This window comes from Schistocerca gregaria, chromosome 7 (genome assembly GCF_023897955.1).
Source record: "Schistocerca gregaria isolate iqSchGreg1 chromosome 7, iqSchGreg1.2, whole genome shotgun sequence".
In the NCBI taxonomy this organism is placed as follows: Eukaryota; Metazoa; Arthropoda; class Insecta; order Orthoptera; family Acrididae; genus Schistocerca; species Schistocerca gregaria.
The window spans coordinates 276,197,650-276,341,828 of record NC_064926.1 but is presented as its reverse complement, the minus strand read 5'-3'; the positions used below and the strand labels follow the sequence as shown (position 1 = coordinate 276,341,828).

At 42.9% G+C, this 144,179-nt stretch overlaps 1 protein-coding gene across 1 annotated transcript; it reads right to left on the bottom strand.

Moving 5' to 3' along the window:
* Positions 1-25,638: 25,638 nt before the first annotated feature.
* On the bottom strand, positions 25,639-137,808 carry LOC126281565 (malate synthase-like). Its single transcript, XM_049980638.1, has 10 exons — positions 137,725-137,808; positions 113,730-113,876; positions 101,788-102,003; positions 97,475-97,642; positions 78,456-78,642; positions 78,219-78,359; positions 77,962-78,121; positions 67,281-67,392; positions 43,413-43,670; positions 25,639-26,826 (listed from the first exon to the last, which is right to left on the bottom strand). The coding sequence occupies exons 1-10, from the start codon at positions 137,791-137,793 to the stop codon at positions 26,608-26,610; spliced, it is 1,677 nt and encodes a 558-aa protein (XP_049836595.1). The 5' UTR covers positions 137,794-137,808; the 3' UTR covers positions 25,639-26,607.
* Between the last annotated feature and the right edge of the window lie 6,371 nt (positions 137,809-144,179).

Sequence of the window (144,179 nt, the reverse complement as noted above, 5' to 3'; positions counted from 1 at the left end):
GGGAACTAATTCCACGTACTACAGGCGATCGTCCTTGTAAAGTCAGAGTGTACGACACTACATATAAACATCAACTGGTGAATGAATGCTTAATGCCTGTCCTTATAAATCATTCCTAAACGTCAGGAGGCACATGATGAATAGATGACCTCACAGGACTGTGTTAAAGTCTTGGTGGCATCGAAAATCATAGAACACACGTCTTCTGCCTGTGAAGTATCGTAATTTTTCTGGAGGTTGGAGGTTGCAGGTCGCCGAATTAATCGAAATATTAGATGTCATTTGTATTTTTTTAAACATATGCTACCCAGTGAGTTCCAGGTCCTCTTGCTACATCTAGACTCACAATTTCGCTTTCTCCTGATTTCCACATAGTTGTCGGTAACGTATTTGACATAAGTAAGCCTCGGAATTTCTAAATGTTTAATTTCTTCTTAAAAAACTTAAGCAAATCTGTATTTGTAAGCGCCCTGTCTAGTAGGACTGTTAGGGGGCTTTGTTTTCGTTTATGAAGAGACCTTGTCATTTCTTGTATGGCTTCAAGTACAGTCAATTACCGATGGTTGCTGCCTCCATAAAGCGGTTATGTCTTCGATCCTCCTGCAGTTGGTCCTGAGAGTTTTGTACATTCTTGACTGTTCTGACAATAGTCCCAGCCAGTGAATTCACCGCCGAGAGGCCGTCTGAGATGGGAGTGAGGAAGGGAATAATTTCACCCGTATTGGTAGGATCCTGGGTTGTTGGTTGTTTTCTTTTTCCTTAGCGTCCGACGTGCAGGGCTCATAACTTAGCTTAACTTCTTCCCACCCAAGCCCAACTTAACTTTACCGCACATGGTATTTTCAACTGAAAATGCTGTAATGCGTTGATCTTCTCACCCTTATTGCCTCAGCTTTATCAGATAAAACAAATCGGCGGTATGACGATCTTTATTGCTGCGTATACGATATCGCGTTCTATACATTTTTTCGTCGAGCATCTCCTATCGCACATGTTATGCTACGGAGGTGTTTGTGGCCTGAGAATCCTGTTATATAGCAAGTCGCCAGCACCGATCTAACTGTTTTGTGATGCAGGAAAACTAAACCATTTAAGTAACTCTCTATTTCCTCGACGCCATACGATCCTCTCTCGAGATACGCACCTGGTTCTGAGCTTTTCTGTAACTCTTCTGTGTTAAAGAATCCTGCAATTTCAATACCACTGCTGTCCTTTAAGAGGTAGGTTCTAGAATTCATTCTCTGAATTTTGGAAACAGTGAATATGCCAGTTGAAAACGCTGTCTTGTGTTTTAAAATATGTACCAAGTCACCAACATTAAACTGCTGTTTGCATGATTCTAGCATTTTAATACGAGTGTATCCTGTATCTAGAAGTCTCTCATCACGAACATCGATTGGTCTCATTTTTATTGTGTGATGTTTGGTTCGATTATAGTATGCTTTCACTGTTCTGTTCTGACGTTCCACGATACTCGCCTTCATCTGGGTGAATGTCGAGTCGTGATGTATTCCATACCGCTCCATCGCAGACTTGAAATATCTATTGTAAAACTCGCCGCTGTGATCTATTTGAAGGAGTCTGGGCTTTCATTTGTCCCCGTCTGCAGAAATCGCTCAAACACACGCGCGACCTTCTTCCCCGTTTTCGCTCTTACGGGTAATACACAGGCAAGGTTAGAATAAATATCAATGATCATTAAAATATCTTTGAAGCTGTCATTCACACGTGAATTTTTCCTCATGTCGACAAGATTCACCTCCCACAGGTCGTCCAAACACTTAATCATTACATATCTGTGCAGATATGTTTTGCGTGCTATCCTGTGCAGTTGTCGAACTACAGTCTACAAATTTATTTGATAATACCTCTCTCTCTCTCTATGCTCAGAAATGATTGAAACAACTTCATTCGAATGAAGAGTATTACCAGCGGTGGTTGATGCCATGAGCAGTCGTAGCCGATCTATTAGCTCATTGGGGGTGTCGATTGCTCACTCTTTTATGCTGAATTTCAATACCACCATCGCTGCTTCAAACGCCCTAACCCCAGCAGCAGTAATTTTCCTTGCATAACCTTCCTTGTCTCGATGACTTTATGCTTAGGCGACATCTCGTTGTATACTAATCGGACTTCTGTGCAGCTGCTATTCCATAGCATTCAATTGTTTAGAGAAATAGGCCATTTCCTTTAAAAAATATTAAGTATTTGATTGGATGACTCTACCTGAAGCCCCAGATTGGGTATTGATTGGAAACATCATTATATATCTGACTAAAAATGGAGTGAAGATTTCAGGCAACAATTGTTTTCAGGAATATATGTATCTCAATAGCTTTTTAGAAACTGAGCGGACTGGGGAGAATGGAAGTCTAAACATTGTGCAGAAGAAAGGCGGATTTACTTTCTTAAGGAAACCATGAGTTTCTTTAGTGTCTTTACAGTTTTCGCTGTCATGAATACGGAAATTTGAGTTAGTTGTAAGTAGATTGTATCTGAAATGATTAACTTGTAACTGGCTTTTGGTAAGTCTTCTGCTTAATTTCATTTCACTTTCGTATAAGTAGTGTGTAGCAGAGTACTAATGTAGCAGATATACTATTAAAAACGGTACTGGCAAGATTTTCTCGGTATTAACTCATTTAAATACAGTTGCATGTTTGTGTCTAGGTACATGACATCGTTGTACCTTGGAACATGTTTCCAATTTTGGAAAATCTTCAATTATCTGTAGCAGAAAAAAAGAGTGTAGCACCTAAATAGTGACTCATTTGAAAATAGAATAAGAAAACATACTAAACTTCTATTACAGGGCTGGCTAGAGGTGAAAGTCTGAAAAATGTGCTGGAGTACAACATTCTCCCGTACTACAAGTTCCCTAGGGGGGGAGGGGGGGGGGGGAGGGGGGGGGGGGGAGCGCCTAGGAACTCCTCTGGCCCATCCGTTGCGGAGGCTTGTAGTGTGTTCGAGAAAATGTTTTGGTCTCACAGTGTAACACCTACAGCACAAATTAAAACACTTACCAAACATACGATTTTTCTGCTTTGTTGGGAGAAAGTTCTGTGTTACAATCAACATATAAATAAACTTTATTCTCCGACTTTCTTGTTACCTGACCAGCCCGACTCAACTTTCTCTGCTTTACCAATTTGACGATCTCACTGTGTTTGCACAATTCCCATAGTTCTTCCTTTTTCTTATCCTTCATTTAATGTTATCTTCATCGATCCGATAACTTGTCTTAATATTTTACTTTCGAATATTAATAGTATTTCTTCATTTTTCTTTCATTACATTAAAGCTTCATTTTCGTATCATATTATAGGAAAGTTAGTTGACTAACATACTTCAGGTCAGGTTTGAAGGTAACGCTAAATGATCTTACCTATAATATACTGATATGTCTGTGTTCTCTTAGTCGCAGCTAGACGAGCATTTGTTACCATGTCTGCTCTATTGTTTTTTTCCTAAAAAGACTCCTTAAGTACTTGCAGCGGTTAACTGTCTTGAAACTGTGAAGACTACCTATAAAGCATTTTGTAGAACAATATTTAAAACGAGACGAAAAGAAAAAAAAGACGCACAATTTGTCGGCGACATTAAACACGATATGAATCTGCTAGGATGATCAACTCCGAATTGTCAACCAACGCCCTCTGTAGAAATAAATGGAAAAGCTTCGTATAGTAGGCGGACGATACATAAGATTATTCTCACGTGCACACTAAAATAAAAAGTTTGTTTGTAGTTATAAAGGCGATTTATAGAGTTTTGCAATGATTGTTATTCCAAGACAGATATGCAAGGTGAATCGTCTAAAACTAGCCCAGCAATTATTTCTGATATGGAAGGCGCCATTGATATGCGGATTTGATACATTGGAATGGAAGTCAGTGCCCCACCGCCTTGCAGGCCATACATAGAGTGTTATCAGTTTCGAATCAGTATTTATTTACAAAATGCACAAATATTTCAATCAGACACTGCCTCTTGACCGTATTACAATCAAGATGGAGTTCATTAAAATGTTGATTGTGTTTATTGTATGAGTCTAGTGCAAGCAGTTTACGAGATATTGTAGTTTGAACACTGAACACCGACAGTTGCTTGTTCCATGTGGTAGCACAAACGAATGTGAATTAGACTTGAGTGCGTATGTACATCCCTACACGGATGTTAATACGTCTCCACAGGTGTCGTGTTGTTAAACGAGACACCGCATGAGGAAAGGTGAGTACAGTACCCCTGTCGGCTCTGACAAGTAAAGAACCAATGCACCTTCAAAGCTTGCACTCAAAATTTTCACGAGCAGCGTCACTACAAGCTTCCAGTCTACCATGCAACTATCGCCGCACATGTTCTACCATTTCAACGGAAAGTGCACGTCAGGCAGCAGTAATACGCCGTTTAGTATTATCTGGAGTCGATGATGCGTCTTTGCAAACGAAGCTTTTAGACTCCCCCACAGACAAAAATTCGTTTGAGTCAGATCTGGGAACAGGCCGGCCAAGGTACAGGTCTCCTTCGTCCAGTTCATCAATTTGAAAACAGTCCCTGAAGGTGCGCAGTCGTAATTCTTGCACTGTGGGGGCGAACAGTATCATGATGATATCACAGGTTCCTCCTAGTCTGAAGGGGAACGTCTTCTAACATCTGTGGAAGATGGTCCGCTAGGATGTTGAGATACTTGTGCGAATTCAGAGTTGCCTCTAGGAACAACGGTTCTGTGAGACGATGGTGCACTATTTCACACCCCACGTTTAAACTACAGCCACGTCGACGTTACACTTGGCGAAGTCAACGGGGATTGTGCACGTTACTGAGATTTACTTGTCAATGCTGCTGCAGCCACAAACATGTCTTAATGCTTTTGTATAGAAGTTTCCACTACACCTAAAATCAATTCCATGCAGCGTTTGCTGGAGAGAGATGCGATAGTGATGGAAGTTATGACGATGGATAACGCGTAGTGCACCTGGCTGACCCATGACGCTTCCTCGCGCGATTGCAACTGAACTACTTTGGCTACTGCTACAGTAGCCACAATATTAATTTCACCATACTCTTCCGTTCTGTTGCGTATTTTAGGCATTACACTACGTCTTGCACGTAACTGTCTGAATACGTTCGCAATTAACTGGTGCGGTGATTGACGTCTATTGGGAGATCTTTCGGCGTACACAGTATACGAAGAACGGCATTCTTCCTATATTCAACGCGAACCACGAACATATCCGCTTTTTCTGCACTGGGACATACCATCTTCTAAGCGCACCCTACTGCGTCCGAAATTACATAATAAGTGACAGGACCGTTGCAATGCAGTCGCAGTGTATACACAGCACAGTCTAAACAAACATGACGTCGTCGGCTAGCATCTAAGCAATTGGATGAAACAAACAGCTATCGTTGTTTATAATGTTCACAATATCATAACTCGTAAACAGACACCACTGACATCCTCATTTAAACTACTTTTGGGATTTTACTGACAATAGGCATGGTCATATTTAAAAATTTGTAACACCTGTAAATACATGCACTTTTGTAAACGTCCCAAATTCTGTGAAAACCGCACGTCGATAGCGCCTTCCATTTCCAAAATATTTGCAGTGCATGTATTAGGTGGTTCGCATTGCATGAATCTATCCTCGCTGGTTACCGATCGGGTCTATAAGTTAGATAACTGTATTTTCATTATTGCATTGAGTAATTATCAACAGTCTCAGGTTAAATAATAATTAGGGGAAGCACCTTGATTAGATTAGATGGCAGAGCGAGGCGAGTGAGAAAAAGAGTGTGAACATAGCAAGAGTAGGTTAGGAACAATTATACAGGCGAGACCAAAAGGGAGAGGCGACAAATGTCGCCTATACGCATCTGATTAAAAGTATCCGGGCACTTTTAGTGGACATTAATATGGGGTGCGTCCGTCCTTTGCCTTTCCGACGGTTTGAACTCTGTCGGTAACACTTTCACTGGGGTATCTAAATGTCTGTGGAGAAATGTCAGTTTTTATTTTTATTTTGTATTTACACCTTACGTTCCGTAGGACCAAATTGAGGAGCAAATCTCCAAGGTCATGGAACGCGTCAGTACATGAAATTACGACATAAAATTAATAACAGATAAAAATAAAATGTTTATGAACCCGAAGAAAGTCAAGCCATAAGTTTAAGTAAACGCAAACAACAACACAACAAGAATCAGATTAAAATTTTAAAGGAACTCCTCCACAGGAAACTCTTCACTTTCGATTTGAAAGCGCGTGGACTACTGTTAAGATTTTTGGATTCTAGTGGTAGTTTATGGAAAATGGATGCAGCAGTATACTGCACGTCTTTCTGCACAAGACTTAAGGAAGTCCGATCCAAATGCTGGTTTGATTTCTGCCGAGTATTAACTGAGAGAAAGCTGCTTATTCTTGGGAATAAGCTAATATTGTTAACAAGAAATGACAGTAAGGAATATATATATTGAGAGGCCAATGTCAAAATTCCCAGACTCGTCAACAGGGGCTGATAAGAGATTTGTAAACTTAAACCACTTATTGCCTGAACCGCCCGTTTCTGAAACAAAATATCCTTTTAGAATGGGAAGAGTTACTCCAAAAGATAATACCATACGACATAAGTGAATGAAAATAAGCGAAGTAGACTAATTTTAGTGTCGTACGATCACTCACTTCAGATACCGTTCGTATAGTAAAAATAGCAGCGTTAAGTCTATGAACAAGATCCTTTCCAAGACAGTGTACTATCTACCTGAACTACTAGAAATTTGAACTGCTCAGTTTTAGTAATCATATGCCCATTCTGTGAAATTAAAACGTCACGTTTTGTTGAATTGTGTGTAAGAAACTGTAAAAACTGAGTCTTACTGTGATTTAGTGTTAGTTTATTTTCTACAAGCCATGAACTTATTAGATTAGTACTTGTTCCATAGATCATGAAAACGACACTTCTTAATTATGTGGAACGTGTCAGGTTAATAAAAGGTATCTATACAAGATATTACATTACACAAAATATTACATGACAATATTTTTAATTTTTTAATGTTTTGTTTCATGAACTGCACTATTTGAAACCTAGCCAATGTTGCACACAACATCCTTTACTACCAAGCTAGTGTCTCCAGCAAACAGAAATATTTTAGAGATACCTGTAACACCAGAGGGCATATCCAAATTAAACTAACTTACGCTAAGAACAACATACACACCCATGCCCGAGGGAGGTTTCGAACGAACCTTCATCGGGGGGGGGGGGGGGGGGGGGGGGGCGGTAGCCCCCTAGACCGCGCGGCTACCACGCGCGGCAGTGATCGTGACAGCCATAGAAGAGTGTTGGGAAGAAAGATAAAGAAGACGAAAGCTGCAAAGCCACTGCAGAAATGAATGTCGCTCTCGTGAATTCTGTCAGCGCCAAAGGGGGCTCCAGAGGCAGGAAATTGCAGGGCGAACTGTGATTCCAAACACATGGTGATGCTGCGCTCTAAGAAGGCGGTGCCCCTGTTCACAAAGCTCGTGGTCGTCCAGGAGTGTGAGCACGAGGATGAATTGTCACTTTTGTCCTGGCCACCACAGTCAATAGATCGGAATATTATTTAGCGTTGCTCTACTTTCGAGAGAAGGGTGCGTGATCGATATTTTGAACTTGACGCTATTTTGCAAACCATTCGGTGCCTATGTTTAACTATTATGAGACGAGTGGAAGATGTTTTGAATGCCAATGGTTTTTCCTACGTCGTATTAGGGCTGGTAATATGTCATCTTCTGTAATTAACTGTGTCGGTACGTTGCTGAACTTTAAAGGTGTTGTAACCTTTATTCACTCTGAAATAACGAATATTTTGGCATCTCGTAACTACTCTATAAGTGAACCTTTTTCACGTTAAAGGTAGTTAAATTACAAACATATGGTTTCAAGCATTGTCGCATTATTGCAGTATGAAAACTGCATCTAAATACTCTGCCTTGCTAAAAATTTTTCAATTGCAATATGCAAACTTCAGGTACCTATTCTGAAGTTTCTGCACAAGTGCTTGGATGAATACAGCTGAATCATTTTGAACCTGTGTATTGTAGTTGCGTTGTTTTGATTATTCATCGGCAGTATAGTTGGTATTGATATAGTGGTATGTTTCATTGTGCGTAGTCGACAATAAGGCGTACATTCAAAAATACGCGAAGGACCATTGTTCAAGCCGCACTATTGAAATTTCAATATCGTCATCATTAGTCGGTTGACACATTGGTGAATACCTCGACGTCATTACTTCCTTACTTTCTTAAACAACTGATTTTTTTTTTGACTAGACATCTTTATTCACAGCTGTCTTCGGCTTTTCTTAGTGTAACGTGAAGAGTTGTATTATCACGAAATAAGGGAGAGAGTGTCACAGAAATGATACAGGGTTTGGGATGGACATCATTAAGAGAAAGGAGTTTTTCGTTCCGACGGAATCTTCTCACGAAATTCTAATCACCAACTTTCTCCTCCGAATGCGAAAATAATTTGTTGACACCGACTTACATGGGGAGGAACGATCACCAAGATAAAATAAGGGAAATCAAAGCTCGTACGGGAAGATACAGGTGTTCATTCTTTCCGCGCGCTATACGAGATTGGAGTAATAGAGAATTGTGAAGGTGGTTCGATGAAACCTCTGCCAGGCACTTAAATGTGATTTGCAGAGTATCCATGTAGATATAGATGTAGTAGGCTTGTAACGTTGTTCGTATTGCTACTCATCCCCTCGGTCTTCTGCTTTCGATTTTGCCTTGTAAAATTGTCGTTTCTAAATTATCCTCTTCTCTTCTCAAAATGTTCCCAACGAACTGGCAATATCTTTGGCTGCCAGGAGAAGATAAACTTCTCGCGATGGTAAGTTATTCTATGATGGAAGCATTAGTTCTTATTTCAGTGCATGGTAGACGTAACATCATCTGCCAGCATCTCGAAGGCTTCAATTCGGATCTTGTCATTAGCTTTCACTGTCAAGCTCTTGCAGCCGTATAAGACAAAAGAAAACAAATGATTCCACCAAGCACCTCTTCGTTGTCTTATGTATCGACTGGTTCTTACCGATCTTAGTGAATTTGACTATTCCCTCTCGGTCAAGGATGGTTATTCGTTTTAGTTCTTTATCACTCTTCCTGTCTAACTGTAAACAGTCACTCAATACCTCCAGATTCTTCAAGTATCCTGTAAGTTGTTTTTATCTAAAGCTTGGCGATTAAAAGCGATTAGTTTCTTATATTTATCTCTAGACTGAAACGCAAAGTAATAATTTCCTTTCTGGGGCCAGATCATTTCCTACAATGAGGGCAGTATTTTCATAAGGCGTAAATTGTGATTTTTCCTCTCAATAATTTCCTGAAATTCCGCTATCCCAGTAATCCAGTGTGTCCCTCATGATGTACCGGAATAGATGTTATGGAGCTGAGGTGACAGTATACAACCTTGCCCGACTCCATTTGTTACATCGAGAAACTCCGAATATTGACAATCCACCTTTTATGGTTGCAGGATGAATGTTATGAAGACCTTTTAATAATGCTACTACGTGTTTTGTAACCCCAAAATCATTGAGCACGTGCTACAGCTTGTCCCACATGACAATGAAAGGCTTTTTTTTTGTAACCGAGGAAACAAATGAAGGCAGGAACACTGAACTCTTGACATTTTTTCAGTTATTTGTCTCAAACACAAAATTGCCTCTGGAGTACCTTTACCTGCCACAAAACCTGCTTGTTCTGAAGAAATCTGGGGTTCTAGCAATTTTTTTAGGCGTTGATTTACTATGTGCGGGAGGACTTTACTACTATGCGATATTAATGCTGTAGTTCTATAACTGGAACAGTCCCTAATGGATTCTTCTTTTGTGAAGAGGAATTAGAGCAGATGAAATTCAGTGTTAAGATCATCAACAAGCTTACATGTTATATATAAAGTATTTATGCCTTCCTCTCTAATCACATTCAACATTTGTATGGAAATACCGTTTATAACTGGGGATTTGTTATTTTTCAAATGGTTTATGGCATTTTCGATTTCACTGAATAGAAAATCAGGTTCCGTGTGTCTGATTCCATAAAAATGCTCTCTTCCTCGATGTTATTTCCTCTGTAGTACAGTGTTCCGCAATATTGTTTCCACCGAACTATTCTAATTTCTTGTCAATGATATTGCCACTTACATCTTCTTGAAGTAGTCATGCGTCTCATTTAGGTTTGATGCTTGTCTGTTTCATCAAACATAAAAATGAGAAATTAAAGCAGTTGCATATAGCAGATGGTATTTTTGATCATAATCCTTTCGCCAGAGAGGAATAAGTTTTACGCCTATGACAAATTCATCTGCTACAGAGTATGTCGTCTAAGACTGGTGACCATTTGTAAGCTTACCGGACAACATACAGGATGTTCGGAAAATCCCGTTACAAATTTCTACGACTTTTAGAGGTGAGTGAGTACATAATATTTTGAATGGGAACCAATGTCCGGAAACGTACCGTTTCCGTTCTACGACGTTTTCAATTCAGATGTGTAACGCGTCCATCTTCAAGGAACTTAATTTCCGGGTGAAAAAGCGCTCCGAACATGGCTTGACGAGCTTTTGGCCTCAAAATCACATTATTTCTACAGTCGAAGAATCGAAAAGTAATCCCAGCGCCGGCAGACTGTTGTAAATAGTGAAGGCGAATATATTACTAATGACTGAAGTCTATATTATGTGTATGTGTTAACTTACGGAAGAACGACACGACTTTATATACCAACACTGTATTATTGACGTAAGGAGGATTACCCATGAAATAATGATATAACGTATACCTTCAAGATTCGGCCCATTCAGTTTCTTCAGCATCTCTTTGACACTCATATGACCAGGTCACAGTTTTCCAGTCTAGGGTTCAACCGATATGGTGACGAGCCCAGGAATCTGCTGCCATAGTCCACTGCCTCCAGATTTCGCCAAATTGTCCCAACAGATACGTTCTTCGTATGTCCCAGATTGATTTCTGCTGCTATTTCACGCAGTGTTGCTTGTCTGTCAGCACTGACAACTCTACGCAAACGCCGCTGTTCTCGGTCGTTAAGCAAAGGCCGTCGGCCACTGTAATGTCCCTTGTAAGAGATATTGCCTGGAATTGGTATTCTCGGCACACTCTTTGAATATTGACTACCCTAACGATTTCTAAAATGGAATGCCCCATGTGTCTAACTCCAACTACCATTCCGCGTTCAAAGTCTTAATTCCCGTCGTGCGGCCATAATATCGTCGGAAACCTTTGAAAATTATGGCTCCACCAATGCACTTCCCTTTTATAGCTAGTATTCGCGATATGACAGCCATCTGCATTGTACATATTGCTATCCCACGATTTTCGTCTCATCAGTGCAATTATTAGTGAGTTGCGTCAGCCGGGCATGGCTGAAGAAACTTGCGGACTTTCCTTCACTTCGAACTAAGGCCGTTATCAAGGCTGTTAGCGAGGTACACGGTACCAGCGTGATCGCTCATAGCAGTGACTAATTTATTTTCCGATGTGCTTATTATGGTAACATTTTTTTCTACTCAATATTTCTTTCACATATTGAGTATGTGTCAGTAATTCTTACAGATGATCCCATTTTTGATTGTTACGCCTTAAGACAAAATAATGCTAATCACAGACAATTACTTTTTTATGCAATGTGTTTGCACTCACCTGACTCTTAATGCACCTGATGAGAAAAAATACGTGTGGTCTCGCCCCACACCAGAAGGTGCAATGCGGTACTTGGACATGGAAGGTGACCCCCAGCTTGTTATTGATCAGTCACAAAGAAATTTATCGCCGAAATGTCTGTTGAAAAATGTATGGACACAAGTTCACGCACACCGTTACTTTCTTATTTTCTTTCCGTTGATAGAGTGTTACGTCTTTCTTTATCCTTGCGGTTATCTTGACACGGATGAAAAATTGTGGTCACGGGTAGTAGGAAATTGTGGACGCCTTATGCGACCCGGTAACCATATTTCCAAAGGAAGTTAATTTAGCGGATTACAGTTAACTGGTTCAGACTAAACGTTTTGTTTCGATCCGTAACTAGATATATCGTGTTGATCTCGCTAACAACTTATTAGTGTGATACCAATGAGTAATTAGCCGAGGGCTTTGTCAGCCAGAAGTGAAAAGCGAGCTACGCTTAGTGAACATGGATCCTCTAATAAAAAGCGGCACTAAAAGGAATTGCTCTTTCATTTATCTTCATGTTTTCTACTTTCTTTTAAGGAGTATTCGGGCTGGGTGACGTAGTACGTTTTCTAAACTAAAGATACCACTTTGATCATTCTCAGTGAGTTGCTTTAGCTATATGGAATGTCAAGCAGGGGCGAATGTAGCTATTTGCGGTCCCTAGACAGTCAAAATACTTCCGTCTCTCAGTTCGACGTAAATGTACCACGAAGTAACTTACATCTGTACTTACCTGAATAGTACGACTGCTGTTACTAACAAATAATATTATTATTAATAGTAAATACATACATACATACATACATACATACATACATACATACATACATATTGAATTCACCACCCTCAAGTCGGGGAAAGCTGGCCTACGGCGTGCTTTCTCTGTAGTAAATTCGTCGATCACATCTTCATAATCTAGTTGCTGTGTTACGTCAGAATTCACGCAGAGGACTGAAATACAGTTACATGGATGACCACAAATAGTTCTTGAGTCTTGAGAAGCGACAAGGGGCGCTAGGCCTAACAGTTGGTTGCAGCAGCTGACAAAGATATTAGTAGGAAACTGCTCTTGAATGTTCAAAAATGGCTGAGCACTATGGGACTCAATTGCTGTGGTCACTAGTCCCCTAGAACTAAGAACTACTTAAACCTAACTAACCTAAGGACATCACACACATCCATGCCCGAGGCAGGATTCGAACCTGCGACCGTAGCAGTCGCACGGTTCCGGACTGCGCGCCTAGAACCGCGAGACCACCGCGGCCGGCTCTTTTGAATGTTCTACATCTACATGTTTACTCTGCAATTCAAACGTAAGTGTATGGCAGAGGGTTCATCGAACAATTTTCATAGTACTTCTCTACCATTTCACTCTCGAATGGCGCGTGGGGGAAAAGGAACACCTAAATCTTTCCGTTCGAGCTCTGATTTCTCTTATGATTATTTCTCCGTACGTAGGTGGGTGGGTGTCAAAGTATTTTCGCATTCGGGAAAGAAAGTTGATGACAGATTTCGTAAATAGACATCGCCGCAAAGAAAACTGCCTTTGTTTCAGTGACTGCCACCCCCAAGTCGCGTATAATATCAGTGACACACTCACCCTATTGCTCGATAACACGAAACGGGCTGCCCTTCTTTGCACTTTTTCGATGTCCTCTGTCAATCCTACCTGGTGAGGATTCCAAACGCGCAGCAATATTCCAGCAGAGGACGAACAAGTGTTATGCAGGCTGTCTCTTTAGTGGGTTTATCGCATCTTTTAAGTGTTCTGCCAACATAGCGTAGCCTTTGTTACGCCTTCCCCACAATATTATCCATGTAGTCTTTCCAATTCAAGTTCCTCGTAATTGTAATTCCTAGGTATTTAGCCGAATTGACAGCCCTTAGATTTATCGTATACCAAAAATTTATCTGATTTCTTTTAGTACCCAAGCGGATGACCTTTCACTTTTCTTTGTTTAATATCAATTGCCACTTTTCGCACCATACAGAAATTCTCTCTAGATCATTTTGTAATTGTTTTCATGCAAAACACTACACAAAGTACTTAGGACGTATGTTTTTAATTCGTTGCTCTTCACGCATGATTTAAAATTAATAACGTGGTCATCCGAAAATTCTTCCATCTCGCGTTGTAACACTGTTGTGGTTTTCCAGCGCTATTCAATAGCTAGTAGTTGTATCGTCCACTAAAACCGCTTAGGGACTGAAAACGTCCATAAAAATCTTCCAACGACTTATCACTAGTTCACATATCAATTTGTCTATGATAAGCAGAAATGTATTCTCGCTGAAAGCTTCCTTTCCTTCAAAAGTAGTATCAGGTTTGACTTTTTCCTTCTTGTGGCTGTTTCGTACATATTTATCTTACTCTTTTGAATGCCAGCGTTTTTATATGTGCCTTTCATAGAACGATTCTCTCGAACGTATTCAAGTATGGAACCGCACATCTTCATTACAGCCTCTGTATCGGTGTCAAAGCATTGCAGCAGTCTATTTGTAGCATGTAGTTGACCAAAAAGTTGTCATTACTGCAGTTTCCAGATTCTAAAAACTGCCCAGCATTCCAGTCGCCTCGCATCTTACAAGGAACCTCTCGAGCGCGAGATCGCAAAAGGCCAGTGGTGTTTACGGCATTGGAAGTCCAACGTATTGTCCACCACGCAACCACAAAACTGACTGCTAACGACAACAGAGGGCGGGACTGGAGGTATCCAGTGGCGAGTACGGCGCAGTTGAATCGCTTAGTCGACGAGCAACTCACAACAGAGCAACAGTGATACAAAGCAGACAATGCAAACTTACTACAAACAAAGTAACCATTGCATTATATCTACAACAGTTGCCAGAGTTGACATTTAGTCAGAAAGAGTACAAAGAATTTCACAGAGTGGGAAAGAAGTGACTTATGAAATACTAGCATTTCTGCAAGACAAGTCAGTGAAGTGTGTGGTGTCGTATACGCTCGACTGTGTTCATGAGGAGTTCAATGACGACGACACGTGCTTAACAGGTGAAAGTGATATTTAATCAGATGTCGAGTACTGTAGTTCAGCATCACTGTCGGACAGGAGCCACTAACTCCGTCCCTAGTTAACATAGGGAAGGACAATCTTTGTCCAAGGAAAGCATACAAAATATAATTACGTACATGGGAGATCGTACGCAGCATAGTAAAAGAAAAACAATTAAGAACATATTTCGAATGAGTCAGCAGCATTATTACCGTGTAGTGCATCTAAAAACTACTGATATTCAAAGTAGCATAAGACATTTGCTACAAAAACTGGGGTTTGCGCGTTTCAAGCATATTCGATACAGTTTACAGAATGTGCCTGACAGTGACCTGCTACGTTATACACACCAAATTGAGCGTGACAGACTACAGAGATTTCAAGAAAAGCAGCAGACAGTTGAAAAACTATTAGTCCTGCAGGACTGGAAAACGTAAGATAAAATTTCGAACAAAGCGTCAACTTGATAATGCACAGCAAACTGTGGTATCGGACCAAAAATTTATAGATGAGATAGCAACCGTATCCCATCGTTCAGTAAAGAATTCGTTTCCAACTCCGACCAGTCAGCATTTGAAGAGAAAATGCGTTACAAGTTGACTGGAAAGTTATTTATTTTGCTGTGAGAAGCTGAAATTGCTCTTCTCCCTACAATTCCTTCTAATGTGCGTAATATTGTAAGGTCAAACAAGAGTGGAAAAATGGTCGTAAGAAAAGTTGGTTGGTTGGTTGGTTGGTTTGGGGAAGGAGACCAGACAGCGAGGTCATCGGTCTCATCGGATTAGGGAAGGACGGGGAAGGAAGTCGGCCGTGCCCTATTGAAAGGAACCATCCCAGCATTTGCCTGGAACGATTTAGGGAAATCACTGAAAACCTAAATCAGGATGGCCGGACGCGGGATTGAATCGTCGTCCTCCCGAATGCGAGTCCAGTGTCTAACCACTGCGCCACCGTAAGAGAAGTACAGTAATGTTATGAGCACTGCTTTTGGTCGACAGATGCTCAAAATAATGCGTTTTGATTCATTCCTGGTGTGCGTATAAAAATCGTGCTCCTTTAGAGTAAACTATCCCCCTCTGAAAAGCGTGTGACATTGCACTTCATACCACCTGGAACAACCGGACAAACTCGACCTCTGGATTTTTTTCCCTGCTCATAAGAAATACCATCGCACTATCTGCAGCTACGCCTTAGAGAACAGCCAGTTTCACGATAAGCTCTGCGACAGACTGTTTCGCATTGGGTTGCACGCCTTCGAATTCCATCAGTTCCCATTACTTCATTACACCAGTATGATTCTATATGGATCATTTAAGGGTGAATACCTAGCAAAACGTCCTGCACGTTTGCAATTCCAAAGGAGTTCGCCTTCTATCTTTAAGATACAAACCTTTTGATTATTGTGGCACGCCATTTTTCATTCGGTGTCCACGGTGCAAGTTAATGGTTCGTTCCGAACATTTCATAATGTTGATGCCCATTTCGTGAAGCGTAATATATACATCGCATAGAAGGTTTATCTCTGGAACTCCCTTGACACTTATTTCCTGTACCCTCTCGATGCACGTGATGAATTGTTAGCAGCTAATATTTTTCTTCTCATAACTGTTAACACAGAACTTTTAAATGAGCCTTAGTAAAGACTGAACTTGCAACCTCACACTCAAGGGACTCCTTGTTAGTGAAGCCTTTTGAATTTCATCATCCTGAATACCTTCCAAAGCTGATTTCTTAACTAATCAATTAAATAATCAATTAAATAATCAATTAATTAATCAATTAATTAATCAATTAATTAATCAATTAATTAATCAATTAATTAATCAATTAATTAATCAATTAATTAATCAATCAATTAATCAATCAATTAATTAATCAATTAATCAATTAATTAATCAATTAATTAATCAATTAATTAATCAATTAAATAATCAATCAAATAATCAATTAAATAATCAAATAATCAATTAAATAATCAAATAATCAATTAAATAATCAAATAATCAATTAAATAATCAAATAATCAATTAAATAATCAAATAATCAATTAAATAATCAAATAATCAATCAAATAATCAAATAATCAAATAATCAAATAATCAATCAAATAATCAATTAAATAATCAATTAAATAATCAATTAAATAATCAATTAACACTATGACAGACATCGTGACGCCCTGACCAGCCTGTTTCTGGAAATCATTTTATGGAGACTGAATTGCTTAATTTCCACTGCAAAATATTTCCCATGCCCGTCGAAGCACAGAAGAATTTGTGCAACAGACGGAAAATGAAGTCGCTTGAGAACAACACTTTGCTGCACACGTTCTCCATCTATATCTAAATCATACTCCGCAAGCCAAATAATGGTGTGTGGTGGAGGGTACTTTTGGCCCCTCCAACCTTGTTCTACTCGCGAATAATGCGTGGGAAGAATGATTGTCGGTAAGCTTCTGAACTGGCTCTAATTTCTCGAATTTTCTCCTTGTGGTCAATAAGCGAGGTGTGTGTGTGTGTGTGTGTGTGTGTGTGTGTGTGTGTGTGTGGTGGGGGAGGGGTCCGACTCCGGAAAAGTGCTGTCCCGAAATTTCAGTAGTAAATCGCTCCGTGATGCACAACGCCTCTCTTAACGTCTGACAGTGGAGTTTGTTTAGCATCTCCGTAACGCTCTAGCGCCAGCTAAATGATCCCGCGATGAAACGCTCTTCGTCAGATGATCTCTATCTGCCGTACCAGTCCTACCTCATAGGGATCCCACATAGATGAACAATACTCAAGAATCCGGGAATAAGCGTCTTATAAGCCACTTCTTTCGTGGTTGAGCTACATTTCCTCAGGTTTCTTCCGATGAATCTGAGTCTTGTGTCTGTTTTTCCCACTACCTGTTTTATATGGTCATTCCACTTAAGGTCGCTCTGGGTAGCTACGCCTAGATATTTTACGAACGATGCTGTCTCCAGCAGTTTGTCATCAATAGTGTAACTGTACAGCAGTGAATTTCTCTTCCTATGTATGCGCCATATGTTACATTTATTTACGTTCGGGGTCAACTGCCAGAGTCTGCACCATTCATCAATTCTCTGCAGGTCGTTCTGCAAATTCTTACTATCTGCTGGCGTTGCTACTTTGGTATAAACAATTGCATCATCTGCGAATAGCCTTAAAGAGCATCCGACAGTTTCTACTAGATCGTTTACATAAATTGTGAACAGCAACGGTCCTATCACACTTCCGTGTGGTACTCCGGATATTACCTTTACATCTGTCGATTTAGTTCCGTTAAGAGCGACTTGTTGAGTTCTATCTGCAAGAAAGTCTTGAATCCAATCGCATATCTGCTCCTATACTCCGTAAGCTCGTATTTTCTTCATTAAACGGCAATGCGGTACATTGTCAAATGCCTTACAGAAATCTAGGAACACTGCACCAACCTAAGCGCTGTTGTCCACTGCGCTGTGGATATCATGGAGGAACAGAGCGAGATGAGTTTCGCGGGACCTCTGTTTGCGGAATCCATATTGATTTTTATAGATGAGATGTTCTTTTTACAAAAACGTCATAATTCTTAAGCGTAAAACATGTTCCATAATTCTACAACAGATTGACGTCAACGATATAGGTCTTGTGTGGATCTGTCTTACGGGCTTTCGTAACAACGGGAATGACCTGTGCTATTGCCAGTCGTTAGGTACCTTTCATAGCTGAAGCGATCTACGCTAAATTAGTGCTAGAAGGGGAGCAAGTTCTTCCCGATAATCTTTATAGAATTTTATACGCATCTCATCTGGTCCTGAAGCCTTTGCACTAAGCGATTGTAGCTGCTTTTCAATTCCACGATCGGTTATCTGACTATCTGCCACTTCGATGTTCCTATGACGATTGAAAGAGGGAACAGTTACGATCTTCCGCGGTGAAACAGTTTCGGAAGACCGAATTCAGTATTTCGGCCTTCTCTCTGTAATCCTCAGTTTCGGTGCCGGTCTGATAGCAAAGAGAGTAAATAGATGATTTTCATCCACTTACTGATTTTACATACGACCAAAATCTCTGGGTTTTTACTCGGGTCGTTTGACGTCTTATTTTCAAAATCATTGCACGCTTCTCTCATTGCTCTACTTACGCTCATTTTCGCTTCGTTCAGCTTTCATTTGTCAGCTAGGTTTTTACTTGTCTTGAATCTGAGATGAAGTGCCCTTTGTTGACATAGTGCTTTTCTAACACTGGTATTAAACCATGGTGGATCTTTCCCATCCCTTAAAACCTTACTCGGAACATACTTGACTAGAGCGTATTGAACGATGCCTTTGAATTGTTTCCATTTGTTCTCCACATCTTCGTTCTCATCACCGAATATTTGATGCTGACTGCTGAGATATTCTGAAATTTGTATTCTGTCTCACTTTCTGAGCAAATATATCTTTCTACCTCTCTTAACGTTCCTTGTAGGACCCGTCGTCATAGATGCTGTCACAGCTTTATGATCACTGATACCTTATTCTACGTTAACTGATTCGGTAAGTTCACGTCTGTTTGCTGCCAGGAGGCCTAAGACGTTACACTCTCGAGTTGGTTCTCTAACTGCTCAAGGTAATCTTCGGACAAGACATCCAGAAGAATGCCACACTATTCCCTGACTATGCCGTCAGTTTTGACGGCATAACACTCCGAATCTATACCTGGCGAGTTGAAGTCACCCCCTATTACAACGGCATGATCAGTAAAATTACTAATTATATTCTGCAAGTTCTGTCTGAAGCGCTCTACAACTACAGATGCTGACCCAGGTGGTATATAAAAGCATCCGATCACCATTTTTAACCGTTCTTTGATACTCAATTTCACCCAGATTAACTCACATTCGGAATCCGTGATAACCGCGCTAGATTTTATCGAGTTTACTGCAATAAACACGTCTCCACCTTTGGCGACTAACCTATCCTTACGATAAACACTCCATTCTGAACTTAGGATTCAGTTGTCACTGACGTCTGGTTTCTGTTCCCAATAGTATCTGTGCATTATAACCTTCAGTAAGAGGCATTAACACTGGAACCTTTCCTTGGATGCTCCTGCAGTTTACTAAAATCGTATTAATCTTTTCTATCTCTGATATGCGAAGATCAAGATTCTTTGACGTCGCTGTGGCTGATTCAACAGGCAAATCAGCTTTGCTCCCAAGTGAGGAGTTCTCTAACTTAAAAGAGCCCCATGTGCACGCCACACGTACTGCGCTTCCCTAGTAGCCGCTTCCTGCGTGTAGTGCACGCCTGACTTATTAAGGGGAACACTAAAATTCCGCACCAGATAGAGGTCGAGAAATTCGCACCCGATGCTGTCGCAGAGTCGTCTGAGCCTCTTGTTTTGATCTTCCACTATGCTCCAAACCAGAGGACCGCGATGAATCTTGGGTACGATGCCACAAATAGACGGCTTAGCCTGCATCCCGCTTGCGTTGCTAGTTGCCTTCACGAAATCGGCCAGCGCCGAAAGGAGCCGAGGAAGACCTCAGAATCCAAGCTGCAGGCGACATTCGTGCCGACATGTGCCACTACATGCAGCCGGTTGCACGCAGAGCGCTCGATAGCCGCCGACAGGGCCGCCTCCACATCACGGATGAGACCTCCCGGCAAACATACGGAATGCACACTGGAATTCTTTTCCGCCTTGCCTGCTACCTCCCAGAGGGGCTCCATCACAATGACTAGCATACCCACTCTCTGTACTTGTCCGGACTGGGCAGGAAAATCTACCACTGGCCCAACAGGAGAGGCATCCCGTGCTGTAATATTTTTCAGGAGTATTTGGCCACAGAGTAAATAGGAACTGTATCAATTAAGAAAGCATTATTGTTTCTAGTTCACTATTCCGAGAAGTAGCTCTTAATACAAAGGTTGCCGAACTAAGTTTCATAAGTAGCCGATCAGTATGACTAGTCTATATTAACTAATTACATCTCTCAGATACATACAAATTTTGGACCAGATGTTTATTTTTTCTGTCCTTCAGTGTCTGTTTGCTGTGAACCATTTGTACACTTTGAACGTTATTGGTTTGGTTGTAACATTTTTGGTGGAGTTTGTCTCTCCGATTATGATACTTTCATCATTTAGATCTGTTTCGTTTTGTGTAAGTAAGAGTCTAATCATACAACTAATTTACCTTTGATGCCATAATGCAGAAATTTTTCGCCTTATTTAGTACAGTTTACAGAGTCAAAGACCTAAGCAAAGTCACAGGAAGTCATTACAGAGTACCACGTATGAAATATCTTTCACTATAGAGGTATATTACAACTGAATGACATGCCTCTGAAAATCTCTTCAGACTTGATTTTTCCATATTAGTTTTCCACATCCCAGCATCTGAAAAACTAGGAATCATCTATCCATCGAAAAGGCCGCGTCCATATTTTGATGACTACATTTTGCTCTTCTTGACTATGTAGGAAGGTGCAGTGATTTGTGTTTACCAATCATGTCATCCACATACACTCCTGGAAATGGAAAAAAGAACACATTGACACTGGTGTGTCACATCCACCATACTTGCTCCGGACACTGCGAGAGGGCTGTACAAGCAATGATCACACGCACGGCACAGCGGACACACCAGGAACCGCGGTGTTGGCCGTCGAATGGCGCTAGCTGCGCAGCATTTGTGCACCGCCGCCGTCAGTGTCAGCCAGTTTGCCGTGGCATGCGGAGCTCCATAGCAGTCTTTAATACTGGTAGCATGCCGCGACAGCGTGGACGTGAACCGTATGTGCAGTTGACGGACTTTGAGCGAGGGCGTATAGTGGGCATGCGGGAGGCCGGGTGGACGTACCGCCGAATTGCTCAACACGTGGGGCGTGAGGTCTCCACAGTACATCGATGTTGTCGCCAGTGGTCGGCGGAAGGTGCACGTGCCCGTCGACCTGGGACCGGACCGCAGCGACGCACGGATGCACGCCAAGACCGTAGGATCCTACGCAGTGCCGTAGGGGACCGCACCGCCACTTCCCAGCAAATTAGGGACACTGTTGCTCCTGGGGTATCGGCGAGGACCATTCGCAACCGTCTCCATGAAGCTGGGCTACGGTCCCGCACACCGTTAGGCCGTCTTCCGCTCACGCCTCAACATCGTGCAGCCCGCCTCCAGTGGTGTCGCGACAGACGTGAATGGAGGGACGAATGGAGACGTGTCGTCTTCAGCGATGAGAGTCGCTTCTGCCTTGGTGCCAATGATGGTCGTATGCGTGTTTGGCGCCGTGCAGGTGAGCGTTACAATCAGGACTGCATACGACCGAGGCACACAGGGCCAACAACCGGCATCATGGTGTGGGGAGCGATCTCCTACACTGGCCGTACACCTCTGGTGATCGTCGAGGGGACACTCAATAGTGCACGGTACATCCAAACCGTCATCGAACCCATCGTTCTACCATTCCTAGACCGGCAAGGGAACTTGCTGTTCCAACAGGACAATGCACGTCCTCATGTATCCCGTGCCACCCAACGTGCTCTAGAAGGTCTAAGTCAACTACCCTGGCCAGCAAGATCTCCGTATCTGTCCCCCATTGAGCATGTTTGGGACTGGGTGAAGCGTCGTCTCACGTGGTCTGCATGTCCAGCACGAACACTGGTCCAACTGAGGCGCCAGGTGGAAATGGCATGGCAAGCCGTTCCACAGGACTACATCCAGCATCTCTACGATCGTCACCATGGGAGAATAGCAGCCTGCATTGCTGCGAAAGGTGCATATACACTGTACTAGTGCCGACATTGTGCATGCTCTGTTGCCTGTGTCTATGTGCCTGTGGTTCTGTCAGTGTGATCATGTGATGTATCTGACCCCAGGAATGTGTCAATAAAGTTTCCCGTTCCTGGGACAATGAATTCACGGTGTTCTTATTTCAATTTCCAGGAGTGTATTTGATTCTGCTTAGATTGCTGGGTCTGTGGAAATTTTCTGGACTTGTGATTTATATGAAATGCCGTTGAAAGTAGTACTTGTTTTAAGAATTGGTGTTTTCCAAATTCTAGTGGAAAGATATCTTTAGCTGCACCAATAATTATTCTGAAGAATGTCCTGCACTTCTCTACATCAGCAGGTACACTTGATTGTGTAACTTGGAAAACAGACTACTAACACAGGACAGTGAAAGATCTACGCTTTGGTGACTTACCTTCGTTACAGACCTCTCCTGGTCACTGGAAGCGATAGCAAAAGCATATCCATGTTATTTGTGATCTTACAATTTTGGCCACAGACTACTTTTCCTGTCCGACTTACCATATGATCTATTACTGAAGTTGGTATTCTGGTCTTGGTACGTAACTGTTCCTAGAACTGAATCAGCTGCACTCTCAAAGATCTTCAGTCTGTATAGTGATAATACAATATATAAACTGTGTAAATGAAACTTAAAGATATCTAAAAGTAATCAAAGAAGCCTTATTTTATAGGAAATCTAGTAATAATTATAAACTTCATAGAAGTACCTTAGATTAAGCCCAATCAGTAGATGAAAATTAAATGCTATACTCACGATTTTTGTAAATGTCGAAAATCGAGTGTAAAAATATATATAAATTGAAACTATGTACAAACATCCTCTCATAAGCCAACCCCCTTCAAGCAGCCATACGAAGTGTCTAAGGGTATAACAACTGTAACCAAGTATTATTTAAATTTGAGAATTCTACTTTATAGTTGTCATATGAAGGTTATACAGCTTTTAATTATTAGACAATATTTACTAGTTTCTTGGTTTAAGTAACGCTGTAATTATGTTGCAACAAGGTATTTACATTAGTAAATTACAATTTAACTGACAAATATCAGTGCAAGGCTGTGCCTAACAAACTGCATCATGTAACTTCACATTGTTTCTAATAAGCTAATGTTACGTCTTCGAGTTTGAAATGAGATTTTACTGTGCTGAAAGATTATCTTTTGTAATTAGTATCTGTATATTCAAGTAAAAATATACCCCTTTTTATTTTCCTTAGTGTGTTTCGTCAGACTGCTAATGAACATGTACAGAATTTTTTCTTTAAAATTTACATTTATGTAAAATATTTCAGTTACGTTTATCGCCATCAGGAAGCAACCTGAGGCTGTTGTCTTAATCAGATGTTTGACATGTTCACGGTGTAGATATTTGCATAGCTTATTTATATTTTGATAGCTATTCTGAGAGCTTTGTGTTTCTTCAATGGTGTACATATCCACTAGTCATTGGCCTTGCAATTTTCTATCTTTATCTTTTCTGTTTACTGTTTATTTCTTTATCAGGTTTACTGTGACATGCTTTCTCATAACATAGATGCACCATGAGTCACATTGTTTATCTGTGTAGGATTGCCGTTTTGTAGCTTTTAGTTTGAGTTACGATATGCCAAATATTTAAAACAAGTTATATTTTTATTATTTTCTTTAACACTTTATTCATATTTTATTGTTTTATTTGTTTACAGAAAAAGTGGTTTTCGTTCTGGCGAACCTACATTAAACAAACACTATTCTTCCCACTATGATAGAGCAATTGTCACTAATGGCTCCTTAGTATCAAATAGTTTTAATGCCTTGCAATTTCCAATGGTTAAATACTTAATGCTTTTATGAAGATATCTTTGTTATAAATGAAGGGAAAGACAAAATTTCGTTCTTTGCTTTTGCATCCTAGATATCTACAAGCAGCACCAGAAATTATTGTAAAAAAATCTATTTAGAAGTGTTATTTCCTAGGTTCAAATGTTTGATAGTCAAGATAGTAAACACTATTTTCTGATTGGTTTTGTATAGCCTGTTTCCATTTCTTAGCTAAATAAATTCTTAATTCTAACTCTCTACTGATTAGTCAACGATCATTGGCAAAAGCACATTGTAACATAAGTGCCTAGCCTCTACGATAGTCTGAGAAGTTTATTCTTCATTTAGCCAACTTAAATATGCAGTAATATTACAGTATGCCATCTAGTAAACAATGAGCCTATGAGAGCTGGCAGCTGGAGTCTATGAATTTGGCGGTTCTAGTTCCTTCCCAGTTTTGTCTCCCGTTTTATTGTGTAGTTCAGCTGTAAAGGGGTGCCTGACATTTCAGATGTCACTTTACAATGTATGGCAAGCAAATTATAGGTATTACAGTGCGACCAAGCGTGTTCAGAGTGAGGAGCACCCTGTGGGGGAACAGTATATGAAGAAATGGACGCTGTGTATCGTGTCTGTATGTGGTAAGTGCTGCAAAAGGGATCGCCATATCCCAATGCCAAGGAGCGTAATCATTAGGCCAATTTAAAATGTTCGAATGGTGTGAACGGTCAGGTTACGTGAATGCGGTTCGTCAAAACGAAATTTCACTACTACAATGTTGCGTATCTGGAAAAATGTAAACCTAAGGGAACAGGAAGAGTTGCAGGCATGGAAGTGGATCAGATAATGTGACAACAGCTTTTTTAGTTCTGCCAGATGAGTAGGACATAGTAATAAAATAAGTAAAGCCATCATCACCCAGAAGTTTGAACACTACACTGATTCAGTAGGCATTGCATTGTCCTATTAGAGGCAGTACGCCATTACCTTCCTCCGATCATCGAACTGACTCATCCAGCTGTTTCTAAGGGGAAGCCGAACTACAATGCATCTCGCTATCTTTCGCATCAACAAACGTTGCCAGAGGTGAAAGAACTGAATACGACAGATTAAAATTTTGGGACGGACCAGGGATCGAATGCTTGACCTTTGTATTTGCAGGCTGGCACTGCAGCACTGTGCTTCCAAGTACTTCTGCTATAATATAATCGTTCCTGTTTGTTCTCTATCAGTGTTACAACCATCATCGTGAGCCGTTGAGAAAGAAGGGATGTTCTAGATGGTTCTCACTATGCAAAAAAAAAAAAAAAAAAAAAAAAAAAAAAAAAAAATAGCGCAGCCGTCGAAGGAAGGGGAGTGCCTGATCCGTAAGCGATGCTCGCGTGAACCAGTAGATTGCAAGGATATTGTACATGTTTGACATGTAACTGATATGGACATTTGATTTGCTACAGAAGTTCAATAGCCAGCTGCTATGGTACCCATCACGATACAGTTCCCCACCAAGTATAAGATTCCTTTCAGGAATTCCTTGCAGCCACTATCCTTTACATCCTTTTCTCAAGAGGTGCAGTACCTATAGCTACCTGGAAGAGCCTCCATGGACGTTGCTAAGTAATGGAAGACCTCATCTTTGAATCTGTTAGTCAGGCGCATTCTAATAGTTCAACTGAAGTTCCAGAGCCTAGAAAACTTTGACATCTGGATTGGAGATCACTTCCTTCGAAAATTTCTGAAAATGATTGTAATGAAGGAAAGCGACTAGTTCGTCAGATACAGAGCATAATCTTGGGTTGGGTATGAACCGAAAAGGAAATTTGCCGCGTTTCAAAGAAAACACATAGGCTTCCGCATTAACCGGTTTGTAGGTGTTCTGGAAAAACGAGTTATGGTCGGGCAGGAATCTGTATCTCGTTCCTCTCGATTGTAAGTTCAATATATTAAATTCCCAATCGTCTCACTCTAATCTGTTCTACAGTGTTACTATGATCCACATCTGCATAGCACGCGTTAGACGTGAAAAATTCCGACCCCAGAATGTTAGCAGTCATTTACCGAAGCCTTCGAGAATATTATCAGCTTGTTGATCGCCAGTAATTCCTAAATGACAAGAGACGACAGCAGGTTTACCCTGTGGCTTTTCCCTAGCCTCGCTGGGGCTTAATGACGTTCTAAAATGCTCTCTACAGAATGAGAATAATTAAGAATGCAACGTTTCTGCTCCTTTTTGTCTCAACTGCCAATTGTGAAGCGTATTGCCAGAAGATTCACACTCTCTGAAAGTGCCAGAAAAGAGGACACTGGTTCAGGTAAGTAGTAATGAAATCCGGGAACTCTCGTCTGGTTACGATGTCCATAAAGACTTCCGCAGCAGCTCGCATCTTTGCGACATCCGCCTTGCAGAGCTGGTGCTGCTGTACGAAGTCCGTTGTCAGCTGCTTCACTAGATGCTTAGTCACCATTATGTTCGTCTTCTCCATGCAGACCTGAAACAAGGTAGTTACAGTAAAGCATCGGTTATTCAGAACTGGGGATGAGGGTTGTTCGGATAACATGTTTAGGACATTCTAACGTTTACAAAAACACTATCAACGTTCACGTGGATACGAAACAAAAATGTTGAGAAACAGAACCATCTACACAACCTCGTTTGAATAGTTCAAACTGACCATTAAATTGTCCTACATTTCAGGAAAAAAACCCGAAAATTTTGTTTTTGCTGAAGAATTTAGACTTTTCTTTTACAGATAAATCTCGCGAACATTTTGAGGACAATTGGAGAGCAACACATTATTCTAGCCACTTCCTGCATTTATCAAGTTAGTTAAAAGTTTCTTCTCTGCTTGGTCGTTTTTCTGAAAAGTCATTTTCGCCCGGCTCTTCCTCGTTCTCGCAAGAGTCGAAATTGACAGACTGACTGACACAGGGAGAGAAAGCAGTGGTTTTAGCACACAGTTACCCACATCGAAACTGTCTCTCTGCCTGTCATTCTAATAAAGCCTCACAGGGTAAGGAGGAGAGCCTTTACTAGCTCTATTATACAATTTCTTCAAGAACTTACTGATTTCACTCCAAAGTTTCACATTGAGAGATAAAATTTGCGAGTTCATCCTCACCATATGGTCTACACTTAAGGGCTCCTTTCTCTATACCCATCGTGTGCAGATGTTTCCTGAAGTTCCTATGGCCAGTCGTTAGCCCCAAAATCAGTTTGTCTCCTGTTAAAGCTCTAGTCTACAAAGAAGCTTCTAAAACACGGTTTTAGCATCATTAGCTGGCCGTGTTTTTGTATATTCGTCCAGTATTCTGCGTTGTGCCTCCTAATCATTCCAAGAAGTTCTGATTTTTCCATCGCCTTAGTCATAGAAAGCACAGGTTCTGATCCAACAAATGGACTCTCTTCTCCTGTCCAGGGCAGCCCATTACTTCAATGCCACCTTATTGCTTCCCCCTAGCCTCACAAGGACTTCATGGCTTTCTTTTGTCTTGTTGATGAGGTGATAGAAATTTCAGAGCTGTTTGGCTGTGTGAGTGAACTTAGATGCAACGATTCTTGTGATCTAAACAGATTCTTCTCTGCATATACTTTGACAGCGAAAATCTCTTCCTGAAATATTGTAGCCAGCTCATCAAGAGAGAGCCTAGGCTGTATCTCCATATACCCACATAGATTAGACTGTTTTCGAACAGCAGTAAACAAGATTGTCTCCTGAACAGTATCGTGGTTCAGTCTTCCGCTGCTCTCTTCTTGCGGTTGTTACCCTCGAAAGTTAATTGAAGCAACTTAAAGTTATTGTATAGTCAGCGGGCATTTCCAAGCCCATTCCTATGTTTACCATACTCCTGATACTGGCATGGGTTTCTGGATATCCTAAAGGCAGTGTGTTCCTGATACTGTCTCCATTGTAATCCAGAGATGCAACAGGATTTGCCCAGCATGGCCTCCATCCCCAGTGGGTGTGCTACTAATTCCACCTGCCGTGGCTAGGCCCGCAAATCTCTGCACCATTCTAAGCACCTTAGCAGCCACATTCTGTTCTACTTTATTCCACCATGCTGTAACTCCATAAATCATACGTTTTATTACAGAGGTCGTCGACGACATTGGTGATTATTTCATTGTCCGTCAGTATCTGATAGCTAGGTTCAACAACATCACCTTCTAGCCAGTCCTCAATACATTCTTGATCGCGTTCTTCAAATATTGAAGATTAAATAATCACCCCTGTCAATTCGGATGCAAGTTGTCTGTTTCGTGGCTCTTCAAATACAGTGAGACTCGTGTCAAGCAAGTAGCTTATTGCAATCTTTCTATTGTAATGCCCTTGACTACGGATCAGGCCTCTTCGGCAATATACACAGCACCCTTCAACTTCTACAGCGCACACATGAAAACTTTGCCTTGCGGATTGGAAAGCTTTCGGTTAATTGGTATTTCGTTTCATTAGTTTTCGGATATTCGACGCTCTACAGTGGCTATATCCCTGCCGTGAACGAAAACTGTAAGCAATGGGGACAAATGATTTTGAGCTCTAAGAATTCACTACGTCAGTGAATTACGTTGCGAAGACCCCTACAAACCATCAAACTTTGTCAATTCATCTTTTCCCTATTCTCGAGTTTGCGAGGCAACTGAGCAGACGTACCAACAAAGTTTGTCAAATTGATCGGTATTTTAAAAGTGCGTACCGCATCGTGTTTTGACCCCAGTGGGAATGACTACTAATGCAGACAAAGCATTTCGTGTACAGACCTTAGCACTGTGTAGGAAGCAGGAAAGAAAACAAGACCTTGCTCCAGGGAATGGTTGAAAGACATGCATGAAAAACTGAAAGAAAATATTAGACTCCGATTCTAATTATTACGTGAACTTTTATTTATTTTTTATTGCGCTCCGCGCTTATTGATGTGGGTAGTGAATACTCGTGGGTAGTTGCCGTTACCAGAGGACTGGCTAAAATATCCAGTTTCCTTGTTATGATTCATGCATACAAATATGTAGATCGAATTTCAAAACATTTTGGGGTTTATTAGACTTCCTGCCTCAGATTTACATACTTTTAGTTGCCAGTGTTAAATCAGGAAAACTTAGAGGACACTTCAGTTTGACAGTAAACATCACAAAAAATTTAAAATGAATTCTTGTATTCAAATGTTTCAGCGAACACGTGATGCTTCTGTTTATATTTCTTGTAAAGTTACTTTATATCTAAAGGAACACACGAAATAGGATCAAAGCATATTGTTAAAAACCATTCAACAGCCAAGTTCCCATGAAACTCTCTTAATCTAAGGCTATCGGTTTCAACAGACTATGCTGTCTTCTTCGGGTCTAAAAATCTCTTAGTTGTAGAGAGTGTTCATTTTACGCTGACATTACACGCAAGATGGCCAGTGGATAAAATCAGCTCATTATAAAAAGTTTGACATTGCTAAAAAATTTAAAAATAAAGCACCTTGTGCCACAGGCTATGTCCATACGCGTTGTTCATAGTTGCTTGCAGCATCATACGAACACGGTACACTAAAACATATCTGTTTACATATTCTAGAGATCTATATATGTGATCTTGAATGTTAAATGGTTTTTAACAGTTAAAAAGATCGTCTTTCAGCTCTCTCAAAATGAGAAAATTCAAAGAAAATGTTGCATTCATAGTGAAGCATAGTGTGATGCAAATTTAAACAGACTAACATTACATCCCAGGATAGTTATTTCCCATTCATTTCATAATGTACCTGAAGGAGGAAACAATCTGTGAAAATATGATAATGTATGAAGCAACTCTTCTTCATAAAAGCTTAACATTACTACAATTTTCAGATGACGTGTAATCTGGATAGTCATCAATTTCTTCGTTTGCATCACTTGTGGACTCAAGGGATTTGCAAATCATTTTCTCCAAACGTTTCTTCTCTTCCCTGCAAATTTTAGAGATGAAATCAATATAAAAGGACGCAAAACGGACGAAACAGAACTAACGTCACTAATTCCTACGAAGCAATAGACAGTAACAAACGTTTCAAAAATTATGAATTGTTGAAATGATACCGCTACTGTGATCTATGAAACCAGCAGACATTTCAGAAGTCGTAAAAATACAGTTGACATCACTGAAAACCCTCTTAACTGGCGTGACGTAATGTTACAGCCACTGAACGCTGCCATTTGTGCAAGGACAGTAATGTTACGTCAGCCGCACGCTAAATGTTAATTTTGATCTTCGTGTGTTTATGCGCAATATCTGGCTGTGAAATACAACACATTTCCTATTTAGGTCATGTCGACTGCTCTTTTGCTTTTATGCATATAATTTTGATCACAGGTTCCACATTTGTGCAAAGCTCAAAATACAGTGAGATAAATTGTAAAAAATCTCTCTAAGCATGCACGGTGACCTAACGTCCGGCATCTTTTAAAATCGGCCGTCAATCAAAGAATCTTTCAAATACATCAAACGCTGTCTACATTTCACAAACACATCAAAAACAGCCTAGAACTGCAAATAATTTCACAAATTAGTGAAGTCTGACAGTTTGATCCGTTACAGGGACCTAAATGTATACATTCAGGCTATTGATAATCACTTCGAACATTTACTTTAAGCCTTAGTTTTCGTTATAATGCGAGTTATTTACAACAGAACACCTAAATACGGTGCCAACAGAGTTGAAGGATAACTCTTTCGAAATCCCGTAACTGTCTCCCAGTCAGACGTGCGAGTTTGAAATTTAGAGCTAAAGTGCTGACAACCTTCCTCTAATGGTGCAGAAGCATGGCGCCCTACGACGTCAACCTCGGGCTCGCCTACGCTTCAGACAGCAAGATGTCTATACATGTGGCAAAAAGAACCACAACTCAAGCGTTCATGTGAGCTTTAAGGATGCCATATTGGCATCACAACCGTGCTCAACACCACCGTGGACGGGCACACGTTGAGGTCGTCACACCCCCTGTTACATCTGACCCCTCTTTATGTCTGTGCGATGGAGGTCACAACCACGACACTCAGCGGTGAAATCTCGCTGTTTTCTTATGGACCGCCGAGGAAAATATTTAAGACACGCTGTCACTCAGAATAGACTCGAAAAGGCCTTTTTAGACCTCCGAGTTCGGCAACACCCTCGGTGGCACCTACACAACTTCGTTGAGCACGTTACAAACGTACCTTCAGAAACTGACACCTACTCAGCTTGGCGGCTGCTCTGGCGCCTGATTGCAAACCGCACCAAAGAGCTGCCGAAAGGTTTGCCTAACTTCAGGTGCTAGAGCAGGCAATAGGCTGATTTGTTGTCAATTTCTGGAGGTACATTTCGAACGTTCTCAACAAAGCTGTTTGTGTGGCTTCGAGGGTGGTGACTAATTGGGGAAGGGACCCATTGCTTTTTATTCGCGCACATTTTGATGCACTCCTGTGTGATCACGCCACAGAAGGATTCAGAAAGCATAAATGCCCTTTGATGCTTCAGATCACATCGAAGGATTTTGAACGGTACCTAGTGGTTCCAACCTGTACACGAGACCAAAACTTGCGGTCGTTCTACTCTCCAAAAGGGTGCCGCCACTTCAATGAAGATGCAAACCAACAATGTCCTTAGAGATGGTTGGTTGGTTGGTTGATTGATTGATTGATTGATTGATTGATTTAAGGGTTGGGGTGGGGGGAGGGAACAAATAGCGATGTCATCGGTGCCATGATCTAAGATAGTAGAAATTAAGGGCTTAGTTTTGTTTTAGGGCGCAAAAAACAGCTAGGGTCATACGCGCCCAAGTCAAAACTGTAGCACACGAACACAGAGGGGTTAAACGACTATATGTCAGTCCCAATTGACAGAATAGAAGCCAGTTAAAAACAGGAACGTGGAAAAAGGGCTAAAAAGGCACCATAAGGAAACAGAAGTCCAAAACTAAAAATTAAATGACCTTCGCCATATTGCTTTGGCGGATAAAAGGTAAGACACAGTCGACATCCCACACGTCATTTGCTAAAACGGCTGATAACTCTCACGGCAAATCCAACAAGAACCTAAAAGGTTAAAAAATGGAAATTCCACCAGGAAGTGGCGGACAGTTAGAACTTGAGTACAATGTGGACAAAGTGGTGGGGTAGCGCCACTTAGCAAATTATTATTCTTTCTTGGTTCTACAGCTCAAGATGAGCCTTGGCCTCTTCTACAATTTCCTTCCATTTCTCACGTTCCTTTGCCAGTACTCTACACTTTCTATAGCCCATCTTCTTAAGATCTTCGACACCACCTCCTGGCAGACGGCAATACAGCGATCATCGGAGGTAATATAGATACTCACGGGCTGAGGTAAGAGGACTGCAGCTTTCACAGCAGCGTCAGCAGCCTCGTTTCCTGGTAGACCGACATGACCAGGGACCCACAGAAAAATCACATTCGTTCCACCAAGAGTGAGCAAGTGACAGTTTTCCTGTACCCGCTGCACTAAGGGATGAGCAAGACTCCTCCATGAGATAGGATGCCGACCTCAGATGGTAGGTCAAAACGAATTGGTAATGTGGAAGCTCAAAGCGGCATTGAAGCTGCAACTTCGTTTCCTGAAGGAAAAGTACAAGGGGAAGCTGCGATGCGAGAAGCAGCTGCAAATCCTCTGTGGGACTAAATGCCTCTAATGTTCCATTGGAGTACAGTCATTAGGAGGAAGAGATGTAAGGGTGCCCACTCAGTGTCCGCTGAGGGACAGCTGGTACAGCGTCGCTACTACAGGGCACAGAAGCAGGAGGATCCCGCTCCATGGGGTCCACACAAGCATTGGCGTGTTTGTGCTGGCGGTCGGTGGTGTCCAACGCCGAAAAACGGTTGGTGGTGTGCGCACTGGCGAAACAGAGGCCGGCCAGGATAAGCGACCACGTGGCGACTCCGTCGAGCAGGATCTTCGAGTTGGTGCAGGGGAAGACCGTTTGTCTATAGCGGACTTCCTCGAGCCCTTCGGGGTAGAGGAAGACTTGGGTGGTGTTTTGCTGGAGGGGTGGAAGAAATCTTGTCGGGAGGAGTCCTGGCCTTTCCTGCCTGCCACTGTGGATCGCTCCACCCCTTTAGGCGAGAGTTTGACAGTTCGTTGCACAGCGAGACGAGGGGGATGGCGATGCTACCTTGACACTGGGTGACTTCACAACCTCAAAGCCAAATTTGAGGTCGCATGTCTGCAGCCATGTCCTTCATGGAGAGAGGGATAACAAGAACTGAACTATAAGTGCCGGACGGGAGAACACAGGGTTTACGGCTAGCCAGTAACTTATGAGCTCCTTGGTAAGGCACTCTTCAACAGCCCGCTCTTCTAGATCATGGGACAATCTCGGGAGGCGGCGGCGTGGCCACCACTGCAGTTGATACAGCAGGGAGGAGGAGGTGGACATTTGCTCTCGTGTGCATCCTTGCCACAGGTTACGCATTTGGCTGGGTGTCGACAAGACGTTCTACCGTGATTGAACCGATGACACTGGTAACAGCGCATCATATTCAGAACGTACGGATGAACTGTGATGATTTCGTAGCCTGCTTCAATCTTTGACTGCAGCACCATCCAATCAAAAGTGAGGAAAAGAGTGCAGGTGGGCACCAAGGAGAAATCGACGTTTTTAATTACACGATGAACGGCAATGATACCCTGGTCAGAGATGTACGATTGTATTCCGGTCTTGGTCAGACCGTCAAGCAGCCTGGCGTAAATTACACCACGGGAAGAATTCTAAGTTCTATGTACCTCGACACGAACAGGATAGCTTTGGAGAGGCGAGGCAGCAAGTAGTAGTTGTCCTTGAGCATCAGAAGCCATCTCCAAAAGCAAGTTGCCATTCCATAACCAAGAGCAGGATTTCACGGGGCCAGCAATTGCATCAACACCTTTCTGAATAATAAACGGATTGACCGTGGCGAAGGACTGACCATCTTCAGTGCGTGATACCACAAGGAACCGCGGTGCTGCAGGAAGAGTCTTCGAATCAGTAGCCTCACTATGTTTACGTTTTGTCGGTGTCGATGGAGAGGATGATTGACTCATTGTAAGGAAATCCCCAATGGCGTGCTCCTTCCAACTGGTGGCCCTCTACACAAGTGGGCGCGCCCACCTCAGATGTTTATTCGCACCTCAGGTCACATCTCGGTACCACCTGATGGAGGGACCAATGGGCAATCTAAGAAGGTTACAGCTCAGGCACTCATCCCTCCCTGGGCCTGGCCTGTACCAGAGGGTACGTGCAAACCCTACCTGTCGACTTGAGGCTGGGAATTACGCGTTACCCATTCACCTCTTAGGAGTCAGACGCGTGGGCCGGCATTCAGTAGTGCACAGGGAGGAAGAAGAACCACGAACGCTGAAATGGGGGAACGATAGGAGAAGGGAAACAAAGAAAAATGTAGCGAAAAACAAAGGTAAGACTGTTCTGACATCAGAGAGAGAATGCAGAACATCCTAAAAACATCCCAGACACGCTCCTTAAAGGACGGGAAAAATAATAGCAACAGGATAGACATGTAGCATGGAAGGGAAAAATGGTACGAAGGCTCGAATCCCGTGGTAGCCAAGCAAGAACCCACCAAAGAGTGGTGAGCTCCCTGGGGGGAGAAATGAAGGGAGGAACAACACAAATAGCACAGTCCATCAAGAGGAAGGGGTGACTCGCAAACAAAGAGGGAAAAGGGACGTCGAGACAGCAGGAAGAGTAAAGAACGGGAGTGGAATAGGAGGAAATGGGGAGAGCAGGAGCGCCCCAGAAACGCTACACGATGGGACACCAACACCGCCATCGAAGTGTTCCGACACGCACACGATACTAGTATCATGATACAAAGGGAACAACACCAGGGAAAGACAACAAAAGAAAAGGGGAAACAAAACTGCCCAAGAGACCAAACAGTGGAGAGAAAAAAGGCGAGGAGAATCTGATTGGTGTTGACTGTACGTCAAAGGCTTCATAACCAACTCCAATCCTGAAAGACTAAAGTCCAGAGGAGAATTCAAGGTCTTAAAACAGAGGACAAACATTTGTGTAGAAAACCAAGGACAGATGTAACCATGTGAGGGTCGTTCACTAACACCTGAGACAAGGAAGGTGGGATGACCTATTCAGTGTGAAGGGCCAAAAGGTAGGAGCAGTCTATCAAACTATGAATCACTTTAAGGGGAGCCTTGCAACTACAAAGGGGAGGAGGGTGGCACATTGTCGAGTAAAAACCCGTGGGTCAACCTTGTGTAGATTTCCACAGAGAGGCAGAGGGAAGAACGGCATATGGTGGGAGTCTCCTTGATGGCGCCAAGCGTATTAGACAGGGTAAGGGAGGTAACCTCCGAAGAGTCAGTACACAATTGAAACTGAGCAAAAATGGTTTTGATGTAAAGCCACAAAACGGACCGAGAGGGGTCACAGTGTATAGGGGATATAGGGTCACCCCCTCTTCCTCTCCCCCCCCCCCCCCGCACCCCTCTCTAGCGAGACCCCCCGCCCCCTCTCTAGCCAGATGACCAGGAACCCAAAGGAAATAGATTGAACAAGCAGCAAGATACACGAGAAGGTCGTGGGTGGCAGAGACCAAGGGATGGTGGAGAAACAAGTGATAGCCTGAATAACTGGGTCAATACATAAAAAACTCGAGGGCGGGAGGGGAGAGGGAAGGACTGTTTGATAAAACAGAGGGCCTGAAGTGAGAGATGGCCATCAATTCTACAGCAAACACTCCCCACATGGCTGGCAAGAGATGGTGTTTCATGCCAACAGAATGGCTGAAGGCCGAATCAAGAGGAGGGGAGTGGCTGGGGAAAAACGTGGGGACGAGGACAAGGAGGGGAGACTGACATGATGGAGAGAACAGAGATAGAGCCCAATTGTTAGATGCATTCAAGTGCATACAGCGGGGTGGTTTTGGCCTGAAGCTGCGAAAAGTATATAATAGGAGAGGTGAGTAGGGGAAGAGCGGATAGTGTGTGGACAAGTATCTGGGTCTGTGGAGTAGAAAGGGGAATGGTGACAACATCAACCAGAAGACTATTGACAGGGCTCGTGTGAAAGGTTCCACTGGATAAATGGATACCACGATGGTGAACCGGTTCAGGAGGAGCAGTATGGAAGCAACAGCTGGTTCATAAACTTGACAACCATAGTTCAGACGAGATGGAACTAATTCTCAGTGAAGGTGGAGAAGGGCCGAATGATCTATGCCTCATGAGGTGTTTACGAGGAAGCTAAGAACATTCAATTTACGAAAACGACCAACCTTCAGATGACTGATAAGGTGCAACCAAGGAAGCTTGTTAAAAATAAGACCCAAGAAACTGAACTGGGAGACCACAGTCAGGTGTTGGGCGTCGAGGTAGAGCTTCAGATCTGGAGCCGTAGCACAGCGGCAGAAATACAGCACCCTCGACTTAATGTGGATAACTGAAAACTGGGCAGGAGTGTCCATGTGGAAGAGGGCCAGATGCTGGAGCTATCGTTCTGCAGAGGCCACCGAGTGGGAGCTTGTCCAGATGCGGAAATCTTCCACATACAGAGCAGGTGTGACCAACAGACAGACAGAGCCGCAAGTCCATTAACAGTGATGAGAAAAAGAAGGGCACTTAAGATGAAACCTTGTTGAATGCCATTCTCTCGGGTCCATAGATAACTGAGAGGGACATCTCTCTACTTCTCAGATCGCCAGCAGTTTCTGTTTCATTTCTACAGTTCGTGGCCAGTATCAGTCATCGACCAGTTCCAATTGCCTCCGTTACAGCCAGCCGTTATAAACTAGTTATCGTCTAACAGTAACCACCGAGTATCGAAGTGTTGTACACATTTAAGCCTGAACTAAAGAACTCAAGCTGCAGCAGTTTAGACTACACTATACATTGCATCCAGGCGTAATGGCCTTTATTCACGGAGATGACAGGAACGATGTGTTTGAAGCAAATAGTCTGGTAAACATGGACTATAAAATGTTTAGCCTAAAAGCTACGAGCACTACATCTTCGCTGCAGTTAAACATCTCTTCTAGTGAATAAGTGCTCATAGCTCTTAAGATACGCACTTTAGAGCCCATAATTTTTTCCTTCGATCGATCGATCGTTCGTAACATATCCCTGAATAGTGACCATTCCTTCTGGAACATCCTCAGATTAGTTAGTTCTCTTTAACTGTGTTAGATCAGACTAGTGTGCAGAGGATTCCACAAGAGGAGGCAAGAGGGGCCAGTGACGCCCTTTGGAACGCGGGTACACACTTTTTATTATTTACAGAATACTCTCGAATTTTTTGCAATGATTGTCTGCAACGATACTGATCTATGCGACGGGAATATTGTTACTCCAGTAATGACTATTTTCTTGGTCTTGACGCCTTTAACGAGAAATTATGATTCCTTGGTGGGGTTGCACGTCTTTACAGAACAGTACTGGAACATTCTCCCTCAATCTTTCTGTCTCTTCCTCTTGCAGTTCTATCCGAGATGCAGGGAGGGACCGATGCAAAACCCTGACGTACGGATTTCCAGCACTATACAAACATGGATGCGGTATACACATCCCCTACTTCGTCAAGAACGCCCCGAGCTCTTGCTGCAGAACAGCATAGCAACAGTACGATGCTTCAGATTTTATGTGAAAACTACTTCAGCTTTTAAAACCAAACAAACGCTAATATTTTACAATTTTGTTCACGTCTACATAATTACTGTGTAACAGTGGCCCTGGCGATAAACATTTCTGCCAAAGAGATCAGTTTGTTGACATCATCAACGTATAATGTTGTAGGCGTTCTTTAAGCGTTGGAAGCAGAAAAAGATTGGACGGTAGCATGTCTGGACTCTGTGGAAGATGATTGTGACCGTTAACCCATGGTTTAGAATTGTTGCCAATGTCGCAGTGTGTTCTAGCATAGTCATTCTGACGGGAGGGTTACGTTACACATGGCCAAGTCACATGCTACAATTCGGAGTCCTCTAGCGGCAGAGCGCTGCAAATATGTATACATGAAGAACTGAAGATGTATAACGTTAATAATATTTGTTATATTTAAGAATCTTGAAGAGCTTTCACATGAAACATTTGGAGGCATTTTTCAGTACTCTCTCTTCGTTTGTAGTTTATTTATGGACTAAGAAGACCTGTGACGGCTTGTCAATTCTACTTTCAGTTTTAAACGGCAGAATTATTCCACTAGACTCGGAAGAACAACCGTTTGTAAATCGGCAGAATTATTGCACTAGACTCTGAAGAACAACCGTTTGTAAATCGGTTAGTTCAAGTGCTTCAGTCAAAACAGAGAATCACATTTTATGCGCTAGAAGGGAGGAAGAAAAAAGTGAAATTTCAACGTGGAAAAAATGTCGTCTCCAGGAACTGTAGCCTTTGCAACTTTGTGGTGTAATATAGCACCGAACACAGTCCTAGGGTCACGAAGTAAGCTGTCGATTTGGTATGGCTGCAGGATAACTTTAAACTGAAGAGACGAGGATTGATTTCATTCAGTCCAGGGCTATTAAATATCGGTTCTACTGTTAATATAAGGATCACTTTCATTTAGTCGTTTACAGGCCCTAGATTACATTATGTGGCAAAGCTAAAACAGTTTTAAAAATATACTTTGTTAAATTTTAGCTACACTAGTCATCGAAAAACAGGAAGTATGAAAGTGATGAAATAAATCCATTACCTAGAATCAAATGAGTTTCGCGAAAAAGAAGTAGTGTATCTGACACTAAATCTAATAAGCATTTTCTTCAAAGTGTAAAGCCTGTTCTTCCATTTCGAGGAATAATGATGCTGGTTAATTTTGTTGATATCCTGAATTTTTTCAATCTTTCTGACTGTTAGATTTTGAATTTTCAGTTTCATAGCACATTAACTTTTGTATAACTTTTCATCAATCATTGGCTATGCTGGATTTAACTGTATCAGGGTGAAATCTTAGATCACTAATCAAAAAGTGCCTTTGAAATTCATAATATGAAAAGATATACTTTACATAAGAAATTGAATTTTCTTACTATTTAGATAAACTAATGTACGTTAAACAATAAATGGATAAATACAAACACCTGAGGCACAATTTTTTGTAATTCTTGAGAAATTTAGTTAATGGACACTTTTGTAAACTCACCGATTCTGTTACATAGAAAATAGCAAAATTTCCCCCTCCCCTCTATTGGAAATATTTCTATGTACACCCGTACTGCTGTATATGACTTCAGCTACAGTGCTACACATCTTCCATCAGTCAGAGCTGAGAATATAAGTGCATACTATTTTAAGAAAGGCTTAGAAGTTGTTTCAGTTTGTTTTGCCCATATTACTCGTGTAACAGAGACACGCTCAGCGACCACATCAGTAACTAGCATGCAAACACCTTTCTACAGTAACTATTCTGTGTATGGGGTTCTTTCCTTCTACTGTACATGCTTGATGCACACTTTTTTTGTGAATACAAACTTAGAATCGTTGAGAAAGGCATATGGCAGAGTAGTAGTCTATCTACGTTATCCACTCTGTACAGAGAACAAGCAAAGTAAACTACGGAGGAATATGGAAGAGCGATTGAAGTTCAGGGAGATGAAATAAAAACTGTATGGTTTGCCTGACAATATAATTCTGACAGCAACTGGAAAGAGCTTGGAAAACCAGTTTAATAGAATGGGTAGTGAACTTCAAGTAAAACATGAATAATAGAATACAGTTCAATTACCTCTGGTTATGCTGAAAGTATTAGAGATCAAATATGAACCTGAATTGTTTTTGTAAATTTTACTGAATGAACCAAAACAAAAATATACTCACCTAATCTTTCTACATTCTCCTGATTTTGTTACCACTTTTTTTCCATCGAACAGGCAACCTTCTGAAAGGGGACGTGTGCACGACCACTTGCACGCGAACTCTTCTACCGCTGTATCGTCATCAAACGTGTCCTCCAAGCTCTGCTTTCAGCGCTCCAAACATGTAATACAGGGTGATCAATCTGGATTCTAGGGAGGATATTTTGGAGTTGCTCTGTGAATTTCCTCCAGTAGTTTCCTCGTTAAAGTAGCAGAGTGTGGCCATGCATCATCAGCCCTAAGGGCTCGGGTTCGATTCCCGGCTGGGTCGGAGATTTTCTCCGCTCAGGGACTGGGTGTTGTGTTGTCCTAATCATCATCATCCCCATCGACGCGCAAGTCGCCGAAGTGGCGTCAAATCGAAAGATTTGCACCAGGCGAGCGGTCTACCCGCCGGGAGGCCCTCGTCACACGCCATCATCATGTCCACCGTGTCGTCATCGTCGTCGTCGACGACGATGATGGTCTGAGCGCTGCCCTAACCTATTCTTACCGCAAAAGCAATTTCCGAAAGGTTTATGCGCTCATTTTCTCGTGGGATGCGTATCTGTGGTGGTCTTTTGGGGGACGTTTTCCACAGCTACCGGTCCTGCCACAAATGTTCCTACCATCCATACATTTGTGTCTTCGAAAAGGCTGTTCTCTACGCTATGCAAGAAACCACCTCAATTTCCGAGGATTTGGCTGTTCCTTCCGCCAGAAACTTCGCAACAGACTTGTTTACGTCTTATTGGCTCATGATGGCCTGACGCGAGCGTTGGCGTTCAACTAACTAACTGCAGCAGAACAGTGCTATCTCAGACATCCCCACTAACACCCTGTAGAGCTCACGCCAGTTGCAGTTCACTATCACAGCCGCCAAATTTAAATTCCAGTTCATATTAGATACATCCTCGTAGATTAATAAATGAAAAAGTAGTAGACGAGTTTTGTTAACAGGGCAACAAAACAGATGACTGCAGAAGTGAAAAAAAGGATATGAAAACTAAACGAAACTACGTGAGAAGACTTTCTGAAAGTAGAAATACCCTTCAGTCTTAAAAGTTTCGAGTCTGTATTAATAAAAAATGCGGAAAAGTTACGATGAGGGTTTTAATGATACAGGCGCTCTATCTTGTCTCCCTGCACTTGATTACAAGGCACATAACGTTCGTACGACCATGAAAAATGTGATGGTCTACACTGTTCAACTCGCGCGTAACATTGACCTGGATGTCCGTTAATTGTCAACCGGTCGACCCTTCAAGTGAATTTCTGCACTCTGTCGTTTTGTGGTAGGTTTTAATTGATAACACCAAGTCTCGACACTCTTGGCTTTTTTTGGAGAAGAATTGTCTAATTTTTCCATTTAAAACAAATACCAGCAGGTGGTTCCAAGGTGTGAGACACTTTGTACACGATTTACTATACATCAGATCATTCTGGTGAGCGTCTTTAATCGTTATTTGGAACTGTCGCTCCATTGGGATTTGTGACAATACTGACTACGTCGCACGTCCACTACTGTATTCACTATTGAACACTGCTTACTTTATTACATTTATACGCAAGCCACCCAACGGTGTGTGGTGGAGGGCACTTTACGTGCCACTGTCATTACCTCCCTTTCCTGTTCCAGTCGCTTATGGTTCGCGGGAAGAACGACTGCCGGAAAGCCTCTATGCGCGCTCGAATCTCTAATTTTACATTCGTGATCTCCTCGGGAGGTGCTAGTAGGGAGAAGCAATATATTAGATACCTCATCCAGAAACGCACCCTCTCGAAACCTGGACAGCAAGCTACACCGCGATGAAGAGCGCATCTCTTGTAGAGTCTGCCACTTGAGTTTGCTAAACATATCCGTAACGCTATCACGCCTTCCAAATAACCCTGTGACGAAACGCGCCGCTCTTCTTTGGATCTTCTCTATCTCCTCTGTCAACCCGACTTGGTATGGATCCCACACTGATGAGCAATACTCAAGTATAGGTTGAACGAGTGTTTTGTAAGCCACCTTTGTTTATGGACTACATTTTCTAAGGACTCTCCCAATGAATCTCAACCTGGCACCCGCCTTAGCAACAATTTTGTATGATCATTCCACTTCAAACCGTTCCGAGCGAGGTGGCGCAGTGGTAGCACACTGGACTCGCATTCGGGAGGACGACGGTTCAATCCCGCGTCCGGCCATCCTGATTTAGGTTTTCCGTGATTTCCCTAAATCGCTCCAGGCAAATGCTGGGATGGTTCCTTTGAAAGGGAACGGCTGACTTCCTTCCCCATCCTTTCCTAATCCGATGATACCGATGAGACCGATGACCTCGCTGTTTGGTCTCTTCCCCCAACCAACCAACCAACCAACCGTTCCGTACGCATACTCCCAGATATTTTACAGAAGTGTGTTCTGCTATCATATAATCATACAATAAAGGATCCTTCTTTCTATGTATTCGCAACACATTACATTTGTCTAAGTTAAGGGTCAAGTTGCCACTCCCTGCACCAAGTGCCTATCCGCTGCAGATCTTTCTGCATTTTGCTGCAGTTTTCTAATGAAGCCGCATGGAACTTCCGACACTATCTACTAATATATAGTGAAAATCAATAGTGCCATAACACTCCCCTGTGACGCGACAGAGGTTACTTGTTGAATGCACATCTGTTATTAGTACAAACTCCACCGTACTTATCCTGGTGACGTTGCTTGTACACTAGTAGTAAAATCAGCCTCTGAAATTTTTGGACGAGCGGGCTATGTTACTACTTGACTACTTGTTATTTGGTTGGATGTATTTTCTGAAACTATTTTTATTGACTTACATGACAGACTTACTTGAAAGTGAAGTATGAACACTAATTAACATAGACAAGATAGTAGATTTTTAAACGTGATTCAACAGAAGAGTACTGAACAGGAGATTGATGGGTCGCATAACTGATGGCGAGTTACTGAATGGACTTGAGAAAAATCTACGGTACAATTCTAATGAAAGTGGAAGTGGTTGGATAGGCAACATCCTGAGGCACCGAGAAATAATTTGGTGCTGTAGGGAAGTCACAACATTAGATGAAGATCAAGACTCTCACTCTGAGCTGGTTCAAGCAATTGTGTGTTACAGTAGTTACGCGGAGATAAAGATATTTGCACAAGACAGACAAGCAAGTCTGTGTCAAGTTTTCGAATTAAATACCACAACACCAACTACAGGTGAAACTTCTAACAAAGAAAATGTTAGAACAGTTTTTTGTTTCTACAGTAAAAAGGTACAGTGAGGAGACTTACCTGATGTCGTATCCACTGCCAGACTTGTGACCTAGAGATTTCTGCGGTGGCAGAGTCCTCGACGCAGCCCCTGTAGAAGAAGTGGCCTCGGCCTTTGAACCAGTGGAAGACGAAGAGCACGGCGACGGCGATGTTGTGGCGCAGGCCCTCCTCTGTCACCCCTCCGGCTGGCATCTGCAGCAGGTCCTCGCGAGACACCACCAGCACATGGTGGATCACCGACAATTGGTTGACGTCGGCAGCGGCGCGCTCCCACAGCTGCCAACATAATGCTAGACTGACAACGTCGCTACCACGATACTAATGTGACTTCAGATTCACATCTAGACTGCCATATTTGTCAAATGCTCTACAATCCGCTATGAATGTTTCCTGTAACATAAGTACGTCTAGTCATGGACCAGTTGGATAAAGTAAACCTCAATATTTCTTTCGAGCCTCTGTAGTACATCATGAAACAAGTTACAGATATTTCGTACGTAAGAGAAGATACACTGAGATGACAAAAGTTATCGGATAGTGGTAAGCACATATACAGATGGCGGTAATAACGCGTACACAAGGTCGAAAAGGGCAGTGCACTGGCGCTGCTGTCATTTGTACTCAGTTTATTTATCTCAAAAGTTTTTCAACATGATCGTGGCCGCATGAAGGGAATTAATATACTTTGAACGCGGAATGGTAGTTGGAGCTAGACGCATGTGACATTCCATTTGGGAAATCGTAAGGGAATGAAATGTCCCGAGATCCACAGTGTCAAGAGTGAGCCAGAAATACCAAATTTCAGGCATTGAATCTCACTACGGACAACTCAGTGGCCGACGGCCTTCACTTAACGACAGAGCAGCGGCCTTGCGTAGAGTTGTCATTGCTGGGAGAAACAACACTGGGTGAATTAACCGCAGAAGTCAATGTGGGATGTATGACGAACGTATCCGTTCGCACAGAGCTGCGAAAGTAGGAGTTAATGGGCTATGGAAGTAGACGACCAACGTAAATGCATTTGCTAAGAGGACGACATCGCCTACAGCGCCTCTCCTTGGCTTGTGACCATATCGGTTGGATCCTAGACGACTGGAAAACCGTGACTTGGTCAGATAAGCCCAGATTTCAGTTATAAGATCTGATGGTATGATTCCATTGTGGCGCAGACCTGATAAGCCATGGACCAAAGTTGTCAAAAAAGCACTGTAGAAGCCGGTGGCGAGTTTAATACTGTGGGCTGTGTTTACATTAAATGGACTGTGCCCTCTAGCCCAACTCAACCGATCACTGACTGGGAATTGTTATGTTGGGCTACACTGAGATCAGTGATCTCTATACAACCTGGATGTAGAAGTCTGGTCTGTGAGTGTAGAACTGCAGTGTGTCTGCAGATTCATGTGTTTTGAATGGTCCGCGATGTTTTAGTTTGGAAAAAGAATCTCCATTGATCTGTACACGGCAAAGGATAGCAGACTGGTTTCTTGTTCAGAGCTGTATGTCAACGTGCGATGTAATAGGCTAATTTGGGAGTGGGATCGAGAAGTATTTTCTTTTCGTATTCTAGTGACGTTTCTCAGCAGACATGTATAGTTTGGCAAGAAACGAAATATGAGCATCTATCGCTGGAACGATCAGATAGCTGAAGTTCAACATCCAATAGTGTAGAGAACATTTACTGAGACTATTAGCAACCATTAGTGGGCTTCAACTGGAAATTGTTATGTTGGGGTACACAGATCATTTTGAACCATTAGTGGGCTTCAACTTTCCAAAATGATGGAATTTTTATGGAGGACAACGCGCCATGTCGTCAGGCCTCAACAGTTGGCGACTGGTTTGAAGAACATTCTGGACAATTCGGACCAATGATTTGGCCCCTCAGATAGCCGACATGAAACCCATCTAACATTTGTGAGACAATCTGAAGTCAGTTTGTGCAAAACTTCCTGCACTGGCAACACTTTCACAATCAGGGACGGCCACAGACGCGACATAGCTCACTATTTCTACAGCGGACTTCCAGCTACTTTAGTCCACGCCACATCAAGTTGTTGCTCACCCCAGCAAAAGGCTCCCACACGATATTGGGAGTAATCCCACGACTTTTCACCTCAGTGTATAATCAGTGCAGCAGCAATCTTGTGCATTATCCGATCAGGGATTTACTGTTTTTCATTGTTCGATACCCGACGTGTTGTTCAAAATTGATGTGACAGTGACAATAAAACGCGTACTTCATACTGGTTGAGAAACTTACGTGTTTTCGGTTTTCTGAGTTTTATAAAATTAATGAAAAAGTCTAGATCGCAATGGTTATTTTATTTAGAATGACCGGTTTCGGTCTACTATTAGGCCATCTACAGAATAGCACAGTAAAGGGTAGAAATCGTGCTAGGTACATAAAGAAGTCAGTGACACGAAGTAATTTATGCTTACTAAAATCAGAGTCTGTACCTATGAGTTGAAGTTGACGTGCAGAAGAGTCAGCAGACCTCTTTCGCTGAAACTGCTGCTGTTGGCGGCTGAGGTCTGCTGACTCTTCTTCACATCAACTTCAACTCATAGGGACAGACTCCGAGTTTAATAAGCATAAATCACTACGTCACTGACTTCTTGATGTACCTATCACGATTTCTATCCTTTATAGTGCTATTATGTAGATGGCCTAAGAGTAGACCGAAACCGGTCTTTTTAAATAACCATTACGACCTAGACTATTTTTCACTTGCTTTATATAGCTTACAATATCGCTGTTCTCCCAAAATATTACCAAAAATTGAGTTTTATTTTAAGCATCCGTATATCTTTAATTGATTTTGGTAATTATTAGCGATCCATGATCAGTCTTGACAGAATCTATATTTGGAGACGAATTTTTATACTAACGTTCATAATTTCGAGTTGTCATTCAATTATGCAATACAGTATTCAGTATTCAAGTATACAACACAGTTCTGATTACCAATGAACGAAAGACTAATTATTAAACTCCCAGTTTACTTCAGTTACTGCAAACATATTATGGGTAATTATTTATTGGTTTATAGAAAAGGAATGATTACGATTGATTAAAAAATTTCACTGAGAAATGTTTGGTAGCTGTTAATAGGCAAATTAGACCGGCCACTTAATTGGACGACTGTTACGTAAATTACTTCAAATGGGGGTATACACCAGCTGTATAAGCAACCTTAATATCATCTGAGTGAAAGTGTAGGCTATGCTTCTCTTTCTAGAATTTTTGGATAAATGGTCTTTTGAGACTTTCCAAATCTGTAACATGGTTTATTGCGAAGGTCAGTCGTTCCAGCGAATTAATCCGGTATATGGAAACTGTAATAATGTGCAATATGGGGTGAACTCAACCGAGCAACAAACGTGTGTAACGACTGAAATATGTTTCTCGTTTCATACTAGCTGTATACAGCACGCCGTTTCCAAGACGCATTGCCCTTTATGGCCTCCGGTTGACTAGCATTCGAGAAGGCGGACTGACGGCCTGACACGAAGCTGTGACTAGAGTGATGATCGTGCATGAAGGCATACATAGTGCTAGGGCGTTTTGTAAATAGTACTGATTTTAATTATGCTTTACTTTAGTCTTGCGTGATTTCTGTTCGAAATGCTCGTGAATCAGTCTTACACATTTCGTAAAGAAAATTCTAGTGATAATGTCTTGGCATCCCTAAAATAATATTTTAATACTCACTGCTAACAGCCAACTATTAATTTAAGCGCTGTCAACGGACTTTCGACCGTGTGATATCTCCTGTGCAAGAGACAGGCATAGCAGACGCATAATGAAAAAAAAATTCGCAACGTGTGTGTCATGTGTACATGTACACCTGTAACATCCCAATTTAAAATTTCTGCCTTTTGCACACATCATTACACTACTAACAGTGTTGGAGATGTGTGTCTTACATTTCTAGGTAGGTAATGAGGGACTAACCTACCTTCGTAACTGGGACCTCAAGCACGTTGGTGCAGGTATAATTGACTTCAGTTTCAGCACAACTGCAATGATAAAAAGTATGCGAATAATCGTATGTAATGCGAAGTGACGACTAGGTATAACGAGGCGGTCCAACTAGTATAAAAGGAGACGGGGAATGTTGTCAGTAGAGAAGCAATAAAAGCAAAATAGGTGTGCCAGGATAGGTTAGTGACTTCAAATGCTGACTGGTCACTGGCTGTCACTTCAGTAACAAATTCATCAGGGACGCTTGAACCCTTCTAAAGCTGCCAAAGTCTACCATTTATAGTTTGTTAAGCGAAGGAGGAACCACAGGTAAACAAAGACCAGGCAGACCATGTACTGACAGAGGGGCTTCGAACATTGCCGCCGAGGGTAGCTGTGAAATATCGCATGAAATCAGCGGAAGGAACCACTCTCGAGTTCCAAAATGCTAACAGTAGTAGAGTTAGAACAATGACTGTGCTTATGGAGTTAAAAAGAATGGGATTTAATGGTCGAGCAACTCCTCGCAGACCAGAAATTTCTGTAGTCAGTGATAAGCCGCGCTTTAGGTGACCCCATCATTTCAGTTAGTGAAGCACTATGTTTTGATGAAGGATCAGCGATTCCTAATTCTAGTCCTTTGCATTTTAGAATGGACATTCATCAATGTTGGTTTTTATCAACTGAAGGCTAGAAACTATGTCTAGCCACACCAGCTGTTATGAACGTCTTAATTTGTAAGATCTTTACAGATAAACAGCAGAAGATGCAATTTGGAAGTTGCGAAACCGTTTGTGTGAATAATCAACTTAAATACAGCTGCAGCAGATTGCTGGTCTTTTCATTCAGTTTTTATACACTGTATGAACAGGTCAATCAACTATGTACAACAGAGCCGGTGTGGGACGGTCATGTGACGCTCCACCACTGGCTTAAGTCACGAAAATGACCTGGTGTGTACGTGTCAGGCGGCTGCATGGAAACATCGCAGTGAGCGGGATCACATGGAGACGTGACAATGACAGAAAGAAGCTATCGTGGCTGGACGTGCCCACGACCGAATCCTGAAGCAATTTAACCGATTTTTCGGTGTATTAACACGTGATGTCCAACGTCTCTACAGAGAATTGTGAATGACTCAATCGTGTAGCATTGCGTAAGAAAAGTGGTCAGATTCTAAATGGCAGGAACTGGTGACCAGCTTCGCGCCTCGTCAATGACTGCCGGTTTCAAACTCTACGGCAATTAGCTTGGAGATTAAGAAGCCGCTTCAGCTGTATTTAGTTGTTAACACGAGGGAGCGGTGTAAAAAAAAATAGGTCTGAAAAGTCCGCCCACAGAATTGCAGTATGGGTGGGAGGGGTCGTTGGCCTCCGATTCCTGTTTGAGCTAGGAACATAGGGAAAACGTTTTTGGTTTAGCACGGATCAGCGACCATTTTTATTACCTTTACAACTTCTGTCTTACTTTATGTTAAGTACGTCAAGCAAGGTTTCAACGAAAAGTCGGAGCCGGCGCCCAGGCAAATTTTGCGAGGGATCAGTTTCTTTTTTGTAAAAAGAACTTAATTGGACTTAATTTAATGCTCAATGTATGTCGTTTGGATTTTACGTCCAAAAATATGATAAAACACTTTTCTAGGGCATTTTCGAAGCGCGGCGTTTCCCAAATTTCTAAACTTGTACAAATTTTCATCAAGTTAAAACGATTTTATTTATCCATTAATCTTTATCCGTTGTCGAGATAAGATGGTTTAAAGTCGAGCTAAATGTGACAAAATTCGTTCTTAAGTGAATTGAGTAAGGGGAATCTGCTTACAGTGAATCAAAAAAAGCATTTTACGATGAAATTTTAAACTTTCAAAAATATAACTTCATTTGGATTTTACTCGCAAAAACTTTTCGTGTAGCTTTACGTACCACTTCTGTGTTTCAGACTTGGGCAAATTGAATCAAATTTGGAAGAAGGTAGACAAATACAAGTAACTAAAAGTCGTTCTGGTCTGTGAAAGCTTAATTCGTTGCCACCATATAAGAATATAGTCAGAAAGCCAAATCCTATACCGGATGAGTTGCCGCCCGAGTCAACAGATCTAAATCTGTTGCCAAGTTATGCCGATATGTCAAAATTATGGTAGAATAAAAGTTGAACCAGAATGAAAAATGCTATCGTAGCACAAAAAGGGCTAATGTGTCCTCGGCAGAATTATGGACGTAAAAGACGGGAATTAACTGACTTATCTGGCTGCCTCAAAGGCATTTAAATTTAAACATTTTGATATAGTCCATTTTTTTTTCTTTTTGCACCAATTCACCTTACTTTCGGAGCGCAGTGAAACTTCTTATACCCACTCCCACTCCCTGTCATTTGTAACGTGAGGGTTGAGAACAAATAGATACAAATTTATGTACTTTTAGAGTGGGGTGCATCTACTGAAGATTATCAAAGGGTGTACACGCACCAGAAACTGACACGTAGTGTCATAATGCACGCAAAACAAATGCCATGTGGCATGGTATGATTGCATATTTCATGTTTATACGTGACATGTATCATTTTACGTGAAGCGATGCATTGCAATGCATGACTTGGGTACTATTATAGGTAAAAAACGCGAATTAAATATTTTTGAAGGTTCTAGAAAAGCTAGTTCCCTTCTTTTACATCCCCAACTCACCTTTTTGTGCTACAACAGGAGCATTTTTGATTCTTTTTATCAGATCACAACCGGTTTCATGGCACTGAAAACCATTTGCTCAGGAGACATCTGCATAACAATGCGGCAAGAAAGAGCAACATATGTCATAAAATGCCCAGTAACATGAAAAAAATTTAGAGAACTTTTAAAAATATGTAAAACTAAGAAAATCGTACTTACGTAACTACATGATTAGAGCTAAGTAGCCCAGAACATGGAACACAGGAGTCGTTGTTATACCTTCATTTATAATAATAGTTTGGTCTATCACTGAATCAAAAATCAGCCAGACGTAGATATCAAAGTCCAAAATGGCTGCAGCCTGAACAGATTAAATCGCGGAAATCCACTGCTAACAGGAAGATACTTAAAAAACCGTATGAAGACCTGTTCAGTAGCTAGTTTAAAGAACAGGAAAGCTTCCAGAGAAATAACACAACCGGCCTAAAGCACTAGACAGTGTCCATCAAGAAAGTAGCTTTGTAGCAGAAAAAAAAGAGATATAAATAAAACAAACACATGCCTCAGCGCCAGTATATGTGAGTACACGGAATGCGACCATGTACTAGGAAATACTGACACCGCGAAAGTAAACAGCGAGCCAGTGGAGGGCTCACGCATGCGCTGGTGATGAGCAAGCACGAATGAAGAATCGGTGATCTCTTGGGGAACACATTAATAATCAAATATGAACCAGGAATGTTGAATGTCCGAATACAATATCTTAAAGTTGTATGGAGATGTAACAGAGACAGTTAATCCGTATTGCAGTGCTTCACTAGTAATACCCATTTGGTGGTGTTAGCCTAGGGGGCCCTACACACGCACCAACCAACCGACCGACAAATTGGGCGTCAGTAGGCGTTTGGAAGACCGACCGACGTACTTTTCTTGTCGGGATGTTGGGCGAGTATGACCACGCGACAGCCGATACTCCCCCACCCCCTTCACTGCCGTGTGTAGCAATGTCGTGTCAACCGCCCGACAAAAGTTCGTCTTCTGTCATTGCACGTGAGATTAAATGCTGTTCTAATATACATGGGAGGGTGCGAGCCGGACGAAACTTTAAGGACCGGTTTCGGGATAAATTTAAAGACTGCAGATGTTTGTGGGGCAAGTCGTGCGAGACATACAACAATACAGATGCGAGGAATGAATCATCTTTTCAAACAAAAAAAAAGGCCTAGACCCGCTCGACCACAGCGGCCGGCGAATCACAGTTTTCATTTTTTAACGAGTCCATAATGGTTTCGTGTGACACACAGAGAGAATAAAAGTCCGCCGACATCCTGTACACCCATTTTTGGGTTTTATTTCCGATGCTTACCGGAAAGTAGAGAAACAAACGAAATATTGACATTCAATGGGCGTTAATTAATAAAATATATATGCTTAATTATATGAGTGTTAAAAAAACCGTCCTATATCCAAAGTACCAGAGCTTCAAACGCTAATAGAAAACACTGGTGCCTTAATTTTTCCGAGGGACCTAACGGTGTTTAGAACGGATGAGCTACATACAGTTGGCGGTGGAATGTTTGTTGCTGTTAGAAGTACTTAATCTCATAGCGAAATTGAAATAGATAGTTCCTGTGAGTTAATAAGGGTAGAGGTTATCCTCGGCAATCAGAATAAAAAATAATTGGATTCTTTTACCCACCTCCCAAATCAGATACAATTGCTGAAATGTTCAAAGAGAACTTGAGTCTAATGTCAAACACGTAGCCGACTCATACAGTTTTAGTTGGCGGTGACTTCAAATATTCTCGACATGCTTGGCGAAAATTCATGAAGTCCGCATTCTCTGAAAATTATTTGGAGTAATTAATTCCTGAGCGCACTCGAATATTAAACGGTTGTGGAAACACACTTGACTACTTAGCTACAACTAATACTGAGTTAATAACGAGCACGAAACGGATAAAGGCATCACTGAACTCGAGGTTATCGTAACGAGACTGAAGGCCGTAACTCCCAAATCCACAAAAAATAAACGAAAATTATATCTGTTCGGAAACATATGAAAACTGGCTAGGCGGCTTCCTGAAAGACAATTTTCACTCCTTCCGAATTAACAATGTAAGTGTAAACCAGCTGTGGCTTGAATTCAAAGGAATAGCATCTACAGCAATTGAGAGATTTATACCAAATAAATTAACAAAAGACGGAGCTGATCCCCTTTGGTACGCAAAACAGGCCATAACACTGTTGCAGAAACAATGAAAAAAGCATGCCAAATTTAAATGAACACAAAATCCCCAAGGTGGTAATTTTTTTACAGAATACTAAAAATTAGAGACGGACTTCCACAACGAAACTTTGTCTCGAAACGTGGCAGAAAATCCCAAGAGATTCTGGTTGTATGTAAAGAATGCTAGCGGCAAGGCACTGGTCACTGCCCCCTCTGCGCGACAGCAATGGAAGTACTTATCGATGACAGTGCTGCAAAAGCAGAGGTACTGAAAACAGCCTTCCGAAAGTCCTTCACCGAAGACGACGAAGTGAACATTTCATTCGAGTCGAGAACAGCTGCCACTATGGGTAACCTAGAAGTAGATATCCGGTCCAGATTGTATACCAAATAGGTTCGTTTCAAAGTATGCTGATGCAATAGCTCCAAACTTAACAGTCACATTCAACCGCTAGCTCGACGAAAGATCCGCACTCAAAGACTGGAAAGGTGTACAGCTCACACCAGTATTCAAGGAAGATAATAAGAGTAATCCACTAAATTACCGGTCCATATCATTAAAGTGGATATCTAGTAGGAGTTTGAAAGATGTATTGTTTTCGTATATAATGAATTACCTCAAAGAGAACGATCTATTGAAAGATAGTCAAGACGTGTTTAGAAAACGTCGTCCTTGTTAAACACAACTAGCTCTTTACTCACACGAAGTGTCGTGTACTGTTTACAAGGGATTTCAAATTGATCCCGCATTTCTAGATATCCAGAAGGCTTTTGACAATGTACCTCTAAAGCGGCTTCTAACCAAATCATCGTCTGCGTTACGCGACAGAATTCGTCCTTTCCTGTCATAGAAGTAACAGTTCGTAGTAACTAACGGAAAGTCATCGAGTAAAACAGAAGTGACTTCCGACGTTACCCAAGATAGTGTTATAGGCCCTCTGCTGTTCCTTATCTATATAAACGATATAGGAGACAATCTGAGCAGCTGTCTCAAGTTGTTTGCAGATGATTCTGTCGTTTAGCGTCTAGCAAAGTCATCAGAAGGCAAAACCAATTGAAAAACGATTTAGAAGAGGTATATACACTGCTGGAAATTGAAATAAGAACACCGTGAATTCATTATCCCAGGAAGGGGAAACTTTGTTGACACATTCCTGGGGTCAGATACATCACATGAGCACATTGACAGAACCACAGGCACATAGACACAGGCAACAGAGCATGCACAATGTCGGCACTAGTACAGTGTATATCCACCTTTCGCAGCAATGCAGGCTGCTATTCTCCCATGGAGACGATCGTAGAGATGCTGGATGTAGTCCTGTGGAACGGCTTGCCATGCCATTTCCACCTGGCGCCTCAGTTGGACCAGCGTTCGTGCTGGACGTGCAGACCGCGTGAGACGACGCTTCATCCAGTCCCAAACATGCTCAATGGGGGACAGATCCGGAGATCTTTCTGGCCAGGGTAGTTGACTTACACCTTCTAGAGCACGTTGGGTGGCACGGGATACATGTGGACGTGAATTGTCCTGTTGGAACAGCAAGTTCCCTTGCCGGTCTAGGAATGGTAGAACGATGGGTTCGATGACGGTTTGGATGTACCGTGCACTATTCAGTGTCCCCTCGACGATCACCAGAGGTGTGCGGCCAGTGTAGGAGATCGCTCCCCACACCATGATGCCGGGTGTCGACCCTGTGTGCCTCGGTCGTATGCAGTCCTGATTGTGGCGCTCACCTGCACGGCGCCAAACACGCATACGACCATCATTGGCACCAAGGCAGAAGCGACTCTCATCGCTGAAGAAGACACGTCTCCATTCGTCCCTCCATTCACGCCTGTCGCGACACCACTGGAGGCAGGCTGCACGATGTTGGGGCGTGAGCTGAAGACGGCCTAACGGTGTGCGGGACCGTAGCCCAGCTTCATGGAGACGGTTGCGAATGGTCCTCGCCGATACCCCAGGAGCAACGGTGTCCCTAATTTGCTGGGAAGTGGCGGTGCGGTCCCCTACAGCTGTGCGTAGGATCCTACGGTCTTGGCGTGCATCCGTGCGTCGCTGCGGTCCGGTCCCAGGTCGACGGGCACGTGCACCTTCCGCCGACCACTGGCGACAACATCGATGTACTGTGGAGACCTCAAGCCCCACGTGTTGAGCAATTCGGCGGTACGTCCACCCGGCCTCCCGCATGCCCACTATACGCCCTCGCTCAAAGTCCGTCAACTGCACATACGGTTCACGTCCACGCTGGCGCGGCATGCTACCAGTGTTAAAGACTGCGATGGAGCTCCGTATGCCACGGCAAACTGGCTGACACTGACGGCGGCGGTGCACAAATGCTGTGCAGCTAGCGCCATTCGACGGCCAACACCGCGGTTCCTGGTGTGTCCGCTGTGCCGTGCGTGTGATCATTGCTTGTACAGTCCTCTCGCAGTGTGCAGAGCAAGTATGGTGGGTCTGACACACAGGTGTCAATGTGTTCTTTTTTCCATTTCCAGAAGTGTAGATGGTGGTAGTTCTCGGAGACTGATGGCCTCAGATGTTAAGTCCCATAGTGCTCAGAGCCATTTGCCAAAGGCGTCCTTCGATGCGGGAGAACCCTATCAAGAAGTTTCAGTCACCAATTTCCTCGCCGGTCGGGGTGGCCGAGCGGTTCTAGGCGCTACAGTCTGGAACTGCGCGACCGCCTCGGGCATGGGTGTGTGTGATGTCCTTAGGTTAGTTAGGTTTAAGTAGTTTTAAGTTCTAGGGGACTGATGACCTCAGTCCCGTAGTGCTCAGAGCCATTTTTGGACCAATTTCCTCCTCCGAATGCGAAAATATTTTTTTGACACCGACCTACATAGGGAGAAACGATCATCATAATAAGGGAAATGAGAGCTCACATGAAGGATGTAAGTATTCGTTTTATCCGAGTGCTGATCGATTGTGGAATGATAAAGAATCAGGTTCGATGAACCCTCTGCCAGGCACTTAAGTTTGGTTTGCAGAATACCCGTGTAGATGAAGGTGTAAATTTAGAAACCCTCTCTTATGAAGAGCGAAGTGTGAGATTTTTTTTTTTTTTTACAGTTCTAACACTCACTAAATGCTTCATTTCCTATATATCTGTTGTATTTATTAGATATGTGCGCCATCACCATGTGTAATCTTTTTTCTTCGAATCTGAGATGAGTTTCTTAAAATTACAGGTCATCGTTTGTGCTACATATATAAATAAATTAATAACGTTTCCATGAACGTTTTTTGTTTCTTTTATTTTGCTTTACCATGCTGTGTCAAAAGTGTGCCGAAGATATCAAATTTCAGGCATTACCTCTCACCGAGGGCAACGCAGTGGCCGACGGACTTGTCTTGACGACCGAGAGCAGCGGCGTTTGCGTAGAGTTGTCGATGCTAACAAACAAGACTGCATGAAATAACCTCAAAAATCAATATGGGATAAACGATGAATGTATCTGGTAGGACAGTGAGGCCCAAATGGTTCAAATGGCTCTGAGCACTGGCTCTGAGGTCATCAGTCCCCTAGAACTTAGAACTGCGTAAACCTAACTAACCTAAGGACATCACACACAACCATGCCCGAGGCAGGATTCGAACCTGCCACCGTAACAGTCGCGCGGTTCCAGACTGTAGCGCCTAGAACCGCTCGGCCACTCCGGCCGGCAGTGAGGAGAAATTTGACGTTATTGGGATATGGCAGCAGACGACCGACGGAATTCCTTTGCTAAGAGACGGCATCGCCTTCAGTGCCTCTCCTGGGCTCGTGACCATATCGTTTGATTCCCAGGCGTCTGGAAAACCGTGGCCTGGTTAGATGAGTCCCGACTTCAGTTGGTAGGAGCTGATGGTGGGGTTCAAGTGTGGCGCAGACCTGATGAAGCTATGGGTACAAGTTCTGAACAAGGTTTGAGCAAGCTGTTGGTGGTCCACACTGGTGTGAACTGTGTTTACATGGAATGGACTGAGTTGTGCACGTGACATATACACTGATTTGTGGCTGTATGTTTGAGCTTCAGTGCTTTTTATTTTGTTTTGCAGGAGTGCTTTAATGTACTGTGTGCTTTTTTTCTAGAAGAGATTTTTGCTATCGTTGCCAGACAAAATAAAAGTTCTTGAACAATGAGAAAAAGGTATGAGTGATAAGCTATTAGCCGAGATGTTCGCTTGGGAACATGAGATATTTCAAACATAAGAAAACAAGTCCTGAATTTTCAATTTTGTGTCTGTCTTTCAGAATGAAGTTGCGAGTTCGCCGAGAAAAGCAATGAAAACAGCAGAAAACAAAGAGCTTGAAGAGGCAGTATTCAAGTGATTTTTGCAGCAGCGAACATAGTGAAATCCTCTTTCAGGGGCGGTTAATTGCGAGGAAGCAAAATTTTTATTCAATAAAATCTTCAGTTTTTCTTCAGTTAAAGCGAGCAATGGCCTGTTATGGAATGTCGAGTTCAATTTAAGTGGCGAAAAACTACCAGTACACCCTGAAACAGTAGCATATTTCATTGAAAAATTCAAAATCGAAGCAGAATCTTATCACCTTGAATTTTTATAAAACGCAGAGCACACAGGCCTTCTTCGGAAAGCTTTACTTGAAACAGCTTTAGCTTGTAAAGGGGAAGCTACTGGCTATAAGGTTAGTGAAGACCTCGTTACTGTGCTGAAATGTGTTGGATCTACTGCAAAACACGAAATACCCTTCTGTTGATAGGAAAATCGAAAAATGTTGAAAACCTCCCGTCTTTTACAAGGATTAACCAAAGCCGTGAAGCGACATTACAGAAGACAACTATTCAAGAAAATTTTGATAGAAAATGGATATAAAAAAGGCATTGTGGCTGATTACCAAACACCGAATTTCAAAGACTACACTTACCTGGTGGCGGAAGCATTTGGTGAAGAAAACATTGAAAAGAGCTTGGTTTTGAAAGGTATTTCAATAAAACACGATGTACAGAAAGACGAAGATGAAAAGAATCATGAAAATGAAGAAAGATAAATGGCAGAAACTAAACATCACTTGAGGAAGTAGGAATCCTTTTGAAAATTCCTGGACGTTTCGATTGCAGTGAAAAAGATACAGGAGAGTAGCTTGCTTGTGATTCTATGGACCCTGAATTCCAAATTCTCAATGACGATGAAATCATTCAGAGAGAGAGAGATAGATAGAGAAGAAACTAATGGCCAGGAGGATGACATTATCACTGATCCAGATACGGGACTGTCAGCTGGTGAGACGTTTGCGTGCCTTCACACTGCGCCAGCATGGATGGAGCGGTGGCCTGTGACCTTATGCAGCTGGTCACCGTCAAGTGGAGACCTGGCTGCACGGAAAACCATTAAAGACAGCAAAACAACTGACTGTGACTGGTATGTTCAAGAAGTGACACTGTATGTAAGCATAGTACTGTACAAAATCTAAACAACATTGTTATGTAATTATAAAATTAATATTGCTGTAGTATGTATACAAAAATTTTGATTTATTTAAAGGAATGACCTGTTCTTATGACTTGTTCAATTATCCTGATATTTGGTTATTCCAAGGCATCCGGGTAATTAGAGTTCTACTGTGTAATGTTTTGGCTCATCAGTTTGTTTGTAGCAGGGGGTGAAACGCAGCAACCAACATCTACATAAATTGGTAGTTCTACCGCATATAATCGTCAATGACTGGTATCAGGTCGTTATGGAACACCTGAAGTTAGACTCTCTCTCCGAATGGAGGCTGTTATCACGGACATAGGTGGTTTCAGAGAGTATTAGCATCACGTCTACGCATTTTATCCTGATTAAGGACAAAAAGCGAACAGCGCGCGTGGCTGTAGAACAGGAAAAATGTGCGAGAGAGCGTAAGTGATACAAAAGCTTTGAATAAGAAGTTGGAATTTTGTAATTTCAATAGGTGACTCAACAATTCAATCCGTATAATTACTGCTACAAAAGTTATGGATCCCATTTTATTCTAGTGTGTACATAAATCTGAAGACCTGAACGTAAAGGCAGTTCAGATGTTTTGTACGCACCAGAACTTTGCCAAAAGGATTTCTGCTACAGCTTATACTCTCCAGATAAACAGCCCTAATTTAGCGGCCAGAATTCGGACGTCTGATGAAGAGCACGAACTAATGCGTACACAAAGTGTGTACGAAAAAAGCCATGAAATCTTCCATACACTATGTTTACGTGCCAGGTAACTGCAGAAGCCGAAAATCGAACTTCGGAATCCGATTTTCGTTTTCCTGTTCACAGATAAGGCCAGATCTAATTTTGTTAGCCGGATCGAATGTCAGTTTTACGAGCGTTGTTGGTTTACACGAATTGTGTTTGTTTATTAGCTATTCTGAGTACATCAGCACGATGAACTTTGCTGTGAAAACATCAGAAGGAGGAGAGAAAAAATTCCAGAAATGATGTATAAAATCTTATCCTCGACAGTTAACGAGTGAGCACCGGTTGTATTACATCCACGAAGATTATGCACATTCTGGAAAGAAGTGCGAAGAGGTAACTTTTCGAACATTATTATACTCCAACGTTTTGGAGACTTGGGACGTCTAGGCAACTTCTTAACGTGTAGAGGTTCAATCTTAAAGCTGTGTATAGAAATAGCGAATGTTTTGTCACAAGACAGAAAGTGTCTTTACCACTAAAAGCAAGAATGAATATGTTGTTGTTGTTGTTGTTGTTGTTGTCATCAGTCCAGAGACTGACTAGATGCACCTCTCCATGCCACTCTATCCTGTGCAAAACTCTTCATGTCCAAGTAACGACTGCAACCTACATCCTTCCAAATATGATTAGTGTATTCATCTCTTGGTCTCCCTCTACAATTTTTACGCTCCAGCCGCGCGGGATTAGCCGAGCTGTCTGAGGCGCTGCAGCCATGGACTGTGCAGCTGGTCCCGGCGGAGGTTCGAGTCCTCCCTCGGGCATGGGTGTGTGTGTTTGTTCTTAGGATAATTTAGGTTAAGTAGTGTGTAAGCTTAGGGACTTACGACCATAGCAGTTAAGTTCCATAAGATTTCACACATTTTACGTTCCATGCTGCCCTCCAAACTAAATTGATGCTCCCTTGATGCCTCAGAAAGTGTCCTACCGACCGATTCCTTCTTCTAGTCAAGTTGGGCCAGAAATCCCTCTTCTCCCCAATTCGATTCAGCACCTCCTCATTAGTTAGGTGATTTGCCCATCTAATCTTCATTATTCTTCTGTAGCACCACATTTCGAAGGCTTCTGTTCTCTTCTTGTGTAAGCTATTTATCTTCTATGTTTCACTTCCATACAAATACTTTCAGAAAAGACTTCCTGACAAATTATATTCGATGTCAGCAAATTTCTCTTCTTTAGAAAGTTTTCCTTGACATGGCCAGTCTACATTTTATATCCGCTTTACTTCGACCATCATCAGTTATTTTGCTCCCCAAATAGCAAAACTCATCTACTACTCTGAGTGTATCATTTCCTAAACCAATTCCCTCAGCATCACCTGATTTAGTTCGACTACATTCCATTATTCTCGTTTTTCTTTTGTTGATGTTCATCTTATATCCTCCTTTCAAGACACTGTCCAGTCTGTTCAACTACTCTTCCAGGTCCTTTGCTGTATCTGACAAAATTACAAAGTTATCAGAAACCTCGAAGTTTTTATTTCACGGTTGGTCTGGGCGGAGGTTCGAGTCCTCCCTCGGGTATGGGTGTGTGTGTTTGTCCTTAGGATAATTTAGGTTAAGCAGTGTGTAAGCTTAGGGACTGATGACCTTAGCAGTTAAGTTCCATAAAATTTCACACACATTTGTACATTTTTATTTCATCTTCATAGATTGTAATCCCTGTTCCCAATTTTTCTTTTGTTCCCTTTACTGCTTGGTATCTACAGATTGAATATAATCTGGGATAGGCTACAACCCTCATCTGTGACTAGGAGGGATGACAATCTCTAAATCGTAGTTGCCTGGTGAAGAAATACGTGATAAAACTGCTCTCGAAGTGGAAAGTCTGTCGCTATTAAGCCCTGCACACGCTGTACGTGATAAGGGTAGTAACAGTTACCATGGACAATATTCCACATGGTCGTCTGGCTTAGCCTGTACTGGCGGGCCAATTGCCTGGTACTGACATGGCGTTCGATTTCCAGTGTTAATCACATTTTCTTCCAAGTCTGGTATCCGAGGATTTCGGGTATGTCCTTCGTGATTTTCTGCTTCCTGAAACGGCCTTGTCTCAGACAAACGGCGAAACACTGTTGCAAACATTGAGTGCTGTGGTTGTTGTCGGCGGGGATAGGTCTCCTGATTGAGCCTTGCTGCCCCCCTCTCTGCCTTTCCGTAAGTAAACACCGTGTCGGCAAGCTCTCGATTCGAATGGTACAGCGCGTATTAGACAGCAGCCTCTGTAACAAAGTATGACTGAATAAAGGGTCTGTAGCGTGGAAACCATGCATTTCCGCACATAAGTTCATTAGACCTCTTTTGTTCCGTATCCTCTCTTCGATCAATCCCTACAGTTTGTAATCGGTGGAAAAAATCACCCTGTATGTTACCCAACTTTGGTACTATATCCCGGTTTAGCCTATCTGTTCAGCGTTGACTACAGGTCCATGAACAGAAACCAAATAATGTTCTGTGTACCAAAATCGGAAGAAAGCTAATGTTCTGCCTTGGTGTACTGTTCGAAGGACAGTTCCAAACCAACACTACTCAGTTAAATCTCTAGGCAGTGTGTCCACACACGATAATTCTATTCACTGTTCTGTTTCTACTGAAGACTAACCACTGCCTATCTATCGGCCACTGTCTCTATCTCACTCGATGACTTGAAGACACGACGAAAGTTCGGCAGGAACTGCCTAGTAATACTCGCGCTGACGTACCACTTGCAACTCTCAATTTCTGCTCGTGCGCGGTTACTTTGGAGCGCGTCCCTCTCCATGATGGCGCTGTCGCTCCAGGGGGCGTGATTTTCTCGGGCTACGTGATTGGTTCGCGCGCAGCAATGTTCCTCTTGCGGACGGACGGCTACGGTTCTTTTGTTACCAACTAACGCGAACTCTTCTTGTATGATATCTCAGTGCAACACGGGGGGAGGGTCCTGTCAGCGAGAAAAATATTTCGTAAAAGTGTGTGTAAAGTTTGCTCGAAGTATGAAAGTGCTCTCTTTCTCAAATAATGAATGTGTAAAGTGAGGTAATTTTCGCTCAGTAAGTTACGCTGCCTAACTACGAATACACAATTTCTTATTGTAAACTTGTCTTACTGTGTAAACCTTTAAGATAAAATTATACCTCTAAATAAGTAGATTAAAAAGGCATTCTATGTTTTTAAATTTTGGCAATAGGTATATGAAATAACGAAAACAATTTGTTTTGGCCTGCAAGCCATTAGATAAGAAACCAGCAACTGGGGTTATCCACGGTAAATCAAGAATCAGATTACTGTTGCCGGCCGGAGTGGCCGAGCGGTTCTAGGCGCTACAGTCTGGAACCGCGCGACCGCTACGGTTGCAGGTTCGAATCCTTCCTCGGGCATGGATGTGTGTGATGTCCTTAGGTTAGTTAGGTTTAAGTAGTTCTACGTTCTAGGGGACTGGTGACCTCAGAAGTTAAGTCCCAAAGTGCTCAGAGCCATTTGAACCATTACTGTTAAGTTGTATAGATTAGCAAGTTGTCTGTTGTATCTTCGAAATCATCAGACGCTGGTAACAAGTACAGTAGTACCATACGTACCACTAGAAAATACCGACTGTTAAAAAACTAAACTCCACCCGAACAGGCCGTGAAGGCCCAACGGTACCGACTGGCCGCCGTTCCATCCTCAGCCCACAGGCGTCACTGGATGCTGATTGGGGGGGGGGGGGGGGCATGTGGTCAGCACACAGCTCTCCCGCTCGAATGTCAGTTTACGAGATCGGAGCCGCTACTTCCCAATCAGTAGTTCCTCATTTGCCTCACAAGGGCTGAGTACACCCGATTTCCAACAGCGCAGACTGGATGTTCACCCATCCAAGTGCTAGCCCAGCCCGACAGCGCCTCACATCGGTGATCTAACGGGAACCGATGATACCGCTGCCGCAAGGATGTTGGTTGTTACATAAATTACTCGGTCTTATTGTACACTCCAAAATAAAAAAAAGACACAACACGAAGGAATTATTCGAATGAGACAAAAAAAACTGTAGATGCAATGAACATGAACAATCAAAAAAATGATTAAAATTTCAGAAAAACTGGAAGGTTTATTCAAGAGAAAGAGCTTCACAGATTATGTTAGCCAATAACACGTTAGTCCACCTCTGGCCCTTATGGAAGCAGTTATTCGGCTTGGCATTGATTCGTAGTTGTTGGATATTCTCCTCAGGGATATGATGCTAAATTCTATCCAATTTGTCCCGTGTTGGGTGGAGGCTCCTGTCCATAATGGTCCAAAAGTTATGAATTGGGGACAGTTGAGGTGACCTTGCTGGCAAAAGTATGGTACGGCTGGCGCGAAGACAAGCATCAAAAACTCTATAATTCATCATTTCCAAGCTGAATAACTGCCCGCATAAGAACCAAAGGTGGACTAGCGCTTTGTTGACTTAATCTGCGAAGCTCTTTCTCTTGAATAAACCTTCCAGTTTTTCTGATACTTTAATATTTGTTTGCTGTACATGGTCATCACATCTGCCAATTTTCGTTCCATTTGGGTAACTTCCTCTTGTGTTTTTTTGTCTTTCGTTTCAACCAAACATCTAGCAGTAACGTAAAACACGCTCTTCTGCATGAGCACCTCCTTCTACCAACACCTCCAATTACGCGGAGGAATTGTTCTTTCGAACGAAGTTTTTCTTCTGGTCTCCACTTTACTTTTTTATTCTCTCACCCAGCTATCGTTTTCGTTCCTGGGTGGCGATTACTCAGCGTTTCCTCTCTTTCAAACTTTATTCTGGCTCTGAATTTTTCTCTGTTTTGAATTGCTTCTTCAATTATGTTCATCTCTTGTCTTTTTCAGTCTATTTGAGACAGTTATCCATTTTGTTACTGAAATACTGGAAGAATATTGTAGTTAATCTATTGTCATCCATGTGCAAAAAACTGATCCACTTTCTCCAGAGTGTAATGAGTTCTTTGTTGCTCTTTAATTTGTAGTTAGCGGTTTCGGTTTCATCTATGGTAGAGCCAAGAATTTTTCAAAGGATTCTCCTCGCTTATTTCTCCATTTTTTTTCTATTGCTTTTTCTTTAAAGGTTGCAATTCACTTTGCTGCGTAGAGAGATTGTGTGGATTAATAACTGTTACATTGTCTCTACTTTTCACGTGAATGGAAATTCATTCTTTTATTGTAGGTGTCCTTGGAGAGTTGCTACGCCGTTTTGATCTTCTGGGATGTGGCGTTGTTTGCTACTTCTGTCAGTCAATTGATTTGGATTATTTCTCAGAGGTATTTTATTTTTTCCAAAACCTGTTTTCAGCAATTTGCGGATACTTACGACATTTGTCATTTATTCTGTTTTGGATGTCGAGATTTGTAGACCTGCTTCCCCTGATGTACTTGTTATGGGTTCAAATGGTTCAAATGGCTCAGAGCACTATGGGACTTAACATCTGAGGTCATCAGTCCCCTAGAACTTAGAACTACTTAAACCTAAGGACATCACAAACATCCATGCCCTAGGCAGGATTCGAACCTGCGACCGTAGCGGTCGCGCGGTTCCAGACTGAAGCGCCCAGAACCGCTCGGCCACTCTGGCCGGCTACTTCTTATGGTACATACCTGCTAAGGCCATCAGTTCCTAAGCTTACACACAACTTTACCTAAGCTTTATCCTAAGGACAAACACACACACCCATGCCCGAGGGAGAACTCGAACCTCCGCCGGGACCAGCCGCACAGTGCATGGCTGCAGCGCCTTAGGCCGCTCGGCTAATGCTACACGGCGTGGAATAAGTGTATCAGTGTTTCTTTTATTAGTTAAATTTAAAAATTTTATATTTATCTCTTTACAATAAATATGTTGTGTTCAAACTGGCACTCAAGTTCAATCAGTCGCTCAACCTTTCCTAACCTACCCTGTTACTGTAGCGACCTAAAGTGAAATCCACATATTCATTGGGAGGCTATTAAGGAAGCGTAGTCCATCCACTAACGAAGTCGCTTTCAAAACACTCGTTCGATCGATTCCTCGGTTGTGTTCCTGAGACACGGAACTTTAACAAGTACTATTAACACAAGAAATAGAGGACGTTCAACGTAGATCTGTACTTACCGTCGTTTTGTTGGTGCGATAGCGTTACGAAGATGCAAAACAAACTCCAGTGGCAGACAGAATAAGAGAAATGTAAAAGACGTAAAAGCCTGAGAAAGTAGGGCTCATACGCAGGTTTATCAAAGTTCATTCGTAAATGAACGGAGAATGGGGGAAATGGTGATGGTATGACAAGTATCCACTGTGACACACCACAAGATGACTTGCGAAGTATGTATGTAAATGTATAAGGGACGATAAAGTTTCTGTTCGAAGGCCGTACAGTCCAGAATTGGTATGCCAATCAGGCAAAATCACAAGGGGGCAATGAGACACTCACCTCGCCGACGCACCAGGTTAAGATACCCGTTGGATAAAACACAGTGTCTTGCTACGTGAAGAAGTTCGTAACTGCCTGGTTCACAAACTCGTCCGATACTAATCGTCAACCCTTCAGAGCCTTGTTTAAGGAACAGAGGGCGTGGTAAATGTAAACGCAGGGGGCGAGGTCAGGTCTGTAGGGCAGCGTGTGCTCGAGTGTCACCCACATGAGTTGGCGTAACTTCTGTGCGATATGGGAACGTTCAAAATGGGTCCAAGCACTATGGGACTAAACAGCTGAGGTCATCAGTCCCCCAGAACATAGAACTACTTAAACCTAACTAACCTAAGGACATCACACACAGCCATGCCTGAGGCAGGATTCGAACCTGCTACCGTAGAGGTCACGCAGTTTCAGACTGTAGCGCCTAAAACCGCACGGCCACTCCGACGGGAACGTGCGTAAATCACGAAGCGTCCCTTGTCCACAACGGCTGTTTTCGACCGGCATGCTGCTCCATACATGTTCTTCATTCTCCGCTGGATATCTACCGGTGTCTGTCCTCCGGCAGAAAAAAAAGAATAAAATCACGTTTGTCCTGATTGGACGCGTTTGGTAATAACGTCCTCATAGATCACGTTGCCGCATTCACCGCACTCAGGTCGAAAGACACGAATACCATACAGATCGCTTGCCTACAGGTCGGTGGTTATACATCCGCGTCGGAGTCTCAATGAGTTGCATGTAGCTGCACCAACACCCCCAAACGGTAAATTTTGATCGTTCCTTACAGATGAGTAACAAACTACATCGTGAGTAAAACAATTATTTCCGTAACTTAAATGCGGTTGGTACGCGAAACATACATTTTTTTCTCAAGCAGAAGGACAACGTGAATTTAATTTAATTTATTTCTTGGAATGAAAAGGAATCGCTGTATAAGAACGTAGATGTTGTCACTACATGAGCAAAACAGTCACAATCTTCATCAACAAAAATCTTAGACATGTTCTATCCTGGGGGTTTTCAGAGATATTTAAGGCGATCATTTCTCAGAGACTACTATTAAGTTGAAGGAAGTATTGCAAGGAGTCTCACACATGTATTTCTGGTGTGTCGTCTCATCAAAACCAAAATACTTACGTTTGTTCACGTAAACATGCTGGGAATGTTTTGACTACAGTTACAGACAACTACTTTGCTGAGATCGAGCTTCGGAAAGACAGACTCAATTTTTCTCATGTTCTGTCCACCCATATCCAGCATTATACATATTGTGGCACATTTCTGTCGTCTAGACAAGTTAATAAGCCAGCTAAATGACTCTGTTACTTTTCAAATACTCTTCATCATATTCTTTGGTAAAAGCTTTTTATTGTAATTTTTGATTCTCCAGGGGTGGTAAGAAGGCGACACAGGAAGCCAACAATATTACCATTCTTTTCCAAAAACTCTTTTCTTGTGGAGAAGTGGCAGTTTAGCTGTGAACGATCATTGTAAACTATGCTAGCGCAATAAATTTATAGTTCACATGGTCAACATGAAGGAAATTTTAGATTTAAACAGTTGATGGCTCAATTTCTACAAGAACTGTTGACTCTAAACAGAATCTCGGTTACGGAAACTGGAAAGTCAATCAAAGATACCATTCAGTGCAATTGATTCATCATAATTCAGATACATCTCAAAGGCTCCATATGAGGGGACCACCTTTGACTGCCTTTGTGAAGCACTCATTGGATCTATGCTTGCCGATAACAAAACGTGTGACGGTTCTTGGTGTCTAGAGTACAATGAAAGTGTTCCAGCCAAACGTGATAAAACAGCATACACGAATCACGTTATAAAATACATCCAGTGCTAGTATGTATAGTATTGTAACGGTATATTACCAGTTCCTGAAGAAGAGTAGTAGTGTGATGGACTAAAACTTTACCAGACGCATCGAACATCACAGCTGTAGTAATATATGCTAGTTGTGTACCCAGCGCAATCTATACGCATACTAAATGTTCATTTAGCACCCAAACGGGTATCTCTGTTTTTAACTAGATAAATCTGTAAATATCGGGTGCATAAAAAGAACATTACTGAAGTAATAGCTAAAGAGCTTTTATTTCACAGAACTCTGAAGCTCATAGCTTCCTTCCTACTCAATGTAAAATAAAGTATTTTTGTTGCAGAATACACTTTGTGATGTTCATTGCTGACGTATAAGAAATAGTTTTCCAGGGACCGGCAGTTTCATTTTAAAGTAATTTTTCCCGTTTTTTTCCCAAAACTATGCAGTGTGGATATGAGGTCTTTCAGAAATAAACCGAATCAGTTCTACGTGGCACAGATATACCATCATTCGCCATAAGAGATCTCTAGCACATCGAGAGAAAGCTTGCAGTACTTACTTTCCTTTAAAATTATTTGAATTGTCAGGTATTTTCACAAAGAGTGACTTTAAATATGATATCACTTTGTGCATAAGTATTTAACTTACCTGATTCACGTAGGGAACCAACCGCAAATCATATACCATGAAGCCGTCTACACCATGCTGAATCTCCTGCAGTTTCGCTTGACAAACTTTGTCCACTACGAGCTTCTCTTTGCTGTAAAACATAAAATGTAAGTCTGTAGGCACGGCCTTACCAATGTTCCGGGTGTTTCTTTTCAAATAACAGAGTTATAGTAGAGTTGTAAAAATATGATATTCAATGACAGATGCATAAACTACAAGTAGTGTGGTTAACTTTTATTTATGCTAAAATCTGTTGGGCGTCTGGCTGATGTTGCAAGGACATACAAGAAAACTTGCTCTCTATTTAGAGACTTGCCAGACTTCATGCAGGGCAGGATATTCAACGATCAGTGACAATGAAGAATACAAAAAGAGACTAGCTCTGACTGTCAAAATTTAACACAATGTCTCATCAATAAGTCAGGAACAAGCGTTCGAAATAAATTTTTATTGGCTCTACTAAACAGTATAGCTAATATGAAGCAACAAAAAAGGTTATCATTTCTCTGACTCTGACATTAGGCGGACTAAATAGTGTTCACAATCGTAGGAATTACGACAAATCAAGTATCAAGTGAAGACAATAGGGGACCTGTGATGATGTTGTAACAGCAAAATTCAGAAGAAGTCGTGGCAATGTAAAGCAAAAACTTCTGAAAATTTTGCAGGTTCTCAATTTGAAAAGTAAGTGAAATCGATGAGGCCTGCGGGTACATGCATTTTATGAACGTCACAGTAATTGAATAATACTGAAAATACATTCACCACAATTACTTAGTGCAATTACAATAGTTTTTTAGCAGTATTATTATAAATTTCATTACTGTGTTTCATTAACGGAAAAAATCCGCTGTCATTGTATAATACAATCATTATTTGGACGATGGTGTGGATAAGATTCCAACGTGGCTTAAAGATTGGCAGCTTGCTTCAGATATTCATAAATTTTAATTTTTACTCTTCATAAAACGCAAAAACCTATTGTACTATGACAAAAACATCAGCGAATCACAACCGGAATCACTCAGTTCATATATTTATTTATCTGGATACAACTATTTGTAGGGGTATGAAATGGAATGGTCACTTAAGTTCAGTTGTGAATAAATCTGGCGGCGAACTTCAGTTGATTGGTGGAATACTGCCAAAGTACACTAAGTCTACAAAGAAGGTACTCATAAAACACTCTTGCACCCCATTCTAGAATGTTGCTTCAGTATGTGAGACTCATATAGAACAGGAGTAACAGGAGATATTGCATGCATACAGAGAAGAGAAGGACAAATGGTGGCAGGTATGTTTAATTCAAGAGAGAGCTTCACTGAAATGCTGAAGAACCTGAAGGAAGACGCAAACTATCCTGCTAAAGGCTATGTAAGTGTTGCGGGAATCAGTATTAAGTGAGCATTCCAGGAGAGTCCTACAGCCCCCTACGTAATATTGCTCCCATATGGAACACGAGGACAAGATTAGACCAATTGCTGTGCACACAGTCATTTAAGCGCTCATTCTTCCCGCCCTACAAACGCAAATCTAATGGGGAGAAACCCTTGCAAGTGGTAATGGGAAGTACACTCGACCACACACAACAAAGTGGATTTTTACATAACAGACTAGTTTCGGAGATTTACTTCACCGATAGGTACCACAACTCTTATCCATTTAGGATAAGTAATCACCCAGATTCCAACTAACGGAATAACTGTAATGTACACTCAGCTGGCAAAAGTCATGGGATACCTCCTGATATCGTGTCGGCCTTCTTTTGCCCGCTGTAGTGCAGCAATTCAATGTGGCATGGACTCAGCACGTTGTTGGAAGTCCCCTGCAAGAATGCTGAGCCATGCTGCCTCATAGCCATCCATAATTGGGAAACTGTCACCGGTGCAGGAACTGACCTCTCGATTACGTCCCAAAAGTGTTCGATGGGATTCAGACCAATCGCGAATAAGAGTGACTCGATGACACATCGCGTTACATCAATAAAAATTCCATCAATCTTTGGGAAAATGAAATTCGTGAATGGCTGAAAATGGTCTCCAAGTAGCCGAATATAATAATTTCCAGTCAATGATAGGTTCCATTGGGCCAGAGAACCCAGTCCATTCCATGTAAAAACAGCCCATACTGTTATGGAGCCACCACCTGGTTGCCCAGTGCCTTGTTGACATCTTGAGTCCATTGCTTCGTGAGGTCTGCACCAGATTTCTAACCCTACTGTCAGCTCTCACCAACTCAAATCGGGACTTTTCTGACCAGGCCACAGTTTTGCAATCGTTTAGGGTCCAACCGATATGGTCACGAGCCAAGGAGAGGCGGTGCAGGTGACGTCGTGCTGTTAGCAAAAGCACTGGAGTCGGTCGTCTGCTGCCATAGCCCTTTAAGGCCAAGTTTCGAAGTACTTTCCTAACGTACACGTTCGTCGCACGTCCCACATTGATTTCCCGCTTATTTCACGCAGTGTTTCTTGTCTGGTAGCACTGACAACTCTGCGTAAACGCCGCAGCTCTCCGTCGTTAAGTGCAGGCTGTCGACCACTGTTGTGTGAGGCGATGTAACACCTGAAATTTTGTATTCTTGGCACACTGTTGACATGTGGATCCCGGAATATCAAATACCCTAAATATTCGCGAAATGAAATGACCCATGCGCCTATTTCCAACTACTATTCCGCGTTAAAAGTATGTTAACTCCCCTCGTGAAGCCACAACGGAGTCGTAAACCATGTCACACGAATCACCTGAGTACAAGTGACAGCTCCCCCAATGCACTTTCCTTTTGTACCATGTGTATGCGATACTACCACCATCTGTATATGTGCAAATCGCTATCCCATGACTTTTGTCACTTCAGTGTAAATACGATGTTCGCACCAGCATCCCTGCCTTGTGAACGATATGAAATGTGTATGAGCTTGAAACAGCAATGCACCGAAACTATAAAACTCGGTTAATTCGCGGGAAAGTTTGAAATGAACGTATTCTAATTATTGAACAATGAAATCGTATAATGCTCTGTTACTTAATTTTTGTCTAAATACCTGGAATACCATGTGATTTGTTAGCGTCAATGTGTAAAAAAATGTACACAATGTAAGTCTTTATTTGTTAATGTACTAAATTCATTCACATAATAAAGCAGTCTGGAAGACGTAAACAAACTGATAAGTGGAACCTCTACGTGAAAGAAAAGACCTACCGTGCATATTAATGAAAAGATGCAATCATATATAAGACGTATAAATGCGAGGAACATCACGTAACTTTCATCTTCATGCAATTAATAAAAATGGTAAGTTGATTGTTTGTATTACGCATTTCAAACAAATTCTTATTGTAATTTTGCTGACTTGTATGTCTAAAACTGAAGAGAGTATTTGTAACTATGAAATGCGCGTGTCAGTTCAATTGGATGTAATTATTTTTATCTGAAGTATCGATACCATGAGAAGTACACAGGCGAAACTTCCTCTTATTTCACATTACACGCTGTTTGAACCTAAAATGTGAATTCAGTTCTCTCTAGAATTCTAGGACAACGAGCAGATCTCAAGATAAGTAGACTGAGTCATTGTTTTACACCACCCATACAGACGTTTATATTTCGTCGAGGTTCTAACTACAATAACTTCAAGTAAAATTCATTTCATTTTAAAGAAGAAAACATAGCGCCGCAACGTCGTTGAAATAGTAGGTAAATGATTAGGTTGTAACAGTTTCCGATTATATACGTAGCTGTAGATCACAATGTCAACCACGTATTTTTCTGTTGGAAGGAGAACTATAATTGTTTTCCAATACCTTGGTATTAAGATCCAGGTTCTTTATGTTAATTACATCAGTATCTTATGGGAAAATTTGTTCGAAAGCAAGCGCAAATTTTCTATTTTTAAATGATGTTGGTGTTGTTTTTGTTCTTGTGGTCTTCACTCCTGAGACTGGTTTGATGCAGCTCTCCATTCTACTCTATCCTGTGCAAGCTTCTTCAACTCCCAGGACTTACTGCAACCTACATCCTTCTGAATCTGCTTAGTGTATTCATCTCTTGGTCTCCCTCTGCGATTTTTACCCCCCCACCCCCCACCCCACCCCACGCTGCCGTCCAATGCTAAATTTGTGATCCCTTGATGCCTCAGAACATGTTCTACCAACTGGTCCCTTCTTCTTCTCAAGTTGTGCGACAAACTCCTCTTCTCCTCAATTATATTCAATACCTTCTCATTAGTTATGTGACCTACCCACCTAATCTTCAGAATTCTTCTGTAGCACCACATTTCGAAAGCTTCTATTCTCTTCTTGTCCAAACTATTTATCGTCCATGTTTCACTTCCATAAATGGCTACACTCCATACAAATACCTTCAGAAACGACTTCCTGACACTTAAATCTATTCTCGATGTCAACAAATGTCTCTTCTTCAGAAACGCTTTCCTTGCCATTGCCAGTGTACATTTTACATCCTCTCTACTTCGACCATCATCAGTTAATTTACTCCCCAAATAGCAAAACTCCTTCACTACTTTAAGTGTCTCATTTCCTTATCTAATTCCCTCAGAATCACTCGATTTAATTCGACTACATTCCACTATCCTCGTTTTGCTTTTGTTGATGTTCATCTTATATCCTCGTTTCAAGACACTGTCCATTCCGTTCAACTACTCAGGAACACTCATTTTTTTTAAGGAAGCATGCATACATTTTTTAGAAAATTTGGCAGTTTGGCAGCTTACTTTGTTATTATCCGATGATGTTTCGGGCCACCGTTTACTTCTATGGATGATACTTCAGCTGGGAAGCTGCAGTAACTTCACTAATCATTATCGCGCTTTATGTATTTAATGCATGCCTTATGGTCGTAAGAGCAGGGTCCTCATTAGCCGGTGACACGGGAAGCGCCATCGTGTGATGGTGGAACTGCGAAAGTCAACCGCCCGAGGGGTTACCGTTCTGAGGGGCCTTCGACATATTGTGTTCCCCAGGCTGTGAGCTGATGGTTGAAATGAAGGAAGCACAGGGACTAGCAACAGTAGACTTGATGGGTTACAAAAGAGGAATGCAGTGTCGGTGTTCACTGCAACTAATCCACCCTGCGGACCACCCCACTATAGAGTTTGGCCAGTCCTAGGCTACGAACCTAAGCTCACCTCAAATCGAATTTTCAGGAGTATTCTGGATGCCTAGACCAAACATTGACAACACGTAGAAAGAGTTTTGCCGAGGTATTGTCTTATGCATCCTGTGACAAACTTTTGGCTTGGAGGGTTAGTGTCCTATTAATCTGTCGAATGGAATATCCATGAAATCTATTTTAAGGTGGACGAGGTACCCACACAAACTATCCGAATGGGAAACTATACATGCTATATGCACAAGTGTTTGTGAAAGATGATGCCAGTTTAAAGTTAAGAATTAGGTTGGGGGCTTATGATAAGCTGATAACAATAATAATAATAATAATAATAATAATTCTAGGTCCTATTTGAAACAAAATACTCTACGGTCGCAGGTTCGAAGCTGCCTCGGGCATGGATGTGTGTGATGTCCTTAGGTTAGTTAGGTTTAAGTAGTTCTAAGTTCTAGGGGACTGATGACCTCAGATGTTAAATTCCACAGTGCTCAGAGCCTTTTGAACCTTTTGAATCAAAATACGAAATCATGTTTTTAATTACGCTAGAAACTGTTGTGTTATTGGAAATGTAGCCCCGCAAACAATTACTGATTGTTGACAATCGAGGCCTTTCGAGATCTTCCTAACCACAAAAACAAGATGCAGTCACCAGGAATAGAACTTCTGATCTTCACCTCAGTAACCAGCAAAGCTAAGCATTAAACCACAGGGCAGTTACCTGATTGACGACACACCTGTGTTTACTCCTAGTTTTTTTTCTTGCGTGTTTCATTTGTTATCAATGAGGACGAGGAGAGCTGTTGAAGGACTTCGATCTCTTCAACCATATACCAAATGCAATAAGGTGGGACTATGTTTAATTTGCTTCTGGGAAAACGTTTCCCATCGTTACAGATCAAAATCAATCCTTTCGGCTCTAGTGTCGGACCTCGTCTGACACATTTATTTTCTTCTTTTTCTCCAGTCGGAAACTCTATCTCTATTACAGTTTTTTCGCTTGGTGTGATAATCCATGTTTAAACTTGTACTGCCAAGTTGGACCAACAGAAAGCGCAAGGTGCTTAAAATGTTTTATTACTTTTTTGCTCTAATTTTTATTCTCATAATTAATAATGTAAGGGTGTGTGAAAAGGAAAACTATAATTGGAAACGAAGCTATGATTTTGACATAAGTTCACTGATAGCGAAAAAATCTCGAATGAATAATTCAAGATTGAAAGAGACGACGATTGTTTTCTTCGATATTCATGGGATGCTGTATTTTCATCAGGGTTCTAAAAGTCAAATTATTAATTAACAGTAAGACCTTTAGATTCTTGCTCAACTGCGCGAGAAAATAAGAAAAAAACGATCCTAATTAGGGCTAACCACGGTGGCCGCGCGGTTCTATGAGCTGCACTCCGGAATCACGGGACTGCTACGGTCGCAGGTTCGAATCCTGCCACGGGCATGGATGTCTGTGATGTCCTTAGGTTAGTTAGGTTTAAGTAGTTCTAAGTTCTAGGGGACTGATGGCCTAAGATGTTAAGTCCCATAGTGCTCAGAGCCATTTTTGATCCTAATTAGGGAAGAACAAGTCATGGGTTCAGTATCAAGACAACGCACCACCTCCTACCGCATTTTCTGTTCACAGATTTCTAGCGAAGTACAGCATCCCAGCGTTAGACCACCTACATTATTCGCCTTACCTAGCACCATGTGACTTAATTTCCCTACGACCAAATCTGGATTAAAAGAAACAAGATTTCAGTCTGTAGAAACAGTGAAAAAAAAAAGCGGTATGCACCTCCAAGGAGCTCACAGAGGACGATACCTAGCATTGTTTCGATCAACGCAAAATTCGCATGGAGGTTTTAAGAAATAGAGGAGGCGAGTGTATTGACAATGATAACCAAATATGCATGTTTTTGGAATAAAATATTTTACAGCAATAATCATCGTATCTAGGGCGTTTTTGATAAACTGAGGACAAACTGCAGGTAGCGATCCATGAGAGGATAATGTGCGAACACGATCTAACGGCCATATGGTCTTAAATAAGTGCAAAGGGAGGTACATCCACTTGAACGTGGGTGTGACAGTGACCGTGGTTCCAGCACTACAGCACCAAGCACATAGCCCTCCAGCATGGGGCAAGCAACATCCTTCACAACTGCCGCTTTCCGTCTCACATGACAAGGCTACACGTCTTTCCTTATAATCAGTTTCACATTTCAAATTAAGATACTAGCACCATCTGCTGCGCTGTCGTTGTTTTAGTGGGACTATATCCGGTCACCCGCCATTTAGTAATTCTAGTGCCACTGCGGTTAGACTGCTCAGCTATTTGGCTTCCCGTCATGGCTCTACGCTATTCTTTACTCGCTGCTATAACAATTCAGAGGTATTTGTAATTCTTCATTGGTTTCCTTTATCAGTTCGTCAGACCTCGTTTCCAGTGTGACTGGGCTGATTTTTCCGCCTAGGTTCCCTCAATTCCTTTATCTATTCTGAAGACCAGATTTTCGTACAGACGGTTTTACGTGTATGTGGTTGACATAGAGGTTTAGTAGCAGGCGCAATGAATTTCATTTGACAATTTACCGTGAGTGTTGTCTACGGTTTCAATAAATTATTGAGGCAGCTTAGAACTTGCCTTATAATGTTATAGGATATTTAGTTAATTAGCTTGGTTTTTCCTTCTAGATAATCGGATGATGACTAACCACAACGAAAAGCGCCATTTTTAAATAAAAATAACTTTGCAGCCATGACTGTTTTATTTTGAATATAACAATGTATATTGTTCAGCTTTACGATTCATTCATGCGGGAGCCACAGCCTTTTACACATCTTGTTACTGTGTTGAACTATAAGCAGTGAGTACCTTCGTGCGATGGCTTTGGCGTAGAGGTGTATAGTACATGGTCCACTTTTAACCTGCCTATGCTTACCTGTTAGTTAGGCAGACAAACCGCCGCACGTTGTCAGCAGAATGGGCAGGCTGTATTACTCCCATCCAAGATGAGTTGTACCTAACCCAAACATGCTAAAGGAGTCTTGATTGCCTGCCTGTCTTCTCGCCCTGCTACCTTGTTACCCTGCGTTTATCTTCTACGCTTTCATTGTAGTGTTATGAGTATGGTTTGTAAGTCGATGAAAAGTCTTTCTTCTCCTGAGTATCTCAAGACGAGTCTCAATGAAATATATATTCATTTTGGGGCATTGTACGCCAGTAAATGGTGGATTTTATTTGTCCTTCTCAGCGTATTTCGGACTTATTTACTTATATGGATAAGAACGGTTTTGTCTGCAACTTCATCCTCTTTCGACTAATACTGGCTATTCTCAATTCGAACCATCGCCAGGTCATCACTAATACACGTTTTCTGTAGTAAGCAGAATCGGTTCTAAAAGTCGAAATCCTTTGCACCTGAGAACCTGAGGATGTCTATTATACTGCAACGCCGACTAAAATAAGGCTTCAGAAGACTCCTTTCTGTAACTTTGGTGTGTTACAGCCAAATAAGACCCCAGTTATAACAATTTTTTTGCTTTTTCCAGCATGTGAATTGTGAACTAGTTGAATTGAATCTAAGTGGCCAAAACAGTTCGTTCTAAATTCTCCAAAAGCATTTTAAGAAACACGAAGTTCGTTATTCTTATTATGTGAATCTAAAAAGAAGAAGCTTTTCTTTCGTACTAAGCTTTCTTTGCACTACATTGCGTACCACCAGAATGTAGTTTTTAATGTCCACTGATCCATATTTTTCTCCTCTTTCAATCATGTTTGCCCCAAATTTAGAAATCCTATATACTGTTAAATAGACTCAAGTGCTCACCAGACATTTCTACACACTTGTCAGCTACTGAGTTTCTCTTTCAAAATGTTTATGCAGTAAGGACACTGCTGGCCAAATTTACAAACACGTTGTAACATACCAGATGTTCCCTAATGAGTATTTAGTAGCATTGTATGCATTTTCCATTGTGAGACACCTATAAAATTATTTGAAGCCGCCTCATGAACACGAGATAACATTTCCCCTGCTGGACTCTCTTTAGTAACTGGTATACCAGGTGCGACAGTAAAGTAATGAGACTGATTTTCTTTGCAAGATGTGACAACCCTGCAGGCTTGTGTAAGCACAATATCTTTGACCTTGGCCTATAAGCTGCTTCTAGTCCAAGCAGCTCATCGATGAACTGCTCAGTCGTGAGTTGTGCTGTCATAAGTTAACACGTGTTTGTTTCTCTCATCACGGAAATGGAACCGCATAATACTGCGCAACGGTATGCCATTTTTTTGCGTTAAATTGGGTGAAAACGCGACGACAACTTACGGTAAGCTTCAGAAGGCTTTGGGAGAGGAGGTTATGTCAAGAGTCAAGTTTTTCGTTGGCATATAATGTTTCGTGAAGGCAAAACGAATGGTTGAAGATGAAGACCGCACTGGACGACCATCAACCTCACGGACGGATGTCAACTTAGCCAGGGTGCATGAACTCGTACGATCTTATCGAAGATTATCCGTGAAAATGATTGCAGAAGAACTGAACGTCAATCGAGAAACGGCTCGTCTAATAATAACAACTGAATATCTTGGTATGAGAAAGACTTGTGCAAAAATGGTCCCCAAAAATCTCACACCACAACAGTGAGAAACACGGAAAAATGTGGCAGCCGATCTGTTAGTGCAAACGGAAATCAATCCAGAATTGTTGAGCCGTTTTATGGGAGTAATGGTGCTCAAAGGGATCACCTAGACAAAAAAAGCTCGCTTGTCAAAGTCAAAAGTGAAATGCATGCATGTGTGCTTCTTTGATTCCAAGGGAATTGTTAATAAAGAGTGGGTGCCTCCTGGACAAACAGTTAAGCAATATTGCTACAAATAAATTTTAGAAAGACTTCGTAAAAGAGTTCTTCGTGTCCATGCCAACATTGCTGATAGTTGGATTGTGCATCAAGTGAATGCGCCATCCCATACTACTCTGTCAGTACAGACTTTTTAACCTCAAAACAAATTTCAGTACTACCACAGCCACCTTATTCACCAGATATCGCTCCGTGCGACTTTTTTTGTATTTCCAAGAGTCAAAACGGCGGTCAAGGGACACCATTTTCAAACAACACAAGATATCCAAAAAGCTGTGACGAGGGTCTTGGAGGATATTACAGAAGATGAACTCCAGAAATGTTAACATCAATGGCAGACGCTCTGGAAAAAGTGTGGGCAATTAGAAGGGAACTACTTTCAAGGAGACAACACTAAACTTGACTAAAACGGTAAGCAACATTTTTTTTCACGCCAGTCTCATTACTTTATTGTCGGACCTCGTATATATCCAAATTCTTAATTTCTCCTCAATGTCCTCTAAATTTGGTGTGTTCATTTTGCTGCCGAGCTGCAGTAAAACTAGCTAAGCAAACGTGTACGCACCTGGTGACGCTCGATTGATAGTGCAAGCGGCAGGCTGAGCTGCTTTAATGGTTTCGGCGGAGACAGGGGCAGGCAAGCTGGAAGGGCAATTTGTGCACCTACGCTTTGGCGTACCTGTCGTCGCCTTCAACTACGAACGCCGCCATGCCCCCCGTGGCGTGTGCGCCTCTTCTGTGGCAGGTCTGCACCACGAGTCGCATGTAGGACACCAGGAAGTGTTTCTCCATGTTCACGTACTTGTTACGGTCAGGCAGGACGAACTCCTTGCGATCACCTAAAGCATTTAGGTTTATTAAGCGCCGTTACACGAAGCCAACAATTTTACGATTCTGTTTGAATACGAGAAAGCCCACTATGAAATGAGTACTCACCGAATTTCGCTATAATTGAAGCAGCGTAGTCCCATATTCCGCAATTCAGCCCTAGAGAGTGCTCTCTCAACTCATAAAGAATTTCTTCCATCTCGAAAGACGACAGAATATTTTCTATTAAGACACATGCTTTAATGGTACCTGCAAAATGGTGCAGACATCACAAAATAATTTCTAGCAATACGAGAAATATGGGTAAAAGCTTAAAAATCATGCTTTTAAATTTTTGTAACTTACCCCGTGGTATTCGCAGAGCATCCTGGGCCCATACGAATATTTCGTTCCAGAGCCGCGCTTCGAAAGCGCCTTCAACTTTTGACAGGTAGAAAAATGGTCCACTCTGATTCGCAGCGAGGATGTGACCGCAGTGAAACATCAACAGAGCGAAATCGAAAACAGCTCCCGGCACCTCTTTGCCATCTACCTGTTTTTAAAATGAGTAAACTACATTATTGTTTGCCGCGATCTTACACACATGGACGCAGTTCAAACCAACAATATCTTTATTAGGCTTCACATGTTTCGTAGAGTTTCTGCAAACTTTAGTGTATTAATCACAGTTTACTTGCAGTCGGTTTCACAAGTGATTTACAAGATGAACGGTTGCACTTCGTAACTACCATCTTCAGGTCTTTCACATTATTTTGCGGATCAGCAACCTGACTCTACTTTGTACGTCTTAAGCAGTTTCAAGTGCTACTATTCGCAGATGATTTGCGATCACAGACAACACACAATGGAATAAGTAACATGAAGTATGTATTTCGAATATATATATTGAATTTTTATAGGGTGACACAAACCTTTGACGTCAATTCACTGTCATTAAACTTTGAAAAGACCCACTATATGCAGTTCAGAACTTCCAAGAGATTTCCTTCTGGTGTGTGTATGAAATACGATGACATGGAAATAAGAGAAGTTGAGAGTGTAAAATTCTTGGGATTACAACTTGATAATAAATTCAGTTGGGAGCAACACACTAACGAACTGCTAAAGTACCTACACAGGTCTATGTTTGCAATGCGAATGATTTCAGACATAGGAGAAATAAATATTAAAAAACTGGCATATTTTGCTTATTTTCACTGCATTATGTCATATGGTATCACTCCACAAACAGAGAAAAAATTTTTAGAGTACAGAAGCGTATAATGAGAGTAATAAGTAGTGTAAATCCAAGACATCATGTCGAAACCTATTCAAAGAATTGGGCATATTAACCACAGCTTCTCAGTATATTTATTCCTTAATGAAGTTTCTTGTAAAAAGTACATCTCTTTTTCCATCTAACTGCTTAGTACACAGTATCAATACTAGGAATAAGAACAGTATACATAAAGATTTAAAATAACTTACCATTGACCAGAAAGGAGTCCAGTATTCAGCAACACATATAAGTTACCAGCAACCATTAAGAGTATAGTTTCGGACAAGGCACAATTTAAACATAACTTAAAAGAATATTTGGTGGCTTACTGTTTATTGACTGAGGATCATTAAAATTAATGAAATTCAAGTTTTTCTAATTACATTTTTGTAATGTGTTTACCTGACATGTTCCACACCCAGGAGGATTCCCTCTTTTATGGGTCCATGTAATGAATAATTAATCTAATCTAATCTAATCTGCGATTATGGTCCGCATAATGCTGTAGAAAACTTCAGAACAAATGAAAATTCGTGTCGGGCTGAGAATCGAACACTATTTCCTGCTTGTCGCGAGCGGTCAGTTCAACCACTTCGGCTATCCGAGCACGTTTCCAGTTGCGGCCTCACCTCCTTTTGTTCTGGTCTCTACTCCCTGTTGATCGTCAATGCAGTGTATCAGACACTGTATGGCATTATTTTGCGTGACAGCTAGGCGATGAAGCGAAAATAATGTCTCTCACTGTGAGAGGATCACGGTAATATAATGCAAGTACAAGGGACAGTAGACATCAGGATAAGTGGAAATTTACGTGGATAGCCGAAGTCGTTTAGGCGGCCGCTCGCGACAAGCGGGAAATTCGGTTTCGAGTATCGGTATGGCACAAAATTTTATTTGTTCTGATACGTTCTACAGTTGATACGGAACCATAATCACAGTTTGAGGCTTCATTCTTCGTTGAATGCGGCTGTTGATCGTCAGCGTAGTGTCTCAGACACTGCACTGTAGCAATTTAATATCATATTATAAAGACGTTATTAGACCCCAAATTAAGGACTTTGAAATATTTTCATTATGTGGTGTCCTACTACTTGTAGATACTAGTCGGAAATAATTTTTTTCACTATTATATGATATGGGAAAGGCTTTATTACAGATACAAATTGCGATTATCGAAAAGAGCATCAGTCTTCATCTGTTGGTAGACAAGGATGACACCTGTTGCTTTGCTGGGTAGGTTTTGAAATACATTGCTGAAAAAAATTACACCTAAGGAATAAAAATAAAAGAAGTTCCATGAAGAAATATCCAGATAAAACGGAAATAGGCAGATCTACTGGACATGTACAGACAAACAAATTACGATCTCAGAAAAATTGGTTGCTAGCCGAGCGGTCTAAGGCGCTGCAGTCATGGACTGTGCGGCTGGTCCCAGCGGAGGTTGGAGTCCTCCCTCGGGCATGGGTGTGTGTGGTTGTCCTTCGGATAATTTAGGTTCAGTAGTGTGTAAGCTTAGGAACTGAGCACCTTAGCAGTTAAGTCCCATAAGATTTCACGCACATCTGAACATTTTTTGGATGTTTCAGTCAATAGCGCGTTGGTCCATATCTGGCCCTTAGGCAAGCTGTTATTCGGCTTGGAATTGATTGACAGAGCTGTTGGATGTTCTCCTGAGGATATCGTGTAAAATTCTTTGCAACAGGCGCATTAGATCTTCAAAATCCCGAAACTGATTGGAGGGCCTCGCAAATAACGCTCCAACGTTCTCGGGTAGAGATCCGTCGACCTGGCGGTTTGGCAAGCAAGAAGAAGGCAGTTGAAATTCACTGGCCATCGGGACCCATCACTGAAAACAATTTTAGACAATGAGATTCTGGGCCGAAGAAGTGTCTGGCGACGCCCTGGACAGCTGTAGGATACCAAACTGCCAGGAAACCAGGAGTGATGGTCTGGGGTGCCATTTCTCCATTTATTTTCGTAGCAGGACCCCTTTCGTTGTCATCCGCAGCACTCATAGCACAGCGGCACGTCAACGATATTCTACGTCCCATTTTGTTTCCTTTCATGGGAAGCCGTCCTGGGCTTACATTTCAGCAAGATAATACCCGCCTGCCCATGGTGAGAGTTTCAACTGCTGGTATTCGTGGTTGCCGAACCGTACCTTCACCAGGAAGGTCGCCGGATCTTTGCCCTATTGAGAACATTTGGAGCATTATGGGCAGGACCCTCCAATCAGCTCGAGATTTTGCCCATTTATAGCACCAATTGGGCAGAATTTCGCACCGTATCCCTCAGCAGGACACCCAACAACTCTCAGTCAGTTACAAGCCGAATAACTGCTTGCATACGGGCCAGACGAGGATCAATGCGTTACTGACTTGCGCAATTTGTGAAGCTTTTTTTCGTGAATGAATCATCCAATTTTTCTGACGTTGTAATCATTTTTTTATCTGTACATCGATTTCCGTTCCATTCAGATAATTCCTCTGTGGTGCGTCGCATTTTTTTTTCTCAGAAACGAACGCTGCCGAACTGATACTCCAGTGTATATGCCTGTGGGATGTGTTATTTAAAATTTCATACTTGCGAGCTGATTTTCAGTATTCTAAACACGGAGAAAGCTATTCCTTTCGCGTGAAGCTTATCATAGCTATTGTCCGTCTCTAAAGTAACAGCAGCAATCGAAGTGGATATCGCAACACTGCATCCCTATAGGACGAGCACGTGCAACTTATCGACATCTTTTAGACCTAGAGAAAAGTTGAAACATAGGCGCGAGTGGCATGGGAGTATCACACCGACAGATCTCACAGACATTTGACTGCAGAGCAATGATTAGGGAACCAGTGGAAACGAATTGGACTCGGGACAATAATGTGATAACGGGACAATAATGTGATAACAGAAATAGGCATGGACCCTTCCAGGACTACAACATGACAAGGTCGCAGGACCGTCCGCTGCGTGAGCAGAGGCAACAGGCTGGGTGTTATCAACAGTCGACAAGATGTTACTGAAAGATAGCATGAAATCTTGAGTTGGCATATAATATTTACTCTCGACGTCTTACCGCAGACAACAGAGACGTGCGTTATGTAGGTACAGAGTCAAAGAGGATTCTACGTAGAATTTTGTGGTGCCATCGATGAGTCTCGCGTCTATGAGGGGGTTCAATAAGCACCGTAACACTTTTTTTTCTGAAACCAGATTGATTTTATTCAGAATTCCAATACACCATAATATTCCCCACTCTTTTGGCTGCGAAGCCCTATTTTTCAAAATAATCTCAATACGACGGGCTTAGGCCACCTTCCTGGACGTGATGACTGGGTGTTGTGTGATGTCCTTAGGTTAGTTAGGTTTACGTAGTTCTAAGTTGTAGGGGACTGATGACCATAGATGTTAAGTCCCATAGTGCTCAGAGCCATTTTTGAACCACCTTCCTGGAGAGGGGCGGGAGGGCGTGAGCCCACATGGTACTACTTTACTGATCAACGCCTTACAGCATCAATAACCTACCCATCATCCCAGAACTGCTTCCTGCGGAGTGCATCCTTCATTGGGCCAAACAGAAGGAAGTCGGAAGCTGCGAGACCCGGGGTCTATGGTGGATGAGGAAGGACAGTTCAATCAAGTTTTGTGAGCTCATCTCGGATGCGCAGACTTATGTGAAGTCTTCCGTTGCATTGGAGAAGAACTTCGTTTGCATTTTTGTGGCGACGAACACACTGAAGCCGTTTATTCAATTTCCTGGAGGTAGCACAATTCACTTCATAGATAATCGTTGCACCATGAAGGAGGATATCAAACAAAATAATCCCTGTAGACTGTCAGAAGACGATCGCCGTGGCTTTAGCAGCACAGATCCACCCGGCACATTAGTGTCGAGGTCTGGTGCGCCAGAAAGCCTGTGGATGGTTTTTAAGGCGGTTTTCATCTGCCTCGGAGAATGCGGTCTTGTTTCCCTTATTCCGCCTCAGTTACACTATGTTGGCGATTGCTGCGCAAATACTGTCTACACGTATTCGTACACCATAATTCTATAATTACTCTTGTAACGGCTCCATGTAAGCTGCTACATGGCTCGAACCCATAACTAAAGACACCTGAGTGCCCTTCCGACACTCAGGGAAGAGCCTGATGATAATTAGTAAGATAGGGTAATTTAAATATAGACTATCATTTTAATATTAGATATGGTAATTGTCTGCAAAGTGTGAATGCGAACGTATGATGAGGTATGCATGAGATGTCGGCTGTGGGTGTGCTATAGGCATAGGGAAGTGTAGCCAACCTCGAATCTAGTAGAGCGCGACTGCACTGGACCAGAGAGGCATAAGCTCGACGCGCGTCATTAGCGCTCGTTAGGTTGGCAAGTAACCATGTGCGGTATCTCTGAGTCCTTGCGGCCACGATGTGTGGACCCGGACGAGGGAGACCGTATCGGGGTTGTTGCTGGGAAGACCTGGGTGAGTAAGCACGCTCTGCTCTATCGATAGTTAGAGAAGATTTAGAATTCCATGTTCACTTTGAACTTGGAAACAGCTTCCCTGCTGAGGAAAGCCACTATGGTATTTCCTAGAACCATCTCGGTTAGGAGAGATAGGGAGATGATTTCTTTTGCCAAGTAATTTCATGGGAATTTGTGTTCACTGCACTTGGGAGTGAACAGGCGCTCATTGCCGAGTAATACTCAGAATTGCTCAATTTGCATTTCAGTGTGAGTGAGAAGGATATATGCAAAGTGTTTTTTATTTAAATGTTTTTATTGACTATTGATTGTGGAGAGATTGGTAACACGTGGTCCGCAGACCCCGTGCATTTCTTGGTGAGAAGCTTCAGCTCGACGTAATCACATTTCGTGATCGAGCTGGATCTTCTACGTAAATTCACGCGTGTGATTTAATTGTTCCTTCATAATATCCAGTAAAACTCGCGGAGCTAGTAAAACGTGAAGACGGGACTTGCCCGAATTAAAGTTACATTTGGAACCATGTGCTCTCTCCCAATGTTGTCCCACTTGGTGTATGGGAACCTTCCTCTTTTATCTGTTAGATAAAATGAATAGAGTGAATGTGTGTGTGTGTGTGTGTGTGTGTGTGTGTGTGTGTGTGTGTGTGCGTGTGTGTGTGTGTGTGTGCGTGTGTGCGTGTGTGCGTGTGTGAGTGTGTGAGTGTGTGTGTGTGTGTGTGGCTAAATTATGATAGAAATGTGCAGGCAGTAGTGATTGTCGATTCACGGCACATGTTAGCAGCATGTTTAACTAAGTTTACTTAGATATTATACTATTTGTATCACGCCAGCATTCCGTGGTAAGTGAGAGGGAATATTTGAGATGGTAATGTTTATTGAATAAATGTGATTGTGTTATTATATAAATATGTTACAGTGACTTCTCCCAGCCACACCATATTCCCTTATCATTTCACAGAATATTTGGTATGCATATTTCATTTAATAAACTCTGTAAGGTGGTATAAAACTTCATTATAATAATATTCTAATTCTAACTCGATCAAAACCACCGAATAAAACTTTAGTTTGAGTATTGATGCTTGTTGCTGCAAATGGCCGCCGGCGTCTTCTATAGTACAGGTGCCAATTATAAAATTGAGGATGCCTGCCGAGGGTGCGGAAAGCACGTATCATGCACTCTACCATGCAAACATCTGGGGTTACACTCCTTTGGCATGAAATCCTGGTACATGTAGCCGACAGAATGTTGAATGCAATCATCCAGATGTGCGTACTTTGTATTGTGTAGGTGCCGGATGTCTATTTGTGGCACAGAGTTCCATGCCTGTTGCACTTGGTCGGTCAATACAGGGATGGTTAATGCTGGTTGTGGATGACGCTGGAATTGTCGTCCGATGACGTTCCATACATGCTCAATTGGAGGCAGATCTAGCAAACGAGGAGGCCGAGGCAACACACCGACACACTGTATAGCGCGCTGGGTTACAACAGCGGTGTATGGGCGAGCGTTATCCGGTTGGAAAACATCTCTTAGAATTCTGTCCATGAATGACAGCACAACAGGTCGACTCACCAAACTGAAGGTCAAATTTGCACTCAGGGTGCGTCGGAAATCCACGAGAGTGCTCCTGTTGTCATACGAAGTTGCATCCCAGACTGTAACTATACGCATAGGTCCAGTGTGTCTAGCACGCACACAGGTTGGTTGCAGGCCCTTAACTGGCCTCGTTTTAACCAAAACACGGCCATCGCTGGCACAGAGGCAAAACCAGCTTTCATTAGAGAACACAACAGACCTCCACCCTGCCCTCCAATAAGCTCACGTTTGACACCACTGAAGTCGTAAATGGCGGTCGTTTGGGGTCAGTGGAATGCACGCTACAGGGCGTCTGATTCGGAGATGTCCTTGAAGTAACCGATTTGTAGCAACTGCCAACTGCTGCTCAGATTGCTGCTGCAGATGCAGTACGATGCGCCAGAGCCAGAAGCCGAACATAATGGTCTTCCCTCTCGTTAGTGCCACGTGGCCGTCCAGAACCCGTGCGACCCTACATCGCCGTGACTGCCATTGTCGGCAGTCATGTACAGTGGATACATTCTTGCCAAGTCTTCTGCAATATCGCAGAGGGAACATCCAGCTTCTCATGGCCCTATCACACGGCGTCGTTCAAACTGAGGCGTTGATAATGGCGTCTTTGTCGCCTTAAATACATTCTTGACTGACACCAGCTCACCATGTCGAACCTCGAAGGTAACTAACGCTCATGGCCGTTACAGTCTATATTTAAAGAAAACCTCATATACATCCTGAGAGTGGTGCTACTATCGCCAGTCTTAAGCGACTGTCGCGAAATTTAAATAAACATCATTTGCGAGAAGCAAAAACACGTCTACCAACTTCCTTTATGTCCCACAACTCCTCTTGGTGCTGCCATTTTATTTTCCATCCATGTGTCATTAACGTTACAGATATAGGATACTCGCACGTCGATTTTTTTTTTTTTGAATACTAAGGACCGTTGCATGAGAAATCACTGCGAACGTACTCAGTACAGGTTCCTCTACAACCGTAGACTCACCAAAATCCATGATTCACAAGTCTGATGATCTCCTTGTACGAGCTCGTTGCTATGTGGCAGAAACGCTAAATCTTATTGGCATGTCCTTTATGACCCGTGCACCAAAAGGCAAATTCCAGCAAGTAATGGAAAGATCCTGCACTGAAATTCACACCACAATCGCCTTGAGGAATGCGAATTCTTGACTGACCTGTCCGGTTCCGACTTTTCACTCATAGAGCACGTCGGAATTGCGATGGCAAAACTCGTACCTTTATACGAGGCTCGAATCAGCAGTCCTCATGAACTGACACAGCGTGTGTTTCAGATATCCCATAAATTCCTCACTATGACATGTCAATGCTGTTGGCTTCTATGCCACAATGAATACAAGAATGTATTCATATCCGTTGGGTTTACAACTCATACTGATGTTGATAACAGACATAAGTTCTGAAATGCATGAAATTTCAACCATTTAATACCAGGAATGTGATGAATATTTCTACAAAATTTGTTAAATATCGAACTGATACTTCGCGGTGGGACACTTTCCGCTTCTGCCAGGCTGTTTTCTGTAGCTGATTGTCTGCAGATCATAGCCTAGTGAAAATCACATTTCATGAAACCAGCTGCTGTTAAAATTATTTACTATTGCGACCAGTTAAAATTATCATAAATAATCCCTGAAGACCTTCTGCCCTTGGTGACAATTTGTGATAATCGAAACGTGAATCGAAACGTGATGGCAATAGTAAAGAATTTCCGTTGCAGCTGATGGTGATGTAACATGAGTTCTGACTGGCAGAAAATGGATACTCCAGGCGGTTGTGGCGCACGCACTTACAAACTGTCGGATCCGGTGGTTCCGTGGTAAAGTAACAGCCTGTAAATTAAAAGGTGAGATTTGGTCCTAGGTCAGACCTACGATTTCATTTGCAACTTACCGCTTCATTTACCTACGGCAATGAACTGTTAATGTGAAAAATGCAAGTTGCTACTTAGTTCGGTGTTCACGATTAACTGAAAGTCGCCTATAGTTGGAGGCAGGCAAGGGAATGCCATCTACAATAGGACCATGTCCAGTAAAGCAAACCGATTTTCAAACCAACATTCGGATTCAGGACAGCTTTACTATTTTGTATTTCACAACGGACAACAACCTGGCGAATCGGCGCTGGTAGACTATCTTGATGGTTAACATTGAGTGGCCTCTGATGTGTTCACATTGACGTTTTCCACTGTTTACAGTCATGAACCACCACTCATTAAAGAAATTGCTGACATGCATTTAAAGTGCGAAGCGGCAGAATGTAGAACGAATGTACAGAGGGATACAGATGTCGGTTCCTCTACTGTGTTTCGATTCTTGCCCTTACCCATCTCTGCTGGACCCAAGATGAACACGTGGTGTGGGACGCCCCATTAGCTGAGGAATAGGGTGAGCTTTTGGAGCATGCAGAAAGGCGCGTAGGCAACGAGTCTGGGAAGTCGGCTCGTCGAATGAACAAGTATGAATGGGGACGCGAAGAATTTATTCAACGATTAGTATTGTGCCATAAGAATTAGCGTAATTTTCATTACGGCGAGCGAGCGGAATCAGAAAGTGCAATACCTAATACAAGTGAAAATGTGAATAGTGTGCATGTGCATGTACTTTGAATGGACTTTAGTTGGACGCAGAGTTCTTTTCATGAACTCAAAAGTGTTCAAGATTTCTTTTCGTCATAATATTGGCTGATTCATATTTAAGACAGTTCTTGTAGTCTATCCCCGATGTTATTCAATCTGTATATTGAGAAAGCAGTAAAGGAAACAAAAGAAAATTTGTAGTAGGAATTAAAATCCAAGGAGAAGAAATAAAAGCCTTGAGGTTTGTGAATTAAATCAGGTGATGCCGAGGAAATGAGACACTTAAAGTAGTAGATGAGTTCTGCTATTTTGGCAGCACAATAACTTATGATGGTCGAAGTAGAGAGGATATAAAATGTAAACAAGGAAAGAAGAGAAATTTGTTAACATCGAGTGTAGATTTGAATGTCAGGTAGTCCATATTGAAAGTATTTGTATGGAATGTAGCCATGGATGGAAGTGAAACATGGACGATACAGACTTTAGACAAGAAGAGAATACACACTTTTGAAAATGAGGAGGTACTCAATAGAATTGGGGGGAAGAGGATTTGGCGGTACAACGTGACTGCAAGAAGGGATCGGTTGGTAGTACATGTTCTGAGGCATCGAGGGATCATGAATTTAATATTGGAGGGAAACATGGAGGGCAAAAATCCTAGAGGGTCACCAAGAGATGAATACGCTAAGCAGATTCAAAAGGATGTAGGTTGCAGTAGTTATTAGGAGATGAAAAAATGGCTCTGAGCACTATGGGACTTAACAGCTGTGGTCATCAGTCCCCTAGAACTTAGAACTACTTAAACCTAACTAACTTAAGGACATCACACACATCCATGCCCGAGGCAGGATTCGAACTTGCGACCGTAGCAGTCGCACGGTTCCGGACTGCGCGCCTAGAACCGCGAGACCACCGCGGCCGGCGTATTCGGAGATGAAGAGGCTTCCACAGGAAGAGTATCATGGAGAGCTGCATCAAACCAGTCTTTGGACTGAAGATCAAAACGACAACAGCATCTCTACTGTCGCGCAGGAGAATGATTATAAAGGTTTTTACAACGATATGTGTAACTCGGAAGTAGGTTGTCCCGAAATTCTGTCGACAAATAGTCCTATGCAGAAACATGTGACAGCAAACAACAGGTCGAACGCTTTAATGAGTCAAACAGGTTATAAAATTATCAAATGACCGGATAAATTACAAAGTTTCGCAACTGGTGTCATCCTAACTGAGATAAAAACGTTATGTAAACAGACTTACGAGAAACTAGTTCACACAAATCACAGAGTCCTGGTCAACATTTTCGAAGAAGAATTGTTTGCACAGTGGAATTTTAGAAGATGGAATTGGACTGTATGGAGGAAGATTCTTCAGTGAGTACCCGTCAAAGTGTACGTAAAATGCTCACTTTGAAGACAACAGAGTGGACAACATTGGCAGGGAAGTAATTACACTCCTATCATAAACAATGTGTGCAAGCAATGGGGAAAATGAGTCTGACTGCAAGGGACAGTTCTCTCAAAGCATTATGAACTTACGTACACAATGAGACCAATGGTTGTCACTTTGAACAGTTTCTATGAGCTTCCATGATTCCCGTCGTGTGCAAATTGTTAACGAATAAAAAGATGATGTTCATTCCGACTTTGGTGACTTAAGAATAAATAGTAACACAATTGTGTTTTATGTTAATTTTCGTATAAAGTATCCCGAGGTGGTAATCAACGCTGATCGATGGTGCATTCTAGTGGCACTTGGAAAGACTATTCAGTAGGGCTGTGTTTGAGCACAACTCGAAATGTTCGAACAGTTTACGTCACAGTTAGGGAAATCCCGGGTCCTGTTCGGTCTTTCGATTGGCTCATGATGTAATGACTATTGTTGGTATATTTCCAGGCCCTATGTTAAAGCTTTTAATGCACAGCCCATTGTAACAATAAAAATAACTCAAACACTGAGTAAAATACCTTATAGGGTGCCGGCAACTAAGAAATAAAGAAGACACTTTCGCTCGTCCCACGATCTAGTGACGTGTGATGGTGCTATCTCCAAGATGCTCTTGTCTTAATTTATTCTCGCATTGCCAATTACAATTAATTTACTGCAGTGTATCTGGTAACGTTTTTACCCATCATTATAATATGTAAACAGGGATTGAAATGCTATTTAGCAACCCACTTTGTGAATCAGTATTTATCCATAACCAAATGAAACAGGTTCAGTAAACGAATTTGTTTGGGAGAAAACATATTCGCCTTTACCTGTTACCATTACTTAAAAATCAGCATAAATGTTCACATATCTATACATACCGGCATTGTACGAGAGCCCTTATTGCAAATTTGTTCAAATACAACAGCAGTTTGTACAGTTATTAGATTCGATGCTATTTCCTTCCAGGATGCACGACACTGTAAGATTTTAAGCAGAGCCGTAGCTTATTGTTGTGGCTAGTTCGTAGTTTCTTAAGTATACCTTGCACTCGTGCAGCGTGACACAGATGTCACGTGATTGTTCGAACTGGCTCGATACTGATTTGAACGCTGCGGCGCAGCGGAAGTACTCGATCCCGTTCGAACGCGAGTATCGTTTGCTCAGCCCTATTATTCAATATCTAGTGACGCCAGATGTGGGGTATTGTTACCAGACAGACAAGAGCTGCAGGAATTAAAAATTATACAGAGAATTAGAGACAAAGATTATACAAATTATAATTCATTGCGCTCTTTGGCAAAAGTAAACTGTAAGATGTAAAAAATTGTGTAGAAAGCAGCATTTAAGTGCCGAAAGAACAGATACCACTGATGTCCGTGCAGCTTCTCTAGAATGAAATGGTTATTAAATCGAAACCCTTAGCTACTGATGACAGATGTTGTTGATATACGTCAATGGAGAGAGCTGAAAATGTGTGCCCCGACCGGGATTGGAACCCGGGATCTCCTGCTTACAGGGCAGACACTTATCCACCTTTTTTTTTACTTTACTTTTTTTTTTTTTTTTTTTTTTTAAGAGTGTTCAGCTATGAGTAGGTGGAGACAAGGCGGGCAGGGGTCGGAACCCGAGGCCTGGCCGCAATGCCTCCCCCGTCCCGTCCCTGGATCACTCCCTCAAACAAGCTTTTGTTATTTATGTTTGTTTTATTTTATTATTTTTATTATGTTTTTTTCTTCACCAGGAACAGGGTAAATGAACAAAAGATCTTTATTGGTACAAACTTAAATACAAGAAAAATGCCATCCTTCCGGCGAAAATAACACAAGACATGATATTCGTATAAGGTGAGCAAGTTTTTTTTAGTATGAACAAGGTGTAGGAAAAAAAATCTAATAATACTGATGGAAGCTAAGAGGTGTAAAGCAATTTACAGTGGAGTGAGGGAAAAGCCAGTGTTTATCTGGTGTAGTGCATAAAAGAAAGGAGGCGTGTGTCCATGCGCCTACTCCACTATGGGTTACAATGTAGAAAGCAGCGCGAGGGGTCTCAGATGTCAGCAGGGGGGGCGGGAGTGCTGTCGGCGTGTGGTACCATTCAACTGAGCGGGGGTGACGTAAAGATCGCGTGTAGGTAATTAGCGAAGAAGGCGCGGTAGCGCGGTCGCTGTTCGACTTCGCTGTGGGCGGTTTGTAAGTACTGCCAGAAATCAAGGCGTGATTTGTCGCCATCATTATACATGTAGGTGATGGTCCATCCCTTGACCCATACAATCGCATGATTTTTGGTGGCGGGGAAATAAGTATTCTCAGGATGGATAAAACTCCATGGGTCAATCGAGTCCGGCGGAACACGGAGGTAACAGGCAACGAACTGTCGGTCAAGTTTCCAGACGTCACTGGTGGCACCACAAGTCAGTTGATGGACATCGTCATCCATGAGGTGGCAGATGGAGCAGAGTGGAGAGTCCTTTAGTCCGATGGCGTGAAGACGATGATTTGTGGCGAATTTTTCATTTGCGACCTGGTACCATGTTGCCCGGACGTTGGAGGGAAGAAAAGGCTGGTGGATGTGACGCCAAACCGTGGGCCACCGCGTGGACGGATGTCGCAGTTCGATATTGTTGCTGGATATGGAACGAAGGAGTGGGGTGTAAAAATCTTTAGGTCGAGGAGAACGCGTGGTCGGTAAGTGTGTGTGAGCATAACTGAAGTCGACGATGAAATCAGAAATGTGCGTCAGATGGTGCTTGATGTGTCCGACTGGTACTGGTGGTGTTATGGTCGCGGGCACAAGAATTTCCAGCAAGCTGCGCGTAAGGGACGTGCCCCCGTGCCACTGCTTGTGCATGGTGGACATGTACAAGGACGCCGCGCGAGTCGCACATTGACAAGACCGAGGCCACCCGCTCGCGGGGAAAGGGTGAGCGTGTCGTAGCGGACCTTAAAGAGCGTACCGGCCGTAAGGAAGTATCCGAAGGCAGCCTGGAGGCTACGTCCAATAGTTGATGGCAGCGGGAGGACCTGTGCAATGTGGACCATTCTGGACGCCACATGTTGATTGAGGTATTGGCCACGTTGTAAAGAATCGAGTCGTCGGAGAAGATTTTGTCGCACCGTCGTGCGGATGGTTTGAAGAGCACGCCGAAAATTGATGGCAGCGGAGCGGCGCACGGTGGAGGTGAAAATGATACCAAGGTATCGTAGTTTCTGTACACATAGGAGAGGTGCAAAGTCGTCGTGTGAGAGGCCGCGTCCAATGGGCATCGCCGCAGATTTAGTCACATTCATGTTACTGCCCGCTGCAGTGCCGTACGTTGATATCAAATCAAGTACCGTGTGTGTTTCACTCCGTGAGCGGATCAAGAGGAGGAGGTCATCCGCATACGCACGACATCGAAAACTGTGCTGTCGCAAAGTGAGACCAGAAAAGTGGCTCGTCAGACTCCCGATGAGTGGCTCCAGGCTGATGGCATAGAGTAGGGTCGAAAGTGGGCAGCCTTGCCGTACGGAACGTCGGATCGCCACTGGTCCCGCCACACGGCCATTAACCTGAATCAGCGATTCGGCGGTGCCGTACAGGCGCCGGATTACGTCGATAAAGGCTGGTGGAAAACCCATGCGGTTCATCACGGAGAACAGAAAACGATGCCGCACTTTGTCGAATGCGCTGTCAAAATCAATGGCAACCACTGCGGCGCGGAGTCTGCACGCCGCTGCCAGTGCAATTAAATCGCGAAATTCTCCTGTGGCCGTTTGTACATTAACTGACCCGCCCGGAGTTGTCTGTTCCGGGGATAGAATGCTAGGCAGGACCTTGCGGCATCGCGTTGCCAGGAGGCGTGTAAAAATTTTACAGTCTGCGTTAAGCAGAGTCAGGGGACGGTAATGTGCTGTCGTCACACCGGGTGTCGGTTTGTGGATGGGTATAATAATTCCCGTGACGAAGGACGGCGGTACGCCGTTCCCCATCGTCAGCAGTTCATGAAACATCGTTGTCCACCGTGACGCCATTAGTGTGAAGAAAGCGCGATAAAATTCTATCGGCAATCCGTCGACGCCAGGTGACTTATTCAGAGCACCTTTTTTGATTGCATCGTGGATTTCGTCACGCGTAATGGGCTCCATCAGCTCATCCGCTTCGTCGCTGGTGAGGGTGCGAGTTACGTGTGGTAACGCAGACTCCTCAGCGTGGTTGTTGGTAGTCTCCTCCTTGTACATTGTGCGGTAGTGGTCAACAAAGGCACTGACGATTTCGGCCTGGCAAGTGACGTGCTGGCCGCGACAGGTTGTGATCTCGGTGATGAGTTGTTGTCGCCGATGTTTCCTATCGGAGGCGATATGATGCATGGTCGGATGTTCCTGTTCCGCCGAATCTTGATATCGTGTTCGCAACATAGCCCCCTGCAGTCGACGGCGTGTCAAAGTTACAATTTGGGCCTTAATCCTACTGCGTTCCCTCTGGGTGTCGGGTGTGGGCGGTTGGGCGTCCAGGTCGCGGAGAACGGCGTAGAAATAGTCGGTAGTGTGCCGGCGCCACATAGCAACTTCCTTTCCATACTGAATCAAAGTACGTCGAATGGCAGGTTTGGCATATTCCAGCCACCAGGTCAAGGTCGTGCAGTATTTACGTAAGCGACGTTCACAGGTGGCCCATGTCTCGGTGACACGTTGAAGACATTCGGGATCATGAAGATGGGAGGTGTTTAGCTTCCACGGTGCACGACTACGCCAGACCACTTGCTTGGGGAAGAGAATGTTGCAGATGTAGGCACAGTGGTCCGAAAAGGCCAGGGGCCAAAGTTCTGCACCTTGGACTGCAGGTGTGAGTTCCCGAGAGACGTAAATTCTGTCCAGGCGGCTCGCGGAGTGACTCGTCTGGTAAGTATGTCCAGGGGCGTCGCCGTGCTGAACTTCCCAAGTGTCGCGGAGCAACAGATCTCGGACGACAAGACGCAGTTCTTGACAGGTGTTGTAGTGGGGCACTTGATCTTTAGGGTGCAAGACACAATTAAAATCACCCCCAAACATGTAAGGATCGCAGCGTCCAAGAAACAGAGGAGCGATTTCTTCTGAATAGAAGAGTGCCCTGTCGCGTCTGCGGGTGGAGCCCGACGGAGCGTAAATGTTGACGATACGCGTCCCCATGACGGTGACGGCCATGCCTCTGGCAGATGGAAGGTATGTGATATCGGCCACTGGAATGCCTTCTCTGGCGTAGATGGCTACGCCGCGTCCCAGGTGGTCACCAGGAGAAGGATAAGTGTTATATCCCGCGACGTCTGGAAGTGTGGCCAAGTGTACTTCCTGTGGTAGTGCTATATCGACGTCTGACGCCCATATCATCTCTCGCAGCAGTTGAAGTTTCACGGGTGAGCTGATGGTGTTAGTGTTGATCGTCGCTATTCGGTAGGTTTGGAGCCGTCCCCCGCCGTGAAGGGGAACTCCACCGGCGGAGGATGAAGAGGGGCGAGGCAACGGCGAGTCGTGCCGTGCGCCACCTGACGGCGTTATCAGCGGCGTAACGATGCTTCCGTCTGGGGTAACTCTGTCCCCAGCGTGTGGTCCGGGTCCTCATCGACGTCCTCACTCCACACCATTGAGGGCGCTGTCGTGATGGTCGTACGTTCCACTTCGGTCGTAGAGGCGGAGGACGTCTCGGCGGCAGTAGCATCGGTGGAGTCCATTGGTTCAGGAGCACCTGAGCGAGCCAGTAGAGTTGGCATCGAAACATCCACAGTCGGCGTCATGTTGTCGTCATTCGTATCGTCGTGTAGGTTCTCTGAGGCCTCGTCGTGTCGGACGGCCTCTGGAGCATCAGGGGGAGGTGATCCGTCTCGTTCCGAGACCGTACGACGCCTCCTCTTGCGCCTCTTAGGTGAACGTTGTTTGCGGGTTCGTCCCTCTGTGTCGGAAGACGGAAGGGAGTCGCGTCGCTCTGAGAGGAAGGCCGTCGCGGGAACGTCAAATGAAGGGGTGTCCATATGTTCAGGCTGGTGGGTGTCGGAAGTCGTCGCTGTTGGTAGTGGCGCCGTAGTAGCGTCTGGCTTTGAGCGTGACGTGTCGGCCCCGGCGGTATCCATAGCAGCTGGAAGGGTCACCGGTACATGGTCCGATGAGCGGCGGCCGGTGGGAGGAGAAGAGAGTGCCGATGCGTAGGTGATCGGTAAAATCGTCGTCGGAGCCGTAGGTGCCACGGTAGCGCCTGGCAATTGGGTGATCCGTCGCTGAAGACACTCAGATCTGAGGTGGCCTTCTTTTCCGCACCCGGAACAGGTCTTGGGTTGGCCGTCGTATATGACAACCGCTCGGCACCCGCTGATTTGCAGGTAAGATGGCACGTGGCGATGGAGGTCGATGGTGATCTGCCGTACACCGTTAAGAACGGGGTACGTTTGGAATTGCGCCCAGCGTTCGGCAGTGTGGCCATGTACAGTACCATAGGGGCGGAAAGCCGCGATAACGTCTTCCGCCGGTAGCTCGAACGGGAGTTCGAAAACTCGTATGGTGCGCATTCCTAAGCCGGCATGGTCGACAGTGACCGCTCCGACATTGCCGTCGGCGTGGCAAAAGCGTAATCCATGGTTGGTGTCACGAAGTATTCTTTCACACACCGCGTCGTTGACAACTTTCACGTACACAGTACTGCTTAATATGGACAAATGGATGCCCAAGATGTCGGAAGCTGGGATCTTAGCAACGTCGCGTAGGAAGCGTTCCACTTCCAAGGCCTTTGGTCGTGCGTGATCGTTGCAGAAGTTGAATCGTGAAGTTGATTTTCGAAAACGATTGGCCATGGCTCTAGTGCACGTAAGCGACACGTAAGTGACGGCCGCTGAAATGTAAACAACAGCGAGCGCGCGCGCTCCGCAGGCGGAAACAACAACACGTCCGCACTGCACGGCGGCGAAAGCCGGACTGTTGTTGTTGATATACGTCAATGGAGAGAGCTGAAAATGTGTGCCCCGAGCGGGATTCGAACCCGGGATCTCCTGCTTACAGGGCAGACACTTATCCACCTGAGCCACCGAGGACACAGAGGATAGCACAACTGCAGGGACTTATCCCTTGCACGCGTCCAGTGAGACCCACATTCCCAACTGTCCACAACCTATGTTCGTAGTGTTCCTAATAGATTTTTGCCCATTAACTCACTACTCGAGTCAGACTAAGCTGACGAGTCCCTTAAGAGTTACTATAGTTAAAGGCTACCTGGTCATTGACCTTCTGTGCGAAAGCGCACAATTTGCCCGACTCTTACGGGACTCGTCAGCTTAGTCTGGCGCGAGTAATGAGTGAATGGGCAAAAATCTATTACGAACACTACGAGTGTCGGTTGTGGACAGTTGGGAATGTGGGTCTCACGGGAAACGTGCAAGGGATATGTCCCTGCAGTTGCACTATTCTCTTTGTCCTCGGTGGCTCAGATGGGGTCAGAGGGTTAGCTGCCCTGTGTAATAAAAAAATTAAGTTAATGGATCAACGACGAACTTAAACGGCTGTCTTATGACATCGGCCCTGAGCAGATACAAAGAACAAAATGAGATAAAAAAGATGGATAGAGCGTCCGCCATGTAAGAAGGAGATCCCGGGTTCGAGTCCCGCTCGGGGCACACATTTTCAGATGTCCCCATTGATGTACATCAACAACACCTGCCGGCAGCAAAAGGTTTCTATTTAATTATTTTTTCTCCTTTTTTTCAGAAGCATGTTAGTCAGGCGAGAGCATAATTTCTACATTATTTACATCCTTTAAGGTTAATGAATAGTTTCAGATGGGTGTCGCACACCGGAAGTAGCTTGTGGACTCTCTTGCTCCCCGAACTGAGGCCATTATCATGGCTGGAGGCGATGTTATGCGGTCTTAGCGTGGTGTCGCCTGAGGATGGTTAAATTTTTGCTCGGTATGCTCGTCTGTATTCTGTATATGCTACGCATTAAAAGGTGCGCAATATGGCACGCGTCATCGTTTGCGTGTGACATGAGGAACCGCGTGGCGCGAATACTCACCAGCAGGTTGCGCTCTGACATGTTCCAAGCCCTGGGTCGCAGCATCAGCACGGGGCACTCTGCAATGGGAGGTGTGCCCTCCAACGTACCGTGCACGGCGCGGTACACCGCCAAGAGGCCGGTCAGCTGGTTGCCCCACGTGGGGCAGTGCCCGTCGTCGAAGTCCACCTGTGGGCACAGCGAACACCTGTCACAGTCCCTCCGTCAATATACACACTTGTTACGCCAGCAACGGAAACTACCATGAGTTTCATGGCGTCTCATGTGTTATATGCTAGTCACAGTACCAAGTGTAGTCGTAACTAACCTAAGGACTTCACACACATCCATGCCAGAGGCAGGATTCGAACCTGCGACCGTAGCGGTCGAGCGGTTCCAGGCTGAAGCGCCTAGAACCGCTCGGCCACACCAGCCGGCACGACCATTTCACGAGTGTACCGTGAATATCAGGAATACGGTAAAACATCAAATCTCCGACATAGCCGGCCGGAAAAAGATCGTGCAAGAACGGGATCAACGACGATGGAAGAGAATTATTCAAAGTGACACAAGTACAAACCTTCCGCAGATAGCTGCAGATTTCAATGCTGGCCATCAACAACTGTCAGCGTGCGAACCATTCAACGAACTATCATCGATATGGACATTTAGTGATGAAGACCACTAGTGTATCCTTGATGACTGCACGACACAGCGCTTTACGCCTCACCTGTGCCTGTCAACACTGACATTGGACTGTTGATGACTCGAAACATGTTGCCTGGTCGGGAGAGTCTCGTTTCAAATTGTATCGAGCGGACGGACGTGTAAGGTTATGGAGACAACCTCATGAATCCGTAGACATTGCATGTCAGAAGAGGATGTTCAAGCTGGTGGAGGCTCTTTAATGGTGCGGGGCGTGTGCAGTTGGAGTGATATGGGATCTCTGATACGTGCACGTGACACGTACGTAAGCATCCTGTCTGATCACTTGCATCCACTCACGTCCATTGTGCATTCCGAAGGACTTGGGCGACTCCAGGAGGACAATACGACACCACACACGTCCAGAATTTCTACAGAATAGCTCCAGGAATACTCTCCTCAGTTTAAACACATCTGATGGCCATCAAACTCCACAGACGTGGACAATAATGAGCATCTGTGGGATGCCTTGCAATGTGCTGTTCAGAAGAGATCTCCAACCGCTCGTAGTCTTACGGATTTGTGGACAGCCCTGCAGGATTCGTGGTGTCGGTTCCCTCCAGCACTACCTCAGACATTAGTCGACTTCATGCCACGTCGTGTTGCGCCACTTCTGCGTACTCACGGGAGCCCTACACGATGTTAGGCAGGTGTACCAGTTTCCTTGGCTCTTCGCTGTAGTTATGTAGTTAATTTTTGTTTGTTTTGATGCACCTTCCCGCAGTCCTAATATGATCCGTGGCGGCTCGTTTCACCTTCCCACTTTCGATAGGTTCCAGCTGGCTTCTTACCAGGTGGCGCATATTGCTCCTTTGTGCGGTTATCGCTGCTTCATCATCCAAGATGCTGTTGAGTGTTTTTTTCTTTCTTGGGATTTTCATGGTGTTTGGTGTGGTGCTAACACACTATGGTCGTGAAAGTCAAACCAGCACAGGAGCGTACTAAAAAAATCAGCTGACGAGATCACAGCTGACTGTCAAGACGACGAGTTGCGGGAAGCTATCCAGGGGAATTTGTTTATTCCACGACAGCGTCCAAATTCAATCTGCACAAGTCACAACTATACAGGCTCCTTGTTTCGACGATCGAATTATTCCACGTCCCGCGTAATTCTCCCGAGAAGGCATCCAGTAACTTGTTCCTCTCTCGCGCCTGATAAAGAGACCACTGCGAGGCATGTATTTCCAGAATGACGACGGGCCAAAATGTAGATTTCTACAAGCCAAGGTCTCCACCAAGCCATCTAGCGCCTATGAACGCAGAGGGAATATGCAGAGAAGGACTGATACCATCCAGAGCTTCTTGTTCGTATCTTGATTTTCACGGGGTGGAAATTTAAATTTTATCATTACCTTTCGTGCAGTCAGTGGACGAAGCCTTGCGGTGTGCAATAACGCATATTCACCAGCCAGCTCAAACGTGCTACATTATTTCTCATTTATTAAAAATTTCTTGGCTTTACCCTACTCGACCGCCATTCGCCGTTTTCGGTTGGTGTTGTCCACTGTCTTCAGGCCCCCAGCAACAGTGGCAACTACTGAAGGCTGTGAAAGGCGATGTAGGCCTCAGAACACCTGTAATATTCAAAATACCGTGTGGGTGTGCGCAGTTTTATGTCGGCCAGACTGGTCGCTCTATTGAACAGCGGTGCAGAGAACATGAAAAGCATTTCCGTCTACACTGTACCAAAATGCCAGCTGTAGCGGAACATGACAATGGAAAACGGACACCGAATTTCATTCGACGACACTTCTGCTAGTAAACGGAACAAACACTTCTGGGATAGCGTAATAAACGAAGCAATAGAGGTCAAAATATCGTATATCACCCTCCATAAGGAATGTGGATTGCAGCTAAGTACGGCCGGTGATCATGTGGTCGGGGAGTTGAAGCGGTCGCCACGGTCGTGCGACCGATACATTACCATACATGGTGCGCGACTGGCCATCAGTGACGTCACTGGCGACGGCGCGGCTAATAAACACGGCAGCGGAATCCACACGACAATCAATCACTTCACGATTGCAGAACGGAACTCTGCCGAAAGATAGTAGGCTGTTAAGCATTTGTCGAGGCTTGAAAGCAGAGTATATTTTATTTATGGATATCGTCATGAGATAACGTATTTGTACTGCTAATAATTGCCGCCAGACTGGTCGACGTGGGAAAAGAAATTCCCGCTTCGATCCAGGGACACATCCAGATATCTATGCTGTTTTTCAATCTCATCGGCTAACCTCGAAATGTTTATTTCTTCTCCCTCAACTTTAATTCCCTTTACAAATTTCTCCTTCGTTTCTACTTGTTCAATGCACAGATTGCATATGATCGGAGATAGCCTAAAACCCTGACTTCCCTTTCTACTACTGCTTCCCTTTCATGTCACTCGACCCTTACCTGTACAACAGCGTCTGGTTTCCATACCAGCTATACATAATCTTACGCAACCGTTAATTGTGCCTGTTGCTTTCAGAATTCCAAGGAGTGTGCTCCAGTCAACATTATCAAAAGAGTTCTCTAAAACTACAAAAGCCATCAATGTACACTGAGATGGAAAAAAGTCATGGGGTACATCCTTTTCGGCGGCGTAGTGCAGCAGCTCGACACAGCATGGATTCAAGTCGTTGGAATTGACTGCAGAAAAAAAAGTGAGCCATGCAGCATTTATGGCCGTTCATAGCTGCGAAAGTGTCGCCGGTACAAGATTTTATGCACGAACTGACGTTTCAATTATGTCCCTCAAATGTTCGATTGGATTCATGCCGATCGCCACATCAGTCAATGATAGATTCAGTGGACCAGAGGACACAGCCCACGCCATTATCGATCCACCACCAGCTTGCACACTGCCTTGTTGGCAACTTCTGTCCATGACTTTGTGGGTTCTGCACCACACTCGGACGGTATCATCGGCTCTTACCAACTGAAACCGGGACTCACCTGACCACGTCAAGTTTCTCCAGTCGCCTACCGTCCAGCCGACATGGTCACAAGTCAAGGAGAGGCTCTGCAGGCGTTGTGCTGTTAGCAAAGGCACTCTCGTCGGTAGTCTGCTGTCACAGTCCATTAACGCCACATTTCGTCGCACTGTCCTAGCAGATATGTTCGTCGTACGTCCCACATTGATTTCTGCGGCTGTTTCACACAGTGTTGCTTGTTCGTTAGCACTGACAACTGTACCGAAACGTCGCTGCACTCGGCCGTAAAGTGATGCTCGTCGGCCATTGCGTTGTCCGTGGTGACAGGCAATGCCAGAAATTTGTTATTTTCGGCACTCTCTTGACACTGGATCTCGGAATATTGAATTCCCAAAATATTTCCAAAGTGGTATATCCTCTGCGTCCAGCTCCAACTACCATTCCGTGTTCAAAGTGTTAATGCCCGCAGTGCGACCAAGTCACACCGGAAACCTTTTCACATGAATCATCTGAGTGAAAATGACATCTCCGCCGATGCACTGCCCTTTTATACCTTGTGTACGCTATACTATCGCCATCTGTATATGTGTATATCACTATCCCATAACTTGTCACGTCAGCGCAGGTTTGCCTTTCTGATAGTACATTACAGCATCAATAATGGTAGGTTTGCAGTAAGCAAAACATTGGCTGAGTGGCAGTGTTACCAACCTGGATGCCCTGTACGTCGGCTTTCAGAGCGGCCCTGAAGTGGTCGATGTCTGCAGGGCTGACATCGCCCAGGTCGACGTGACGGTTGGTCAGCCTGCCGGGCACCGGCGCTACCCTCCAGTCGGCGGACGCGGCCCTGTTCTCCCCGTGGCGGAATGCTGGGAGCCGCCGGCCGTCGGCGAACTCGCACTTACTCTGCGCCCGCCGCCGGTAGAGCTGCAACACGAATATACATGTCAGCTTTAATACACGTTCATTATCTCTACCAAACACTAACGCTTTGAAACAGAAACCTATAGCGGATTTTTTAAAAATAACTGCATTAAAATCAAATTTCAAATTTTTATTTTATACCTCCGACCAGCTTATACCTTAAGATGAAACAGTATAATTTTAATTGTTTTTTAAATTTTGTTTTTAGCCCAGGAATACTGAAATAAATAGATGGTGCTCTAATAAACGTTTGTCACCAACTGTAGCGGCAAACAACACTCCATATGGGGCAAACGAACGCCTGACTTTTTAATCTCTCGTCATTGGAACAATTCTGGCAGACGAAGTTCAGCCGTGTGCGGCTCGCGTTGACGCCGTTCATAGCTTGGCATCTTGTAATAGCGATAGGGCGTCTCGTTTCCTTAGTGTGTTCACTGGCGCCATTACGTTTGCTCGCCTTGTATCTCCGTGAGTGGCAGCAGCAGCGCTTATCGACAGCGCGTACAGTAGTACGATCTTTGCAGCGGCCTCTAGTATTTCCGGGTCGTCGTGCATCGACCGAGTTGAGCTGGGACGGAGCAGCAGTGAGGTCCGGACAGCCAGTACTCGCCCGACCGCTGGCGACACACACCCACTGTCCGATGGAAGCACGTGGTCGAGAGAGTGCACGACCACGCCAAGGACCGGATTCAGCGTGTTTTAGTTGAATGGACCGTTATATTCCAGTAGTGCAATTTTCACCTGTGGGCGTGTGTGTGTGTGTGTGTGTGTGTGTGTGTGTGTGTGTGTGTGTGTGTGTGTGTGTGTGTGTGTCCGCCATTCGAAGTGCCCGCATGGCAATAAGTTGTCAGTCGACGATTTATACTGGGGTCTTTACTGTGCCTGACTTGAATGTGGACGACCGTTGGTTGGTCGTTCGGTCGGTCGTCGCAACAGACGACGTGCATTGGGTCTTCTGATCGTTTTGGCTTCTCTGTGTTTGTGCCAACTTGTAATTCGTCCGTGTCGTTTCACAGTGACTGGTTTTAGTACTGTGAGTCGTTGGTGCAATTGTTTTCCCGGATCCGTGTGAATCTTGTGGTTTGAATGCGCACTGGATTTTGTGAGGGGTTGCGAACGGACATCAGTTCGGTTGAGGCGCAGCAGGTGGAAGCGTGCTGGGCACATAACCCAGAGGTCTGTGGACCGAAACCACGCTCTGCTACGTGGTATTTATTTTAAAAGTGCTATTTGGAATTGTTCTTCTGACTTCTGATTCAGGCCTTCAGCCGTTTGTGATGTGAAGTTGTGTGTGGCCTTCAGGCGAGCAATAGTTTCACTTCTTTCACAATAAGTCCTTCAGCCTTGTTAGAGATTGTTTATAACGGAAGTATTTATCTTAATATGTGCTGTATGGAATTGTCAAGCTGGACACTGCACCGACTTTCACAGTGTTTGTATAGATTTTTACACGCATAATTCTTATGGGTATCACATTTAATATTTTTCCGTATTTTCTTGTTGCTGTCCTAGCCTTTTCTCTTTTGGATCACTAACAGAATTAGGATCTGTCAAAATGTATTACGTCTCCATCTTACTTCTGTTTTTAGCAGATTCTGGAGCCGACGTGACATGAGAGAGGTCCTTGAAACTACTTCTCCAATTCACAGTGTGTTTGGTGACCTCTGTTGTTGGCTGTACCTGCAGTTCCTCCACTGGATTATTTCCTGGTACATTTGTTTCATTCTCAGGATTTGATACTGTGGAATTAGTGGGGTCTCCGTTCCGAGTTGCTGGAGCAAACACTTGCTCAGGCAAGCGATTCAGGTTGAAGGGATGAATCCCACAAGCACTGAAGACTTTTTCAGCATTCCCGACTTCAGCTGCACGGTTCCATGCTTCAGCAAAAATAGCTACTCCAAATGTCACTTTTAATTCCTTTCCCTGGACTACTTCTGACGTACTCCCTGCAGCCATCGTTGTAAAATGTTTCTAGCGCCGGCCGATGTGGCCGTGCGGTTCTAGGCGCGTCAGTCTGGAACCGCGAGACCGCTACGGTCGCAGGTTCGAATCTTGCCTCGGGCATGGATGTGTGTGATGTCCTTAGGTTAGTTAGGTTTAAGTAGTTCTAAGTTCTAGGGGACTGATGGCCTCAGCTGTTAAGTCCCATAGCGCTCAGAGCCATTTGAACCATTTTGTCTTTAGCGGGGCGAAGAAAAAGACATCATGAGCCTGCAGCCTGTGAGTACTAGGTGGGAGAAAATATAACAGATGCATACTGTGGGTTGCAGCTTTCTCTAGAGCTGGAGAATCTGAACAATGTGACCCATGGCCTTCCAAAATGTGAACGACAGGTCCAGAAGGCTTCACCTTAATAAAATTGTCTAAGAGCTCAGACAACTGTTCCCATTTCATGTAGGCACTCTCTGACAGGTTTACGTTTGTACCAGGAAGTATGCCTAGTTCATAAATGTCATCGTTTCGCAACACTTTCACAGCAACGAAAGGAGGAACACACCTTTTACAGCTACGAACCATTCTGTAATTTAATGCTGGGGTCAGTCACAACTACTGTTATTTATTAAAATTCGTAGTCAGTTACAGATATTCGCAAGACCACCAAAACTGTTTTATTAAGAAAAAATTAATATGTCTGGTTTTTCCCCACGAACAAGCGTTTGTCTGCCTCCTTGAGCACTATTTGAGTTAGTTTTCACAAAAATGCATTATACTGGCTTGTGAGAGAAAGCGCAAGCCCACCACCGCGCCAGGATAGAATCTTCATGAATTCAGTCATTGCCTGCACAGCCTATATTGCTTAACTGCGTAAGTTTACAAGTCAGAAGGAGATTCTGAATGGGATGTTTCCACCTATACTTATCGCAGTCACTCGTATACACCACACTACAGCAATCTGACTCACACGAATTGAATTGAACTTCAGCGAGGTGATACCACACATTCTCTTACGTTTAGTCCGTTTGCCCCCATTTCGGTTGGCCCGACTTTAGCCCACACTGCAGCCAATACACTCAAACGTTCAGATACTTCGAGCTCAGCTGTTCGAGAATGAGAAAAGAATACTGCTGAAGGAAGTGTCCCAGATTTCAGTTCGAGTGTTTTAGGTAATCAATATGTAGCCTAAATAAGACTTTCATACAGTGACTTGAATCTGACTGCTTGTGGTCTTCAGTCTGATGACTGCATTGCTGGAGGTTTCAACGATTGTATGTCCTGTGCAAGCCTCTTCATTTAACCCACATTTGAAGCTGCGTGCTGTCGTCAAGACGTGATCTCCCTTTCCAATTTTTACTCCATCCACTCGACGCTTTTTTTCCATTATCAAATTTACGATTCGTTGATGCCTCAGCATATGTCGCACTAACTAATCCTTTCCTGTAGTGAAGCTGTGCTATAAATTTCTAAAGTGAAGAAAGAATATGAGGGTTTAATGTTCCATTGACATCAAGGTCACTAGAGACGAATCACAATCTCGGATTGTTTCCATGATGTGGAAGGAATCGGCCGTGACCTTTCAAAGGAAGAGCGCTCTGGCATTCGCCTGGAGCGGTTTAGGGAAATCACGGAAAACCTTAATCTAGATGACCGGACGAGGATCTGAACCGTCGTCCTCCAGAGTGCGAGTCCCATGAGCTAGCTACTGCGCCACCTCAATCAGTCATAAATCTTTGTTTTCTAAGTTATATCAATATCCGACCTACAGATTCCAGCGTTCATCTGCAGCACCACATTTCAGAAAGGCTACATGCCATGCAAATACCTTCATCCACGTTCGATGTCAACAGAGTTCTCTTATCCTAAAAGGCTCACCTCGCTATTGCAAGTCTTCATTTCATGTTCTATCTACTACGACCGTCGTCAGCCATTGCTGAATAAACTTTAGTCGTAGCGCCTGAGTGACATGGAGATTAACCCATGTATGTTCCTTTAGTTACACGATGTCTCCTTTAAATATACACAGAAAGAATAAATTCTACATCCTTAAGTTTAGAAAATCAAAATTAGGCCAGGTAAAAATGCTGACAGTCGGAAATTCAGATGACTCAAAGTATTTACTTTGGCTAACAACGAGGTAGGAAATTAACTTTTAGCATTTTGACTCAAAGAATTTGCCCTAAAATTTGGGATGCCTTCGAATCTGCTAGCCAAGAGAAAATATTAAAATGCATTCTCTAGATATCTCAAATGTGGATCAGTGTGGTAATGCTTGCATTCCACCCCACTGTCGTAAAATCTTTAGGGGCAGATTAGATCAGTTCATAAAAAAATATCCACGTTAAGCAGTTACGTAAGGAATTTTGGCCTTAAAACTTGTGAGAAACAATTATTATCAGTACACAAGTACTTATATTATTATAAAAGTCAACTTCAGACTCGTCCAATATTGAAATCTGACAGGCATATCCTGTTTACACTTCTGTGGCAAAAACAATACTTTCATGTGGTGAAATCATGTATCGATGACTGCTAAGAGTAAAAAGAAAGCCGTCCGGAGTGGCCGTGCGGTTCTAGGCGCTACAGTCTGGAACCGAGCGACCGCAACGGTCGCAGGTTAGAATCCTGCCTCGGGCATGGATGTGCGTGATGTCGTTAGGTTTAATTAGTTCTAAGTTCTAGGCGAGAGATGACCTCAGAAGTTAAGTCGCATAGTGCTCAGAGGCAAATGGCTCTGAGCACTATGGGACTAAACATCTATGGTCATCAGTCCCCTAGAACTTAGAACTACTTAAACCTAACTAACCTAAGGACATCACACGCATCCATGCCCGAGGCAGGATTCGAACCTGCGACCGTAGCAGTCGCGCGGCTCAGAGCCAGTAAAAAGAAAGGACCACTACTAGTGATCGATATCAAAGGATGTCTTATGTCCTACCTATCTAACCGAAATGGAGTTTGTTCAGTTTTAGCTTCTGCGTAGTGTGATGTTGCTACAGTAATGTATGTATGCGATGAAAGTCAAAATCATTTGGTGACACAGTAATCTGTACGTGAAATCATTATTTGCAGAAGACATGACTCTCATAAGAGATTCTATTCATAATGCGATCTAATCACTCAGGTTCCCAACAAGAACTCCATTTTTAGCGTTTCTAGGAGGGAAGTCCATCAACAAAATTCCCAAAATCTACAATTTTGGATTAGCGAACAGTTCAGGACAGAACAAGTTTTGATCATTTCCTGTATCATAATCGAGTAGACGAGCATTGCTCAGTTGAAATATGGCTCTAGAAGGAGCCGAATGAATGGAACATCCAAAAGTGTTACAACTGTTCGCGCGTTTTGGCTACTGTTGAGAGGACCTACAATTTGGCGCTGGCTAAACCGCCTGGAAGAAAGAGGCACTGATATGCTGCCGCATCTCCTGTATTCGGCTGTTACTCTATTACCGACCGAGTAGCAACCTCTTGAAGAGAGGAAAAGTTTCAGTCCGTTATAGACAATAACATTTTGAACTTGGCATCAGCAGTATGCTGCTCAGAGGGATATTTCCTCAAGTAGTCTGTGGCATAGCAGGCACCAGCCAACTGTGGTAATAGGAAACGACATCACCATCTACACAAACAACCTGAAGGGGGCCACCTGCAACAGGGACCGAAACGTCGGTAGTTTTATATATTGACAATGCGGTCACAAACCCAAAAAAATGTTTATATTGAATGTTGAATCTAAAATCTTCATCGAAATTCGAAACGAAGCTTTAAATGATGGACCAAAACATTACGAGCTTTGCCCATCGCGAGACTGAATGCTCCCTGGTGGTGATGCGGGCACTTGGTGTGGTAAGAAAATATGGAGGGTGTCAGGGGTACTGGTGCAGATATTGCGTTATTTGGTAACTTAGTATTTACCCATTTCAATGTGTTAACTGTCTTTTCTCTGTGTCTAACAGCCTTTCTGGAAACACATCGCATACACTGAGGGAAAAAATGGCAACATCAAAAAATTATTCATGTTGAGTAATGAAAAATCGGGAGTATATTTATCTAGATAACATATGTGATTAACATTGCAAGATCGCAGTTACCGTAAGTGCGAGATAATCCAATGCAAATTTGAAATTCTGGTACATTAATAGCCCTTGTAACCGCCGGAATGGAGAATGGAAGCATGCAAATACGGATGCATTGTGTTGTACAGGTGCCGGATGTCAGTTTGTGGGATAGAGTCCAAGCTTGTTGCACTTGCTCAGTCACTCAATACAGGGATGTTCATTGCTGGTTCTGGATGACGCTAGAGCTGTCGTCCGATGATGTCCCATACATGCACCATTAGATACATATCTGGCGCTCGAGCACGTCAGTGCAACATGTCGAAATTCTGTGGAGCATGTTGGGTTACAATAGCGGTATGTGTACGAGCCTTATCCAGTTAAACAACACCCCTTGGAATGCTGTTCATGAATGGCAGCGCAACAGGCCGAATCACCAGACTGACGTACAGATTTGCGGTCAGGATGCATGGGATAACCACGGAAGTGCTCGGGCTGTCATACGAGGTCGAACTCCCGACCATAACTCGAGGTATAGGTCCAGTGTATCTAGCACGCAAATTGGTTGGTTGGAGGCCCTCAGTTGGCCACCTCCTGACCAACACACGACCGTCACTGGCGCCGGTGCGGAACAAACTTTCATTTGAAAACACTACACACCTTCACGCTGTCCTCCAATTAGCTCTCGCTTGACGCCACCAAAGTCTCAAATGGCGGCGGTTTAGGGTCTGTGGAATGTGCGTCTGCAGTAACAGATTTGTAACATTTCATTGTGTCACTGTGGTACCAACTGCTGCTCAAATTGCTGCTAAAATGCAATACGATGCGCCAGAGTCATACACCAAACACGATGGTCTACCCTCTCGGTAGCGCCGCGTGGCCACACGGGCCCCGCTCTTCTTTCGACCGTAGCTTCTCGTGACCACTGTTGCCAGCAATCATGTACAGTGGCTACAGTCCTGCCAAGTCTTTCCTCAGTATCGCAGAAGGAACACGCAGCTTCTCTTCGCCTTATTACACGACCTCGTTCAAACTCAGTGAAGTGTTGATAATGGCGGCTTTGTGGCCTTAAAGTCATTCTAGACTAACATCGGCTCACCACGTCCAAACTCAATGGTATCTAACGGCGACGACCGTTACAACGTGTATTTGAAGCAAACTTTACTTGGATGATAATAACGGCTCTCCGAGTGCCTCTCTCATGCAACTGGCGCGAAATCTGAACAGACATCGCTTTTAGATGTAGAAACATGCCAGCCAATTTTCATTCGCGTCTCACAGCTCCTTCTTGGTTTTTCGATTTTTTCCCATCAGCGTAATTTTGATTTTCTAAACTTTAGTATGTAGAATTAAAGTTAAACCAATTATAGCCTAAGGTTGCAAAAATTAAATCTTTTTACCTGGTTTAGACACTTCCATGAGTGCCTTCATCAGAAATTACACTCAAATTGGCCTATAATGTAACTACAAAACTACGGAAAAATATTTTACATTAAAATGATAGTAGTGACTAACAGTACAAGACAGAAACAGTACTTACATGATACGTATAACAAATATCAAGTGATAAAGCTTTATTCACAAAATTTCAAAAGTGGAAATGCGTGAAAGCAAGCCACTACGGGCTGCTCGCATATGTCGAGTTAGAAATGTAAATGTAAATGTCGTGTGACTAGGGCCTCCCGTCGGGTAGGCCGTTGGCCTGGTGCAAGTCTTTCGATTTTACTCCACTTCGGCGACTTGCGCGTTGATGGGGATGAGATGATGATGAATAGGACAACACAACACCCAGTCCCTGAGCGCAGAAAATCTCCGGTCCAGCCCGGAATCGTACCCAGGGCCTTATGATTGACACTTATTGATATTTATTTTATAAGTGACATAAAACTACTGTTTCTCTTTTGTACTGTTAATCAGTTTTCAGTCTTAAAACGGCACTTCTAAGCTTTTACGTAGACAAAAAGTTACCATGTCTGCTTCTGTTAAATAAAAGACTGGGCATTACTTTATGTACTAAATAACGTTTTTCTTAACATTCATATGTCTATGTTTTAAATGTTTATTAGCCTACTTATAGTTGCGACTACCAGATGGCACTCTTAGTGTAATGTTCACATGTCCGCAGTTGCTAACGTGGGCGCCTCAGTCTGTTGCTACCTGTGGATTGACATGTATGAGCTACCATAGCGGCTCGCCTTCCATGTATTCTTTTAAAAATTTTGTGACTAAAGCTTTATCGCTTGACATTTGTTATACGTGCCATGCAAGTACTGTTTCTTTCTTATAGTACTAGTCAGTAGCTACACTTTTACATAAAAGATTTTCCCCGTAATTTTTTACTTATGTTATAGGCCAATTTGAATGTAATTTCTGATGAGGGCACTCATATAAGTGTCTAATCCAGGTCAAAAGACTTAATTTTCACGACCGAGGGCTGTAATTGCTTTAACTTTAATTTTAAACGGTCGCTGACTATGTGCCCATGTTTAAAACTTTAATTAGGTACAATTGTTTCTGTCTCTGTAGATTTAAAGGAGACTTCGTGTAACTAAAGGAACGTATGTGGGTCAATCTCCATGTCACTCTCATGCTACGACTACAGTTTATTCAGCAATAACTGACGACGGTCCATGTTTTCTGCATTGTCGTAACTGCACCATGAAGTGGACTATACCTACAGTGTAGACGATCCGTTTTGCGTCCACACGCCACATTTCAATGATTGACCTGCTGTTTACGGGAAAATGAACATTAATGGCTTACTTGTGCCACACTCGCTTGGAGGTACTAACCAACCTAAGAACATTTCTTTTTAGTAATCATTCTTCTGGCTGGTTTGACGCGGTCCGCCACGAATTCCTCTCCTGTGCCAACCTCTTCACCTCAGCGTAGCACTCGCAACCTTGGTCCTCAGTTATTTGCTAGATGTATTCCGATCTCTGTGTTCCTCTACAGTTTTTGCCCTCTACAGCTCCCTCTAGTACCATGAAAGTGATTCCCTGATGATGTCTTAAAAGATGTCCTATTATCCTGTCCCTTCCCCTTGTCAATGTTTCCACATATCTCTCTCCGATTCTGCGCTGAACCTCCTCATTCCTTAGCTCATCACTCCACCTAGTTTCCAACATTCGTTCATAAAAATGATTCAAATAGCTCTGAGCACTATGGGACTTAACTTCTAAGGTCATCAGTCCCCTAGAACTTAGAACTACTTAAGCCTAACTAACCTAAGGACATCACACACATCCATGCGAGAGGCAGGATTCGAACCTATGACCGTAGTGGTCGCGCGGTTCCAGTCTTCAACATTTGTCTGTAGCACCACATCTAAAATCGCTTCCTGAAGTGAAGGCCCATGTTTCCCACTCGTAGACTTCTCTTGGCCAGGAATGCCTTTTGCCAGTGCTAGTCTGCTTTTGATGTCCTCCCTTCTCCGTCCGTCATTGGTTGTTTTGCTGCCTAGGTAGCAGAATTCCTTACTTTCATATACTTTGTGACCTTCAATCCTGATATTAAGTTTCTCGCTATCCTCATTTCTGCTACTTCTCATTACCTTCGTCTTTCTTCGATTTACTCTCAGTCCGTATTCTGCGGTCATTAGGCTCTTCATTCTATTCAGCACATCAAATAATTCTACTTCACTTTCACTGAGGATGGCCATGTCATCAGCAAATCTTCCCGTTGATATCCTTTCACCTTGAATTTTAATTCCACTCCCGAACCTTTCTTTTATTTCCATCATTGCTTCTTCGATATACAGATTGAACAGTAGGGGCGAAAGACTACATCACTGTCTTGCACCCTTTTTAATCCGAGCACTTAGTTCTTGGTCGTCCATTATTGTTATTACTTCTTGGCTCTTTTACGTATTGTGTATTACCCGTCTGTCCCTGTAGCTTACCCCTATTTTTTCTCACAATTTAGAACATTTTGCACCATTTTACACTGTCGAACGCCTTTTCCATGTCGACAAATCCTACAGAGGTGTCTTGATTTTTCTTTAGTCTTGCGTCCAATATCAATCTCTGTCTGACTATGATACAATCTAACTGGAATCTCCCCATGTCACACAGGCTTTTCCAAATATACCGCCTCCTCTTGTGAGTCTAACAGAATATTCACTATTAGTAGCTGAAATTTATTGGAGAACTCAGTCTTTCTCCTCTCTCATTGCTATTACCAAGCGCATATTCTCTCTTAATCCTTTCTTTTACTCTTTCCACTAAAACCGCAGTCCAATCCTCCTATGACTATTAGATTTTTATCTCCCTTTACATAATGAATTACCATTTCAATATCGTCATATACTATTTCTGTCTCTTCAACTTGAGCCTGCGTCTTCGGCATGTAAACCTGAACTACAGTTGCTGGTGTTGGTTTGATGTCGATTCTGATGAGAACAACCTATCACTGAATTTTCCACAATAACACGCTCTCTGCCCACCTTGCTGTTTTACTGTTTTCTTCTGCTGTTGATATTATTCTACACTCCTCTGACCAGACATCCTTCTCTTCTTTCCATTTCAATTTAGTGACCCCCACTATATCTAGATTGAACCTTTGGATTTCCCTTTTCAGATTTTCTAGTTTCCTTACCACGTTGAAACTTCTGGCAGTCCACGCTCCGATACATTGAACGTTATTCGCTCTTTTTCTCATGTTCGCCTCCCTTTGGCAGTCTCCCCCCCCCCCCCCCCAACCCCCCGATATTGGAATGGGAGACAATTCCGGAATCTTTTGCCATTGGAGCGATCATCATTACAAGCCACATGTCCTGTGGATACACATTATGTGTCTTTAATGCAGTGGTTTCCATTGCCTTCTACATCCTCATGTAGTTGATCTTTGCTGATTCTTCCGCGTTTAGGGGCAGTTTCCCACCCCAAGGGCAAGAGAGTGCCATGAACCTCTTTCCGCCCCTTCACCCTCTTTGACAAGGCCGTTGGCAGAAGGAGGGTGACGTCTCATGCCGGAAGTCTCCGGCCGCCAGTGCTGACTGAGGACATTCTGATAATGAAAGACAGTACCGCTAGACCACTACAGAATCCAAATTTGCAATAACAATAAACAAGGCTCAAGGTTAGAAAGAGCGGGGAAGAGGAGGTGGACAGAGGTGTGAGAAGAAATGGACACAGACAACGGGAAGGAGAAGATGGAGGGAGATAGTGGGGGGGGGGGGGGGGTGAGAGGAGGAGATAAGGGGAAGGATGTGATGGACTGAGAGAGTGATACAGAGAGGGAGCAGAGGAGAAGATAGAGAGAGGGCTGACATGACAGACAGAGAGAGGTGAAGGAGGAGGAGATGGACAGAGAGAGGGGGAAGGAGGAGACACAAGAGAGAAGGAGATTAGGACGTATATTCAATTCCCATACGAATTAGAGAAGTATGCTTTATCATTTCTTTCCTTTCCATTTAAGCAGCCGGTGGAAGGTGTGAAACACGCACATGAACAAATATTTGACAGCTACGAAAGGGTGTCTAAATCAGAATAACGATGTAATAACTATGGCCCTTTAGGATTATCCCAATTTGGACTATACGATAAAGTGATAATCTCAGATTTGTAAAGAAAATTTTACATAATTTTTCTGTTGGAACGTCAATACTAAGTCCTTCGCTGGCTCCGCAAGCGGAGGAAACAACTTGAGTCATAGAATTTGGTGCATACTGTCTACGTTCCATTCTGAGAATATAGAAGGAGGAACACAGCCGTGGATTCACCTTGCGCTTCGTACTTACCTCCTCTATGCCATGCTCGAAAGTGCGCGTCAGATCTGCAACGAAGGAGAGGGCTGCCGTTGTCAGCAAGATCCGGTGAGCTTCTTCCGCACCTGGTGGCGCAGCTTCCACCTCCACATTCCAGAGAGGCTTCGCACTGGCGTTGTTCTGAAAACAAATAGAAACAATGAGACATATGCTGTGCATCAGATCAGGCTTATATATGCTTCTTCCTGATTCCGAGAGCACTTCGCAGACCACATTATGCACCAGCCTTATTTGTTCTCCTGATGTAGCAAACACGAATGTTTCCAAGGAATATATGTTGTTCTTTAACTCGCTATCAGCCCAAACTTCGCTAATTTTACCGTCGAGGATATTACGCGACGAGCGAGGGAGGTCGTAATTTATACCTCAATTTCTCCTTGAAAATAGCCTCTATGGTTTGAAGAACACCGTTTTTCCTCTCAATCTGTACATCGTAATTACGTTATCATTACGTTCTGGAGGTGATTGAGGGTGTATGTACCACTTGCGCTCTGCCTAAAGTAATGTGCAAGTATTGCACAAAAATATGGAAACAACAAAAATACAACACATTATTACTCATAATACGGTGTAGGAAACCCTTTGGCATTCAAAGCAGGTTCCTATCATCTCTGAGTGGTTAAATACAGGTCCTGTAATGCTTTCAAGGGAATCTGTATTGAACTTCCTGGAAATTTCAGATTTCAATTTCAGATAACGATGATGGTGGGGGATAGCGATCACGCATACTTCTCTCCAAACTAGACCAGAAAGGACTAACAATATTGAGGTATGGTGACTGCCGTTGCCAGGGCAGATGCTCACAAGAAAGCAATCCTGGGCGATGCCAGCTGTGTGAGAAGGAGCTCTGTCGTCTTGCAATACAGTATCACCACTGGGGACAAGTATGCCATGGGATGGATCTGATCAGCCGAAATGGTCACATAGTCCTTGGAAGTAATGCGATCTTGTAGGGTAACTATGGGGACCATGGAACATCACGATATGACTGCCCAAATCGTCACCGAACTCCCGACGTATTTCACTCTTGGGACGCAAATTCGATCAGAAGTTGGAGACAGTGTGAAACAGGATTCATTTGACCGAATGACTTTCTTTCATCGCTCCATCGTTGAGGTTTTATGGCCATGGCGCCAGGTTTTCCTGTTGCGGGCATTTCAGCCACTGTTGAATGGTTTTGGAAATCCAGCTCGCCCTACAACCTATGGTTAAGGGCCTCACCTCATGTTTCGGCACTGACAGAATTGGCGAATGCGACATTCAGTTCTGCAGTGACTTTTGCAGCTGTTGTCCTCTTATGTTGTCTTCGTATTCTATTGAAATGAACGTCTGTCATCATCACTCAACACGCACTGCCGTCCGCGTTGTGACTTAGCAGTTGATGTTCTTCCGCTTTCCCTGTACACTTCCCTTGTTTACAGAAGCAACCACCACAAGAGCACCAACAATTTGCCCATATTAGAATTCACCTAGCTGTGACATAACGCACTCACAACTACACAGAACACTGTCCTCACCAGGGCTGACATTTAGAACTTATTGAGGACAAATGCAACAGCGCAACTTGCAGCCTTGGTTGGCATCTCTATTTATGTTCAAACATGCATTTTTCGCCGTGTTTCCGTGTTTTTGTCGAACCATTGTACGACTTCTGAGTAAGATGAATTAAAATAATGAAGTTAAAAAATGAATCAAAGAAAAACGCTTATAATAGTCCCAGTGTTACTAGCAAAAGATGGATTATAAAGAAAAAGAGCTCCTTGTGAAAAGCATCTACCATGAGTTATTCGCAAGCCGCGTTCTATTTAAATATGAAAGTTTTTCGGAATTTCTGAGCACCAATACCACGAACGATAGAAAATAACGAAATTTTACTTATTCTACATGTTCAATATGTAGAAAGAACATATAATTAAATTTTCAGTGCATTTTCAGATATACGACGTACGACATTTAGTACACAGAGCTGCCAACTCAGACAGCAACAACAGCTCTAACTCGTTTGGGCATAGTTGACAGATACAGGATCGTCTAGTATCTCTGCTGTGCCACATGTTTAAAGCCCTAGAGGGAATTGTGCTGAATATCCAGACGTGTAGACGAGTTCCTAAGGCCTGAACAAGCCGGTTTTAGGCCAGACTGCTCATGCACTGGGCAAATTTTGGATTTAACTCAGCACGCTGAAGATGGAGATGAAAGAATGCAGGTGATCCGAGCGCAGAGTATGACACTGTCAACTACAGGAGACTGATATATTAGATTTACCAGATGACTAGAGACTTTGGATTTTCACGATTTATGCAGTGTGTACTACAGAATAAGAGCTTCTACGCTGAAGAGCCGAAGAAACTGCTTCACCTGCCTAATATACTGCAGGGCCCCGCGAGCATGCAGAAGGGTCGCAACACGACGTGGCATGGACTCGACTAATGTAGTGCTGGAGGGAACAAACGCCGCGAATCCTCCAGGGCTGTCCTAAATCCGTAAGAGTACGAGGGGGTGGAGTTCTCTTCTGAACAACACGTTGTAAGGCATCCCAGATATGCTAAAAAATGTTCAAATGTGTGTGAAATCTTATGAGACTTAAATGCTAAGGTCATCAGTCCCTAAGCTTACACACTACTTAACCTAAATTATCCTAAGGACAAACACACACACCCGAGGGAGGACTCGAACCTCCGCCGGAACCAGCCGCACAGCCCATGACTGCAGCGCCCTAGACCGCTCCGATAATCTCGCGCGCCCCAGATATGCTCAATAATGTTCATGTCTGGCGAATTTGGCGGCCAGCAGAAGTGTTTAAACTCAGAACTGTGTTCCTAGAGCCACTCTGTAGCAATTCTGGAGTGTGGGGTGTCGCATTGTCCTGCTGGAATTGCCCAAGTCCGTCGGAATGCACTATGGACATGAATGGGTGCAGGTGATTATACAGTAAGCTTACCTACGTGTCGGAGTCGTATACAGACGTATCAGGGGTCCCCTATCACTCCATCTGCCCATGCCCAACACCATTACAGAGCCTCCTCCAGCTTCAACAGTCCCCTGCTGACATGCAGGGTCCATGGATTCATGAGTTTGTCTCCATACCCGTACACGTCCATCCGCTCGATACAATTTGAAACGAGTCCGCAGCTCGTGATCTAGTGGCTAGCGTAGCTGCCTGTAGATCACGAGGTACCGGATTCGATTTCCGGCCGTGTTGGGGAGTTGTTCTGCCTGGAGTGGGTTTTTGTGTTGTCATCATTAATCATCATCATTATCGTCATCATAATCATAATCATCATCATAATCATATTCATAATAATAATAATAATAATAATAATAATAATAATAATAATAATCCGCGACTGTGGCTAGAATGAATTGTGCAAAACGTGGGCTGTGTAAAAATTGGGACTTTGTATGGTCGCTGATGACCGCGCAGTTGAGCGCCCACAAACCAGTCATTATCATCATCACAATTTGAAATGAGCCTCATCCGACCAGGGGACATGTTTCCAGTCATCATCAGTCCAATCTCGCTGTTGACGGGGCCAGGTGAGGCACAAAACTTTGTGTCGTGCAGTCATCAAGAGCACACGCGTGGGCCTTCAGCTCCGAAAGCCCATATCGTTGTTCAATGTATATTGCTGTTCAATATATACACCAACGACCAGCCAGTGCGTCCCGATGGTAAGCAGTTTGTATATGCTGATGACACGGTCTTGGCTACCAAAGTGAACACCTTCGAGGAAGTGGAGGATAAATTAACTTGTAGCCTTGAAATACTAGGATTACTGTTACCAGAATCACCTGAAACCAAATCCAGCAAAGACGGAAGTTTGCTGTTTCCACCCGAGGAGTAAGAAAGTCAAAAGGAAACTACATGTGAACACTGCTAAACCCTCAAATACCTTGATGTGAAGTTGAACAGAACTCTGTTATTTAAACTGAACTATTTGGACACTAAGGCAAAAGGTCAGTGATAAGAAGAATATAATTCGTAATCTGACCAACGCAAATCAGGGTAAAAATTATTCCATTCCCGTTACTGTTGCACCCATTTTCCATTTTTATGAATTCATGGCGGACTGATTACATATCAAACCATTTTTACACAATTTGGTGATGCCCCAAAAGGGAAAAAAAAACGCATCGTTTACATTAAATAATTTTGCAACCAAGACTGTTTTTATTTTGAAATGATACAAACTAGAATGTTGACCCACAAGTGCTTCGAACAACAGCCATTGCACTCAATTTGTCGGCATCTGAAGATACCACGCCCGAATGGAAGAATTAGACCCATGTGAAGCATATCGATGTTCCCGTAAATGAATCATCCCGCTTCACATTAGAATGTTTGAGGCCCGTGCCAACTACTCTCTCATAGGGAGAAGGGGTAGCTCCCCGCACCCCCCTACACCCTCCCCACCCACCCCCACCCAGTGTACGACTGCAAGTAGTTGCCGAGTTGCAACAGTCTAGGTAGCCTCGCTCAAAAGAGTTTCCTTTGGATGTCAGAACCAATAAACGTCACCGTCGAATAGAGGAGCCTTCAGCTATGGAATGAGGCAACACCAAATCCTATACTGGAACTGGAGGAAGAACTTGCGGCTGGAAGTAACAAATCCTTCACGACCTGGAAGGCTCTCGACAAGCTGAGAACTAGGGTCTCAAATTGCAAGTACAACCTAGCATGAAGCTGCTGTGACTGTGGGACTGTCCAAATGGACGACCACGTACTGATGTGCTGAAATCTTAGCACAAAGTATTCCCCGCTAGATTTAGAGTTAGGTAATGATAAGGCCATCTGTGCAGCTGATTGCTGGGCAAAACATATTTCAACTCTGAATTTTATTACAGTTGATCTTACTAGATTTTAGTGTACAATGTTCTGGACGCGGAAAACAAATAAGCTCAAAGTCAGAATTCATCAGCCATAGTGAATGGTAAATGGTGTTGTGTTATTCTCTCGGCAACTCACAAGTTTTCACTGGGCGGCACTTCTGAAGGTCATTTGCTGTCCAAGGTGAAAGGCGTCAATCAATTCTGCTCTCATATAAATTTGGTGCTCTTACCAAGTTTGGCAAAGTATCTTTCTCTGCCTGAATTCGCACTAATTTTCCATGCTCATATTTTCCGTACCAAGCAGAAATATCGCGCTGGGAAACTGATTTTCTGTGCCTTTATTCTCACATTAATTACAATTAACAGTCAGTACAACACGTACCTATAACCACCTACTCCAAAAATGGCTGAGCTCGCATTTTTAATGAATGTGGGAGTATTAACAAATGCAGAAAGATTCAGGTCGAAGCTCTTGGTTTGGCTAGCGTAGTGGCTTGGAATGGTAGCTGAACGTTATTTTCTAAGCTAGCTCCAGTTATGATATTATGGCGCAACAAGCAGTTTGGGGACTTGTTGGTATGGTCCCACAACATTTTGTCGCTCTCCGAATGCGGAGAAGAGGCAGTTGAAGTTTTGGAGAGAACTAACCAGGAAGGTGCTTCATGATCTAGTAAGTAATGATTTTGGATGGAAGTTTGCTTCAATTCCGAGTTTGGTTTTTCTGTAACGATAAAACCCGTCGATAGAAGCAGTACGGATTTCTCGAAGTGACAATTTCAGTATCGTTTTACGTAAACTATGATTTATCTGAATTCGGCGTTTGATCGGTCATGAAGCACTTCATGTACCCAGTTGTTTGTCAAGATTCTTTTCACTGTAAGTCAGGGGCCGGCTTTTGGAAAGTGGTGTACTTTGCTTTCGAATGTTTGTGTGTGATAGGGATGAGAAAAACCGGTTGGTTAAAACCATTACCGGCATTTTAGTCCTGAGTAACCGGTATTATCGGTATTTATTTGGTCTCGGTTCTTAATAAAAATAATTTAAGAAACTTATAAATGTTCAACATGTAGCCATATTTTAAAATTTATTTTTGACGTGAATGTAAAATTACTCGTTCCATATCCTTACGATTTATCGTGCAAATGATCCATTGGGGATGAAACTACGTAACTAACTACCGGTACTCTATGTAATATGAGCTTCTTCAAATTAATAATAGTAATTTGTTGCAAATAGTATTACAATACGCTACTTACATTACAGTTCAGTTAAAATATATGTTATGTCATTGATACTCAAGCAGTTCATCTCTCACTGGGAAGTTTCTTTGTAGTATAATGGCATCAAGTAAATTGTGGAACCTTACACAATGTAGTACATGCAACACATGACCGCTTTAGTAGAAACCTTTAATTCAATGATAATTGTGGAACATAGTTTTTAGGGACAAAAAATGTACAAAAGCAGAAAGCTCAGCCCCAACTATCGACATGTGGAGTGGAAAAGTGTGATCATAATAATAAATGGATGGAATTCTAATAGAGAAATAAAATAAGGACTAGTGATTGTCAGCGGCAAAGGGAAAGGCCAAAATGATAAACGTGTAACAGACCAATTTCACATTTTAGAGAAAGAAATACAATAAATAATGACAAATTATTATATCAAGACCAGAGGAACTACTATAATCAATATTTATGGAGCTATTTTTACGTGAAAACGTCTGTTCGTTCATCGGTTGGACTTTATTCTGTGGCGAAACACCGTAAGATTTGAAACGCTAATAGCTACAAGACTAATAATGCATAGCCAGTGGATGAGCCCCCAACAGGTAGATCACATCGGTATGTGTTCGTCTTGCAGTATTTGAACTTTCAGTGACGTCATCTTACCAGTGTTGGCGCATGCGTGTGACTGTTACGAATTATCCTTGTGGTACGTCATAAACTGGTGTACCGTGGAAACGCATTTAGCTAGGAACTGTTTCGGGTGTCATTGTGATAGGCTTGCGGAGCTCCGCTACGATAGAAAGCGAGGCAATAAAAATATTCGCCGAAATATAAGCGAAAATTTGTATTAAATTGAAAATTACAAAATAATAAAAGACGCCGCCTCATACCACTCATAAATGTGCCCGAAGCTGTGGAAAACACAAGTCAGAGGAAAACCTGCGTCAAAAGAAACGCGGAAAGCCTAAAAAGCCGAGTGCCGAATGAATGCGGGAACTACGGCAACGTCGAAAAGGAAATGAAGAAGCGGTGTCCCGCTGGTCATACATCGGACAGCGACTATACAGGATTCTGATCTGTTGATAATCATTAATACTACTCTGTGTCATCACCATATTAAAGAGATTGATAATTCATTTGTAAGTTGTATGTTAACCGGGGACCTAGAAACGATGGATAGGCTCCGTCCCCGCCGCAACCTCACGACGACTACTGCAGTCCACTTCACCCCTCAGCCGCCCCACACTCAACCCAGGGTTATTGTGCTGTTCGGCCCAGGGAACGTCTCACATCAAACGAGTGTAACCCCTACGTTTGCTTGGTAGAGTAATGGTGGTGCACGCGTACGTGGAGACTTGTTTCCTCAGCAATCGCCGACATAGTGTGGCTGAGGCGGAGTAAGGGGAACCAGCCCCCATTCGCCGAGCCAGATGAAGAACCGCCTAAAAACCATCCACAGACTGGCCGGTTCACCGGACCTCGACACAAGTCCGCCGGGCGGATTCGTGCCGGGGACCAGGCTCTTCTTCCCTCTCCGGAAGGCGCCTTGTGTTTGATCGCTCGGCTAAGATAATTCATTTGCCTATTAATATGAAGCACTTGTTATGATTTTATCCCGGCATGGACCCGAACTGTGAACACAAATATTTTACTCTCAGAAGGCAGGTGGGACCAATGGACATTATGACCTGCTGAAGAAGTCACAGGAAGTGTGACCTAAAAGTTTGTATTCACAAACGGAGAGAAACACTCCACAGAATTGTTTTTAGACACTGAACGAACAGAAGATTTAGTATGACGGCAAATCAAGTAGCTGCAGGTTTGTAAATTTATACTTATGTGGCTGATCAGCTTATGCCGATAGTTATTGTTTACCATTCTTCCATACTAGGTTTCTCAAATCTCATGGACCTCTGGCTCCTTAGGAAACAGTGAAAAAAAAGAAAAAAACAAATGTTATGTCACCTACTCGCCGTTTCTTCAATTAATTGCGTTACACACATAACCATTTGTAAAAACTACGCTGTCCAGTCGTCCAGTCACATTAATGTGACCACCTGCCACAAGCCTGAATAATCAGCTTTTGCACCGCAGGCCGCTGGCGACGTGCAGGAAGACAGACGGTGAGGTTCTGGAACGTACCGACAGCGGTGTGGAGCCATGCCGACTCCGGTGTCTTGGTCAGCTACGCCACGTTTCTCGTGTGGGGATCCATAGCGACAAAGGCACGATTGAAGTGGTCCGACAGATGCTCGATTCGTTTTAAGTCCAGGGAGCCAGCAGAGGGGTAACGTAACCTTATCTTCGTGTTCTTCCGACCATGCAAATACAGAGCGAGCTGCGCGACACGGTCGGCCGCTGTGGCCGAGCGGTTGTAGGGGCTTCAGTCCGGAACCGCGATGTGCTACGGTCGCAGGTTCGAATCCTGCCTCGGTCATGTATGTGTGTGTTGTCCTTAAGTTAGTAAGGTTTAAGTATTTCTAACTCTAGGGGACTGATGACGTCAGATGTTGTCCCGTAGTGCTCAGAGTCATTTGAACCATTTTTTGCATGACACGTTGCATTGTCCTCTACGTAAATACCATCGTGGTGAGGAAAAATAAATTGCATTTAGGGGAGGACATGGTCCTCAATGATAGATGCATACTTGTGCTGATCCATTGTGGATTTCAGAATGACAATATCACCAAGGAAATGCCAAGGAAATGCCAAAAAAATTCTCCAGATCATTGTGCTCCCTCTTTCGGCCTGGACCCTTTCGACGATTGTTGCAGCATATCAAGCCATACACGCCAACAGCCACCTGTCTGATGGAGCATACAACGTGATTTATCAGAAAAGGTAACCTGCTGCTTTTTAGTGGACGTCCAGTGGCGGTATTGGCGTGTTAATTTCAGCCTTCGCCGCGAATGAGCAGCAGTCAGTATTGGTGCATGAGCCAGGCGCCTGCTGTGGAGGCCCGTGCGCAGCAACCTTTGCTGAACGACCGCTGACAAGGTACTGCTGGTAGCCCCTTGGTTCATCTGGGAGTCGAAAACCGCTCCATTGCGCGGTATACATGGTTGAGCAGCTCGGTGGCTGCTCTGCTCCGCGTACATCGCAGCGCAGGCACCACGGAGGGGACCTTCGCAGAACAGCTAGCAGTACGAGGAATCTGATTTTGGACGGCGAGCGAGTATCTACCACGGTCAGAGCTCAGTAGTGGAAGCGGCCGTTGGATTTAACTGGACGCCGTGGTTGCCATTGTGGACGGCAACAACAAGGAATAGGGTGTTGGCTGGAGACTTGCGATACCGGGTGCAGTTTGCTTTAGGGATATCTGGCTGGCTGTTACTGAAGCAGAACCTGGAGACAGTGGAACTGGATGAGTGAGTGAGTTACTAGACATGGCTGTTCTCTGGTGTTGAAAGTCTGCAGCTGTTATTAAGTGGTATGTCATTTGGTTTTGGATTTGATGTCATTTTTCGTTATGTTCTATGCAATCAACCCACTCCTTATTTAACTGTCATGTTGCAGTTGCTTCTTATCTGGACTGTATTGTTGTTATAAAAATTCTCTTAAGAATTTGAAGTAGAATTTGCTCCTTGTGTAATGATATTGTGTGTAACTTTTAGTATGTATGTATTTTAAATCTTTTTTATTACGAAGCAGCGTGATACTTCATCTGTTTTCACTGTAGTCGAATTTCATTCTGTTGTGTGAGTATTTTTGAGTTGAGTAAATTCTTCTTGTTGAGCAGCTACAAAGCTGATTTGTTTGCCCATGCTGTAACAGTTTTGGTCTGGAAAAGGCAATTGTCTTCTAAATTTCTAAATTGTGCCATTTGTATGAGAAAATAAATATTTAGAGCTTGCTTAAATGAAATAAAAATTATTTTAGCAAGGAACTAGAACCAGTCACATCTGAGCCCAGTCCTGCCACTCCCTCTAGCGCCACATGCTCAACAGTTGCACTTCGCTCCGCTCGTACACATCTCCATAGCCGTCGTTCACCACTGCCATGTATGGCCCTCGGCACACCACAATTACTATGGCGCCGGTTTTGAATACCGCCATTTTGCCATACGGGGTGTAGTTTAACCATGGTAGCACGCGAATAGTCTATAAACTTAGTCATTTCGGAAATACTTCCACCCTTGGCTTGGAAGTCAGTGAGCATGCCGTTTTGACGTCAGATAAATCGCTTCGTTTCGGCGTTATAAGAGTGCACTGTTTCCGCATCCTCATGACACTCTTTATAATGTCCCCACTGCTAGTGATGCCACCTACGCTTTGTGAGTAGTTACTGCACGATAACGTCGAACTTAGTGTGTGGTCCCATTAATGTGACTATAGACAGTGTATAAAGGCGATACGGTCTGCGCTCATAGATGTCATACGGCACGCAGAGAAAGAAAGCAGGTTACCTGCATAGCGGAACCAGCGTGAATCGGCCAGCAAACAATGACAGCCGGAATGGCGGCCTCATTGGCGCGGACCAGCACCTGCCTGCGAGCCGGAATGTACGAGGTACTGAATGCCAGCAACAGCGGCGCTGGTGGATGACGCGCTGAGATAGCAAAATAGAGGCGCTCGCCCAACAGTCTTAGAGAAACTGTGTGCTAAAAAAAAAGATTATTTCGTTACTTTCAGCTTTATATGTCAGCTTTATGCTGAAGTGTCCCCATTTTGTTAATGGTAGTAGTTTTTGTGATATTTTGTATTTAAGTAAGACACTGCGAAAAATTGGAAAATTTTGCATTGGGGAATATGGGTCGCAATGATTTGGCGTTTCGTGCGTGTTAGAGCGTACGTATCTGCATATTAAATGTAGCAAACATATCGAGTTTGTTTTGGACTTGGGAGGAAATCTCTGTCTTCTAGTTCCAGAAAAATGAATTTGTGTAGTGCACTGAGTTCAGATCGCACGTGCCAGTGACAAAAGCCAGAATTGAAATATCCATAACATCCCTCGTACCTCATAAAGGGTTCGAGGTAACGAAATGAGATTCTGGCAAACGATAGCATGCAAAGATGATTGTATATTACCATAGTATTAACATGCAGAGCTTTCTTATAAACAGCGTTATGCAGTAACTATAGACTTTTTCAACGGAATAATGCGGTTTTTTAAAGGAATCGGTGACTGGTGAAATGACCGTTAGTGTGGATTTGCGACAGCATAAGCTAGTTAAATGACCATTAATATGGCTTTGCAACAACATAAGTGGAGAAATTACACGTTTATTTTTATATTGAGGATGTGTCTTTTCATATGCTATTGATCTGACATGCCCTCAGTTAATAAATTACTGTTTCAGAGGGTTTGAGTTGTAAAAAGAAAATACACTGGTAACTTACAGTACCAGTTGTTCGTTATTAGAAGCAGACTGGACTGAAGGATTCTGCTGAAATTTCAACAAAAGAATTGCTTTATTTTCGCCTGACTTGTTAAACTTTCATCTTTGAGAAAAGCGTCGTCAGTAGCGATTTAGGACAAAAAGCGGGTGTTTTTTTGCTTCGAAGTTAAAATTTGCTTCCTTTGGGAAAACACAGTGGAGTTCACACAAAATCACCTCACTAACATGTTAACGCTGTTGTAATTGCAGGAGAATCCTGCAACTGTGGTTTATTAAACAAGTAACTGAGGACGAGTCAGGTGAGCAACTTAGGGAAACGTACATCCAATGTATAACAATCAAAACTTAAACCGTCTCATGTATTGACATGTTTAAAGAAATCCTAACTAGCATAAATCATGTGCTCTTCCCACCAGGAAAGGCAGTGCAAAATAAAGTGAGCAATGCTGGAAATACATGATCAGATTTCGAGAATGACAAGTGCGTGAATAAGAACTACCGCACAATCTTGTTCTTGTGTTTTTAAAGCAACAATATCGTAATAAATACATTTACCCTCACAGTGTAGCTTCATAACAAACTATATTTGCATTTATGCCTATAAATATTAACTTTTTCCAATTTCTGCTTTTTTTTGCAAAATCAGCAAAATTTAACGTGGCTGCTAGAAATATATATGCGTTATTCAAAAGTCGTCGCTGGCGTGAAGTTGAAAAAAAAGTTTAACGAGTCACATGAAAGTTAATCTGCAATCGTGTTGCAATTTCATGCAAATCCTGTGACCCAGTGTACTTGTATGTCTGGTAATAAACACTTGGGACTAATACTTACCAAAGGATTTTTTTCTGCACAACAGTTATCTCTGAAGTATGAAAAAGTAAGCAAATAGCGTACCATCTTTCCATTTCTATCCCTGTACACAGTGAGGGATTGAATCTTTACTACAAGTACCTTTTGATTTATGAATGATACTGACTTTGACGAATAGTTGGCATGATTCTGCAAGTCGTCAGTGTTCACGACTTCAGATTTATGAAAGAGTTTTATTGTATCAGTTGTATTCTAGAGCAAAAATGCAGCATCGTTCTATTATATTTTATGATCCACTTTGGACTGCTCATTAATGTGAAAAATAATTAAAAACATATATAATTTATCCTTAACACATGAAAAAATAATTAAGGTGAATAAATTCACCACTTCACTCTGAACGGGAGCAGGAACAAATATATGGTATACTATTTGTTGTGAATTATTTTCGTATTTTTCAGCCCATTAAAGTGCAGCAAAAAAATCCTTTGGTAAGTTTCCATTCCCGTCGTTCACCGTTAATACATGATGGACTATAGGAAACCACCAAAACTGTAACAGAATTAGTGATTTATTTTTGGTGGATTGCTAACCTTTCCCATTTGAAGAACCATATCAGCAATGTGTAACGTCTACATTTCTTAGCATACGTTAGTTTAAGTAGTGTGTAAGTTGACCTCAGCAGTTATGTCCCTTAGGAATTCACACACATTGGAACATTTGAACATTTCTCTGGCTAAGAAGTTTAATTTTACTTCATTTGTCAAAACACAGTACAGTCTGCTCACATGCACCTAACTAACATACTGTGCAGTAGCTGTTGCGTTGGACTCCTGAAACATAGTATCTTATTAAACAAGCAATTAGCATCCAGAGAGGTCAACAGCCTATGGAACACCTCGTTGTATCAGTTTGCAATAAAGTAAGGAAGGACTTTTCATATTCGTTTTCGTAGTACCAAATTCCTTTTTCAGTCTTGAGAAATTACAGAACTGCACTGCAAATTGAAAATAAAAACTATGGCTTGTGATATATTGCCATGGATAAGAAAGTTCTGCATGTTAGCCATATGACAAAATGCTTTATTTCTTTTGTGCTACAATTTACCATATCTCAATTTAGGAATGTTATGAATATTTCATTCTGAATTTATCGGTGTGCGGTCGGAACTGAGTACGCAATGTAAAAGCCATATTCGCGAGACTGGAAATAGATAAGACCTCTTCTCAGTACTGACGAAAAAAAAAGTTAGCTACATTTCATACACAGCAGTGTATGCTACAGTATGTAACAAATACGAAATAACAGCGATTCCTACTTTTCATTGCAAACTTTTCGAATTTCGCGGAGTATGTTACTTCAATGTCAGATATCACAATAAGTATGACCATGATCGAAATTATTGACACTTCACCATTAACATGACTTACACTGAAATATCAAAGAAACTGGTATATGCAGGCGTACTGAAATACAGAGATATATAAAAAGGCAGACTACGGCAACGCTGTCGGCAAAGCCTATATAAGACAACAAGTGCCTGGCGCAGTTGAAAGATCGGTTACTGCTGCTACAGTGGCAGGTTATCAAGATTTAAATGAGTTTGAAAGTAGTGTTATTGTCGGCGCACGAGTGATGGGACACATCATCCCGTACGACCATTCCACGAGTGTACCGTGTATATCAGGAATCCGGTAAAACATCAAATCTCCGATATCGCTACAGCCGGAAAAAAAATCCTGCAAGGACGGGACCAACCACAACTAAAGACAATCGTTCAACGTGACAGAAGTGCAACACTTCCAAAAATTGCTGTAGATTTCAATGCTGGGCCATCAACAAGTGTCCGCGTGCGAACTATTCAACGAAACATCACCCGTTTGGGCTTGACTGTACGAGACAAAGCTTTACCCCACGCCTTCATCCGTCAACACCGACGTTGGACTGTTGATGGCTGGAAAAATGTTGCGTGGTCGAATGAGTCTGGCTTAAAACTGTTCCGAGCGGGTTAGACATGTACGGGTATGGAGACAACCTCATCAATCCATGGACCCTGTATGTCAGCAGGGGACTGGTCAGGGTGGTGGAGTCCCTGTAATGGTGTGGCTTGTGCAGTTGGAGTGATATGGGACCCCTGATTACATCTAGATACGACTCTGACAGGTGACACGTGCGTAAGTAACCTGTCTGATCACCTGCATTCATTCATGTCCATTGTGAATTCCGACGGACTTGGCCAATTCCAGCATGACAATGCACACCCCACACGCCCAAATTGCCACGGTGTGGCTCCAGGAACATTCTTCTGAGTTTAAACACTTCCGCTAGCCACCTAATTCAGACATGAACATTACTGAGCATAGTTGGGTTGTCTTGCAAAGTGCTGTTCAGAAGAACTCTCCAACCCCTCGTACTCTTACGGATTTATGGACAGCCGCGTAGGTTTCATGGTGTCAGTTCCTTCCATCATATTTCAGACATTAGTCGAGTCCATGCCAAATCGTGTTGTAGCACTTCTGCGTGCTCGCGGGGGCCGTACATGATATTAGGCAGGTGTACCAGGTCCTTTGGCTCTTCAGTGTATGAAGCTACAACTAATACAAAAATAGAATAGTTTCTTTAAAACTGCAAGAAAAAGCTGCAGAGCTAATGGAGTGTGCGTGATGTTCTGTTTGTAATGGAATTTCTGCACTTGGACTACCAGGAAACCAGTGTTCTCTGTGTGCAGTCGTAGGCGTGTGTACCTGTCCTGAACAGCACAGTGATTTGGCATATTGTTTACTGGCTTTTAGGTTGTGTTTCCACACTTACTCAATAGTTGAGCTTCCTGGTTGCGAGGTGTGCTGTTGTTGCATTGGATAACAAAAACAAGCACAATTGTTGCGCCTGAATGACCATGGTTAGACTAAGTCGGTAATGAGGCATCTGATGTGTTATCAGAAAAGGCGTGGTTTCTATTAGGTAAGCAGGCGGCAGGTATATGCAGCTGTGTTACCAATTGCACTGGTAATTAGATATTGAGTGGCTATCTCGAATCTGTAGCTGCGATGGTTTTCCCAGCACCGCAGATGATCGATGGTCACATGGGCTACACCAACGGTATGTGCAGGCTGAATCCAAGGGACAGGGGGGAAGAGGTGGTCATTTGTGTCATGAATCCTCCAACCACATTTTAGTAGAGAAGTGTTTATATTTTTAAACTAGCGACATTCTCCAGCTTCGCACGGGTAACATTAGGTATCTACATCAGATTAACTGTCTTGTGACCGATTATAAATTTTAGACATGAATCAGTCTGTCTATTAGTGAAAACGGTATCAAAATCACTACTGCGGTTCCCGAGATTAGCCTTCACATACAGACGGACATTATTTTATACATAAGGACTTCGGACAGTAAGTTACATTCGTCGTCCCGCGCTAAGACCACTGGGCAACAATAGTGGTGGGTTTTCAGAAGAGAGTGCATGTTCCAGATTTCTTGTAGACAGTTCTGCTGCGTTACGGATAAGAGCTGCATCTTAGTGGTGAGTACAAAGGCACGACAAATTTACAGCGTGCAAAACGTCTAAATTGCTCACAGATACACTGCACAGAATATTACGGAGAAGAAAACGTACATATACGAAGGCGAACCGTACGGTATCTGAATATACATCATTAATGTGCAATTCAGAATTAAGTGTCTGGCACTCGGTTCATTGAACCACATTCAAGCTACTTCTCCAGCGTTCCATTCTCGAAGAGTGCGCAGGAAAAACGAACACTTAAATCACTCCTTACGAGCTCTGATTTCTGTTATTTTACTATGATGATCATTCCTTCATGTGTAGGTGGAAGGAAACAAAATATTTTCATACCCTGAGGAGAAAATTCGTGATTTAAATTTTGGCAGAAGATCAAGCCCCAACGAAAAACGCCTTTGTTTTAAGAACTGTGACCCCAAATGTGTATCATATCCATTGCACTCTCTCTCCTATTTCGCAATAATACTAAACGAGTTGCCCTTCTCTGAACTTTTTCGATGTCTTCCGTCAATCCTATTTGGTAAGTATTCCATGCAGCTCAGCAGTGCTCTAGCAGAGGGCGAACAATTTTAGTGCAGGCACTGTCTTTAGATCTGTCAATATTTTCTAAGTGTTCTGTCAGTAAATAGCCGTCTTTGGTTTGCTTTCTCCATAACATTATCTACGTGATCTTTCCAACGTAAGTTATTTGTAGTTATAATCCCTAAGTATTTAGCTGAGTTTACATCCTTTAGACTTGTGTGATTTATCGTCTTACCGAAGTTTAGTGGATTCCTTTTAGCATTCATGTGGATGACTCCACCCTTATCATTATTTGGAGTCAATTATCAATTTTTGAACCATACAGATATCTTGTCCAAATCATTCTGCAATTCCTTTTGATCATCAAATGACTTGACAAGACTGTAAGTGGCAGCATCATCTGCAAACAATCTAAGAGGCTAAGAGGACTAATCAGATCGTCTCCTAAATCGTTTATGCAGATCGGGAACACCAGAGAACCTATAACACTTACTTGGGCAACGCCAGATATTATTTCTGTTTTACTCGATGGCTTTCCGTTAGTTATTACGAACTATGACCATTCTGACAGGAAATCACGAATTCAGTCCACATCTGAGACGGTGCTCCATAGGCACGCTTCGTCGAGGATTTCTACGTGTCAGTTACTCATGTTGACAGTCGTTCTTGATTCAAATTCTGGACTATTTACTTCGTCTTCTTTCGCGAAGAAATTTCGGAAAACAGTATTTAGTAATTCTGCTTCAGTGGCACTGACATCTATTATATTACCACTGTTATCGCGCAGTGTAGGTACTGGTTGCGTCTGTCGCCACTGATACACTTTACGTACGACCAGAATCTGTTTGGGTTTTCTGCCAGATTTCGAGACAGTTCCGTTGTGTCAGCAATAAATCCGACATGGTTCGAAAATCCTAACGTAGAAAAGGCTAGTGCCCGCAGTCGAGATGCCTATTGAAGTTCTGATAATTGTAGATGCACACTTCGATTTTATATTTTGTAGATAATGTTATCAAAGTTGTGAGCGTTTTCTGCAATAATGGTTATTAAATTAACGGTGTTATATGTGAATTTTTCAAATTTTCGCTTTTCAAAGGCCATAGTTGCTTGAACTGTAATTTGTTGAACGTTATGCTAAGGCAGTGTGAAAATCACGGAAGTGAAAGAATTATTATTATCACATTAAAATATTTATTTATATTTGTACTGAAACAGTTTATTATTGTTATAAAAACGTAAAGTCTGTGGCGCAAGCCTGTGTCTAAGCTATCGCTCTGCAGGTAGGGTCCAGCAGAATTTCCTTTACGCGGTACTAGCAGGCGGATAGTGGCCAGTCCCTCGCCGCGGCCGTCTGCAACCCCCGGAAAAGGTCCCCACTTCTTGCTTGATAGCAGGTTGACAAGGAGACCGCGCCTACTCTGTTATCACTGATTTCGTCCAGATTTACGGTGTGTGCAGGCCTCGGCCTTAAATGAAAGTTACAGAGGTGGGAGCTCCAGGTGGCCAAGCTGTTAAAAAAAAAAAATAATAATAATCCCGCTGGCACGCAGCGGTCGGCGCATCGGAAAGATTACAGAACGATAATTCGAGGGTCGTGGGTTCGAGTCCTCACATGGAAACTTCTTTATTTTTTTATATTGAATTTTTACATTACTTATACTGCAGAAAAACTGAAATGAAACTCAGTATATTGTGTTTATTATATTTTCATGAAAGGCATGAAAACGAAAAGTAAACGAAGATTTGGGCTTTGAAATAAATTTCCACGGGAATTCTGTACATAAAATTTTGATAAGAGATTGTGATTAACGCGTACAGAGCTTCGTATTTCGTTAGTTTTATGTTGACCTTGGAGAAGACTGCATCAAAATAAATTCCGTTGTACATCGGCAGCTATCCAAGCAATTATTTGGCGAAATGATACGTTACACGTGATTTGCTGCCAAACTGTGTGATGAGAGATAACCTCCCACGAATATAAGCCAAGTTTGTTTCTCTATGATAACTTTAAAACAACCATGTAACTGTAAAAATTGCGGCATTTATAGCGTGCGCAAGATGTCACTCCTGTTTATACCATGAATATCACCCCAGACCATGTAAACCATCAACTGTAAAATAATAAAAGTATCTAACTTGATGTATGAAATTCTCATACACACACATTACGATCCATTCTTGGAAATTTATTTGCAGCCCCAAATTTTCCTTTGCTTTTTATTTTATTGCATTTTATGAAAATATTAATAAATACAATATATTGGGCCGCGAGCGATTAGCCGAGCGGTCTAAAGCGCTGCAGTCATCGAGTGTGCGGCTGGTCCCGGCGGAGGTTCGAGTCTTCCCTCGGGCATGTGTGTGTGTGTGTTTGTCCTTAGGATAATTTAGGTTAAATAGTGTGTAAACTTAAGGACTGATGACCTTAGCAGTTAAGTCCCATAAGATGTCACACACATTTGAACAATATATTAAGCATTATTTCGGTTTACTTGACAGTGCAAGCAACGTGAATAACCCATTTAAGGAAGCAATCCCACAACTCTCGGATTATCTTTCCACTGCCCCAACCGCACCCTGGAAACTGCGCGAACTTAAATGGCTCATGTCTCGCTCGACCCACGCCAAAGATGCCATTTTTTTCGAAACGCATAGCCATATGAAGCTCCCACTTTTGTCACTTTCATTTCTCTCATAGTCCTATGTGTACCATAAATTTGGACGAAATCAGTCTTGCATGCCGTCGTGGAGGGTTTGTAAGGAGGACAAATACTCACCCCTGTCGGGAAGTCGGGATCTCCAGGGCTGCAGACTAGTCCTCTACCCGCTAAACAACGACGACCACATTAATATTATATGAAAACATTTTATATATTTTAATGCCATTATTACTAAAAATGTGCTCATGCGTCATACACTATAATGCGGGTTACAAGTTGTCACGCCTGTGGCTGTATTCCATAGAATGCCCTATGGAAAAATAAATCTTAGCTAACAGAACAACGAGAAATCCAAGGACACCAAAATGAGCGTTTCATCGGATAAAATCTGCATCAACTTTTCCACTTGTGAAAACATGTCAGCGCCAGGTCACTTTGTGGTCTACTGGTTGTTGTACAAGATAAGGCAAACAAAACATTATTAGAAAATTCTTGAATATGGTATCGTACTGCCGCGCAATCCGTACAATGAAATGAGCTTCGTGTAGAAAAACACGTCACAGTAAGTACAGAAATAGTAAAATAATGATCAACGATAACTGTTCGATACTTTTGCTGACCCAGGTACGGAATTGCGGTGTAAAATATAGGTGGAAGAGTATTTAACGGTCTGTATCTGCGTACGAAGAGCAACGTCACAGGGTTAAATATATTATGTGCGTTAGATAAGTGAAAAGCGTAAGAGATACATATGCGTCTGTCGTGTACTAAAGGTTCTGAAATTGAATTTAGAATACAATCGGAGGAATTTGTAATCAAAGACCCACTAACGGTCTCGTTTAGGAGCTAATACAAGTGTGCGTGCACACAGCGAAGGGTAAATGATTATGTGTTCCGAAAAGCGTGTTCTCAAATCAAACCAACATGTAGCAGAAGTTTTCTTATTTGACTCGTTTGTGTACTTTTGACAATCATCAGCAGAATCAATATTGAATCCAGGGGAATGTGAAGGAGACATAGATCGCATTTTTTCGTCGATTTATGTATTACAGCACAGTACTACACAGGGTGCCCCAGGAGGAATGGTTAATATTCCGAGATGTGGCATGAACGATAATTCGAATCAAAAGAAGTCCAGTAAACATGGACTCTAAAACTCACATTTTAAGAGCTATGAGCACATCCCCATCTTCGATACTATGAAACAAATCTCTTTTTCTACAAGCTTTTTGCTTTCCATATTTAGAAGTCCCCCCCCCCCTCCCCCCCATGAACCATGGACCTTGCCGTTGGTGGGGAGGCTTGCGTGCCTCAGCGATACAGATGGCCGTACCGTAGGTGCAACCACAACGGAGGGGTATCTGTTGAGAGGCCAGACAAACGTGTGGTTCCTGAAGAGGGGCAGCAGCCTTTTCAGTAGTTGTAGGGGCAACAGTCTGGATGATTGACTGATCTGGCCTTGCAACATTAACCAAAACGGCCTTGCTGTGCTGGTACTGCGAACGGCTGAAAGCAAGGGGAAACTACAGCCGTAATTTTTCCCGAGGACATGCAGCTTTACTGTATGATTAAATGATGATGGCATCCTCTTGGGTAAAATATTCCGGAGGTAAAATAGTCCCCATTCGGATCTCTGGGCAGGGACTACTCAAGAGGATGCCGTTATCAGGAAAAAGAAAACTGACGTTCTACGGATCGGAGTGTGGAATGTCAGATCCCTTAAACGGGCAGGTAGGTTAGAAAATTTAAAAAGGGAAATGGATAGGTTAAAGTTAGATATAGTGGGAATAAGTGAAGTTCGGTGGCAGGAGGAACAAGACTTCTGGTCAGGTGACTACAGGGTTATAAACACAAAATCAAATAGGGGTAATGCAGGAGTAGGTTTAATAATGAATAGGAAAATAGGAATGCGGGTAAGCTACTACAAACAACATAGTGAATGCATTATTGTGGCCAAGATAGATACGAAGCCCACACTTACTACAGTAGTACAAGTTTATATGCCAACTAGCTCTGCAGATGATGAAGAAATTGATGAAATGTATGATGAGATAAAAGAAATTATTCAGGTAGTGAAGGGAGACGAAAATTTAATAGTCATGGGTGACTGGAATTCGTCAGTAGGAAAAGGGAGAGAAGGAAACATAGTAGGTGATTATGGATTGGGGCTAAGAAATGAAAGAGGAAGCCGTCTGGTAGAATTTTGCACAGAGCATAACTTAATCATAGCTAACACTTGGTTTAAGAATCATAAAAGAAGGTTGTATACATGGAAGAATCCTGGAGATACTAAAAGGTATCAGATAGATTATATAATGGTAAGACAGAGATTTAGGAATCAGGTTTTAAATTGTAGGACATTTCCAGGGGCAGATGTGGACTCTGACCACAATCTATTGGTTATGACCTGTAGGTTAAAACTGAAGAAACTGCAAAAAGGTGGGAATTTAAGGACATGGGATCTGGATAAGCTGAAAGTACCAGAGGTTGTACAGAGTTTCAAGGAGAGCATAAGGGAACAATTGACAGCAATGGGGGAAAGAAATACAGTAGAAGAAGAATGGGTAGCTCTGAGGGATGAAGTAGTGAAGGCAGCAGAGGATAAAGTAGGTAAAAAGACGAGGGCGGCTAGAAATCCTTGGGTAACAGAAGAAATATTGAATTTAATTGATGAAAGGAGAAAATATAAAAATGCAGTAAATGAAGCCGGCAAAAAGGAATACAAACGTCTCAAAAATGAGATCGACAGGAAGTGCACAATGGCTAAGCAGGGATGGCTAGAGGACAAATGTAAGGATGTAGAAGCTTATCTCACTAGGGGTAAGATAGATACTGCCTACAGGAAAATTAAAGAGACCTTTGGAGAGAAGAGAACCACGTGTATGAATATCAAGAGCTCAGATGGCAACCCAGTTCTAAGCAAAGAAGGGAAGGCAGAAAGGTGGAAGGAGTATATAGAAGGTTTATACAAGGGCGATGTACTTGAGGACAATATTATGGAAATAGAAGAGGATGTAGATGAAGACGAAATGGGAGGTAAGATACTGCGTGAAGAGTTTGACAGAGCACTGAAAGGCCTGAGTCGAAACAAGGCCCCCGGAGTAGACAACATTCCATTAGAACTACTGACGGCCTTGGGAGAGCCAGTCATGACAAAACTCTACCAGTTGGTGAGCAAGATGTATGAGACAGGTGAAACACCCTCAGACTTCAAGAAGAATATAATAATTCCAATCCCAAAGAGAGCAGGCGCTGACAGATGTGAAAATTACCGAACTATCAGTTTAATAAGTCACAGCTGCAAAATACTAACGCGAATTCTTTACAGACGAATGGAAAAACCGGTAGATGCGGACCTCGGGGAGGATCAGTTTGGATTCCGTAGAAATGTTGGAACACGTGAGGCAATACTGACCTTACGACTTATCTTAGAAGAAAGATTAAGAAAAGGCAAACCTACATTTCTAGCATTTGTAGACTTAGAGAAAGCTTTTGACAATGTTGACTGGAATACTCTCTTTCAAATTCTAAAGTTGGCAGGGGTAAAATACAGGGAGCGAAAGGCTATTTACAATTTGTACAGAAACCAGATGGCAGTTATTAGAGTCGAGGGGCATGAAAGGGAAGCAGTGGTTGGGAAAGGAGTGAGACAGGGTTGTAGCCTCTCCCCGATGTTATTCAATCTGTATATTGAGCAAGCAGTAAAGGAAACAAAAGAAAAATTTGGAGTAGGTATTAAAATTCATGGAGAAGAAATAAAAACTTTGAGGTTCGCTGATGACATTGTAATTCTGTCAGAGACAGCAAAGGACTTGGAAGAGCAGTTGAACGGAATGGAAAGTGTCTTGAAAAGAGGATATAAGATGAACATCAACAAAAGCAAAACGAGGATAATGGAATGTAGTCAAATTAAATCGGGTGATGCTGAGGGAATTAGATTAGGAAATGAGACACTTAAAGTAGTAAAGGAGTTTTGCTATTTAGGAAGTAAAATAACTGATGATGGTCGAAGTAGAGAGGATATAAAATGTAGACTGGCAATGGCAAGAAAAGCGTTCCTGAAGAAGAGAAATTTGTTAACATCCAGTATAGATTTAAGTGTCAGGAAGTCATTTCTGAAAGTATTTGTTTGGAGTGTAGCCCTGTATGGAAGTGAAACATGGACGATAACTAGTTTGGACAAGAAGAGAATAGAAGCTTTCGAAATGTGGTTTTACAGAAGAATGCTGAAGATTAGATGGGTAGATCACGTAACTAATGAGGAGGTATTGAATAGAATTGGGGAGAAGATGAGTTTGTGGCACAACTTGACTAGAAGAAGGGATCGGTTGGTAGGACATGTTTTGAGGCATCAAGGGATCACAAATTTAGCATTGGAGGGCAGCGTGGAGGGTAAAAATCGTAGAGGGAGACCAAGAGATGAATACACTACGCAGATTCAGAAGGAGGTAGGTTGCAGTAGGTACTGGGAGATGAAGAAGCTTGCACAGGATAGAGTTGCATGGAGAGCTGCATCAAACCAGTCTCAGGACTGAAGACAACAACAACAACAACAATTTAGAGAAGTGATGGTATGCACGAAAACAAGAAAAAAGTCCACTAAACGTGGGATTTGAAGTGCATATCTTAAGCTCAACGAAGGCTTGTTTACCTTAGCTACTATGAAACACATGTTACGGAAAAAGTGCTCTTACCTCTTAAGGTATGCATTTTAGAGCTCATATTTACTAGACAATCTTTTTATTGGTTTGCTCCATACTACTTCCTGCCCCCAAAACATGAAAAGCAAAGAGCTTGCACCAGAGGAGATTTGTTTCACACTATCGAAGAAGAAAAGTGCTCATAGACATTAAGGAATTTTAAAGCCCATGTTTATTGGACTCTTTTGCTTCGAATGATCGTTCCTGTCATATGCCTCAATATTGACCACTCCTCCTGGGACACCTTGTACCTCATAAGTGTTGTCAGCTGGTAGCAAAAGGAGGGTTCTGAGAGCGGTAGCGCTGTCTGTTGTTTATCGGTGTCAGTTTCTGCGGGGCACGCGCAGGTACACTACCTTGCGGACGCCAGCAATGACCCTGGAGAGGACGCGTAGGCGGCGTACAGTGGCTGCGTCTGCCGCCATGGCGGTCCCACGAAAAACTGCAAACAGCCGCGGCCGGGCTGATAAGCCAGCTGGGTTCAGAGTCCCGCCAGAGCGAGGTCACGCTGGTCTTCTCTGCTGCTACGTCAGAGAGCCTCCTCTATCATTGTTACGCTTATCAGGCTGGGTTCTTTCCCTTCAATACAAACAAGACGAGGCAAGCCGTAAAGAATGTGCGTAATATACAGGCACAATTTCGGCGTGTACCCGAAAAAAACTGAGGTGGTCGTGCTACTCTTACCGCTAAATATTAATTATTTAACGTCTTTTTGACCGGGGCACGTCACAGTGCAACCATTACAATGACAGATACTCTTCCCTATAATCCTTTCCCATTGTTGTCCTCTACCAACTCTTAAGGGTGGCGAGATATTGGAGCATTCACAATGCTGTTCTTCCTGGCTAACCTATTACAGTATATGTTAAAATGATTTTATGTGCAAACAATTGTCGGAGGAACATCCGGAACCGAGAATTATACCAGAGGTTAAAAATACCGCTACAGTTGTTAGGTTCTTTCATTTAGAACACTCCATGCTCTGCGCTCAGTGGTAGCACACCGCGTCTTGTATTCGTCCACCGCTAAGCTCGGAGTCACAGCACCAAGTTTCGACACCAGAAAATGGGCTTACAAGAGTCCGAAGCCGGTCGTGTTCTAAATAAAAGAACTTTACACCTGTAGCAATATTTTCAACCTCTTGGATTTTATGTTTATTCAAATGTCCTGTGTGTTACGATACTATGAGAAACATAGGCGTAATAGATATTTTCTTTTCTGTTTTATGTTGAGTGCACGAGCTACGGAACATGCCGACGGAAAAATCTTCGTTGCAGCTATTGTCACTACTTACGTGACAGCCAGCGGCTGCAAGACTCTAAAAACTAGCAGACTACTGTTGACAGTTGCGTCTCGTTCTTAATTTCGCTCGTCTCCGTGCCACACTTTATTTAAATAGTAAATATCAAATTTCGTGAACAATCAGCGTCAGTAATGTATTTTGAGACGTTTTTGTGGTCTTAAAGGCATATTTGATCCAGTAATACGACAAATTTGGCCTCGTTAATGTAACGTATTTCTGTTATATGTTTAGAATAGCCAAGAAGCGAAGTATGAGATGTGAAACGGCTGCCTTCGTGATCCAGCAGTTTCCTTTATAAGGAATGGCGAAACTTAAGTTCCGTCTACGTTCCCTGTCCGAAAGCTGAGAACATATTTTGTTACGTCTGGACGGTTTCCAATATTTCCTTCTCCTAGCGTTCAACGACTGCGCTCTTCGAGGAGTCCTGATAGGATATCTAAAATCAAATTAGAGAAATAAAACTACTAGAATAAAAGTAACCAGGCGCAGCTAAAAGAAATGCCTACAAAATAAAATACCGCTTGAACGAGTCCACTTACAAATGAAAAGTGACACCTTCACTCTTCAGACAATAATCAGAACGACTGGTATACCTGTAAGCAACCTGGAATTTTTTTTATGAAAACAGTTCTACCAGAATCTAATGTTTGGGGCTACTAACATGGCTGACATCGGCTACAAACTTGTAACGGTTTTACCTCTAACTTAATTGTATTTAATAAAAGTTCATTGCAAAAATTCGCGCAGTAGTGATAATGATAATAACAACAATAATAATAATACTGGAATTTCTTGTGGCTCAACGGCCTGGTGCAAATATTTCTATTGTAAGCCAGTTCGGCGACTTGTGTGTCCCTAAGTTACCCAGTAATCCTACCGGGGGAAACGGTCACAGTTTACCATGGAACCTGATCCATGCGTCGTTTATGGCGTACCTTGACAAGTAAGGACAAGTGAATGCTACGTTAAAGGCATACTGAAATATTCTGTAGTCCAACTGGGATTCGATCCTTCGACTCGTAGGCCTCCAGACATGTGCTTTACTACTAGGTCATCGGGCCCGAAGTGTTGAAATGCTTAATTTCTCCTTAGTCTTACAAGGGAAAGGTCTCAAATGTGGATCACTGATGTTGAATAAGTTTTGCAAGGACGTTCTCCATGGAGAACAAAGAGATATATATTTCTCCTTTTTGCTAGACACTCCCCAACTGTAAAAAAATCGAGGTAAAAGTCGATGCTATACATCGAAAGATCGTCTAAGAACAAATATTTCCGATTAATGTAATATGATGCCCAACGTAGGTAATGTTCGAGCTATTAACATATTTTCATACTGTAGCTTGGGTATCCGTCATTATGCATATATGTTTAGCAGAGCGAGTGCGGTCAGAGGCCACACACACACACACACACACACACACACACACACACACACACGCGCGCGCGCGCGCGCGCGCGCGCGAAACAAAACAAAAAGAAAACGGTGAAGTGTCAACAGACTATCGACTGGAAGGAATATGCCGGCCGCGGTGGTCTCGCGGTTCTAGGCGCGCAGTCCGGAACAGTGCAACTGCTACGGTCGCAGGTTCGAATCCTGCCTCGGGCATGGATGTGTGTGATGTCCTTAGGTTAGTTAGGTTTAAGTAGTTCTAAGTTCTAGGGGACTAATGACCACAGCAGTTGAGTCCCATAGTGCTCAGAGCCATTTGAACCATTTTTTTGGAAGGAATATCATATGACATCCACCCAGACTAAATGACGAGAACAACGAACAAAATGATGAAAAAAAAAGGTGGTCGATGCATAGACTACGAAACTAATGGTTTGTGTTCGAACCTTGGTCGTAAACTTTTCTTTTATTCGATATTTTTTCGAGGTATCTGATAATTTTCTCATAATAGGAATGCCTTTCTTTTCTATTTTGTAAAGTAAAATATCGGAGGTGTGATTAATAAGAAAATAAGTATATATAATGCATTAACCGTTACTTCCATAGTGATACAAGATGCGATAGATAAGACTTTCGTAGATGATGCTGCTCAACCGAGCTGCACCTTAAAAGTGATACCTTGGAAATGTACCTCTCTTTATCAACGGTATGCTGTTTACTTTTTCCTACAGGTAAAGAATTCATCGCACGACTTCGAAATAATACGAAATCACAGCAGATGAGAGAGAATTACAATTTGGGGTGGACGCTATCGAAATTCATTCGTCGGTCCACAACCAGTTGTCCACGCCTGTCATACACCATACGGTTTTACACGCTTGGTATGCATCCGAATTGATGTTTGATAGATCTGTTTTTATCAAAGTGAATCATTTGTATTCCATGAAAGAATGTGTTGCGCACAGTGCAACAAATATTTATGTTTTGCCTGTCTCTGCACTGATTGCGAGAATGCTCCCGAATAGACGATCAGTTAGGATTACGCAATAATACACTTGAGGTGTATTTCTGTGCTATGTATCACGATGAAAATTACTGTCAATACATTACAAAATATTAATGAAACCTCCCGATGTTTTACTTCAAAAGAGGCAAATAAGGGTATTTCGATTTTCACAACATTAACACATACACCGAAAGAAATATGTAATGAAAAAAAGTCCCCACCAAGAACTTAACACGGGCCAGCAGTTCCGTAGTATAACGTCTTGACCGCTTTTCCCCTTCACGTAGGTACATAATAAGTTCTCACTTATTACGTAACAAGTGCTCTCTTACTTTGCACCCAGGTCCCTAGATAATGAAGTTGATATTTATATCCAAAAAAAATTTATGATATTAAGTGACGACAGCTGAAACCTGTAATTGTACATTGTAGAACTTACGTGATCAAAACGTTACCTTAAAAGTAAATTGTCGTACTATTTTATAAAAAAAACAAATGAAACTGTATTGTATAACGAAAGATTTATGACACTGTTGGCTGGAAGACCCCGAAGGTTAATTTTTAGAAATGGGGTAAACTCCTAAAAATGAATCGGAGATGGCCCACTGAAACAGGGATTTGCATCTCGATGGCTGTCAATACTGGTATTTTCCGTAGCTGTCCACTTTTCACACTATTGCAATACTTTCATGCATAAGTCATCCATTTCACCTTAATGGATTGTAATCTGAACCGAGCGTTGGTTCTCCAGAAATAACTTTTCTGCCCTTTGCCAACTTTCCCTAACTCTGCATGGATTTGCAACTTTAGGTAACGAGTTTAAGTCGTGACATTACACCTTCCTCTGCCATCAGTGAGCCTATTTTTCCTTCAGCCCCAGAGAGCGAAAGTTCATCCACCACAGACTGTAGCTCTGTGTATGCACACAGGTAGTAATATGATATGTTGTGTCAGCGAGTCTGTGCACGATCAAGGTGGCAGGCATACTCCTGTCCGTCTGTGCACAAGTTGAATCCCAGAGACGGCAAACGTATTTTGGTGACCATGTTGTCGTGTCCTAACGCGCCGGCCTCTGTGGCCGAACAGTTCTAGGCGCTTCAGTCTTCAGGATGCGCTGCTGCTTCGATCGCAGGTTCGAATCCTACCTCGGGTATGGATGTGTGTGATGTCCTTAGGTTAGTTAGGTTTAAGTAGTTCTAAGTCTAGGGGAATGAAGATCTCAGATGTTAAGTCCCATAATGCTTAGAGCCATTTGAACCATTATTGTCCTAACGCAGGATAGAGGGAAGACCGGGTGTTTGAGGTCAGTCTGCAATTTTCGAACAGTGAGGAGCAAATGCAGAAAGACAAATTCCTAGTGAAGGCAGGCTGACGACTTGGATCAACACCAAACACTGAAGGGGTATCTACGAGAGGGGTGGATTTTGGAACTCGACAGGATACTTGAAGCAGAAGAGTCGTGAAATTCAGAGGTGTGATTAACACTATTTATTAGCGATCAGACCAACTACTACTCCGAAGGGTAATCTAGCATTAGAAAAAGCAGAGGAGGCAACGGGCTGCACAATAGAAATCAGTGTCTGAATCCATGGGGGTGATAGCTAACAGTAGTAGCGGACACTAGCAGCACGTTAGGTACAAACTTGAGAGCAGCGCTCCAAGTGTAAAAAACACACATGTAGGGGCTTACCGAGATTGGTCACGAGCAACACGGAGTCAGCGCTCCAACGATCTGACTGAGAACTCCCTCTGAATACAAAAATATGGATTTTCAAAGACTCTTGGCAGCGCACTATTTCTCCCTCCCTATACTCGACCCATCAATCCACTGGCCCTTAACAAGCTTAGGGCAATCTGACGAGTTGCTCTGCACCTTCAGGGTGCCTCTGGCCAACCATATTTAGATTCCTCCTCTTCTCCTGCTCGTTGGGAAGGGATGCTTGTGGACTTTGCATTAACAAACCCCAAGTATGATAGCAACAGCGTTCAGCTGAAAGCTAAACGTCACTGGCACTCCTATTGTGGCCAGCGGCAACAGTGTTTTACGTCACTTTCCCTGCCCTTATCCCTTTTGTGAGTGTGGATTGCTGGAGTAGCTCTCCAACCTGTGTAAACCTACTGTCGTTGCAGTTTTGAGGAGCAGGTATCAAGATTGCTGCCCCTGTTAAGATGTACATTTTCGTGGCCACCTTCTGACGTGACCTTACAGCAGCATGCAGGTGGTGGATGCAGTTATCAGTGAAGTGAAACGTCTCCCGTGGGACAGCTGCCAAGAGCGTCTACAAACTGCAGTGTTCTAGTGTTCCTATTTATCTCCGGCAACTTAAACGCTACCACTTTTGTCTGTTCTCTGTATAATATCTCTGATTTACTAGCTTGGCAAGCCCTTGATGGCTCCCAACAGCCTTAAGTATAACAACGTACCAGTCATTACGTCATCAGTATATGGCAATGCAATCAGTGTGTCAACTTGCAACAATGGTAGTTTTCATCAAAAATTCGCACCGCAATGCCAGGGGAGTGAAGTTAGCAATAAGTCATAATTTTTTGCAATCTTGCTCTGTCTAGTCACATTAATTGACCACCTACCAAAAATCTGACTAACCCTATGCAGTGCAGACCATTGTGAGAGATGTAGTGTGTCGGTGGTGTTCTGGAAGATACCGATAGGGATATGGAGCCCTGATGTTTCCAATGCCATGACCAGCTGAGCTAGATCTCACGGATGTGGATCTATGGCGCGAACAGCCCGATCTAGGCGGCTGGATTCTCGATTGAGCATAAATCCGGGGAGTTTGGTGGCCAGGGGAATATGGTAAACTCATCCTAGTGCTCTTTGAACCTCGCACGTAGACTGCGAGCTGTGTGACACTTTACATTGTCCTGCGGGTAGACATCATCCTCCCGAGGAAAAAACAAACTAAATGTAGGGGTGCAAATGTTCCAAGGATAGATGTGAAACGTGGAACTTAGGGAAAGCAGGAAAAGGTGTGGACGGGGCATTACTCAGCTACCGTTGGTTGCACAGTAAACACACATACTTGTTTTAAGGTAATAATTTTCAACAATCATTTAAAGGAATTGATAGTAACACAAACTACACTGACGACTG

Bases quoted from the DNA above. Each gene is read 5' to 3' on its own strand.
- LOC126281565 (XM_049980638.1), bottom strand. From the start codon at position 137,793: ATGGCGGCAGACGCAGCCACTGTACGCCGCCTACGCGTCCTCTCCAGG. The intron at 102,004-113,729 runs GTAAGTACGAAG...TTCGTGTTGCAG, and splicing joins TCGAGCATGGCATAGAGGAG to CTCTACCGGCGGCGGGCGCA. The intron at 97,643-101,787 runs GTTGGTAACACT...CTGTGCCCACAG, and splicing joins CCGACGTACAGGGCATCCAG to GTGGACTTCGACGACGGGCA.